Below are 120,060 nucleotides of genomic sequence, written 5' to 3'. Positions count from 1 at the left end.
GGAAGCTGTGCTCCTCTACTCCCTCCTCCAGCATTCTATCCATCTAGCCTCCCTCTCCTCCCCCCTGCCCCACACCCGGGGCTCTGCTGCCCGCGCACCCCCCGCTCCCCCAGCCCAGCCCGCCCCCCGGGATGGGGGGCTCCGCGCTCCGCCACCCCGCGAGTCACCTCAGGAGGCTGCTGCGCTCAGCACCCCCACCTCACCGGCCCTCTCCCCGGCCTGGGCGCCCGCCAGCTGCGCCCCCAATGGCGCCTCCGATGCCCGGGATGAACAGCAGGGCCGAGTCCCGCTGTCTGCCGCGCCGCCCCTCCCGGCCCTCGCGCTCTGGCTCTTACCTCCTGGCTGTTTTCGGCAGCCACTTCCCCTTCGCGCACAGCATCCTCCTCCTCCAGAAATTAGCAGGAACAGAACGAGAAGAGAGTAAAAAGAACAAAAGAACATGCAATGAACCGAAGGTACATGTGGAGCATGAAGCATACAAACATAAGGACAGAGTTGGCCCTCGCTGTCTGTGGGTGAAAAGTTCCAATGACACCATGAGAAAGCACCATGAACACTCACACCAATGACATTAAGGCAGGACTGACACAGCTTCTTCACATCATGTGAGCTGCATAAGGCACACATGGGAGGGTTTTTTTTAATACTCTTATTAAAAACCACTTGGAATAAATCTTCAAATAAGTCAGCCTAACTGTAATGGTATTCATACAAGAATAAAAAACACAGGAAAGGGTGGAAAAGGAAGAATGAGTATTTGGAGAAATGATAAGCTAAATGTTTCTCAAGTTGATAAACAAACATAGGTTCATATATTCATGAAGCTCAGTAAACTTCAATATGGAGAAACAGAGATATATTCTGAGACACATTTTAATCATATTATCATAAACTAAGGACAAATAAATGATCTTAGAAGTAGAAAGACAGAAGCTACTTAACATAAAAAAGGAATCCATCATAACTTTAACAGATTTCACATCAATAATTATGGAAGTGAGAAGGAAATGAAACAGCATTTTAAAAATACTGAAATAATGCTGTTAGCCAAAACCATTATATCCAGCAAAATTACCCTTGGCCCTGCCCTTCAAAACAATGTTAAATGGAGTTCTCCAGAATGAAGTCAGAGGACACTAGACAATCAATTGAAACCATGTGATAAAACAAAGAACTGCATTAAAGATAACTACGTAGGCAAATATAAAGTGTGGTATTATTTTATATTTATTTTATAACTATTTTCTATTTGATTTAAAAGACAAACATATAAATAAGTAATTATAAATTTATGTGAAAAGTCATACAACGAACCCAGAGGTTCTGTGTGCCAAAAACATGAGGGTAGCTGTCATTTTAATATGATAATTACAATGTCTGATTTATACACAAAATACAAAAAGGAAATAAAAAAGAATCAACAAAAGTATACATGCAAAAAAGAAACATCAAAGAAGGCAACACTAGGTGAACTCAAGGAATTAAAGAAGGTAAAAGAAATATAAAAACGTAAAAATGAAAAAAAATCTTAGTCGTAAGCAACTTTAAATGTGAATGGATTAGGCTCTAATTAATAAAATGGCTAAAAATGGTAATATATTTGAATGGAAATAATGCATTATTTAACATCCAAAGGCACAAATATATAGAGGATGAATGAAGGTAAAAATATATTCCATGCAAATAAAAACTAAAGGAGAGCAGAGTTGGCTATACTAATGTAAAACAAAATAAACTTTAAGTAAAAAAAGTTACAAAAGGCAAAAAAGTACAATAAATGAGATATAACAATAGTCATCATGGAAGCAACAAACACTAAAGCCACAATTATATGCTAAAGTTTGAATAATGGTGTCCCCTCTAAATTCTTATTGAAAATAAATCCTCAGTGCAAACAGTGTTAAGAAGTGTGGCCTCTGATAAGGAGTAAAGTCATGAGTGCTCTGCCCCTCATGATCGAGAGTTGCTTTCTTAGCAAGGCTTTTGAGGCTAAAGCAGGATTTTCTTGTTCTTCTAAAACTTCCACCATTGAAGGATGCACTATTCCTCACCCTCAGAAGTTGTAGTAACAAGGTACCATCTTAGAAGCAGAAAGCAGCCCTAACCAGTCTCTCACTCTGCTGATACTGTAATTTTGGACTCCAGACCCTCTGATAAATAAGTTGCTATTATTTATAAATTACCCAGTCCATGGTAATTTGTGAGAGCAACACAAATGAACAAAAGAAGTATATGTGTCTAATATGGACAAAATTGAAGGGAGAAATGGCCAAGTATATATTAGAAACTGTAATATTCTACTTCCAAGAATGAATAGAAGGTCAATAATACTGTATGATCATGTAAACAAGTAGTTAAAACACTGATAAATTCAGAACAGTTCACCATATAATAGAAGAATGCACACATTTTTCATGTATAGGCTAAAATTCTCCAGAATACACCAATAATTAGTTCCCCCAAATAGTCTCAGTAATCCTTTTTTCTTAGTATATGACCTGGACCTAGGACTCACTATGTAGCCCAGGACTGGCTGAAACTTTTGATTTTCCTCTGTCTCTGCCTCCTGAGTGCTACTCTCAGTTAATTTTAAAATATTGAAATAGTACATAGTATTTTTTTAATGGTATGAAATACAGATACAAATAAATAATACAATGAAAGAAGAAAACTTGGCTAAATGTGGAATTTAAATTACATGCTTTCAATAAATTAATGGGTGAGAAAAGTAACAAAGGGAAAAAGAAAAAATAGTTTTGGAACAAATAAAATAAATACCAAAGTTTATAGAATTTACTACAAGTATTAATCAAAAGGAAATTTATGGATGGAAAAACCTCCAATTTAATGGGAAAAGATGTCAATTCAAAACCTTAAATTTGTATCTTAAGAAAACAAAAAAATTGAAAACAAACGAGATGACAGCTAAAAGAAAGAAGGAAATAATAAAGATTAAAGTAGTAATAAATCAATGGCGGGATACACATTCAATAGAGTATATTGGTTGCTTAGAATGATCAACAAAATTAACAAATCTTTATCTCAACTACCTAAGAAGAAAAAGTGGTTGGACACAGATTAGAAACAAAATTGGGGAAATGAATACAACCTTACAGAACCAAGGATTATGAGGGAAACTATGAAAACTGCATGCCAATGGCTGGATAGCCAATATGAAATGGACAAATTTCTAGAACCTCACAAACTTAAACAATTTTAGGATAAGAAAATATAGACAGGCACAGGTGGCTCATGCTTGTACTTGTAATTACTAGGAAGACTGAGATCAGGAGAACTATGATTCAATGCAAACTTGGGCAAATAACCAGAGCAAAATGGACTGGAGGTCTGTCTCAAGTGGTAGACTACCTGCTTTAGAAGCATGAAGCCCTGAGTTGAAGCCTTGAGTTCAAGCCCCAGTCTCACCAAAATAAAAAAAAAGATAGTCTGTACAGACCTATAACAAGTACATAGCAACAAAAATTCATCAGTAATCAAAAACCTCCCAAAAAAGAAAACTTTAGGACTAGGTGACTTTGCTTCTGAGTTAAACATTTTAAAAAGTATTAACACCAATCTTTCACAAATTCTTCCAAAAACTCTACAATATGAAATTGCTTATTAGTTCATTTTATGAGGTGAGAGTTTATTCTGATACCAAAGCAAAAAGCAGCACAAAAAATTAACCAATATTCCTTATTAATACAGATATAAAAATACTAACTGAATTTTAGCAAATCAAATTGTTCAATATATTAAAAGTACTTACAGCATGAACAAGTGGGATTTATCCCAGGAATGTGAGGTGGTTTAACTAAAGAAAATCAATATATTGTAACACACTAATAGAAAAGGAAGGGAAAAAATGGATTATCACCCAAGCTGATATACCACATTTGAAAACATTGATAAATGCATTTGAAAAAATTCAACACCTTTGCTTTATAAAAAGAGTTTAAAATGAGGAATGGAAGAAAATTTCCCCAACATGATTACTCACAGCTAAGAATACTCTACTGTATAATACTGAAACTTTTCCCGTGATCAGAACAAAACAAGGATGCTCACTATCACCAAGACTACACAATGTTGTACTTAAAGTTCTAACCAGAGTAATTGGTAAGAAAACTCTTAAAAAGTCAGTCACCTTAGAAATGAAGAAAATAAACCCTTCTGTCAGCATATGGCATGATTCTTTCTATAAAAACTCAAGGAATCCACAATTAATGAATTCAGCAAAGATGAAGAGTACATTGTTAAACTCAATTAAACAATTTAAAAACAGGAAAATAATGCGGATAAATATGTAATCACTGAATAAACATTGGAATTACTCCAGCTAAATTTTCATTTTCCATAGCCAAGATGGAAAATGGAATACTATTTATTTTAAAATACTGTTAAATGTCTCCTCTTACATTTAATGAATGAAGTCTGCAGTGGGGGTACACTGGTTACAGGTCCTGGCAAAGGAATTCTCTGTTGATTATTGTATCAAATTGCATTCAGGTATATAATTACATATTAAAATATCCCCTTCCAGAAAACCAAGGGCAAATATACAAAAGACATTTTAAGACACAGGCAGATGCTTAAATGACACCTTTGAAATTATAGTTGCCAAGATAGATGATAGATAGATGACAGATAGAGAGATAGGTAGATAGAGATGGATACATGACAGATCAATCAGCAATCAAGTCTGAGAAGACGATGAATGTAATGTGGATAAATAATGTAGTTAAAAATCTTGACTGTTAATTTGCAACTCACGAATAATTAACCTTGTTTCCCTAATGTTACAAAATTGCTGATAATACCGAGACAAAGCAGGATAAACTGGGAGAACTGGATCAAGGTCCTCTACAGCCCATGCAAAATTGAGAGCCACAGATGAAAATGCACTCTCCATAAAGATGCCTCCCAAGTCTGGTTTCACTGATTTCTATAGGGTTTTCTCAATTGAACATTACACTCAAACAATTTACAAAAAGAAAAATAATGTGGATAAATAAGTACTAACTGAATAAACATTGAAATCACTCAACTAATTTTCATAGCCGAGACAGAAAGTAGAATATTATTTTAAAATACTGGCAAATGTCTCTTCTTACAGCTAATGAATGAACTCTGTAGTGGGGGAACACTGGCTGTAGGCCAAGGAAAGTTATTCTCTGTTGATTATTACATCCAATTGCATTCAGGCATATAATTACATCTGAAAATAACCCCTTTCATAAACATAAGTGGAAAATATACATTAGAATGTTTTTTTCTAGGAAGATCCTCTTTTTTTGTTAGCATACATTTAATAGTACAAAGGGGTTTAATTTTGATAATGATATAAGCCTGATGAGCTCATGCCTTGATATGAGCCTTCATATTAAGATAAAGATCTCTGTCTCTTCTTATTGTTTAAGACATCTGATTAAAAACAAGGACACTAGATGATTTGATCCTTTGAAACAGGGCTTAAAAAGACTCATCTGCTCTTATTTATGAACAAGAAAGAAGACATTCTCCAGAAAGTATTTGACAAAATTAAGGAATTTATTGGACTCCTGACAGCTGATTTGTTATTTACAACGTCATGTAAAATGACATTTAAACTACCTTTAAACAGTAGCTATGATTTTGGTGGAGCACAATAGCAACCAGAATCAATTCATTTTGAATTTCGTATGATCACTACATAGGTAGCTCTCATTTTATGGAAATGTCACTTATCAGTATGAGGGTCTCTAAGCCCCCATACTTTAGAGGCTGTACTTTCAGTTTTGTAAATTATTTTTATTAAGAGGGGGCAGGAAAAATAGGAGAAATAAAGTTTTAAAGTGGCATACAAGGAAAAATAGGAGAAATAAAGTTTTAAAGTGGCATACAACAAGTAAGTTGTATATGATGCAGTTTAGCAAAGTAATGTGTGCTCATATTTTATCATAGGTACTTGAGGTTCCAGAAAATAAACAACAGCTAAAATTAAAATTCATACAGATTTTACATTTATGGTTTCAACTTCTATCTTGTTACTTCTATCATCAGCTGAATGAATTTCTTCTCTACTATGTATTTTCTTTTATGAATGGAGGGAGGAGGATAAAGGAGAGTGATGGAGGGGGTGAATTCAACTACAATTTATTGTAAGAAATTTGGTAAATATCACAATGCACTCCCAGTATGGAAATAATGAAAATAAATATTTTAAAAATCCATGGATAAAATAAAGCAGAGCTTATCTTTCTATTTGTGTGTGTATGTGTGTGCCCATTTTTCCCCTTGAGTGAAAGAATGTATCCTAATCGATTAGCATATGAAAGTTAGAACACATGCTAGAGCCAGCTTCTTTACGTTCTCATCGTGGAACATCAGACTAATAAGTTTTAGTTGTGACTATTAAATGAATACTGTAGACTATAAATAAATTAATAGTACCTATTTCAGGTTATTCGATGATAAATAAAATAGTACATGCGAAACACTTAGCACAGTATTTGTAATGCTTCCAGTAGTAATAAATAAAAAAAGCATACTCTCTTCTGACTCTTGTAAAATTAAATACATTATAACAAACTAAATTTGCTTTTTACTCGGCACAGTATCAGACCATGACAGTAAGAAAAGAAGTTTGACTTAAGAATAGAAACGCAAGTATAAAACAAAAACAAAAATATAACTACTTCTACTCTATTGATGCAAAGAAAATAATGTCTCATTCAACATCAGAGAAAAATCTATTTAAAAGACACAGTGACTCATTTATCTGTGAGGGAAAACTTTCTCTGCCATGGTTTTCTCTCTGGCTGATGATTCCTTGGTACTGCTACATTTAAATGAGTTCATCTGTGTTCTTGGAAAAACAAGCAGAGACAAGCTAGGTTATGCCTATCAATGTAACTTAATACCCTTTTTGTAATTCAACAAAGTAAAATATACAAGTTTCATTTTGGTTGATGTTGATGTTTACAAGTGAGTAATGCAATTCTCAAAATTTATAAAACACTATTTTCCATTCATGAAAGCATAATGGGATAGTTTAATTGTTGCTTGGACATTTTAAGACGCTTGGACATTTTAAGACACAAGTCAGATACTTAAATGACACCCTGTAAAGTATAGCTGACAGGAAATTGAAATGTAATATAACATGACATTTAAATGAACTATAAACAGAAACTATTTGGTAGAGCACAATAGCAACCAGAATCAACTCATTTTGAATTTTGCATAATAATAACAAATTAGCTGTCATGAGTCCAATAAACTCCTTAAGTTTATCAAATACTTTTGGGAGAATGATTTCTTTCTCTTTTTCATAAATAGGAGCAGATGAGTCTTTTTAAGCCCAGTTAAAGGATCAAATCATCTCACGTGCTTGTATCTAATCAGATACAAGCCAATGCCCGGGATGTCCAGCGGGGCCTAGTACCGCCATCTGCCGCGCCGCCCCTCCTGACCCTCGCGCTCCTGCTCATACCTCCCGGCTGTTTTCAGCAGCCACTTCCCCTTCACGCGCCACATCCTCCTCCTCCTCGCGACCTGGACCCCGAGCGCACGCCTCCTACTGCTGCCGCCGCCGCCGCGCAACCTCCCTGGCCCGGCCCCGCCCCGCCCCGCGCGCCCCCCGCTTCTCCAGCCCAGCCCGCCCCTGGGGGTGGGGGGCGTCGCGCTCCACCACCCCTCGAGTCACCCTAGGGACGCGGCCTCACTCCGCCCCCCCACCTCACCAGCCCTCTCCCCGGCCAGGGCGCCCGCCAGCCGCGCCCCCGATAGCGCCTCCTATGCCCGGGATGAACAGCAGCGCCAAGTCCCTCTGTCTGCCGCGCCGCCCCTCCTGGCCCTCGCTCTCTGGCTCTTACCTCCCGGCTGTTTTCGGCAACCACTTCCCCGTCGCGCGCCACATCCTCCTCCTCCTCATCGCGACCAGGACCCCAAGCGCATGCCTCACACTGCTGAGGCCGCCGCACACCCGCCCTGGATCCGCCCCGCGCGCCCCCCCCCCGGCTTCCCCAGCCAGCCCCCGCGCACCCGCCCCGCGCGCCCCCCGCTCCCCCAGCCCAGCCCGTCCCCGGGGATGGGGGGCTCCGCGCTCCGCCACCCCGCGAGTCACCTCAAGAGGCGGCCGCGCTCCGCACCCCCACCTCACCGGCCCTCTCTCCGGCCGGGGCGCCCGCCCGCCGCGCCCCCGCCCTGCGCCAGCGCTGCCAATGCCCAGGATGTCTGGCGGGGCCAAGTCCCGCTGTCTACAGCGCCGCCCCTCCTGGCCCTCGCGCTCCTGCTCATACCTCCCGGCTGTTTTCGGCAGCCACTTCCCCTTCGCGCGCCGCATCCTCCTCCTCCTCCTCGCGACCAGGACCCCGAGCGCACGCCTCCTACTGCTGACGCCGCCGCGCAACCGCCCTGGTCCCGCTCCGCGCGCCCCCCGCTCCCCCAGCCCAGCCCGCCCCCGGGGATGGGGGGCTCCGCGCTCCGCCACCTCGCGAGTCACCATTAGGACGCAGCCGCTCTCCGCACCCCCCCCCCACCGGCCCTGTCCCCGCGCCGGGCCGGTGCGCCCGCCCGCCACGCCCCCGCCCGGTGCCGGCGTTGCTGCTGCCCGGGATGTCCGGCGGGGCCGAGTCCCGCCGTCTGCCGCGCCGCCCTTCCCGGCCCTCGCACTCTGGCTCTTACCTCCAGGCTTGTTTTCGGCAGCCACTTACCCGTCGCGCGCCACATTCTCCTCCTCCTCCTCGCGACCAGGACCCAGAGCGCAGGCCTCCTACTGCTGAGGCCGCCGCGCACCCGCTATGGCCTCGCCCCGCGCACCCCCCCTCGCTCCCCCAGCACAGTCCGTCCCAGGGGGTGGGGGGGTGTGGGGCTCCGCGCTCCGAGAGTCACCATTAGGACGCAGCCGCGCTCCGCCCCCCCACCTCACCGGCCCTCTCCCTGGCCAGGGCGCCCCCGCCCGGCGCCAGCGATGCCTGGGATATCTGGCGGGGCCGAGTCCCGCCATCTGCCGCGCCGCCCCTCCCGGCTCTCGCTCTTACCTCCCGGCTTGTTTTTGGCAGCCACTTCGCCTTTGCGCGCCACATCCTCCTCCTCCACGCAACTGGGACCCAGAGCGCAGGCCTCCTACTGCTGCCGCTGCAGCCAACGCCGCTGCACAACTGCCCTGGCCCCGCCCCGCGTGAGCCCCCCACTCCCCCAGCCCGCCCCCGGGGTTGGGGGGGTGTGGGGCTTCGCGATCCGCCACACCGCGAGTCACCTTACGACGCGGCCGCAAACCGCCCCCATACCTCACCGGCCCTCTCCCCGGCCGGGGCGCCCGCCAGCCTCGCCCCCGATGGCGCCTCCGATGGCGCCTCCGATGGCCTGGATGAACAGCGGGGCCGGGTCCCGCCATCTGCGGCGCCGCCCCTCCAGGCCCTCGCGCTCTGGCTCTTACCTCCTGGCTGTTTTCGGCAGCCACTTCTCCTTCGCGCGCCACATCCTCCTCCTCCTCGCGACCAGAACCCCGAGCGCATGCCTCATACTGCTGAGGCCGCCGCGCACCCGCCATGGCCCCGCCCCGCGCGCCCCCTCCAACGCTCCCCCAGCCCAGTCCGCCCCCGGGGGTTGGGGGGTGTGGGGCGCCGCGCTCCGCCACCCCGCGAGTCACCTCAACATGCGGCCGCGTTCCTCCCTCCCACCTTACTGGCCCTCTCCCAGGCCAGGGCGCCCGTCCGCCGCGCCCCCGCCAGGCGCCGCCAATGCCCGGGATGTCCGGCGGGGCCGAGTCCCGCCCTCTGCCGCGCCGCACCTCCCGGCCTTCGCGCTCCGGATCTTACCTCCCAGCTTGTATCCGGCACCCACTTCCCTTTCGCGCGCCACATCCTCCTCCTTCTGGCGACCGGGACCCCTAGCACACGCCTCCTACTGCTGCCGCCACCGCCGCGCACCCGCCCCGCCCCGCGCGCCCCCCGCTCCCCCAGCCCATCCCGCCCCCGGGGATGGGGTCTCCGCGCTCCGCCACCCCGCGAGTCACCTCAGGAGGTGGCCGCGCTCCGCACCCCCACCTCACCGGCCCTCTCCCGGGCCGGGGCGCCCGCCCGCCGCGCCCCCGCCCTGCGCCGGCGCTGCCGATGCCCAGGATGTCTGGCGGGGCCAAGTCCCGCCATCTGCTGCGCCGCCCCTCCCGGCCCTCGCACTCTGGCTCTTACCTCCCAGCTTGTATCTGGCACCCACTTCCCTTTCGCACGCCACATCCTCCTCCTTCTGGCGACCGGGACCCCTAGCACACGCCTCCTACTGCTGCCGCCACCGCCGCGCACCCGCCCTGGCCCCGCCCCGCGCGCCCCCCCCCCCGCTCCCCCAGCCCAGCCCGCCCCCGGGGATGGGGGGCTCCGCGCTCCGCCACCCCGCGAGTCACCTCAGGAGGCTGCTGCGCTCCGCACCCCGCTCACCGGCCCTCTCCCCGGCCGGGGCGCCCGCCCGGCGCCGGCGCTGCCAATGCCCGGGATGTCTGGCGGGGCCAAGTCCCGCTGTCTACCGCGCCGCCCTCCTGGCCCTCGCGCTCCTGCTCATACCTCCCGGCTGTTTTCGGCAGCCACTTCCCCTTCGCGCACCGCATCCTCCTCCTCCTCCTCGCGACCAGGACCCTGAGCGCACGCCTCATACTGCTGAGGCAGCCGCGCACCCGCCATCGCCATGGCCCAGCCCCGCGCGCCTCCCCGCTCCCCCAGCCCAGCCTGCTTCCGGGAGTGGGGGGATGTGGGGCCTCGTGCTCAGCCACCTCGCGAGTCACTATTAGGACGCGGCCGCGCTCCGCCCCCCCCCCCTCACGGACCCTGTCCCCGCGCTGGGCCGGTGCGCCCGCCCGCCAGCTTGTTTTCGGCAGCCACTTCCCCTTTGCGCGCCACATCCTCCTCCTCCACGCAAACCTGGACCCAGAGCGCAGGCCTCCTACTGCTGCCGCTGCAGCCAACACTGCCGCGCACCCGCCCTGGCCCCGCCCCGCGCGCACCACCCACTCCTCCAGCTCAGTCTGACCCCAGGGGTCCGGGAGGGGGGGTTGGGGCCCTGCGGTCTGCCACCCCGCGAGTCACCTCAGGACTCGGCCGCGCTCCGCCCCCCCACCTCATGGCGTGATCCTGGGGCTGAAGGAAGTTCCCGGGGAAGCCGCTGCCAGCGTGTAGGGTCCAGGTGGCAGGGCAGATGCGCTGGAATCTCCGCGATCCCATAGCCTGCCAAGCAGCGGGGAGCGGTCCCGGAGGCCTTGGCTCTGAGATGCACTGGGGAGCCATGCTCTGGAGTGCATCCTCTGGCCCAGAGTCTGGGCGTCGCTGCCTGCCGCAGGAGAAGGGTGCGTGCCTCCCGCCAGGCCCCGGTGGACGGGTGGATGGATGGACGGGTGGATGGAAGGATGGGTGGACGATGGATGGATGGTGGGTGGATGGATGGATGGTGGGTGGACGGATGGATGGATGCCTAGTCCAGCTCCATCCAAAGGAAGCAGGATGCTGAGGGGGCAGGGGATTCATGGATGCATGGATGGAGACTGTATCAGTTCACTCTGGCTGCCATACAAAATACCACAGGCTAGAGATTTAAACAGACATTAATTTTCTCACAGTCCTGAAGGCTGGAAGTCCAAGATCAAGGTGTTGGCAGGTTGTGGTCCTAGCTACTCAGGAAGCAGAGATCAGGAGGATCTTGGTTTGAAGCCAGCCTGGGCAAATCGTTCTGGAGACCCTATCAAAAAACCCAACACAAAAAAGGGTTGGCAGAGTGGCTCAAGTGTTAGAGTACCTGCCTAGCAAGTGTGAAGCTCTGAGTACCCCAGTATTGAGGAAAAAAAAGTAGTAGAAAAAAGGAGGAGAAAGAAGAAGGAGAAGGGGGAGGGGAAGGGGGAGGAGGAGAAGAAGAAAAGAAGAAGAAAGAAAAAAAGAAGAAGAAAAAGAAAAAGAAGAATTGCTTCCCTACCATTTCTACCTACCTAGAGGGGAGAGGGGAGCATCAGGTCACACATCCTCTGAGAGTCTCCTGACAAATGACACTTAATCATGAGAACTGAGCTCTAAGACAAAAGAAGACTCATATTAATTTGTATAATTTCTGTGATGCACACACATATCGTAAACTTCGGTACTGCGTGATCATGGATGAATAACGGTGTGCTGTCTACTGGCTCATTCACCTACACAAATTGGATGCAGGTGCTAACAGTAAGCACTATGCTAAGACCTGATACAGAAGGAAATAAAAATTAAAAATAAAGTTGCCCCAGCCTCATGCAGTATATTCCAGTGATAGAGAAGTAAACGAGATTACAACTCAGTAAGAAGCTCGGGGTGAGCAGCCAAGGGTACCAAGGGGCCTGGCACAGACTTAGCTGCACAGTAGATTTGGTGAGGCTGGTTCAGAACTGTGTGACCTTGAGCAAGGTACTTCCCAAAACGCTCAGTTTCCTCAACAGCAATATGGGACTAAACATAGAAGCTACCTGATAGGATTGGTGAGAGTGCTGAATGATGGGTAGGTCACAGCTGGGCATGGTGGTGCATTCCTGTAATTCCAACATCTGGAGGATGAGATAGGAGGATCACAAGTTCAAGACCAGCTTGAGCTACATATCTAGACCCTGTCTCAAAGAAAGAGAAAAAAGGATCAATGACAAAACACTTATAAATCACTCATCCCCACATACCTGACACAATATTAGCTCTTTTTTTAATAATCTATGTTATATATTAGGCGATATGTAATTTATGTTGAAGTTATTCATAGCGTTGGTTTTTTTGCAGTCCGCACCTTGAGCCACTCCACCCGTCCTTTTTTGTGATGGATATTTTCAAGATAGGGTCTCGCAAACTACTTGCCTGGGCTGGCCTTGAACCTCGATCCTCCTGATCTCTGCCTCCTGAGTAGCTAGGATTACAGGCATTGGCCACCAGCACCCGGGTTCATAGGGATTTTTTTGTATGTTTGTGTGGTGTGGGGATGGGACGCGAGGCCTTCCACATGCTACCCGAGTGCTACATCCCCAGGTCCTATTTGTACATTTTAAGACACCATATTGGTCAGCTTTTCGTTACTATAATGAAACACCTTAGGCAGAATGCATGATAAGGAAAAGAGGGCTATTTTGGCTCATGGTTTTGGAGGTACAAGGTTGAGGGTTTGTAGGTCATGCTGGCCCTCTTGCTGGCAGACCCACGGGGGCGCAGGACATCACATGGCAAGAGACAGGAGTGTTTCTCTGTGTCAGGCTTTGTCAGGTATTCTTAACTTCTGTGTATAGTGTCTGGTTGGAACAGAGCTCAGGAAAAGGGTCTGGGTAGGGGATCCAGACTTGAGAATCCCCACCGATTCGGGTGGAAGGTGAAGTCACCTCTCGATGAAGCTTCAGTAGATGGTGTCTGCAGTCTGCAGCAGAGTGGCCCCGGAGCCACAGCTCAGATACAGCTCTGGGTACCGCAAATGCTGATGAGGTGGCTAGAGACTGAAAAGAAAAGACAAACAAAATCAAAAAAGTAGAAAAGAAAAGCTGGGGAAGGTCGAGGAAAGCAATTCTGGGAGGTAGGAGGGGTCAGAGTACTGGGAGTTAAACTCAAGCAAGCCCTCCACCACTTGAGATACGTACACCCCTTTTTTCAGTCCTTTTTAGTTTGTTTTGCAAATAGAGTCTGAAAAACATAGACATTTTTGCCCAGGCCAGTGGACTGTGGTCTTCCTACCTCTGTCTCTCAAGTAGCAGGCATTACAGGTATGCATCACTGTGTGTGGCTGAAAGAAGAGCGTGGTTTTTCTTTTCTTTTCTTTTCACTACTGGGGTTTGAACTAAGGGTCATCACCTTGAGCCACTCCACCATCCCTTTTTGTGTTAGATATTTTCAAGATAGGGTCTCTTAAACTATTTGTCCAGGCTGGCTTCAAAGCACGACACTCCTTGAGTAGCTAGGATTACAGCGCCCGGCTGGAAAGAAGAGTTTAGAGAAGGAGTGTTCATAGAATTATCACCTCAGAAAATTTAACTTACAGCCACTTCATACCCACAAGGATGACAATTATCAAAAAGAAAGTAACTGCAGGGCTGGTGGAGTAGCTCAAGCGGTAGAGCGCCTGTCTTGCAAGTGTAAGGCTCTGAGTTCAAACCCCAGTAACCACCAAAAAAAAAAAAGAAAAGAAGTACAACTAAATAATGAGTGCTGGAAAGGATACAGAGGATCTGAGCACTGCTGGTGAGAAAGGACAACAGTGCTGCTGTGGACAGCAGATAACAGTCTGGACCATTCTTCTGACAATTTAACAGAGAAGCCACATGAACCCTCAATTCCACTTCTGGGTATCACCCCAAGGCATTGAAAACAGGGTCTCGTTCACAGTCACCAAAAGGTGGAATCAAACAGTGCCCATGAATGGACAAAGGGATAGAGAAAATGTGGTCTACACACACATGTATTACATTCCATGTGGGAAGTAACGAAATTCTGACATGCCCCAGCAGGGGTGAAAGTTGTGACAGGAGCCAGTCACAAAGGACAACTAGTGAGTGTATGATCCCACTGACATGAGGTACTTGAAGGAGTCACAAGAAAGAAAGAGTGGTGGTTACTAAGGGCTTAGAGGGCAGGGAGAAGAGTTTCAATTTGGGAAGAGGAAGAGGCTTTGGGGATAGAAGGCAGTGACATTTGAACTTCAATGTAATCAATGGCACCAAACCAGTACACATAAAAGTGATCGAAAAGGTAAATTTTCCGTTATGTATGTTTTAGCACAATTTTTAAGACATCAAGTTAGAGAACAGATGTGAAAGCAATCTGGGAGGTACTGGGGATTTTGGTTCTGTGGAAACAAAAGGGCAGGAGCTGAACCTCAGGGGGCCCAGGAACCACTGGGAAGGAAGGAAGTGAAGCCCTGGTGTAGAAACCACAAAAGTGATGGGATGAGAAAGGTGTGGAGGACAGAGGCAAAGCAAGGGTTTTCCTTTTGACAGAGTCTCACTGTGTAGCTCAAACTGGCCTGGACCTTTCCATCCTGTCTCAGCATCCCAAGTGCTGGGATTGCAGTCACAAGCCACCATGCCTGGCTTTGTTTTCAAGGACGGCAGGCAGGCACATGGTTCTGTTTATAGGCTGAATGGAAAGAGGTTTTAATTAGGTGTTTGTTTTATGTTTCAGAATCAAAGCTTTTGCCCCTTCTTACAAAGGAGATCACATATGCTGGCTTGATTTCTGTCTTTCTTGGGGAGACTCTAGGAATTGAGTGATTGGGAGAACTCTTTTGGGGGGGGATCTTATAGTAAAGAAACAATATAGTTTGTGCAGGATCTCCTAAATTTGCTCAATCATTAAAGTGACCTACAGCCCTTGATAAAAATAGAGATTCCCGCTCTCTGGGCCAAGTCTTATATCTGAACCTCCAGACACCTACCAGAGGACAGGCCCTGGGGTACAACCAGATGGAAACTCCTGCCCTCTCGGGTTTTCTCACCTTCTCACGATGGGGGGTAGATAGTAAAGTTTAAAAACATACATGCCAAAGCCGGGCAATGGTGGCTCACGCCTGTAATCCTAGCTACCAGGGAGGCAGAGATCAGGAGGATCATGGTTCAAAGTCAGCCCAGGCAGTGGATGGGGAGGGGTTGTTCATCAGAGGGGTCATACTGATGTGATCAGACATAGATCTGAAATCTCCAATTGGGCCACAGTGTAGAGCATGGACAGTTGCAGGGAGAGGTGAGGTGACTGAAGGAAAAGGGGAAAAGGCCAGTTATGGAACAAGTGTAGAATCCAGGCAGGCAGTGCCACTGGGGTGCCCCAGAGTGGGATCAGTGGGGTGGTGGATCAATTATGAATGCAGAACAGCCAGGAATTGTCAGTACATGGATGTGGAGTGCAAGAGAGAGAGAGAGAGAGAGAGAGAGAGAGAGAGAGAGAGAGAGAGAGAGGAACCAAGACCAACTCCAAGATAGGGAAGCAACCAGGCACCAGTGGCTCATGCCTGTAATCCTAGCTACTTGAGAAGCTGAGATCAGAAGACTGCAACCCAGGCAAATAGCTCATGATACCCCATCTCCAAAATAACCAGAACAAAATGGACTGAAAGTGTGACTCAAGTAGTAGAGAGCCTGTTTTGCAAGTGCAAAGCCCTGAGTTCAAACTCCAATCCCACCAAAAAAAAAAAAAGCCAGGAAGGCATGTTTGCAGGGGAAGACTAAACCCAGATTCATCGGCTGCCTGGTCCCCTGAAGCAGTTCCCTCTTAGGAAAGCTGACTCAAAAAACACTTCTTCTGCCTGTGCTCAGAAAAACACGAACTTGGAATTTCTCTCCTATGTCACAGGCTCACAATCAAGAGTTTACTTCTTATTTATCCAGCTGTTGGTAGATCAAGGATACACCTGGTGTTAGGGTTTGGCTCTGAAAAGCCCCTGAAGGCCACATGCTAAAGGCTAGGTTGCCACCTGATGGCATTATTAGGAGGGGTGGACACAACAGAGGTGGGCCTCCTGAGGAAGTGGGTCACTGGGGCTGTTCTGGAAGCTGATTCTTGTCCCTGGCCCCTCTGCCACTCTCTCTCCCCCCTCCCCTGCTTCCTGGCCACCAAGAGGGGAACAGCTTTGCTCTTCCACACATGATGTTTGGTGTTACCATGGGCTAAAAACAATGGAGCCAGCAGACTGGAGTGAAACTTCTGAGAAAAAATAAACCTTTCCTCCTTTACATTGGTTTCCTCTGGCATTTTGTCACAGAGACTGTAAAGTAAACTTGATGGATATTCATTTGCCTTTCCCTGTGGGGCTCAGATTAACAGTTTATGAAAATTCTTAGTATGAAAAGTAGGAACAACAAATGAGCTGCAGAGGTCCTCCTATTTGCTCCTTCAGACTATCTTTCTTTTTACCTAACCCTGCACAGCTAAAAAGTACTTTCCTGACATCATCAATTTTTATTAATCTTCAAAGACTCAATGTGGATCTATGCATATAACATCTACCGTAGTTACACTCTGCCTGATACAAGGCTGACCATGTGTGCCCTGTCAAAATGATCACAGGGCAGGCAGAGTGTGCATGCTGCTGCCTATACTGTGCATGACTGCCACAAAGCTATAAAATGTCTGCTTCAAACACGTATAAAATTATTGAGCTAAGTCCTACCAACAGAACTTGAGGACTGTGCCAAAATAAAGATTGGTATCTAAAGATATGCCAAAATAAAGACAAGACACTGAAGGATTATTTTTCTCCTGGGGAAAAATTTTCCTATAACAAGCTGTTCACATGGACAACACCTTCTTTAGTGACTCAATGAAAGGTCACCTTCTGAATGAAAGCAAATGAACAACAGAAAGCTGCCATTTTTGTCAAAATGATGACCTGTGCTTCTCTTACGTCACTATGACTCAAAATCCTGCCCCAAGCCCATGATTGCAAGAGGAACCACTCAGACTTAAAATGAGGTCTGAGCGGCCCCTCAGAGTCCCTCAGATCCCCTGAGACTGGCTCCATGGGTAGCAGGTTAGAACAGAGGCCACTGAAGCACCTGGCCTCTCACTTGCCTCACAAACCTGCTCTGCTCATAAAGCATTCAAAGTGGCTTTAGATCCACACAGACAGTCCTTCATGAACTATGTTCCTTGAACCCACTCCTCCAATAACACTGGACTGCACTTCCATAGCCATCTCCAAGACCTTGCTGTGAAGTAGGACTGTCACGAGCAACATGTAGCCTCTGAGCATCTAAAAATGTACCCAGTCTGGATTAAGATGTGCCAAAAGTAAAAAATACACACCAATTGGCAAAACTGTGCCAAAAAAGGTAATGTATCTCAATAATTTTTACAGATTACATATTCACCCATTTTTCATATATATAAAATATATTAAAATTCAATTCATTCTTTTACTAAAAATAGGGCTACTAGAACATGGCAAAATCCACATGGCTCCCTTAACACTGACTGCTATTGGGCTGCCCTGCCTTAGACTTAAGAGTTGAGTTCAAGCCCCATTCTGAAATTACAACTGAATCCTCTGGACCCATGACCTCATCTGCCTTCATCTCCCTCCTGCCTCTTCTGCTCCTTGCCTGGCATGGATCACATGACCCATCATCACATGAACTTTTCTACGCAATGTTCAGCTTCCTCATCCCTCCTCCTTCCACTGAACTCACCTGGCAAAATCCTCATTTCTGGTTTAAAGTCTAATTCTTGCCCTCCCTAGTCTGTACTTAGCTATAGAAAACAGAACTCCAAAATATCAGTTCTACTTCCTGTCCACTCATTTCCACCTGAACAACCTGGCATTGGGCTTTGTCCTCACCACTTCACCCAAACAGCTCTTTTCAGTCACCAGTGACCCCCACACTGCCAAATCCACAGCAAATCAGTACTGGCCTGACCTTTAGAAATATATAATTTGTGTGTGTGTGGTACCGGGCTTTGAACTCAGGGCCTCACACTTGCTAGAGATGCACTCTACCACCTGAGCCACTCCTCTAACCCTTGCTTGACCTTCAGCAGCACTTGACACATGACCATACTCTGCCTCTACGACACCCTAGTCACCTGGTTTGCGTTCTCTGGTTGCTTCTTCTCAGTCTCCTCTTCTTCCTTCTCTTCCCAACTTCCCTTTAACACTGGGTACCCCAAGACTACCTGTTTGAACCTTGAAATCTATAGGTGCTCCCTAAAGGATTTCCTTTAGTCTCATAGTTTGAAAGTCCTCTCAGACAAACTGAAAACACTCCAATGTCCAGCGTCAGCCTAGGCCTCTCCTCTGAGTTAGACCCCACAGACTGCCTATGCAACATCTCCATTTGGCATCTAAAAGCCAACACGTCCAAAACACAGCTCTGATATTCTCCTTGCCCTCCTTCCCAACCTGTCACTCCCATGGTCTCCCATTCCAGGAATGGTGAAATGCATTCTTCCACGTTACCCTGTGCGCAACACCAACGTCATCACTCACACTTTCCATGTGAATGCCATGTATCAGCTGTTACTTCAAAACATGGCCTGCATCTGACCACTTCTGAGTGTCCTGGTCCAAGCCACCATCAGCTCTTGAAACAGTCTCTGCCCTGGGCTTCCTGCTTCTACCCTGCTCCCCTAAATCAGGAAGCAGATAGGTACATTTTCTGTAAAGGGTAAGGCAGGCCATATAGTCTGTTACAAGGACTCGGCTCGGCTGTAGCAGCTTGAAAGCAGCCTCAGACAGTATACGAATAAACAAGTACAGCTCCTCAGGTAGAGTGTGGATGAACCAGTGAGGCTCTGCTCCAGTAGAACCAGTACTGACGTGGACCCTGATATCTCAATTTCATATAATTTTCATATGATACAAAAATATTATCACTCATTTTTTCAACGACTTAGAAATGTAAGCAATTCTTAGCTTGCTAGCTGTACCAAAATGAGCAGCGGGCTGGCCCATGGTACGTGGACTCTGCCCTATATTCAGAGTGATCATGTTTTCTTCCTACTCAAAAATTCTTGGACAGCTTCCTTCTCATTCAGTAAAACCAAAAGGCTTTTGCCATGGTGGTACACGCTTGTAATCCCAGCATTCAGGAGGCAAAGGCAGACAGTTAATTGCAGGACTCTGTGCTGTTAAGTTTGTTCTGTTCTCCATCCCAACATACATTATTAATGTGATGACAGTGGAGGCTACAGCAGCAAGTCCTATAGACTTTCCTTCTTCTCAGGAGCAGATTCCTCATCACCAAAAGAGAGGGATTCAAACCACGTAATCAGAGACCTTACAGCACAAAAACTTATGCAGCAGGTATGTAGAACTTTTTAAGCTGGCTCCAGAACAATCCAAGCCTTTCCGAGCACCTTTCCTGTCTACTCAGTGGCTAAAGCCTGGTGTTTCTCGGCCTATCAAAACCTATTCGACTGCTGGGTGCCAGTGGCTCACGCCTGTAATCCTAGCTACTTGCAAGGCTGAGACCAAGAGAATCACAGTTTGAGGTCAGCCTGGGCAAATAGTTTGCGAGACCCCATCTCCAAAATAACCAGAGGAAAAATGGACCGGAGGTGTGGCTCAAGCACAAAACCCTGAGTTCAAACTCCAGTCTCACCAAACAAACAACAGTGACAACAACAACAAAAAACAAAACCAAACAAAAAAAAGGGCTACTAAATTACCTAAATTCTCAAAATGAACCCAGCTAGGCTAGACGATCAGAAACAAAACCTAACAGTGTTCAGGCTAATAAGGGGTCGTTCCTACCTACCCAATTGGAAAACAGATAGGAAGACAAATTAAGAAAGTCCATTTGAAACACCTACTATGTGCTAGGCACCTGGAGGATTTCAAGTACTTTACAGTCTGATGACAGATGGAAGAAAGAGAAAAAGAGGGAGGGCAGAACTATGGAAGAGGAGAACAGGGGAAGGGAAAAGGGACAATAAATTCATAAAAGAAGGGGAGAAATAAGAAAAATGGAAGAAAGCACAGTCTTCTACTTCTTGAACCCTGTAACTAAGCATGATGATCAGTTCTCACTCACAGAGGAATGTTGCAGAACTATGGAGGGACTTTGCCTACAGGACAGATACTGATTAGTGTTGGTTGAACAACTCAACTGGCCCACAGAGACCATTTTAACTTACACAGCAGCCTACTGTAGGATTACTAGCACTGGACCATATTCTAGAAGCACAAATCTCTATGTGTACAAATTATTTATTATTAACGTCTTCTTGTTTATAAAATACACTTCTTGAACTTATTAATCCATGGTTCTCTGCTAAAACAAAAAAGATCAGAGTCACAGGGTGGGGCCAGTGTTCCAAGTTTTGAAAAAGCTCAACAAATATGTAGCCAGGACCAAGGGCCTTTACAAGTGCCACACACATAACATAATACCCTTCCTAACAATGGTGGTAGTGAACTATTGGAGCCAGCAACATCAGCATATGAGATCTTTACTAAGCTAGGTGGCTATTATGTTAAAATTGTTTCTTGCTGATGAACAGCAAGCACCTGGATGGCACATGCCAGTTCTGCAAAATCCTAGAGTAGTCTGGGACAGTGTAGTTAACCTACCTAGGCATTGGTGTTCTTATGTGCAAAATGGGGTTGTACTCCAACCACCTCCTGGATAAACTGAATGATTACAACATATGGAAAGCACTGGGAACAACTTTAGACATTCGGGATTGTACTGAGGTCTCTTCCTGCTTACTCAAGAGGACACTGAAGTCTCGTATAGCTAAGAGAAACTTCTCAGCAGTTCAATACCCTCACTTCTTGAATGCTAGCTAGACAACTGAACCAATTAAAAGAGAGTAAGACTAACCAGGCAAAAGGTGGGTCTCTTTCCTTGTCTCCATAGTCAAAAATAGCTTTTTTTTTTTTAAAAAAAGGCAGCTCTTCTCAAACTGAACTTTTCCTTCCTAAAAGATTAGGAAGCCAGGTTTCAATTTACCCATCAACCTGAATCTGTTTTAGAGGCACTTAATTACCATGAACTATGCAGTCCCCTCCAAGCATGCTAGAGTCTCAAAGTTAGTGTGAGCAGACTAAGAGGATGGGGAGGGGGGGTGTTAAGATGTCATCTTGTGCAAGGTGTGTGTCCCGCTCACAGTGTGCAGGTTTGCCCACACTGCATGCCATCACTGCTCTATGGACCTTCATACATCAACTCCCCTAAAACTCACCATGATCCTTTGAGAGGAGGTGCTATTATTTCCCCAATTTAAAGATGAGGAAACTCAGGCACAGAGAGCTTGGGTAATGTGTTGCAGTCAGGCCACTTGCAAGAGGCCGAGGTGGGATTCGAACCACAGCAGCCTGGCTCCAGAGCCATGGTCCTGGCCCTTCACCATGGGGTGCACTACCACTGCCTCTTGGCACAGTCACAGGAGGAGGTTCAGTTTCAAAAGCACCTTTCTTCTGAGTTCCCAGTGTGTTTCATTTATCCTCCCAACAACCCTAAAAAGCAAGTCGGAGACATACAGTACCTGCATTGCACACATGATAAAAACGGAGCAGCATCAATTAAATGTCTTAAAAACTCCTGATCAGCCAAATACTGGTTCACTGTGTTCACACCAAAATTAAAGGCTTTTAAAAATCTTCTGTTTGAGTGCTTTAGTATTGGGTAACTCCTTTAGCACGTACCAAGAGCATAACCAATGACCTTGCTAGTCCAAAGCAAATTTTCTAACTCTCACAAGAGGGGTTTCTCAGTGAATCACTATTATAAAAACAATATCCAGGTGACTTACAACTTACCGGAAGTCTTAAATACTAACCAAATAACCAAAGTTCATTGAAAATAAGTAATAAATTTACTCATGTGCTAGCTCTCTTAGAAAAATTAGGTTATCTGAAAATGAATTAAGCAGAGTACTTTAAAGAAAAATCTAATTGATCTAATCACAAAATAAAACATGCCAGTGAAAACGTTTTTCTTCGGTATCTATTAATGTCTCTTCAGCTTTTATTACACTTATAAATAAAGTATTTGACTCTGGCGAGCCTAGTCAACTGACTCTTGTCAACAGGGAGCTTGTGACTCTCCAGGGGACAATCAGCTCATCCCTCAGCAAAAGGAGTGGAGCCAACAAGCAGTCTCCGTCCCCTACAGCCTTGTGGTTCTATGAACTGAGTCATTCCTTTGGTTCTTGAAGGACATGGCATCAAAGAAACAAGTAAAGGACACAGTTCAGAGACAGAGAGGAAAAAAAAAGAGTCCTTTGAGATTTGGAAAACATTTCTGCACAACTGCAGAATGCACTATAATTTTTAAAAAAAAACTTTAAAACTCAAGGTTCCACAGGGAAGTTGCTCCCAAATGTTGGCACATTTATAATCAGAGGAGCTTTATAGTCATAGGATGCTTTACCTATGTATATTTCTCCACTCTGTTATTCTACAATTCTGTGCAAAGAAAAGATACCCAAAAGGCCAAAGACGGCTTTTCTGGTATGCAGGTATAACAAGCAAAAATAAGCTACAAGCTTGAAATGTTCACAAGAGTTTTGATCGACAATGAACAGCTCACCATGACTAATTTTAATTTTTGGTTCTAATGAATGATATAAACTTTTATAGGTATCAACAAAACTCAGAGAAGACCTAAATCCATTTCAGTGCTCATTTAGCAGCTTCAGCTGTGTGCAATTAAAACATTGGCATTAAATATTAGAGAATAAAATAATGAGACACTTAAAAAATAATCTGTGCCTCACTGGGTCATGCTAAGACATTTCACTTTTTAAAAAACAAAACAAAACAAAACATGGTTTCTTAGGAACATCTTGGCAGTTCAAAGAATTAGCTCAAAAGTTTGATTTTTGATTTTGGTTTGTTTTGCTCTTAAGAATTTTATGAAAAGAATACAACAGAAATGCATTATTGAGGGCTGGGATGTAGCTCGGTGGTATAGCACTTGCCTAGCATGCGTGAGGCCCTGGGTTCGATCCCAGCACCAAAAAAAAAAAGAAATGTATTATTGAAAAAAACAATCATGAAATAATAACAAATGGCATAAATCAATTTGGTACAGGGACCACCAGAGTGGACCAGGTTTCAGCAAAAACAAAAGCACATTTTTGATCATGTTAAAACTGGTGCTTTTCTTTACGCTTCAAAGACATAAAATATTAAAGGCTGGGGAAAGATGAATTTTGGTAATGAGACAACTTTGTATTCTCCTAGTTCTTAAAATTAAAAGTGTAAGCTTTTTCTTTCAATTGTAATGAGAATACAAAACATAATCTGAAGATGTGAATGTGGCAGCTACGACTAGTAAGCTCAAGCTGCAGCTAACTATGGTGACAGTAGGGTATGAGCGCATGTGTGTCAGTTTCAAGAAAGGAGATTACGTGGGGGTGTTCTGGGTGTGTGTGTGTGAGTTTTATGTGAACATCAGCCAATTGACAGCTTTTGCAAAATGTAGATAGAAAAGGGCATATCCTGTATGGGGAAATGTACTCATTAAACTTAAGTTTTAAAAGGATGAAAACACAGATTACACTTTGTCTTTAAAAACTGAAATGAATTTCTCTTTTTTCTTTTTTTTGGTGCTGGGATCGAACCCAGGGCCTCACGCATGCTAGGCAAGCGCTGTACCACCGAGCTACATCCAAGCCCTAAAAACTTAAATGAATTTCAATACAGAAAATGAAGACAGCATTTTGCAAGTTTATCACTCAAAGGGGTATCTCTTTTTGAGGAAGTCAGTGTGCTACACTTTGAGAGATGAAATGTTACAGCTTGTACACCAAAATTAAAAAATTAAATTAAATTAAAAAAGGAAATGGTTACCAAGGTAATGCAGGTCAGGGGATCAAAGGTGAAGGGTCACACATTATTAAAAAGAAATCCAAAAGGACAGCTGCATCATGATCTCTGCAAAACAAAGGAGCTCCAGTAAGTACAACTGATATTTCTGAGAACTATAAATCAAGCTCTTGAAAAGAAGGCTCCACTGTAAAGGAACACGCTCATTCCTGACTCCATGGAGAGCCATTTTTACTTAGGTACAAAACCAAATTTTAGTTACCTGTTACCAACAAATATTTTTGTAAACATTTAATCAGTCATATTAAAATGTAAAATATCTCCAGTTGGAAGTAGTTGAGAAGTACTGGCATTTCAGTTGGAGCCCACACCCTGTTTTCTGGAAATGACAGTGTTTGATAAGTTGCCAACATATCAGAAATCTAATTTGGTCACAGCATGGTAAGATTTTTGCCTCTACTCAAGGAATGAGTTCCAAAATTGAGTTCTTGCAAATTTCTTTCATTTGAAGTAGCTGCATGAAATTTCCATTACTGGAACATTTAGTATAACAATGTTCTGCAAGACAGCAATAAAGTGAATCATGATAAAAATAAACTGTGTAACTATATCTATATTAAGAATTGTTCTCACATTCAACTTTCACTGCACAGGGCGGAAAAAGACATTTTAAGCAAAATATCTTGCTAGTTCTACTGGAATTAGATAAGAGTTAATAGGAGCTTGACAGAGGAGTATCCACAATTGGAAAAAGGTATCATGCCTTATTTCTTCAACAAATATTACTATTTACTCATTGTCCCCATTAACAAACTAAGTTATGGGTTTTTTTTAAAGAATAGAAAGAGGTGAGGTTTCATTTTGAAAAAGTTATTTAACCTTGCAGCAGCAGTTACGGTGATAATTTCAAGTTTCCCTAGCAAATGACCAGCATCATACTATAATCATCTCTGGAAAGAGTATCTTTCCTGAAGATAGTGTGACCAAGCTACACTCCCTGATTTCAGGACCCAAACTCCTTATGCTTACTAGATGCAGATTCTAGACAGCAATGGACACAGTGGCCTGCCACCCGTGAAAGGGGAGCACAAAACTGGCAAAAAGGAACATGGTTGTTCTCCTTTATGAATTCCAGCTCCACCTCCTCCACTATCCCACTTCAGTTGTACTCCACAGTACTGAACACTTGATCTAACTTTGTTAAAATCAAGTTCCCCAAATAAATATTAAAATATACACAACTGTCCAAAAGGATTTCGTTATTTAAAGGAAAAGGGTATTCTTTCTAGTGGTTTATGGCAATCAATAAATAAATAGACTATAAATGCCAGATTTTTGTTCCCTCTGCTTAGGTTTTGTTCAAATAACTTGCAAAGATTCATGCACTGACTAGAAGTGTATTAGTGCCTGAAGGCCACATTGCTAAAAACATGATTTTTTTCCTTTAAGTTGTACAGTTACTGAAAAGTAAACCAGCATTCCATTTTTGGAATGCTCATCTCACACAGAGTCTGTCATATATATGTACTTGTTGCTGGGAGGCATGCAAGCAATTTTAAAAGCTACAGAAGGCATCGATACCCCATCAAAACAGTACACGTGTCTAGTAGCATCATTTAGACTATTTCAATATGTTTGCCACAAAAAGCAAGAAGGCAGCAGTGTAATGTTAGTCAAATTTTGTTTTCCTAAAATATTTTGTACTTAAAAAAAAAGCAATGGTCAGGCGCAGTGGCTCACACCTGTAATCCCAGCTACTTGAGAGGTAGAGATCAGGAGGATCACAGTTCACAGTCAGCATGAGCAAAATCAAAATAGTTCACAAGACCCCACGACAACCAATATAAAGTTGGATGTGGTAGTATGTGCCTGACATCCCAGCTATGCAGGAAGCCTAAATAGGAGGATGGCAGTCCAGGTTGGCCTAGGCATAAATACAAGACCCTATTGAAAAATAACTAAAGCAAAAAGGACTTTGGGCTTGGCTCAAATGGTACAATGCCTGCCCGGCAAGCACAACACACTGAGTTCACCAATCCCCCCACCAGCAACACGACCCCCCAACAAAACCTATTCAGATCAAATATCTCTATGTATCACTTTAAAAATGTATTTATTAAGTGACCTCTTCCTGACAATAAGATGAAATAATTCTAGATGAAGTCATCTAAGTCATTCTCACACTCACCAACTCAATAAAAAAAAGCTACACCCCAAATTTTCTGCCAGTTTATTAATCCCTCCCAGAAGTTTCACAGACTACCAGAACATAATGCAATCTCCAAGTTCTCAGGAATTGCTCTTTAATACCTAGTATTACAACCAAGCTAACGCACACAAATAATTCCATGGAAAGGAAGTCAATCTCCTCACGTAAAATGGAAATGCTTTAGATCATTTTTTAAAAATTAGTTGGGTGCAGTGGCTCAGCCAGAAATCCCAGCTACTTAGGAGGTGGAGATCAGGAAGACTGTAGTTCAAGGACAGCCCAAGCAAAAAATTAGCAAGATCCTATTTCAATCAACAAGCCAGTTGTAGTGGTGCGCATCTGTGGCCCCCAGATACAAGGGAAGCCGTAAGTAAGTAGGTAGGCAGATAGGAGGATCATAGTCGAAGCCAGCTCCAGGAAAAACTGCAAGACCCTATCTAAAAAAAAATAACTTAAAGGCAAAGGGGCTGGAGGCACAGCTCAATTGGCACAAGGCTCTGAGTTCAAACGCCAGTACCTCCAAAAAAGAAAGTTATCAATGAAGGATTTTAGTTAATCTTTTCCAAATGAGTTTGCTATTTGGGAAGGAGAAGTCAAAGACTGCCAGGAGATTACTATGGTCCTCACAGTCCAGAATCTTGGAAATAATTTAGTAAGTAAAAAAAAGACTAGAAGCCATTAAGGGGCAAACACAACCCTAGGAAGAACTGATTCACTTTAACAATAGTGAAGAGTACATTCTTAGAGTCCAATCCATTTGTTGCAACTGCAGTGTGGAATTCACATACATTTTCCCACAGAAACAATGCTGTAAACACCAATTCTGGTTGGTACCTGTCTATTTAGCCTCAAAAGTAGTATACTTTGAATTCTCAGATGTTATCAGACCTAACTACCTTTCCCCACCACCTTCAAGGGGCCAGTCCTTGCCCTCAGTGGATTCAATGCCTCCTAGCCCTATCCCAGGCCACAAACAGCAGGAGGCCTCGAGAACCAAAATCATCCATGTTCCTTTTTCCCCAGAAGCCCACCTTTCTTCAGTCACTGAGGATTATGAATGGCTGAAATGGTACAGGAACAAACTTGAGTGTTGTACCAAAGCCCCAACTGAAGAGGCTTATAAAGGGTACAGAAGGCAGGTCAACCTCGGGTAGACTTACTCAAATTACAACTTGTCTCTTCTGGGACTAGTAACTGAATTAAACAGAAAATGCTTAAAAATCCTAACCAACCCCCAAAACGTCATAGATGTAACTGTAGCATACATGCTGAACCTGGAAATGACTCTCTACCACCACATTTGTGGGTGAGTGTCTGAAGGAAGCAGTGCACCAAGAGTCTTTCACAGAGCTCTAAGTTGTCATGGCCCGTAAGAGCGGATTTCTCCAGGGGATTCTCACAGTAAACTCTATCTGGACAACATTCTGCTAGGATACATCCCCCAATAAACACAATCGGTACTACCCATTACAAATCTTTCTTCTTCTCTTTGTCAAGAAGGAGCATCTATAAAGCACAAGAAACCGGTTTAGCTTTCAAATAAACAGAGAACAAAGAATACCATTTCTAAGAAGGCTAAATCATGACAGAAATGCAGCCATTTTTACATCAAGCATATCAAAATAAAATAAATGAAAGAACTGGAAAGAAATTCAGAGTCAGAGACACAAGAGGCAGCTGAAGAAATCCATTATAAGAGAACCCTAGACATTTTACTAACTCTTTACAAAATGGCTATTAACATATATAGAATGGCTTTCTGCAACAGAAGCTAACCTCAGCAAGTATATTCAGCGATTAAAGAAATACCCAGGCAAAAGCTGGTTACAGTGATAGGCAAAATTTATTATTTTTAATCTATAAATATAAATAAATCAGCATGTCATTCTATAAAACATGAAATGCACTTCAGCTAAATATGTCCTTCAGTTAAGTGGGCATTATATTTCTATTACCATTTCATGTTAAGATTTATGTTAGTTTTTCTAGCATGACAGAAATGCCATCCATTAAAAAACCAAAGAAAAAGAGAAGTATCTGGTTGTCATCGTTGTTGCTCATCCACTGTGGTCCAACAGAGGTGTCTTTCTTTCACCATCTCTACCAGTTTTCCAATCTTTTTAGAAAATACACTTCCAAGATGGTCTAAGATATATGTAATTTTCTCAAAACTTTCTATAAATAATACAGCAACCTATGCCTACAATCACTGCATCATTTCACTACATTCCTCAAAAAAAAAAATCAAAGCTAGTCATGTTGACACATACTTGTCATCCCAGCATTTGAGAGGCTGAGGCAGCAGGATCTCAAGTTCCAGGCCAGCCTGACTACACACCAAGACTAAGAAAGAAAGAAAAGAGAGAAAGGAAAAGATAAGAGGAAAAAAGAAACAAAAGCTAAAAGCTGTAAGGCAAACACCTTCCTACCTACTATTTTATCCTCAACAATGTAACCTTTTTACCCAATGGCTTCCAAGATTTCCCAAAAAGGTGAAAACAGTGGGGGGAAGGAAACATTTGAAGGGCACATATGCTCATTATCATAACATGAAGATGGTCATGTGATATCTTATGTTCACTTATGAAGTGAAACATAAACAAGACTGCAATTTAATAAAGGCAAATACCACATGTTCTCACTTATAATGTGGAAGCTAAGAAGGTGACCTCATAGAAATAGAGAGTAAAAGAGTGGCTACAAACCTGAGAAGGATATGGGAGACAGGATAGTTTAACAGTATGATAGGACTTCTAATATTCTGTAATATACTAGGATGACCATGGTGGGCCGCAATTATCTATTTCAAAACAGGTAGTAGACCTGGTCCTCCTTAGTAATATTTATATTCTCTCTTCAAGAAAATTAGAGCTAAGGGCAAAACAGTATCTGCATGGAAGCGAGGGGGCGGGGGCGAGAGGGAGGGGGTGGGGGGGGAAGGGGGGAGTAATGACCCAATCATTGTATGCACATATGAATAAAGGAAATTTTTAAAAAGACACACTGTAGAGAGGATTTTGAATATTCCCAACACAAAGAAAAATTTTAAAAGTCTGAGTTAACAGATAATGCAAATAACCCTGATTTGATCACTATACATTGTATAGATGTATTGAAAGGTCACACTGTACTCCATAAATATGTACAGTTACTATGTGCATATTAAAAATGTACTTTTGAAAAGAATGTACAATTTATTATATGCCAAATATTCCTCAATAAAGCTGTGTGAGGGTGAGAAAGGTGAAGGGGTGCACAAGATAGGGATCTGCCCTCACACAGCCATGCTGTGGCTATCCCTGCAGAGAACACCAAGAGGGAGCTGCTGTCCCTGAGTTGTTTGCTGTCTTCCTGTTAGCTAACATTAAAAAAGAGAATCTTCACAGATTAAAAAAAAGAATCTTCACAAATAAAATAAATACACAATAAACACATAAACACCATGCATTTAAAATATTTGGTATTGATTACTTTTATATTGGTCATACACTGGAAATTACCCTATTTTCTAAATCAAAAATCAAGGAATACTTTGACAAGATTCTCTTAGAAAAAACTATTTTCAATGAACTTTAGACAAGCTAATTTACAAAATATTAAGTTTTTTCTACAAGTTGGTCTACCGTGTCTGTAAAATAAAGCCAACCTTGTCATGGTCAAGACCCACTGCTTCCTAGGGCTACCTCATATGGGGGAAAAGGATGACAAAATATATACTAAATTCCCCCCAAATACAAATTTACAAGAAAGGAAACAAATTCACTCACTGTTGATTTTATTCCCATGTTACCTGCTTTTAAACTTACTAGCCATGTTACCTAAGTGCTCACTGAATTATTCTACTGAATATTCTACTGAATATTCTACTGATTCCTATGAATCAGTCTGGATCACTAAGACTTCTATTCACTGATTCTCAAACTTCAGACTGAAAAAATTAAAATCCCCTATCTAAACCTTATCACTTGTAAAAAATAGTTTCCTTGTTCTACCACACAAGGAAGTTACAATTCCGAACATCAAAGAAGTGGCTAGGGAATCTGCACTCCTGAAGAACCCCCCAGGTGAGATGGGTCAGAAGTTCAAAAAGCCTGCCAAGGTGGAGCCAATCTGATCCAACCTCATCCTCCAGTCCCCACACAGATACAGGGGGATGGAGGGAAGCAGTCATAGGTATCAAAGCTGCTAAAATGCAAATCTAAAAACAAATTCAAATGGGTAACAGCTATGATAGCCCTTCCCCAAGACTTAAAAAAATTTAAATGCCAAGAGATGCCTAAAGTCTTTAAAACCCAAACAAACCCAAACCCACTGAAAGCTCGGATAGTAATAGGAGATAAAAAGTCCTTTTTAGGCTTTAAAAATCAAATGTAGTTGAACCTGGTTTTAAACAATACCTGTACATCTTACTCCTTCTACAACCTGTAATGTATTATTTACTTTCTCAATTAAGCCTCACTTTCTTCACTTATAACATAAAAATATCCTACCTACCTTACAGGGTTGCCATGAGAATTAAGTAAAACAATTAATGTAAGTTGCACAGCATAGTGATCAGAATCTAAAAAGTAATAAACATTAACTCTATGATTACTATGCTAATCAGCTTACATCCCTTTTCTTACTTGATTCCACAGTTTACAAGGGAGATACTCCTGTCTCCATCTGTAGATGTGTAAATGTTAAGTTCAAGGCTATAAATCTTAAACCTGGTAGAGCCAGAATTCAAACTTCATTAGTCTCAATCTGTCCTCCTCCACAACACAAGCACTGAAGGGTCAGTCTTGTAAGGTTCTCCCCGGTCCCCAACAGGCTCACACAAACTCCGATCCCCACCCTGCACAGGGCTCAGGTACACAGAGACTCCCAATTCATGTTTAATGAATGAGAGAATGAATGAAGGGACAAATACTTCAAGATCTACTACTGAACCTCTCACAGCACCTTACGCAATGCATTTAAAAGGACACACGTGGTATTTAAATCAGTGGACTAAGGGAAAGAAATCAAGAATTTATTTGCATGCTAAAAATGACATGACTGTTTTCTGACAAAATTCACCCATTTAACAAATATATATCAAGCACCTACTCTAGAGCAGACTTCAGGACCAGGGAACAAGGAAGCATACACAGTGAAGAATGAACTACCTTAGCAATTAGGTATGATTCAGACACAGAACAAACAACTTCTAGCATCACAGGTGTCTGAAGAAGTGTAGGATCTGTGGGAACTGATGGTGAGGGTACCTCATCCATCCTGCAAGGGATTTGGGAAGTGTTCCCTGAAGAAATAAATGTGATAGTTAAGCTGAGATCTGGAGGAAAACAGGTGGAGAGTGACTATAGCTCTAAGGAGGAAAGCACTATACAAGCGGTTTACAGTGCTGAAAGAATTCAGGGCATGAAACCAGTGGCTAGACCACAGAATGGCAAGAAGGACCAGGCAAGAGGCTGGAGAGGGGACAAACCACATTACAGAGGCCTGTAGAGTATGCTGAGAGGCAGAGGTAACATCTAAATAAAACGGGAGTCACTGCTCCCAGTGAGGAAAAGCGATTTGAGGAAAGAGCTTTCTAAAGACCACTGTGGGGTCTAGGTGGACACTGGGCTGGGAAGAGATCAAAGTATACCAGGCACATGGGGTTGAGAGCTCCAAAGCAGTCTGGGCACAGGTCACTGTGACCTGAATACCTGGAAGGCTAAAGTGCCTCTTACTTAGACAAAGGACACAGAGGAGGAAGCCTCTCCTCTCAGACATGTGAGACAAGAGCCATCTTCGGGTCCTCCAGCAGAGATATTGAGAAGGTAGTTCTGCTATGGAGCTCAGTAGTGGTGGCTGTAAAGAGTTATTTGAACGAATGAAAAATAAATATGTTAATTAATTTTTAAAAAAAGAGTTATTTGAACAGAATGGAAATTTATTTGGGAAAAAGAACCTGCAGAAATTGGTTTAGATCCAATATAGATTAAAAAAGGGGAAAGTGTCAAAATGACCCCCAAAGGGGGGAAAAATGCTAACTTTATAGTGAAGAAACCAAACAGTACCTTGGTCAGGTGACCAAGGTTAATCATCAGTAATAAGTCTTGTTGAGAGCAGACTCCCTTGATATAATGTGATGAGAATGGTTCTTTTCCTCTGTGGTCTTCCTCTCCCCAACCCCACCCCCCCAAAAAAAAATGTAACCCCAGTCTACTATGAGCAAAACAGCAGACAAACTCAAATTGAAGAACACCATATAAAATACTTTACCTGTCAAGGTCAATAACAACAAGGAAAGTCTAAGAAACCATCAGTTTAATAGAGCCTAAAAAGATGTGACAACTGGATATAATGTAACTTCCTGAATGGAATTCTCGGAAAGCAAAGAACATTAGGGGAAAATTAAGGAAATCTGAATGAAATGTGGAGCTCAGTTTATAATAATGTACTGTTCATTGGTGTGTTAAGTGAACTATAGTAAACTGGGTATAAGGTACACCAAACTCTGTAATATTCTTACAACTTTTCTATAGCTCTAAAACGTTCCTAAAATTAAAAGGTTTGTTTTAAACCTGACCCCAGGATTTGACTTGAGCATCTGTTGTTGTTTTTGTTTTATTGATGGTACTCAGGGCCTCATGCTTGCTAGTCAGGCACTCTGCCACTTGAGCCACACCACCAAGCCTTTGGATAATTTATTTGAAATTTGCTAAGAGAACAGATCTTAAGGGTCCTCAACTACCCCAAAACACACAGAATATGTATGCTATAGCATGTACTGACTATTAGTCATCACACAATATACACATGTATCGAACCATGTATATAAACCTTGAACATATATAATTTTTATTTATGAATTATACCTCATAAAGCTGGGGGGGGGGCAGAGGGATATGTTGCCATACCTTTCAAAATAAAGCACTGTGATTCTTTTCTTCTCCTCAGACAGGGTCTCACAATGTAGCCCAGGCTGGCCTGGAACTTGTGATCCTCCTGCCTCATTCTCCCAAGTGCTAGGATCACAGGCTCAAGTCACTATGCCCAGAAAAATTGTATGATTCATATGGTCCACATTCTTGTCACCTCTATTCCTTATTTTTCACAACAAAAAAAGGTTATCTTGGTGTTTTTTTTTGAGAGACAGACAGACATCCCCTTGGTCTAATTCCTGAGAAATATTCACATTTAATGGTCACAGAGAAGGTCTAGGGTCCAATCCTCAGAAAATTACACTTTCAAACATCAGGCAGAGGACAGCAGAAAGAAGCATCCAATACACGAGAGAAAATCAGGCATAAGCACAAGCACCAATCCAGGAGCTGGGGAAGGTGGGGAGGCATGGTTGAATATGCCAGAGATATCATAAAACAAATACCAAAGGATCCTTATATTTAACAGTTTTGAGATCGCTTAGTAATCTAAGAAAGAAGGGTCCACGGAATAATGAGAGCTAAATTCAACTGGAGTTGAGTAAAAGCTGAAAAAACTGAGGGAAAAAGAAAGCTCAAGAAGTCTGATTCTCTTATCTGCACTCCCATGTTCATAGCAGCATTAATCAAAATATCAGGAACAGAAGTAGTCCAGGTATTCATCAGTGAATGAACAGATAAACAAAAGGTACTCTCTACATAAAGTGATCTTATTCAGCCTTAAATTCTAATACATGCTACAACATGGAGAAACTTTAAGGACATTACACTAAAATGAAAGAGACCAGTCACAAGAAGAAGAAAAAATGTGTAACTCCACTTTATGGGGTTCCTTGAGTAGTCAAACTCACAGACAGTAGAATGGAGGTTGTCAGGGACTCAGGGGAGGACAGCGGGGGCAGAGATTCAGCTTGGGAAAATAAAAGTTCTGGTGATAGTTGTACATCACTGTGAGAGTACTTAACACTACTAAGTTATATATATATAAAGTTACAACAGTAAATTTTGTTATGTATATTTTAATCCCAACTTTCTTAATTTTTAGAACAATCTGGCTCTCCAGATATTAAATCAACATCAAGCTGTCATGGCCTACAATGAAAAGGTTGAAACCAGGAGAATACAGCCTCAGAGTAGGGCTTCTAAAACATTTCCCAGCAAATACAAGTGGGTTATGGGTCATGCCCTACAAGGAGAATAAGGCCACCTAGACTTGACCAAAGATACCCACAGCAGCAGGCCCTACAAAAACCTTTATTTTGATGTGTTCCAAGATGTGAAAAAAGCTAGGAAATGACTAGAGGAGATTATTTAAACTCTATCCTCAATGGCAAAAACAGTTGGTCTAATTAGTTTTCCTTACCAACCCACATCTTCTAAAAGAAGACGTACTCTTCACTCACTGAAACTAGTAACAGAGACCACACAGACAAATAAATGTCTACTGCCACGGTAACACTCCATTTTTTGACAGACATTTAAGAAGAGAACAGAAGTGGCAATTTCCTCTTTCTAGTATGTGAAAAATAAAAATAAAATAAAATCACCATGTAAGGAAAGAAAAAACAATGTGAAACTAATGTAGGCACAGAATAAACTGATTGCCAAACAGAGAATCCAGAGAAAGAACTCTGTAACTGTGAATATTTACCACATGGTAAATGGAGTGTTTCAAGTCAGTAGTAAGTAATCAGTTTGGGAGGAAAATAAAATTTATATTTTAAAGGATAAAATGTGAAAACAAAAAAGAAAATCTAGACAGAATAGCTAATAATTAATGTGAAAAACACTTTCCTAAATTTGCTATCACAGCCAGAAAGATTCAACGTTTGGATGCATTGTTCACAGGACTGGTCTGAGGACATAAATGCGTTAAGAAAATTAAGATGAAATACAGGTGACTAACAGGAGAAATTAGAAAGAAGATGAAAAACCTACTTTTAAAGAAGATAATTTTAAAAAGTAAGATCAACATAACATAAATTTAAACATCAAAACGAGCTAAATAACAGGAATAAACAAAGAAATGCAAATTAAAAGGAGACATGGGCACAGTGATACATGTCTGTGTTCTCAGCATTCAGGAAGCTGAACTAGAAATGACTGTAAGTTTGAGGCCGGCTTGGATTATACAGAAAGACCTTGTCTAAAAAATAAGGGGGAGGAGGAGGGGAGAGGGGAGGCAGACATAAGTTTCTCGCTTACTGGCCTGAGAAAGAGCGTAACACACCTACTGCTGATGAGGGTTTGGGGAAACAGACACTCATACTCAGCTGGGTAGTCAACTATGGTATAGCACTTCCAAAGGGTACATGGCCAATGTTTATCTTTCAACAAGCACATCTGTCCTAAGAAAGTAACTAAACAAGTCTAGAGAAGTATGCAAAAATATGCAAATGATAAGGAAGCAATTTGAGGCCAGCCTAGGTTATACAATGAGTTTCAGACCAGGCTGGCTAATTAGTGAGACCCAGTCTCAAAAAGACACACCTCGATTCCAAGATGGCAGCTAGAGGGAGGAAGCAGAAAGTGTGCCTCCTAAAGTAAAATCTTGGAGAGACTCTGGAGATACACCTTACAGGAAAAACCACGCAGAAAAGGCAAAACTCTGACGCCTCCACACCTCCAGCCTGTGCATAGCATCTCCACTTCACATTAAACAGAGAAACCAGAGGGCTCCCGCGCCGTCACCAGATGGCAGTGCCCAGATGGCTTGGGAAGACGGGGACCACAAGCTTACTGTTGATTAGTTCACTATCTCTCCCTGTTTATATCTATGAAACTTTTTGGTTGTTTGTTTTTTTTTTCTACTTGTTTGTTTTTCTCTTTTTCTTTACCTTCTTTGCTTTCCATCTCCTCTCACACTTCCATTCTAAATACCACCATTGTTATTATTACAAACTAGAAAATACTTAATCGCACACAGGACAGAGACAGTAAAAACACCAAGGGAAATGAAGGGAAGACAGAAAAAACAGTGAAACCAGTTTCCCCACAGCAAAAAAAGTAGTACAGGAACCAGAGGGGAATGATGAAAACAGATACTCAGATCCAGACTCCAACAAAATGAAGATAAACTATGCCAAAGAACCCAATGAAGCCCACAAGAACAATCTAAAAGAAGAAATACTACAGGTAATCAATGAGAATTCTATAGAGATGATACTGGATATGCTCAACCAAAATGTACAGGAGACACTCAAGAAATTCCAAGACAACAAAAATAGAGAATTTGAAAAAGCACAAGAAGAAATAAAGGAAACCACAGAAGCACTGTATAAACACCAAAATGAAACAAAGAACATGATTAATAAAGACATAAATGAACTCAGGACAAAAACAGACAACATTAAAGAGGAAACAACCCAGGATATGGAAAACCTCAGAAAAAAGAAGGAAACAGAATTGCAAAACAAAATGGAAGGCCAATCCAGCATATTAGAACAAACACAAGACAGAATCTCAGAACTCAAAGATGAACTGGTAATTAAAGGAAAAATCTAAGAACTATTAGTAACACAACTCAAGACCAGTGAAAAGAAAATGCAAGAACTCACCGACTCCATCAAAAGAACAAACCTGAGAATCATGGGCACTGAAGAAGGAGAAGAGGTGCAAGCGAAGGGAATGCGTAATATAGTCAACAAAATAATAACAGAAATTTTCCCAAATCTAGAGAAATCTATTCCCATACAGATGCAAGAGGCCTCCAGAAAAACAAACAGACCAGATCAAAATAGAAATACCCCATGGCATATCATCATTAAAACAACAACTACAGAAATGAGGGGAAGAATATTGAAGGCTGTAAAAGAGAAAAAACAAATAAAATACAAAGGTAAACCCATCAAAATCACAGCAGACTTCTCAACAGAAACGTTAAAAGCAACAGAGCTTGGGGTAAGATCTTCCGGGCACTGAATGAAAGTAACTTCAACCCCAGGATACTCTACCCAGCAAAACTATCATTCAAAATAGATGGAGCAATAAAAGTCTTCCATGATAAGCAGAAAGTAACACAGTATGTGACCACAAAGACACCACTACAAAAGATTCTTCAAGGGATTCTGCACACAGAAAGTGAAACTCAACATAACCATGAAAGGACAGACAGCACCAAACTACAGGAAAAGAAAAAGCAAGAAAGTAGAGAGTAACCTCAATTTAGGTACACAGAATCAAACCTTCAAACAACGAAGACAACTAAATGACAGGAATTACCACATACCTATCAGTACTAGTGCTTAATGTTAATAGACTTAATTCCCCCATCAAAAGGCACCATTTGACTAAACAGATTAAAAAGGAAGATCCAACAATTTGTTGCTTACAGGAGACTAATCTCACAGACAGAAATAAGCACAGGCTTAGGATGAAAGGCTGGAAGAAGATCTACAAAGCCAGTTCTCCCCCAAAACAGGCAGGAGTAGCAATACTTGTCACTGACAAAGGAGACTTCAAACCTACAATGATCAAACAAGATAAAGAAGGACACTCCATACTAATAAAAGGGGAAATAGACCAAAAGGAAATAACAATTATCAACCTATATGCACCCAATTTCATCAAACATACCCTGAAGGACCTAAAAGCATATATTAACTCCAACAGAGTGGTTGTGGGAGACTTTAACATCCCACTATCATCAATAGATAGGTCATCCAAAGAAAAAAATCAATAAAGAAATCCTAGATCTAAAATATACCATAGATCAAATGGACCTACATGATTTCTACAAACATTTCATCCAACTCCTACACAATATACATTCTTCTCAGCAGCCCAAGGAACCATCTTCAAATTAGATATCATAGGGCACAAAGTAAGCCTCAACAAATATAAGAAAACAGAAATCATACCATGCATTCTATCTGATCACAATGCAATAAAACTAGAACTCAACATAAAAGTAAAGACAAAAAAACATGCAAACAGCTGGAAACTGAATAACTCATTACTTTTTTTTTCTTTTATTATTCATATGTGCATACAAGGCTTGGTTCATTTCTCCCCCCTGCCCCCACCCCCTCCCTTACCACCCACTCCGCCCCCTCCCTCTCCCCCCCCCAATACCCAGCAGAAACTATTTTGCCCTTATTTCTAATTTTGTTGTAGAGAGAGTATAAGCAATAATACGAAGGAACAAGGGTTTTTGCTGGTTGAGATAAGGATAGCTATACAGGGCATTGACTCACATTGATTGCTTGTGCGTGGGTGTTACCTTCTAGGTTAATTCTTTTTGATCTAACCTTTTCTCTAGTACCTGTTCCCCTTTTCCTATTGGCCTCAGTTGCTTTAAGGTATCTGCTTTGGTTTCTCTGCGTTAAGGGCAACAAATGCTAGCTAGTTTTTTAGGTGTCTTACCTATCCTCACCCCTCCCTTGTGTGCTCTCGCTTTTATCATGTGCTCATAGTCCAATCCCCTTGTTGTGTTTGCCCTTGATCTAATGTCCACATATGTGGGAGAACATACGATTTTTGGTTTTTTGAGCCAGGCTAACCTCACTCAGAATGATGTTCTCCAATTCCATCCATTTACCAGCGAATGGTAACATTTCGTTCTTCTTCATGGCTGCATAAAATTCCATTGTGTATAGATACCACATTTTCTTAATCCATTCGTCAGTGGTGGGGCATCTTGGCTGTTTCCATAACTTGGCTATTGTGAATAGTGCCGCAATAAACATGGATGTGCAGGTGCCTCTGGAGTAACAGTCTTTTGGGTATATCCCCAAGAGTTTGGTATTGCTGGATCAAATTGTAGATCGATGTCCAGCTTTTTAAGTAGCCTCCAAATTTTTTTCCAGAGTGGTTGTACTAGTCTACATTCCCACCAACAGTGTAAGAGGGTTCCTTTTTCCCCGCATCCTCGCCAACACCTGTTGGTGGTGGTGTTGCTGATGATGGCTATTCTAATGAATAACTCATTACTTAATGAAGAATGGGTCATTGATGAAATAAAGGAGGAAATTAAAAAGTTCCTGGAAGTCAATGAAAATGAAAACACAACCTACCGGAACCTATGGGACACAGCTAAGGTAGTCCTGAGAGGAAAGTTTATAGCCATGAGAGTACATATTAAAAAGACTGAAAGATCCCAAATCAAAGACCTAATGATACATCTCAAACTCCTAGAAAAACAAGAACAAGCAAATCCCAAAACAAATAGGAGAGAAATAATAAAAATAAGAGCTGAAATCAATGAAATAGAAACCAAAAAAAACATACAAAGAAGCAATGAAACAAAAAGTTGGTTCTTTGAAAAAATGAACAAGATCGACAGACCCCTGGCAAACCTGACTAAAATGAGGAGAAAAAAATCCCAAAACAATAGAATCAGGAATGCAAAAGAGGAGATAACAATAAACACCATGGAAGTCCAGGAAATCATCAGAGACTACTTTGAGAACCTATATTCAAATAAATTCGAAAATCGTAAAGAAATGGACAGATTTCTAGAAATATATGATCATCCAAAACTGAACCAAGAGGAAATTAATCACCTGAATAGATCTATAACACAAAATGAAATTGAAGCAGCAATCAAGAGTCTCCCCAAAAAGAAAAGTCCAGGACCTGATGGATTCTCTGCTGATCAGACCTTTAAAGAAGAAATGATACCAACCCTCCTTAAACTGTTCCATGAAATAGAAAGGGAAGGAAAACTGCCTAACACATTTTATGAAGCCAGTATTACACTTATCCCCAAACCAAGCAAAGACACCTCCAAAAAGGAGATCTATACGCCAATCTCCTTAATGAACACTGATGCAAAAATTCTCAACAAGATAATGGCAAACCGAATTCAACAACACATCAAAAAGATTATTCACCACCACCAAGTAGGCTTCATCCCAGGAATGCAGGGGAGGTTCAACATAGGAAAATCAATAAACGTAATAAACCACATTAACAGAAGCAAAGACAAAAACCACTTGATCATCTCAATAAATGCAGAAAAAGCCTTTGATAAGTTCCAACACCATTTCATGACAAAAGCTCTAAGAAAACTAGGAATAGAAGGAAAGTAACTCAACATTATAAAAGCTATATATGACAAACCTACAGCCAGCATTATACTTAACGGAGAACAACTGAAACCATTCCCTCTAAAATCAGGAAGTAGACAAGGATGCCCACTATCTCCACTCCTATTCAACATACTACTGGGATTCCTAGCCAGAGCAATTAGGCAAGAAGAAGGAATAAAAGGAATGCAAATAGGTAAAGAAACTGTCAAATTATCCCTATTTGCAGATGACATGATCCTATACCTGCAAGACCCAAAAAACTCTACTCAGAAGCTTCTAGACATCATCAATAGCTATAGCAAGGTAGCAAGATATAAAATCAACATAGAAAAATCATTAGCACTTCTATATACTAATAATGAACAAACTAAGAAAGAATATATGAAAACAACTCCATTTACAATAGCCTCAAAAAAAAAATCAAATACCTAGGTGTAAACCTAACAAAGGATGTGAACAACCTCTACAAGAAAAACTATAAACTTCTGAAGAAAGAGACTGAGGAAGACTATAGAAAGTGGAAAGATCTCCTATGCTAATGGATTGGTAGAATCAACATAGTAAAAATGTCGATACTCCCAAAAGTAATCTACATGTTTAATGAAATTCCCATCAAAATTCCAATGACATTCAAAAGACACTGAAAAATCTACCGTTAAATTTATATGGAAACACAAGAGGCCACGAATAGCCAAGGCAATACTCAGTCAAAAGAACAATGCAGGAGGTATCACGATACCTGACTTCAAACAACATTACAAAGCAATAACAATTAAAACAGCAAGGTACCGGCACAAAAACAGACATGAAGACCAGTGGAACAGAATAGAGGACCCAGATATGAAGCCACACAACTATAACCTACTTGTCTTTGACAAAGGCGCTAAAAATATACAATGGAGAAAAGACAGCCTCTTCAACAAAAACTGCTGGGAAAACTGGTTAGCAGTCTGCAAAAAATTGAAACTAGATCCATGTATATCACCCTATACCAATATTAACTCAAAATGGATCAAGGATCTTAATATCAGACCCCAAACTCTAAAGTTGATACAGGAAAGAGTAGGAAATACTCTGAAATTAGTAGGTATAGATAAGAACTTTCTTAATGGAACCCCAGCAGCACAGCAACTAAGAGACAGCATAGATAAATGGGACTTCATAAAACTAAAAAGCTTCTGCTCAACAAAAGAAATGGTCTCTAAACTGAAAAGAACACCTACAGAGTGGGAGAAAATATTTGCCAGCTACATATCAGACAAAGAACTGATAACCAGAATATATTGGGAACTTAAAAAACTAAATTCTTCCAAAATTAATGAACCAATAAAGAAATGAGCAAGTGAACTAACCAATAAAGAAATGAGCAAGTGAACTAAACAGACATTTCTCAAAAGAAGAAATTCAAATGGACAAAAAACACATGAAAAAATGCTCACCAACTCTAGCAATAAAGGAAATGCAAATTAAAACCACACAAAGATTTCACCTCACCCTTGCTAGAATAACCATCATTAGCAACACCACTAACAACAGGTGTTGGCGAGGATGCAGGGAAAAAGGAACCCTCTACACTGCTGGTGGAAATGTAAACTTGTACAACCACTCTGGAAAAAAATTGGGATGCTACTTAAAAATCTAAACATTGATCTACCATATGATCCAGCAATACCACTCTTGGGGATATACCCAAAAGACTGTGACACAGGTTACTCCAGAGGCACCTGCACACCCATGTTTATTGCAGCACTAATTTACAATAGCCAAGTTATGGAAACTTGGCTAAGTGGTCCAAGATGCCCCACTACTAATAAATGGATTAAGAAAATGTGGTATCCATACACAATGACATTTTATGCAGCCATGAAAAAGAACAAAATGTTATAATTCGCTGGTAAATGGATGGAATTCGAGAACATCATTCTGAGTGAGGTTAGCCTGGCCCAAAAGACCAAAAATCGTATGTTCTCCCTCATATGCAGACATTAGATCAACGGCAAATACAACAAGGGGATTGGACTTTGAGCACATGATAAAAGCGAGAGCACACAAGGGAGGTATGAGGATAGGTAAGACACCTAAAAAACCAGAAAGCATTTGTTGCCCTCAATGCAGAGAAACTAAAGCAGATACTTTAAAGCAACTGAGGCCAATAGGAGAAGGTGACCAGGAACTAGAGAAAAGGATAGATCAAGAAGAATTAACCTACAAGGTAACACACATGCACAGGAAATTTATGTGAGTCAACTCCCTGTATAGCTATCCTTATCTCAACCAGCAAAAACCCTTGGTCCTTCGTATTATTGCTTATACTCTCTCTACAACAAAATTAGAGAGAAGGGCAAAACAGTTTCTGCCCAGTAGCAAGGGGGTGGGGGGGTGGGGGAGAAATGACCCAAACATTGTATGCACATATGAATTTTTAAAAAGCCACACCTCACCCCCCCCAACACACACACACACTAAAATGTAAAAGAGAATGTTACGTGCATCACTGAGGTACAAGAACAAAGTAGAAAATGGTTTAAAAGTTTGCTATATAATTATGGACACACCCACGAGTATGCCCTGACATGGAAAATGCCCATAATACACTGTGTCACTGATGAGGAGAAAACACGTAAGGAAGAGGTACACATGATTCCTCTCCTGTATGTGTGTGTGTGCTCACACGTACTTATACACATACATACATACATATATCACACATTCGTGATTTACATTTTTTATCCAAAGAAGGATATTCTATGGTTTGGATTTTTTTTAGAGTATCACCCAGAAGTTTGTTCATCGGAGGCTTGATCCCCAGGTGGAGGTATTGAGATATCGTGTGGAATCTCTAACAGGTGGCACCTAGGAGGAGGTCATTAGATCAACTGGGGGCACATCCTGGAAAGGATTAAGATGCTTCTCTAGCCCCTGGTTTTTTGCAAAAAGGTTGTTATAAAAGCTTGAGCTTTGGCAAGTTTCTGCAGTGTAAGAACTCTTTAACATGAACAAACTCAATAAAAAGTAAGCATAGGGGATGAGGGTCTGAGCTTGGCCTCACTTGCTTCCTGTTTAGCAATGTTCTCTCTCTCTCTCACACATGCACCTATCATGAGCAGTTTGGCCTTCACCAGAGAAGCCTCCCAAACTGTAAGCTAAATAAACCTCCTTCCTTTATAAAGTTCCCAGCCATGGGTATTTTATTACAGTCACAAAAATGGAATCACGTAGCTATAAAACAAATTGTTAGACAGGCATAGTGGTGCATGTTATAATACTAGCTACTCAGGAACAGAGGTAGGAGGATTAAAAGCCAACATGGGCAGTTAGTGAGACTCATCTCAAAAAACAAAATAAAAACAAATGGACTGGGGGCATAGCTCAAGTGGTAGAGCACTTACCTAGCAAATCCAAGGTCCTAGGTTCAATCTCCAGCACTGAAAAAAGTAAAATCAAATTGTTGACATTGATCATCTTCTAGGATGTACAACTTTACAGAAAAGTTTTCATTTTTTAAATCTCCAATTCCTATATTGTCAGAATTTTTCAGATAATAAAATTATAAAAATAATTTATGCACTTTTCTAACAGAAATCTAATATAATTTGTATGGAAAGGGATAGGCAACCCAAGGCAAAAAGGATACAGTGATTTTATATGCTATTTTTCTCATTAACATGAGAAGTCTTTCAAACATAAGGTAATTTCCAGAATGATCTTACAATGCTCACATCAAAGTCTTCTTGACAAAGAGCACCCTACACCCAGCAGTCAGCAGTCAGAAGGAGGCAGACCTTCTCTAGCTATAGGAAAGTCATACAAAGCACTGGAATCCTTACATAAAACGCTAAGACTCAGCAAATAAAGGACAATCTCATATGTTAAATTAAAAGGAGTTATGCCCTGCCGATATGATTTCAAGTAAACAAGATCACCATGAGGCAAACTTAGCAAAGGCCCATGAAAATAAATACTCACTACAGGATCACCACAGTAGCAATGCAAGGAATGTGACTTTAATTTTAGTACATAATCACTGCAGTTTAAATGCAGCTAAACTAGTTTTTTTAAATGGCATAAAACAACACACACACACACACACTTTAAGCAGGATGATGCTGAAAGACATGTCATCAAAGATTTCCAATATATAAACTAATACATAATACAAATTTGATTTTTAAGTTAATGAAAACAGGTGGCTCTCCACTAGATGAATGCCTCAGTAGGTAAGAAAGATCTATAAATTATATTAATAAACCTGAGAAACATGGAGTAGACAAAATTCGTACCATGAAACAAAGCTAACTCAAAGAATTCAAGAAACAATTGAATAGTCAAATCTTTTCAAAGCAAATACAACTATAATTTGAGTTGGGAATATCCACACTAATATCTCTACAATATGTCTTCATTCATGACTGTTCTCACTTTCCTTCCTCCATATTTCACAACTCATTTCTTCCTATCTCTGGGATCATGTGTCATTAACTTGTTCATACAACAATTATATACTGAGCACTTCACATGTGGCAGGTGTCATTCTAGCTCTGGAGACAGTAAAACAAGTGTGCATGGAATTCTAGTGATATTAAGTCCATCCCACTGTCCACCCTACCTCAGCACCCCTGTACCTCTCATTAAGAAGCTCTGTTTTTCAGGTTTACATCACATAGCAGATTATTCATTTGTCAACAGTTTCCTCCCTTTAGAAGGTAAGCTCCCCGAAGAGAGGGATAGTTTTTGTGATTTGTACATTGTGGGGGCATTGAATACTGCTTAGCTTAGCATACACACATTCAAATGTTTGCTGAGCCTAATGAATGCCCTGTCTTCTAAGGTTTCTCCATCCCAACAGAAGCTGTACACGCTACCCCACTTGTAAAACAAAACGTAACATGTCTTCTCATAGCCTGACTATTCACTTCACCCTCTCCTGTAAGCTCCTCTGCTTCTCACTTATTCAAAGAAGCCAAGCTCTTCCCCACAAGGTCTTCCACAAGCTTCCCCTGTTTGGGTCACTCGTCTCATCTCATGGAACTAAGTTATCACCATCATTTCCATCACAAAATACTTCCTAAGAAGCCGGGCACCATGGTTCATGCCTGTAATCCTAATTATTCAGGAGGCAGAGATCAGGAGGATTAAGGTTCAAAGCCAACCCTGTCAACTAGTCTGCAAGACCTATCTGGAGACCCTATCTCCAAAACCCTTCACAAAAAAGGGCTGGTGAAGTGGCTTAAGGTGTAGGTAGGCCCTGAGTTCAAGCCCCAGTACCGAAAAAAAAAAAAAAAAGCTTCCTAAGAAAGATAGTGCTCGCTTCGGCAGCACATATACTAAAATTGGGATGATACAAAGAAGATTAGCATGGCCCCTGCGCAAGGATGACACGCAAATTCGTGAAGCATTCCATATTAAAAAAAAAAAGAAAGAAGGTTGCCCTCTAAATTAAAGCCTTCTCTCTAGTAGCAGCCTGGATTTTTCCTTCATATCCCTTTACATGATATGTTTATTTATTCTTATGATTAAAAATAAACCTGCTTTATTAGTTTATTAATAAACCTAACTAAGTCACCTGTTCAGTGGCTTATTTCTCTTTGAAGCCTCAGTGGTTATTTCTCTTTGAAGGTAGCAACTCCATACCTATTCCCTGGCACAAAGAAGAACCTCAAGTGGCTCAATACAGGCTCAATGTCTTACCAGAGCTTAAAGTCTGCAAAGGCAAGCTCAATGTCTATTCTGTCCATTCATATATCTCGTCTGGCATAGGGAGAACATCCAGTGATGTTTACTGAATAAATGCTGAGTTAATACAAAGGTGTGTCATCTTGGTACCTTGATATGTACAGTTTCCAGGTTTTCCACACTAAGTGTGTTATTCTACAGCATCTGATCCTGCAGCACACTCAGCCTCTCTGGACTCCAGAGACTGGCACAACGCAGGCAGCAATTCCCAGCAGCTCCTCCCAGCATCCTACTTAGGTGGTTTTACAGCAAGGTACCTCCAGTGGACACCTCTCCATAAAAAGCTTTTCTCTGGAACTCTATAGGGTGGCTTCTGGCAAGTTCCAGAGGGTAGATTTCCATCACGTTCCAGCATTAACACCTGAGGGCTCTCTTGCTGTGCAAAAACAGTAAACAACAGCTGTGCCCTCGATTCAGTCTGGATCCCAGTCCCGGGGGTAGGGAGGGTGGGGGGACAGGACAGGGGGATGGATTAACAGAAAGGTGCTCCTAACTCAGCACTGGGTCAGCAGCTGTTCCATGTATCTGCTCCTCACATTCTTTAGACTTCTTTTCACTTTTTACTAGCCAGTCCCTCATACTTCAATTTCCTGTTATAATCAGTAATTCCTCAGATTACATTTTTCTTTAAATTTACTCCTGACTAGATCCAGACTGATATGGATTAGGAATTGTGGGGAAGGGGGTAAAGTAGGGGTCACACTTATATTTTTTCCATGAGTAACTAACTCCTTGTCTGTCTGTCTGTCTCTCTCTCTCTCTCTCTCTCTCTCTCTCTCTCTCTCTCTCTCTGTGTGTGTGTGTGTGTGTTTCTTCATCCATTCATTGTAATGGTCAAACCCAGGGTCTTGTTCATCTTAGAGCAAGCTATGTCCCCAGTCCCCAAACACCACTTACTGCAGTGACCATCCTTTCTCCACTACTCTGTAAAATCCTCTGTGATAATAATCAAATTTCCATAGAAGTGTGGCTCTTTTCCTAGACTACTTTGTTTAAATGGTCTTTCACTGGAACCATATCATTTTCATTATTGTAGCCTTCTATAGCAAGTCTTGCTACCCTGAAGCATAAGTCTACTCACTTTGTTTTTCTTATTATTTCAGCTATTCCTGGTTGTTTGCCTTTCCACATACATTTTAGTATCCACTTGTCAATTTTCACATCAAAAATAAGTAAATAAATAACTGTTGCCATTTTGACTGATACAGTGAATGTACAGATGAATTTGAGAAGAATCAACATCTTACAATATTGAGTCTTATAATCAATGAACACGGTATATCCCCTTTTAGGTCTTTAACATCGCTCAATAATGTCCATTGCTTTTGTATAGAGCCTTTGCGTTGTTTTAGTTCTTTCCTGAAAACTATGATTTTTATACTGTAAATGTTTCAATACTTTCCTGTTTGCTGCTATGTGTCCAAAGTTACCTTGAATCTTGAAACCTTTTTGTTATAGAGATATTGCTGAATTTCCTGTAATATGTAGATATTTTTATATAATCTATAAAATCACAACTTTATTTTTTCCAGGCTGATTCTTGAACTCTATTTTTCTTGTCTAATTGAATTAGGTAAAATTTCCAGAGAAATAACAGAAGTACCTTAAAAATAAGGTACTTGTTTCTCAACCTGAAAGAAGAAATCTTTTAACATGTTCATCTTTAAACATGATGCCTGTTGTAGGATTTTCTAAGTAACCTTTACCAAATTCAGGAAGTTGCCTTTTATTCACGTGTCGTGAGATTTCATTTTTAAAGGATGTTAGATTTTATCAAAAGCAATTTCTGTATCTATTGACATTATCTTATTTTTCTGCTTTTACTCTATTAATTTAGTGATTTATACTGATCAATTTTTCAAATATTGAACCTATCTTTATAGTAAGTTTGATATCCTGAGTTTAGTCTTTTGAAATTGTCAAGACTTGCTTTCAAGATGAGCAATTTTGATTAATGTTCTCTGTGCATAGGAAAAGGATGTAAAGTCTACAGTTACTAGGTACAATGTTGCATTTATGTCATGTTTCATTGTATTTCATCTCTCATCTTAATTTCCTTATTGTCAGTACACCATTTTTCTCTTCCACTGTGTCTTATCTACTGGTAAGCCCACTGAGATCATAATTAGGTCACATTTGTTCATTGTATTACTGAGATTTTCTATGTCCTTACTGACTCTGTAATTTTATCAATTATCCCTAAAAAGGGGGAAATTTTGTTCTCACATTTAAAGGAAATTTGGAGGGTTAGGGGAGTGGCTCAAGTGGTAGACGGCATGCCTAGCAAGCATGAGGCCCAAAGTACAAACCCCAGGACCATCAAAAAAATTAATAAAATTTAAAAAAAAAAGGAGGTTTTTGCTGGGTATAGAATTCTACTTTGGTAGTTTACCTTTTTAACATTTTGAAACTTCATTCCATTGTCTGTTTTTGGTAGAGGGCAGTGCTGGAGTTTGAATTCAGGGTCTTGGACTTGATGCACAAGTAGCTCTAACACTTGAGCCACGCCACACCTCTGGCCCTTTTTTGATTTAACTATTCTTCAGATAAGATCTCACATTTTTGCCAGCCTCCCACCTGTGCCTTCTGCATACCTCGGATCACAGGCACACCAAGTTTATTTGTTGGAATGGAGTCTCACTAATTTTTTGCCCAGGGCTAACCTCTAACCTTGATCCTCCCAATATCCACCTCAAGGTAGCTTGAATTATCCATTATCTTTGAACACTCAACTCTACTACCTTGGCACAAATTTCTTTTAAATTTTACACATCCTTTTACTTGTTCTCATCAGGAAGAGGACCGAACTCTTTGCCTACCATTAACAAAAACAGAAAATTCCCACTCTCATTCTCTCTTGCCTTTTGTTTGTACCTTTTGTGATTTCCTTCTGACATTTTATCAAATTTTTTGAAAGGAAGGAGAGACAAAGACATCTTCAATGAGCTATGCTTAATGAGAATCTCCAGTTAGTCATTTGTGGATAGACTGTTTCCTTTTTAAAATTTTTAATCAACACAGTAATTGTACATCATTGTGGGACACTTCATGTTTATATAAAGTATGTAGTGATCAAATTAGGGTAGTCGGTGTATCAATGGCCTCAGACATTTATCATTTCTTTGTGTTAGCTAGACTCAAAATCCTCCTTAGTAGCTATTTCAAAATATACAATTAATCATTGTCCACCACAGCTATCCTACTGTGCCACAGAACATTGGTATTTATTCCTCCTGTCCAACCACACCCTGTACCCATTAACCAACCTCTCTCTAACCCCGAGGGAGATAAATCAACTGCATAGTCTGTCTTAGTTGGATTTATCTTTAGGGCTAGGTTTTTTCTTTTATATGTTAAGGATAATATAATATTAAGCAGGGCTGGGGACGTAGCTCAGTAATAAAGTGCTTGCCTAGCATGCATGACGCACAGGGTTGGATCCCCAGCACCACCCAAAAAAAGAATAATAAATCTCTGTCAAATATGTAGCAAATATGTCTCTCAGAATGCCATCTACATTTTAATTTTATGGTATTTTTTAGCACTTAGAAATGCTGAATTTATATGGAGTCAAATTTACCAGCCTTTCTGATGTTGGTATCATAATTAGAATGGCCTTTACCATCTGAAAACTATGTAAATATCAACCTATATTTTCTTCTAGTATTTCTATTATTTCCAACTTTTACATTTAATTTTTAGATTTACATTGCTAATAGGGCATAAGGTAGGGACCTAATTTTTTTAAGTGATAAGCCAACTGTTCCAAATCCTAAATAGTCCTCTACTTCCTCCTCAAAACACTACTATTCTCATATACTAAACCAAGAAATGTTTTAACACGTATTTTATTCTGCAACCTGGCACTGCTGATCCTTACTGCTTCTTCTCCCTACTATGTGCTCCCTTGGTTTTATAATGGTGTCTTAAGAGGATGCTTTTGCAAAAAGTACTAAATCTTTACATCAGCCAGGTGGGTAACTAAAAGGAGGACAAAGATTTGCATTCTGTACCTGTCTACCTTAAACTTTGGGTCCAATTCCTGCTCAACTCTGCACATAGACAGGTTAATCATTTAAGGAATGTCTGTGCAAAGCTGGTAATCCTCTTGTTCAAGGCTGAAGACACGAAGATAAGAGTAACTAAGGTATTTTTAAGGTTTGCAGAGACAAGATAATCAACAGATTGCCAACCCCAATTTTTTACAATATCCTGTTCCAGTCCACCTGAAGGGAACCTTAGAAGTCTCTAGTCATCACCCTAAACCCGAACGAACTACCTCCCATCTTGCCTTTTTGACTTATCCTCTTCTCTGTACCACTCTCTCCTGTGGTCGCCTTAGTCTAGGAACAACAGGTCTGAACATTTTGTGATCGGTTCAAACTATCCCTGGGCAACCACAACTTTCTTATTCAATCTCCACAGGGCCAATATGGAGGCAGTGATCAACCAAGACTATGCTTGACCTTTGCATGCTTCTTGCCCCCCACTTCTTTTCCTTCCCTATTTAAATTTGAAGCTTTTGTCAGTACCCCCTGAATACAAGGTTGAAGATGCTTGGTCCCCCTTGCCTTCCCAGTATGGCTACACAGAATAAATTTCTTTCCTGATTTTCACCATTATTTTCTGTTTGACTTCAGGGGCAAAGTAGTCAGACTTGGTCTGCTGGTCCCCAAAGTCAGGCTTTCCTACAGTCTAGGACTCTAGTAACAGGTATGTAACTCTCCCAAGTCTCCTCATGATCACCAAGTCCTCCTTACTAGCTCTGTTGTAAGCTCAACTTCCTTCCTACCCACCCCCATTTTCTAGCTTCCTCTATTTTATTTCTAGAACCTCTTTTTTTTCTCATTCTTCCTACTCTCCTAGGAAAATTTCATCAGTACTCTCAGTTTCTTCAAGCTCTCTCCTGAGCTCCCAGATCTACATCTCTACATCCCAACTGCCTCCTAGGATCTCTATCTAAATAATCAACTTGTGCTCCAAGCTCAACTACAAAATATAAATACCAAATTTGCAAAAAGCTGTTCTTCTTTATGTATTTCATTCTCTATAGTACCACTCTCAAGTCAGAATCTCAGTAATTTCTCCCTTCCCTTGCCAAAAAGGGATCCAGAATAGGTCACTATAGCATTTTAAAAAAAATTTAAGCTCAAAGTATTTGAGTTCTAAAATGCCTTATCTGCCTAAATGTAGAGCCTCCCAAAAGAACTAAATTGTTATAAATCCCCTGCTCAGGAACAACTCAAATCTTGTGAGGTAAGAAGACACCCAAACAGACTACATATCCAAATCACATCACAAAACTAGCCTACCTCCCATCTATCCTAAGGGCCCTTTAACTTTTCAAAGAGCTACGTGTTTTCATATAAGTGCCCTCTCTCTGCCTCCCCTCCACCTTATTAAGATGGCATACAAGTCCTAAATTCTGGTTCCTTTCAGTCATATTTCTTTGTAAATACCCCTGAAATAAGTACCTATATGACTAGAATCTATCTTTTCTCTTGTTAATCTGTCTTATGTCAGTTTTGGAAAAAGGTAACAGCTAACACATCTTAGAGGTCATATTAAATCCTACTGGTTCTAGCTCCCAAGTCAGATCCTTCTGTAACTAAAAACAGAGGGTTTTTGTCTTTGTAGTTTTGTTTTTTTATTTCATGAGATAAGGTCTCCCTATATAGTCCTGTCTTGGTCTGGAATGTGCTATGTACCCCAGGCTTGCCTTGAATTCACAGTCTTCTTGCCTCAGTCTCCTGAATACTGGAACTACAGGCATGCACCACCATGCTTATTTTAACACCGGTCATAATTTCTCCCTCCCCCTTCCTCCCTCCTTCTCTCCCTTGCTCCTTCCCTCATTACATGTTTCTTCTTAGTAATTTTCCATCCACCAGCTTCGTGGCTATAAATCCTCATCTGTCCTTGTACCCAGAATTGGGTCCGCTCTCTCCCCTACTGCAAAACTCCATTGCTGTACTCCTATGGATAGCCACCTGAATACAGTCTGGCTACTGTTTATCTGGTTTGGGGGAGGGGTTATGTGAGGGCAGGCGTATCATGAATAAATTTTTCTTTAACAGTACTCGGTAGGCATGCCAAATGACCACTGAATGAAAAGGATTAGCAGACATAATGCTTAAGAATTGGTTTAGAAAACATCAAAATTTATTTCTTAATGGAAGAGGCATTAAAAGTGACATCTGACTCAAATCATCAAACTCTGAAGAATCTCATTATGTGACAAATGTATCTCTGAAGTTTTACAAATAGTCCAAAGGTACCACTAGTAATAAGGAGACTATTGTTACAAATTTAAACCATGTCGAAATAATCTCATTCAAAAAAACATTCTATGTATGTTCTACACCAAAAGCAGCAGCTAAAAGCCTACATAACTAGATCAAAATAAAAAAAATCTAACCTTTGCATACAAATGATACACGATACTCTCTGTTTTGAACTTCTCTAAAAAACTTTCACATCCATTTCAAAACTACAGTATGACTACTACCCCGGCAGGAAAGCTGCATGCCTTTTACTTGGACAATTGCTTCCTTATTAAATACAGAATGAAAAGAGCCATAACAAGCATTCAATGAAAAGTGGCACCACGTAAGTAGGGAGCAGATAGGGGCATTTTCCAGTACATAAAGATGATGACAATGCTCCAGTTTCTCTGATTATCAAAACAGATTTGATATGGAAGATTTAATGAATCTGTAAAAATCTACTTTTAAGTACAAAGAAATCGTGGCTCAGATTTTGAAATCTAATACGTTCAGTTAAAAGTGACACAACTACCCCACTGACCTATTTTAAAAACTTACTCTCAGACCTGTCTGGAGCCCTAGTTAACAAGCATCATAGTTACTACTCTCTAGTTTTTCAAAGATCAGCAGTTTAGGGTAACATAGGTATAACCTGGTAAAAAACAAAAAACAATTACCATTCTGGAATCCAGACCTCAAGGAGGAACACTGAGATCATCCAGGTTAGCATCTTCTCATCTTTATAAAGCTAGAAAATGACTATGACCATAACTTTGTAAACTGGGCTATTTTACTCCCTGCCACCACAGGACTGCATGTTAATAAGTAAGCATGTGTGGACCCTCTCTCCTATGAAGGACAAACTTTTCTAAACTGTGGAAAACTCCTTCTCATAAGCCCTCCTCCCACAAAGGAATCACCAGCCTAACTTTTTTACTAATTGTTTCCATGCTTCCCTTTACAGTTTCAACCTATGGTTGTTTTTGCTTAAATACCAACTTTATTAAGACATAATTCACATACCATAAACTCTACCCACTTGAGAAGTGTTTTTAAAAAGTTTACATATAAACTTGTGCAACCATCACTGTGGCAGTTTCTAACTCCAATGATTTGCTTAGACTGGATTTCCCACGATGCCCTTTCCTGCATTTGCACAAGATTTAAAAGGTGAAAGTGAAACACCCATTACTTTCCAAGGCTGGGGTAGCTGAGGTGGTAACAGAGAGATATGGAGAAGAAACAGCCACTACTTTCCAAAGAGATGTTGAAACAAAGAAAAGGAGGTGCGGCAGGGTACCAGACTGTCTGCACACTCTTCTCTCAAGAGCTTTTCTCCTAGCTGTTGGCCTCGCCAACCAACAGAAGTCCCCAGCTCCCACTACATGCTAAGAGCAGGCCTATCACACACTTTTTCATCAGTTTGCCCATGTGGCCTCACGCTAGCAGGTGCTAGCAGCTGACCTGCCTACCCAAACACAGGTGCTTCAGGAAAGGTGGCTTAAGGAATTTCCCTGATCCTATAGTCCCTCCTTTTGGGCTCTTGTTTCCAGTTTCTCCCAGAGTTGTATGAGATCTTATTTCTGTAATAAAAGAGTTCTTTATTCCATAATACTCACAGTGGCTCTGCTTCCCTCACTGCTGCCTCCCTCACTAGCTGCCTATGTGTCCCTAAACAACAACCTGGCATTAACTTTGTGAACTTTAGAAAAACAAAATCAGAATATGCATTTTGTAAGACTATGTGCATTACTGCAAGTATTTGGCTGGTTTCTCACTGTTGCTTAACAAGCTATTTTATATTCTATGCCACTTTAATGACCTCCTTACTGAAAAGTTCTACAAACAGAAAAAAACCCACAAATCTTCAGTGTGTTTGTTCATATGTGTATTGCACAAAACACACCACCACCAGCAGCCCAGAAGCCAGACTACCACTTCCTCCCCACTCTCCAAAGCTAACTACTTCTCCTGACTCTAACACCATACATTCAGTTTACCTGTTTTCAAACATGTTTTGAACTTGTCTACAGAATCATTCAATACTGAACCGTGAGAGTCTGGTTTCTTTTGTCTCAACACTATGTTTGTGAAAGTTATTCATTTCTTGAATACACAATACTTCATTTGCCTCCATGACTTCACAGTTTCTGCTATGTGAGCATGTCACAATTAACTTTCCATGCAGCTCTTGCACATACTTAAGCTGTTTCCGGTTTTAGAGAACTTGGAATAGTGCTCCTGCACTCCTCCACATCTTTTGGTTCACACACACATTTCTGCTGAGAACACACCTAGGGTGGAGCTGCTACGATACATGGCACCTACCACTGTGTGACTTGACGTTTCACTCAGTTCGGTCTCCTGGTAATGCAAGCCAGTGTGCCATCATTTTTTACTTTACAGTCAGTGCTTTCTTCTGCTTCAATATTATTTACTGTACAGATCAGCAATGGGCAAGTGACTAATGGTTCGTAATACATTGTGTTTATGTTGTACCTGTTAACTCACTGAGTACTCCAAACCATCCTTAAAAATTGAGTCCAGAAGCACTGAGTACCTGAGTTGCACAAGACAGGAGGAGGAGAGAATGCCAGATCCAGCAAACAGACTCTCACAACCTCACTGTTACACACCACACTGTGTACACTGGCATAAAGAGTAGTTCTCCAAAACTGCTACAGAGAGTGGTCTCACAACCAACTCCGAAGCACTATGTAATATATACATCATATTTACCCATACCCATGATGTGTGCAAAACATTTACCCACTTGCACGTGATCTACAATCCTAGCATTGGGAGGCAAAAGTAGGAGAATCACAAGTTCAATACTAGCCTGAGAGCTACATAGCAAGACCCAGTCTCCAAAATTAAAAAAAAAATTATCAGGTCAACCTTAACTAATACAGCTGAACATGATTACACATGCCTGTAATCCCAGCACTCAGGAGGCTGAGACAGGAGGATCATGAGTTCAAGGCCAGCCTAGGAAACATAGGAAGACCCTGTCTGAAGAATGAAAGAAAAATAAAAACCAGTAGTAGTTAGTAGTCATCGTCATCGCCATCAACCTAACTGAAGACTAAATTATATTTTCAATACAATCTCATGAAAAAGTAAAAAGATACTGACCTAAACCATTATCACTGCCACCAATTTACAGAAAAATTCACAAGCAGAAACTGATATAAAACAAGAAATCTATAGATTAATGAGTGAGCTAGGAAGAAAAGAACTATTCTGGAAAGTTAGCAAAGTAAGATTAAAACTAAATTAGTTGTCAATGAGAGGCATGTCAGAGACAGAGAGAAATACACTAAAAGAGATCTGAAAGTGTTCAAAGAGGGTGTTTAAAATTAGCCTTATAATACAGCTATCCTCAAGGGAAAAACTAGGAGGCCATTCATAGCCAATGCCTATTCTGAGAACTCCCTACATCAGGTGATGTGATCATTTTTCTGCATCTTTCCCTCACTAAACAACAATATAAAGTTTTCTAACCACTGGGATTTCACAACAACTTTAAAATACATCTTTCCAAACTGAATGACCACTTACTAGGAATGCTCACTGCTCAGTGTTGGGGGGGTGAATGGGAACCAAATGGACATCTCAGGGCCTTATTAAAGGTATGGACAAAGAACAGGAGCTAACTGATAGAGATGGACCTCAGGAAGGAAAGATCAAAAAATAACCTTTGTGTGTTACAAACAAATGCTTTACCCTATTAGCCTGAAATATTCAGAAAGGAAAAAAAGAGTAAAGAAGTAACCCCCCCAAAAAAGAGATAGTCTTTGCCCTAACAGATACCAAGTTTTAAGTATTATACACTGCTTAGCAATTTGAACCCGAATTGAGATGTGTCAACTGATTCAGATCCACTTGTCTATTACAACATGTTACCCTCCAGATTTCCCTTTGCTTATTTTTAACCACAATTTATTTAACGACAGCCTCTAAAAGCAGTTAGCAGTGAATTAAGGCAATGATCCCCAACCCTGGCTGTACTTCAGATCTCCTGAGGAACTTTTTTCTTCTTTTGAGGAGGAAAGAGGGCAGTGGTACTGGGGGTTGGACTCAAGGCCTCAACACTTGCTAGACAGGCACTTTACCACTTGAGTCCTTCCATCTGCCCTTTTTGCATTGGTTATTTTTGAGATAGAGTTGTGCTTTATGCCCAGGCTAGCCTGAACCATGATTCTCCTATCTGTGCCTCCCTGCGTAACTAGGATAACAAAGTACAAGTCGCCACACCCAGCCACTGGTGAAGATGAGGTCTCAGGAAATTTTTGCCCTAGCTGGCCTAGGGCAAAAAGAGATCCTTCTGTTCTCTGTCTCACAAGTAGCTAGGACTACAGGTTTAAGCCACTGCACCCAGACTCCTGGAGAACTTTTAAAAAACCCCTACGGGTGGGGGGGGCGCCTATTTTTGTCCTTCTCTCTGGGAACTCTCTGGTCTGACCGCCCCTCACGCCCCTGTCATGACTGCAGACCTGGGCGGCCCTCGCCTGTGCACGGGCCGCACGGGGAGCGCCCGCAGCCCGAGCTCGCCCTACACTGTGGAGACGCCCTATGGCTTCCACTTGGACCTGGACTTGAAGAACATGGAGGAGCTGGAGTGCGGCCCTGCCTCCCGCCAAGCCCCAGGACCCTCGTCTGCGCGCTGTCCCCGCACGCTGCGGCCGGGCCTCCCGGGTGTGCAGAGCCCAGGCACCTGGACATCCAGCGAGTCCCTGGCCAGTGACGATGGAGGAGCTTTGGGCGCACTCTCTCCCCGAGCATCTCCGGGTCTCTTGTTGCCGCCGCTGTCACCGCGCTCACTCGTGCTTAACCCTCGGGTTGAGCACACTCTCCAGGAGACCAGCCGGCGACTGGAGCAGGCACAGGAACAGGCGTGGAGCTCGCGCTCAGCCCTTCCCACGCGGCTAGGCGCAGTCCGCGCGGGTCTGGCCACAGTAGTCCTACCCCCCCAGCCCCGCCCCCAACCCCGCCCTTGCCTCTCCTGGCCCTGTGCAACTGCAGCTGGTGCGCGAGCAGATGGCCTTGGCACTGCGGCGCTTGCGCGAGCTCGAAGATCAGGCGCACACGTTGCCCGAGCTGCAAGAGCAAGTGTGCGCTGCGCACAGAGAAGGCGCAGCTACTGGCTGGGCGCGCGCAACCAGAGCCAGACGGGGAAGCTGAGCTGCGCCCGGACAAGCTCGCCCAGCTGCGGTGGCTCACTGAACGCCTGGCCACCTCTGAGCGAGGCGTCCGCTCTAGGGCCAGCCTTCGGGCTGATGGCCCCGACAGCTTGGCTGCAAGGCGCAGCGAGGGCGCGATACAAATCCTAGACGGGGTGGCTGCGACCCTTGATGGGGCGCCTCAGACCCAGGAGATGGGCAACGATGCTGTGCCCGAGACCCGAGAGGCGGGTACCCAGGCAGTGCCGGAGATCCGGGAGGCCAGCGTGGAAGTGGTCCCCAAGACCGTTGAGGCGGACGCGTAGGTGACCGAGGCGCTGCTGGGGCTGCCCGAGGCCGCAGAGCGCAAGCTGGAGCTGCTGCGCGCCAGCCTGGAACACCAGCGAGGGGTGAGCGAACTCCTGCGGAGCCGATTGCAGGAGTTGGAGGAGGCCCTTGAGGCTGCGGAGAATAAAGCGATGGCGGCCAGGTCCCCATCATGCGAGGCCGCCACCCAGACTCCGTGGGTTTGTGCAGAGAAGACTACGCAGACCGACCACCCAGCAGAGACCCCCTTCCTTACTCTGGAGACCCCATCTGTATCCACCGCTGGAGACCAGGCCATGGCCCCTGCGGGCATCCTCAAGTCCATTATGAAGAAAAAAGATGGTACACCTGGTGCCCAGCCTAGCCCGGGACCCAAGAGCCTGCAGTTTGTCGGGGTCCTCAATGGAGAGTATGAGAGCTCGTCCAGCGATGATGCCAGCGACAGCAACAGTGACGACAGCGCCGCCGAAGCCCAGAGTAGCTCTTCCGGCTCTGGGGACGACTGCAGCGGGAAATCCGACTCCAGCACCCTTGGGCTTCCCAACAATGAGGATACCCGAGATTCCAAGCCTGAGGCAGAGTCAGAACCTCAGCCGGCCACACAGGGAAGGTGCGAGCTGAGTCCGCGTTTGAGAGAGGCGTGTATTGAGCTGCACCGGCAGCTGAGCCGGCCCGAGGAGTCACCTGAGATGGCGTGAGTGCTGCGAGAGCCCTTGCCAGTCGGGGTGCTGAGGTCCCATGAGGGACCTCCCCTCACTCTCTCTTAGGGAAGTGCGTTCGGTTTTCTGGAGCTCGAATTCCAAGTTTGGTCCCCTCTCGCCTGGGGCCTCTGCTGAGCCCAGATTTTCCAAAGGAATCTCCGCCCTAGCACAGCGCTGTTTTCCTTGGTTCTCCCAAAGCACGGATGCAAGTACCAGCCCCACTCCTGGACTCCCAAGAGCAAACGCTCACTATCTCCCCTCCAAGTTCTCCCTCAGATTTTTCCCGGAAGGGTAGAACCGCGTCCTCTAGAACTTGGGAACTCTCCAAAAGAGGTGTGGCCTCCGCCCTCTACTTGAGTTCCTATGGTCTCCCTACTCTGACCATCAGGAGACTTCCACCCTGCCGGGATCACCAAAGGGGTCTTCCCCACGCGCGTCCACAGCTTCCCTCTGCCACCTTGCCTTGGACCATGGTGACACCTTCTTTGCCCCTATCCCGGCAGAGCGCAGCGCGTCTTGTGGGCCAGGAATGGTTTCAAGTGTCCAGTCAGCGGCGCTCTCAGGCTGAGTCCGTGGCTGGGGTGCTGCGAGGCGTGACACGCATGGGAACTGAGCTGCTGGCATACGTGGTCAACCTGGCCGATGGCAATGGGAACACAGCCCTGCACTACAGTGTATCCCATGGGAACTTGGCTATCTCAAACCTGCTGCTGGATACGGGTCAGAGCCAAGGAATGGTGGATGGGAGACCAAGGAATGGGGGACCCTCCAGGGGAGGTCCAGGGAGCACCCAGGCTGTGGAACTATGGGGGGGAAAAAACGCATAAAAGGGCTTGCCGACAGACGGTGCCAGCCAAAAAAAAAAAAAAAAACCCTACTGGGCCCTACCCCCAGGACTCTAATTGAATCGATCTACATGTTGGCCAAGCTCAGTTATGTGCAAAAAGCTGTGAATAACTATCTCATATGCAACTAGGATTGACCACCAACAACACAAAGAGAGAACATTGGACTAAGAGGAGAAGTCTGGCTTCTTGAAGCTTCTCAGTAAGGATGTTTTTACCATTTGGTACAGCATCATGGCACCCACACCATGATGCCCACTTGTTTCAAAATACCTTTAAGGGGCTGGTAGAGTGGCTCAAGTGGTAGAGCCTGTCTAGCAAGCATGAGGCCCTGAGTTCAATTCCCAGAACCACAAAAAAAGAAAAAGAACGTAACACAACAACAAAAATACCCTTAAGAGGCCAGCAACTCTCCATTTGAGATCAACTTGTCAGGGAATGAATGGAGCGGCACTAACGTGGTGTTCCACCTGTCTAGGTACCTGCCTCCTCAGCTACTTGTTAACCTTCCTTTCTCCCACCCAGGGTTCCAAGTGCTCACTATGGAGTCTTCAACCAGAGGAGGTGACAAACCCAAGCAGGCAGTTTGCCCCACTCCCTGGCTTCAAACCCTTCTCCACTTTTGCCAGTTTTATAGATCTTGGTTCCCCAAAGATTATGCTTGAAAAAATATAGAACAACTGCTACTGAAAACAGTTTTAAATCTGCCAGAACCCTTTGGTTCCCCTGCCGTCAGTTGTGAACGCTGGCCTTGGTGGTCATAAAAGGAGGGAAAGTGATACTGAAGCTGGCCTCACAGCACTGCAGTCTGACATACAGCATGCTGGCTATGTCCAAATGGAACTGAATTAAAAAAAAAGACAAAAACAAAAACAACAGACCTTCCAGTTGAAAAAATACTAACACTTAAGTGAAGAACATGTAGCTCCAAACTGCAAGCTCTTACCTTGCTCATCCTGCTTCTAACCCAGGCACAAAGCGTTAGCAAATGAGCACTGAACGAAGTTTGTTGAAGGACAAGAAGGAACCTTAGGAGAGAAAAGGTGTTCTCCTGCTTGCTTCAACTGACGATTCTGGAAAACACCTGATACAACATCTTTCAAGATGGGCAATTCAAGAGTGGGATTTGGCTCCTGCATGCTGTACACAGCTCGAACATGGTGACATAAAGGCTTCTCTATGCAAGACATTCTCTGCATAGGTATGTGGAAACTGTTTCTTCTAAAAATACTTACAAGGACAGGAACATGGGGCAGAGGGATGTGGCAAACACCAGGGTGGTTCCCAAAATCGTGGTCCTCTTTGTAAACCCTTTCCTTTGAGAGTGGCAAGACCTTTGACTTGATTCTATCCAAAAGAATACAGCAATGTAATGGAATATTACCATGACTGTAACATACTCCTTGCTAGGATTCTGGCTTCCTGCTGGCTCTCAGGAAGCCAAGTAGCCACTCTAGGAAGGCAGAAATAGGCAGGAGCTGAGGACAATTCAGACAAAAACCAGCAAGGAACTGAAGACTTCAGTGCAATGGTTCACAAGGCCAATAATCGCACTAACTAGCAAACAGATCCTTCTCCAGTCAGACCTCCAGATTATAATCTAGCCCTAGCCACAAAGGAATCACCTAAACCATGCCTGTACGCCAGACTGGGAGAAAGCCAAACAACAAATGTTATGTTGCTCAAAGGTGCTATGTTTAGGTAATATGATTAATTCAATGCAGAACAAAAGATGGGACAATGGCCCTGAAGTAAAAAGACAAGGCACATTCAAAGACCTGGAAGAAAAGCATGGCTGGGCCAGGGCAGGCATGGGAAAGACCTTCAGGGAGACTTGATGGGGAGGCTGGAGGAGCCAGACTCAAGAAAGAGACGTGACAACCCAGTAATGTTTGAGTCTCTATCTGAAAAGTAGTAAAAAGAAATAGAAGAGTATAAAGTAAGGGTCAGCAAGATCTGATTTGCATTTTACTTTTTGGGAACATTCCTGAATGCTGGGTAGAGAATGCAGTACAGAAGGTCCAGAGAAGATGGCTCTTGTGGGTGTCCAGGTAATAAGTAGTAACAGTGAGCAGGAGAAAAATGAAAGGATTAAATGGTGAAGATAGAACAGAGTATCCATGAACTTAGATGAGAAAAGAAGAGCGTCCTTATTTCACAGATATAAATACAAACAACAAGCATCAGCACAGGCAGCACCTGTGATAATGGTTTTGTTAACCAATCACCAACACTGATGCATGAAATATCATTTGTGTTTATCACTCTTTCAAATTTGCGGGAATTACAGCCCATCACTACATACTGATACTTAAGGACATTTAAGAAGCATATGTATGTGTATTACAAACCTGTATCATTCATATTGAAAGACTGCTAGTCTTTCAATAGTTAGTTCTTCTATAATCCAATGCATAATTTAAGCCATGATTCTGTGAAAGTAACTACAGACTCTTTCACTCAGTTGCAGAAAGGCCTGGGTACACACCAAAAAACCGTGTGACAGAGAAGTGGGGAAGGCATAAGAGAGCTTGGTGATTGGGGAGATAAAAATAAAGTCTACTGTAGGGCCAGCAGATTTTGGGGAAAGAGTCTGCTGTGGCTTGAGTGTAATCCCTAAAAGTCACGTGATAGGAATGTAGTCCTCAGTGTCAGAATTTTGGGAGGTGCTGTAACCTTTAAGAGGTGAGGCTTAGTGGGAAGAAACGGGTCACTGAGGGTGCTGCCCTTGAAATGTACCCATGATGTTCTCAAAAAACTCCAGGTTTTCACTAAGGTTGTTATAAACTAGCAAGCCTGGCCCCTGCTCTCTGGCTTCCTGTCTTGCCACATGACCTCTCCCTCCCGAACTTGTTCTCACAATGATGCTATCTACATTTAGGACTTCACCAGAGGCTCAATCAATGGGGCCACGGGATCCTGAACTTTCGGCCTCCAAAACTGTGCACTAAATAAATTTTTCTTGGTAAGTAGTCAGGTTTCAGCTATTTTGTTACATTAACAAAAAACAGACTAATGTAGAGTCGGTTGATTTTGAACAGTTACACCTGAGCTGCCAATAAGCATCTGGAGCTGTCTGAGGAAAGGTCGGGGCTTAATGTGGGACATGGAGAAGGTGTGTGAGGCTCTATTAGGCGATGGAATTACTATATTGGGGTGGGGCACACCAAGGGCCTTTACCCTTGAAAAAGTGGACTGAGAAGAATATGACAACTGGGGACGAAAGAAGTGATCCACAAAGTAGGACACCAGAAGAGGATGTTACCCTGGAGAAGACAGTGCCTCAGAGGGGACTAACAGCTAGAAGCTGTTAGTTACCTGGCTAAGTAAGGCGCGGACAAAGCAGCTGTTGGGTTTGGCATTTTGCATGTTGTTGGAAAACTTGGCAGGTAGTTTATAGAGGGGGTAGAGGAGGTAGGCAGGAGAATCTTAAGAATCACTTTACAGTGAGAAAGTACAAGAAATATGCGGATTACTTCTGGGGATGTTTTGATGTTAAGAAGGAAATTTTGAGAGAGGGATGGACCATGTGTCAGCAAGGTTTGACTTCCGTTCCAGGACAGGTACAACACAGGGGCTCTGTACATCTCTGCACCTGAATAGCACAGTGGAACTGGAGGAATCACTGATGCAGGAGAGTGAAGGGCAGCTATGGACATGAGTGTTTGAGGGGAGAGGGGCTGGGGTCCATAGTTCATGGGAGCAGACTGGCTTTTAAAGGGAGTTTGGTGACAGGCAGATCTGGAGCTCCCACTGGCTTCTGTTTCCTGATGTGAAGCAGGTTCATCGGCTCCAGGTGGGGGGTGCTGGAGCCTAATTTGAGGAAGGCAAAAAGATGAAATGGTCATGGACAACAGAACAGGTGGAGATGGGCAGAATCCTGCAAGACTGAAGGTTTTGGTGATGATGCCCACTTGAGGCATATGGCCACCAATTACATACAGGTCGTAGTCGGCCTTGTGTCTTGTTTTTCTCCACCAACACTGAGCTGCTTGGGTGCAGGCACAGAGAGGCCAGAAGATTAGGCTAGCTGAAGACTGGCATTTGACCAGCTGGATGTGACAGAAGGAGAGGGGCAGGAAAGTTGGAAGAGAGTGGTCATGTACTGTGGCCTTTGGAATTGAAGCTGAGTAAGAAATAGATCAAGGTTCATGGAAGACCTCTCTGAGGAAGAACTCTCAGAAAGCAACCAGCTAGTGGAGAGAGGGGGTAGTGGTAGGTAACTGAGTAAAGAAGAAGAGAAATGCCAACAGTGGGGACTAACAACGATTAGGGGAAATGGCTTCCAACAGCAAGCAGATTAAACTGTCTATCTGTAAGCCCCAGAGGACAGCAGACCGCATAAACTCAATGCCTTGCCTCCTGGGAAATGACAGCCTTGGAGGAGCCTACTACTTATGGGAAGCATCCAAAATGAATGCGAGTCTCACAGGGAAGAGACTCCTGTTTGTGTTATCTTTGTATTCCCCAGAACCTAGGGTTCAATAAACCCTGGTGAGGCTGGCAGAGTGGCTCAAGTAGTAAGAGTGCCCGCCTAGTAAGCATGAAGTCCTGAGTTCAAACCCAACAACTGCCAAAAAATTTTTTTAAGTTAATCTAGGCCTTGGGCTGGTGGAGTAGCTCACGTGGTAGAGTGCCTGCCTAGCAAGCATGAGGCCCTGAGTTCAAACCTCAGTGCTGCCCCAAAAAAAACAGAAGATTTTAACTCTGGTGAATAAATAAATGCTACTGGAACGCAATGAAAAACTGAAGCAGGACTACAACTCAGCAGGCAGCAGGTAAGAGCAGAAGTAAGGAGGAAAGGACTGGATCCCTGTGTGGCATGGAGTATGCATGGCACCATAGCACTGAGTTGTAGCCAGATCACAGGTGGTCCAGGCTCCCTGAGGAAGAAAGGCCAGAAGTCCAACACTGACTTCAATTCCCCATGGAATAATAAGAGCATATCATTGATGCTGGAGGGCCCTGTAGTGGCCACTGACCAATATCCTGTCCACAGACCCAGGGGCAAGTATAGGAATCAGGGTGTTCTGTCTCTTAATTTATAATAGCTTCATTAATTCTATCTTCAGGTTTCTGTCTCTATAAACCATTTCATGGTTTTGCTCTAGGTTCTTCATCCAGCCATCCTACACCAACAGACACTATCCTCAGGCCCCTTCCTCCATGAGACCTCTGCCCTACAGTAGGTCTCCTATCTCACCCTCAGAGCTGTTCTCTGTGCCCTTCCTTTGTAATCCTTGCTGCAATTTACTTTCCTTCCCAGCAAAACTCCCATCATAAATCACTTATATTTATGGCCTCTGTGTCCTCATCTCTCTCTCTTCAACCCACTCTACCAACAACCATTCATCAAGGTCAATAAGAGCCTCTGCATGACCAAATTCAATGGTGACCTCTCCATCCCCATTTTACTCAACTTCCCAGTTAATAATCTCTGGCTATACCCTGTCCACCAGGAAGAATAGTGGCACATCCCCACCAACAAAGATACCACATCCTAAACCCCAGAACCTGTGAATATGTTAAAAAGCAAAAGGTAATTGAGGCAGCAGATGGAGTTTAAGTTGCTTATCAGCTGACCTCTCAAGAGGGAGATTTTCCTGAATTATTCAAGTGGACTAAGTGTAAACAATACAGACCTTAAAAGTAGAAGGGTGGGGGGCCTAGGAACGTAGCTTTGTGGTACAGCTCTTGCCTAGTATGTGTTCCATCCCCAGCAATGCCAAAAGAAAAAGCACTAAAAGTGGGAAAGGAGAGAGAGAAGGAGGAGAGGTCAGACTCAGAGAAAGAAATGTGAAGATGGAGGCAAGCCAAAGAGACTCTAGGTTGCAGGTTCTGAGAATGGAGAAAGAGGCCACAAGCCACTAGAGAGTGGTGCAGGAGGAAAGACTGTCCCTAGAGTCTCCAGAAAGGAGCACAGCCCTGCCACACCTTGATTCTGGCCCAGTAAGAACCATGTCTGGTGTCTGGCCTACAGACCATAGATAATAAAATTTGTGTTGTTTTAAGTCACTGAATTTGTGGTGCTTTGTTGAAGCAGAAAACTGCGGTGCCACCTTTAAAACCTGTTTTCTCAGCTTCAGTCTCACACCTGCCTCGTCACACCACTGCTGTGGCCTCTGCAGCCACTTGCACTGGCTCCTCCTGCTCTGCACAGGTTCACGTCCCCTTCTCCATCTATCTTCTGCACCAAGGGTAACCTCATGTAGCCCACAGCTTTAAACACCACTGGTACACCGATGGCTCTGCAATGTACATCTCCAGACAGGACCTCCACCCAGGTTTATGCACAGCAGCCCATTCAACATCACTCTGCTGTCTAACCAACATTTCCCACTTCACACGTCCCAGAAGAGCACTGTTTGACTCCCCTGCCCCGTTTTCTCCTCCCTCAGTCTTCCTTGTCTCAGTGATAAGACCACCAACAGTGCAGAGGGCTCATTCTTCTTTTTTTTTTAGTACTAAAGACTGAACCCAGGGCCACATGCATGAGCGATACCACTTGAGCCACGCCCCCAGCCCCAAGGGCTCTTTCTTGGGCTTTCCTTTCCTTACCCTACATCCAATTCCCCAGGTTTGATAGCTCCGTCTCTAAAATACTTTCACTTCTCTCCCTGTTCTCTGCCACCGTCATCTCTTACCAAGACACCAATGACTGTAACAGTCTCCTAACTGGTCTCTCTGCTTCCTCTGATAGCCCCAGAGCAGCCAGAGAAAGACCACAAAAAGAAAACTCCACATGGTGTCACCTCCTGAAACCTCATCCTATGATGACTTCCCACTGCCTAAAACTAAACCCCAAGGCTTCATCCCTATGCAGCACTCCTAGGTCAACCTGGTCCACCTTGCTAGCTCATCTCCCAGAAGGCCACTCTGCTCTAACCAACAGTGTCTTCTTCACTCTTCCTCAAACTAAGCACTTTCCCGCGTTAGGGCTTTTGCAAAGACTATTCACTCCACCTAGAATGTTATTCCTCCAGATCCTCAGGCAGCTGGCCTTCCTTCATCATTCAGATGTCGCTCATGTATCACTTCTAAAGGTCTCCCATAACACTGTAACACATCCACCTAGAGTGCTCACCTCAGCATCCTGTTGTTTTCTTTTGAGCACTCTCTGAAACTCTTCCCTACTTATTCACTTATGTTCTAAAATGTACGCTCCACAAGAACAGGACTATGCCTGTCTGGTACCCTCAGTATTTCCAACCAGTGCCTGGTACATAGTGGGCCCTCAAAAACATTGCTGAATGCATAAATGATGGCATGAAGTAAAAGACAGTATTAATATGCAGTCAGTAAACATGATGCCATGGTTACTGTCAAGAAAGACCTAACATACATGTTATGAGAAAAACTAGACTACAAAATTGCGGGTGAGTAGACCTATTCTGGGTAAATAAATGTGCATGTACATATACACATACATGTACACATGCCCACACCAGCACAGAAAAACTTCTGAAACACAGAAACAACTGTGTTTCTGATGGCCGGACTCTGGGAAGAGCAGCATTTTCTCTAAGTGCTGTATCGTGGAAAGCTGCAGGTGGGGAAGAGCATCCCTCTTTCCCAGGCTGCATGTTTCCGCCTGCAAGCACTCCTACACAGAGGATCATGGCTTCCTGCTTCCCCTCGCTCACTCCTTGGTGCCGTTCCCTGACTGAGGAGTCTGAGGTCTAGACTGAGCGTATCTGCCTCGATCGATCCTTCCTTTCTTCCTTCCTTCTGCAATGCTGGGAATCTGTGGGCATTTAGGGAGCACACATTTGCTCCTCTCTGCATCACAAGTTTTTGGGGATAGTTCCTATGGATCTGTTGGGTGCTACAGTGACTATTTCAAAGGTAGATTGTTTATTTCAGGGATAAAGAGCAGTCCACTTAACCAGCAACTTAGCAGCAAGTGTTGATGGGTTTCTCAATCATTCATTCAATGAACAGTCCGTAGGCACTAGTAGCAAGGTTCTGGTCTAAGCTCTCAGGCTCCAGCAGTGAACACACAGATGAAGATCCCTGTCCATACAGAACTTACAGCCTAGTAGGGGCAGCCAAAGGACACTCAATGAAAAGACATCAGTCATCAGTGTATTGGATGATGACAGGTGCTAATTCCAAAACTATCCTCATTTATGAAATAAAAAATACATAATCACCACAGCAGATTCTTTGAATTGCTTGAGGAATGGATTATTAAAAACTGCAAATGTTTCAATATAAAAAATTTGATTAGTAATAATTAAAGTATTTAACAAAAATGAATTTAAATAATCAAGAGTTAAGAAGTCTAAATTTTGTTCCACAGCTCAAAAACAGAATTCTAACACACACATTAGCAAGTGTCTTCTGATACCAGGAAAGACAATCAGTCATCACACAGCTTAAAGATGTGTCAGGAAAATGGGAGTGACTTTACTCAGATATCAGTTTTACAGATCCTGCCTAATTTCAAGCCATTTCAATGAACCTTTTCTCAGAAATGGGAAGCAGAAGGCACTTTCCCATTCTTTTAATGCCTTCTGAACTTTTAAAAAGGTAAACAGACTTAAGTGTCTTCCCCCTTCTTTTCTGGAAAAGTGTCCCCTGCAGCCTTTTTGAGTAAGAACCCGAATGGCAGCTGAAAAGCCTCCTCTGGGCCAGCTCCCAGGAAAAGCCCCCAGACACTACTTGATGGTGTGATCCTTCCACACTTTATCCTGGGGCCTTCTGACTGACCTTGAATCTCCTTAAAAAGGAGCACTTGAGAGGCAGAGGCAGGAGGCTGGAGAATTGGGGGTCAACCTCGGCTACATGGGGAGATCAAAAAAACAAAAAAAGCCAGGTGCACTGGCTCATACCTGTAATCTCAGTTACGTGGAAGGTAGAGCTAGGAGGATTTAGGTTCAAGACCAGCTCCAGCCATAAAACAAAACAAAACAAAAGTTAATGAGACCCTATTCCAAAGAACAAGCCAGGTGTGGTGGTACATAACTATAATCTCATCTATCCAGGAAGCAGAGATGAAAGAATCTCGGTCTGAGGCCAGCCTTAGGTAAGAATATGAAGCCCTATCTGAAAAATAACTAAAGCAAAAACAAAAGCTGGAGGCATGGCTCAAGTGGTATATAGTTCAAGCCCTAGTACCACCACAAAAGTGTGTATTGGGGGGTGGGAGCAGGAATGCAGACTAGTACCCTGAATGAGTTACACAGACAGTAACAGTATAGCTCAAGTGCTAACTATCCCAATCATTCCCTGATTCCCAGCCACTCAGACCACCACCTGCTTCTCTTTTGACTTGGCACTACAAGTGGCCAACTTCACCTAGACAAGCTTCCTTATTTCTTGCACAGACACTTCTTTTTCCTTCCAAAGAACTCCTTTGGAATTATAATGACAGCAGAGTTACATGAAGATGGACTACTGCAGTTACAGGACAGATGCCCCATGCATGCACACAGTGGCATGCCCTACCTTCATCTTGTTCAATTCCCCAGAGCTGAGGTTCTCCCAGTTCCCTCCTTTCTCCTCAAATGTAAATTCTCGGTTCTCTACATTTTACACTTCAACATACTTCAGCAGGTCAGCAGAAACCTATGAAAGTACGTACCTTAAGTTAACATCCTTCCTTACAGACGAACAACCCCCTAGACACATTTCTGTTTCACCACATTCACCCTGGCCCGTCTGCTAGAAGGGAATTCTTTTTTGCATTTTGTTGTTGTTATTCACTTGATTTTCTTTTTTAATTTGGTGATACTAGGGTTTTAACTCAAGGCCTCATGCTTGCTAGGAAGGCACTCTACCACTTGAGCCACTCCACCAGCCCTGATTTTGTAACTTTGTAAAAGAATTAACACTGGAAAAAAACTTGGGTTATTTTTAGGAACAGCTTTTAAACACTTCAACAGAACTTGTCCTTGTAAATATCTGGTAGGCTGGTAGATAGGTAGATTATGACATTTAGCTCTCAGCTACTTGGAAGGTGGACCTAGGAGGATTTAGGTTCAAGACCAGCTCCAGCCATAAAACAAAACAATAACAGAAAGTTAGTAAGACCCTTATTCCAAAGAACAAGCAGGTGTGGTGGTACGCAACTATAATGTCATCTATCCAGGAAGCAGAGATAAGAGAATCTCAGTCAACTTCAGCTACCAGAACCAAATGGAGATATAAGAGAGGGAAGACTATCCATCATGCTACCACCTGGAGAGATATCAAAAAAAAACACAATGTTTCCACACACCCCATTACTACCACCCCTGCTTTAAAAGGGCTGCCTAAATAACAAGACATTAACAGATACCTTACTTAAGTACCCCAAAAAACCCACTTGCATTCAGCGATGCTTTGAACTTACTGGATAGAGAAAAGGACTCTAGGAAGCTCAACTGTATTCTCATAACCAAAGTACACTGAAATATACCTACATGGTGTGGAGACAGCAAAGCTGAAGCTAAGATCAAGTGATGTCAATTAGGAGACACTGTAGGTAGAGCAGCATCATTTAAATGGGTTTCACCTGGATACATGTTAGAACCACACATTCTCACTAGGCGTGGTGGCTCACGCCTGTAATCCTAGCTACTCAGGAGGCAGAGACTGGGAGGATCTTGGTTCAAGGTCAGTGAGGGCAAAAAGTTCCCAAACCCTATCTCAACTACTCACCTGTCATCCCAACTACTCAAGGAAAGCACAAGTAGTAGGATCTTGGTATGCGCAGGCAGCTGACCTGGGCATAAATCGAGATTCTATTTTAAAAACAACAAAAACAAAAAGGGCTGGTGGTGTGGCTCAAGTGGTAGAGTCCCTGCCTAATAAGCAGGAGACCCTGAGTTCAACTCTTGAGTACCACAAACAAACAAACAAACAAACAAAAATACAGACAGAAAAGGAAGACATGCATTCTCAGACCCTAGCCAGATCTACTGGAGCAGACATTCACATGGATCCTGGCAGTCTCCAGGTGACTGTGCCCCACTCAAGCCTCAAGTCCACTCAGGTAAAGAATGCCAGCTTCCCTAGGTAAACCTTCCCTTCCCATCTCAGTCTACCTTTCCACAGGCTTCAGCTTCTCCTCTATGGAAGTCACCATCACCCAAAGTCTCACTCCAAGTATCCCTAAAGGGTGTGCGGATCAATAACATTCTTACACAATCACAGTTTTGACTGCACTAAAACCTCTGACTTAGACAGTGTGGACCCAAACTGGATCCTCATCTGCACCTTAACATTTTTTAAGTGCAATCTCAGGACACAGGACAGTAAGTTATAACCTGGACCAAAGGACAATCTGTCCAAACTTCAGCTTCAGGACTAAATGAACATAGAAATTTCAGAGACAATATAAAAGAAGAACCCAAGATCCTGAAAAACAGGTGGCCTGACCCCAAGTTTGCTAACCCCATCAAGTTCAGAGGCTGTTTGGGTGATGAAAACATTCTGGAATTAGGAAATGGGTGGTGGTTGTTGCACACTGTGTGGATATACTAAAAACCAGTGAACTGTACACTTTCCTAATAAAAATAACAGAATGATTAACAGTTGAGGGGCTGGCAGAGTGCCTCCAGTGGTAGAGCATCTAGCAAGCATGAGGTCCTGAGTTCAAGCCCCAGTACCATCAAATATATATCCATATATACATATATTAGCTGGGTGCCAGTGGCTCACGCCTATAATCCTAGCTTCTCAGGAAGCAAAGATCAAGAGGATCTTGGTTCAAAGCCAGCCCTGAGCAAAAAATTCACCAGACTCTATCTCGAAAATACCCATCACAAAAAAAGGTCTAGCACAGTGGCTCAAGCCATAAGAGCACCTACCCAGCAAGTGTGAGGCTCTGAGTTCAAACCTCAATGTTGCCAAAAAAAAAAAAAAGCTGAAAAATCTCACCTCTAATCTCAGCTAGGCAGGTAGTATGATAGGAGGATCACTGTCCAAGGAAAAGTCTTATCAAAAATGTTACAACCTTACCCAAAAAACAGCTAAAGGTAAAAGGGGCTGGGGGTGTGGCTCAAGTAGCAGAGCACATGCTTATCAAGGCTAAGTTCAAACCCCAGTTCCTCCAAAAACATTGTAATCACAAGCTGGACTCCAGCCTCCTGAAAGATCCTATACTCTCAAACAACTCTGAAAGCAACAAAAGTCTTTAAAGACAAATCTTCAACAGACACTGAGTGCCACCACCTACAACTCAGAGATTGGGCAGGCAAGTGTCCTATATAACACACACACGACAAGATCCTGCTCTGCACCAGTTCCTAATGCTTTTTAAGACAGTAGTGGGTCTCAATTCAGGCTTTGTGGAGTGATTATCAGGGATACATGGTTTACAAAAGATTTTTAACTTCACATCTTAATTTATAATTAGAAAAAAATAATACCTACTACAAAAATATTGACAGAAAACCCCACTGTCCAAGTTGGCAAGCCGTGACTACATTTGCTTATGTGCCATTTACATTGCTCTTGGGCTAACGAATGACATATTTGTACCAGAGCCTAACGTGGACTTAAAACAATGCTTGCTCTGCAAAAAATGATCTCCCAATGAGGAAAAGGGGTAGAATGACTGAAGGGCACAGGATAGTACTACACACCAAATTCCAAAGAACCCATTTGAGAACAGCAAGTATGATATTCATGTTGCAAGACACAATTTAGTTTTAGCAAACACCATCCATTGCATTAACTAACATTGTTAATGTATATTGTATTGCGTTTGTAGCTTCTATTTATATCTGAGTATTATGTTGGTAAGAACTCCAAGAATAAAGAAGCTTATAGAGTTTGTTGTGGTTTTATACATTTCATTCAACAAGCATTTACTGAACAATGACTATGGGCTCAATATTCTTCTGGGTGCTGCATACTAAAGTAATCTAATAAAACAGCTAAAGTCTAATCTGAAATTCACAGGAATTTCCTCCCCTTTACCATCTTATTCAAATGTTATAAACATTAATCTCTACAGGTGAGAGCTGCTTCTTTTCTTTTCCTCAGTCCACCCTGCCTGGAATAAGTGGTCTTCGCCTGTTTGTCCTCACCAGTGCGGAAGGATACAGCTTCCAATGTATGTACAGAGGAGAAAGTGCCCACTTAACACAGCTTGCCTAATAAACACCCCTGTGCTTACCTGGGGCATAGAATATATTTGGTTCATTTCATACTGCTAAACTGAATACAGGAATTATATTTAACCCACTGTCACAAAATTATCACATTCAATTTGAAACTTAATTCCATATATTGTATTCACAAATCAAACCAAGTTGGTTCTCTGTGTGCTGTTCATATGTGCATTTTCACATTTGCAATTTAATTAGAAAGGCCCTGCCTGGACTCAGAAAATAATCTGGGACCATTCAAACCACGAGCTCCTTTAAAAACTAAGCAAAACAAAGCCATATTTCAGTGTTAACTAACTTTCCAGGTCATCAAAGCCAAAATATCTCTCTGGCCTTTCTTATTAGAGCACTACTAGTGTTTTCCAGCTAAGCTCACATTAAGACCTAAATGATCTCCTCCAAAATGTGGTTCTGTATTTCAAAGAGCTAACATGTAAGTACACTAGCAAAGCAATCACTGAAAAAATTATAGTCCTAAATCCATGACTTTATGAAGTTATACAAAGGAAAAAATTAAAAACACAAAAAGCACTGTATCTAATAAATGTCTACACACCAAAAAAAATGATTTGAAAGATCTCAAAAGGTAGCTTATTGTTTAAAAAAAACTGAAGTGAAACTATAATTTAATAATTCTCACAGCCTTCAAATTAAAAGTTCACTTTACCTAAAAAAGTATTCAGGATTTAAAAAGATAATTCTCCCTTTACCCTGAAACAAAAAAGCCAAACAAATAAACAAAAAAAAAACCCACTATAATTATACTCAGGTTTTTCTTCAGGATCTTAAGATGCGGCTTAGAACATATCATCTCTATGACCTAAAATCTCTGTAAAGATTTTTTACCATTAAAAATCCATTTTAATATGACAACCTGTGAAGATGCCACCAAACTGAAAACACATGGTGCTGTTTTAAGTGTCAGTACAAACAATTCCATCATGTTTGCTTACTGTAGAGAAACTTTGTACTAAAGGGAAAACAAAGAACATTAATAGTTCAAAAATTGTAGCACACGAAAGTGATTTGAACATATTTAGGGCAAACATTTTCAATATAAAAGGTTGATGGTACTACACTGGTTTAGCTTTGGAAGAATGCCATCTGAAATCTAGAACTGGAGACTCAGGAATACAGTAGTTATATTTTAAGTCAAACAGCTAATTAATGACTAAACAAAAGAAACTCCAGTCTAGACAACATGTATGGAGTACAAATGAATGTAATTATGAAATAGTCATTTATGCAATCAGAAACTTGCATTAGCATAATTATTTCTGGCTTTGGGCCTTAAAAATATTAACTTAAAATGCAAAAACCTTGTTCTAGTTCACCTAATAAAGATGTGAATACCAACTGAAATAAAAGTTGATTCCATTAAAGAACAAGCACTGTGCTTAATATGTTCTTTCTCCCCTGCCAGGGAAATAAAAATCAGGCCTTGCCCTCAAAGTATACACAGGTATAAAACTTCTTCATTAGCTGGATAATTTTCTTCATTATCCAGAATGCACATATTAATATTCATTATTAAGAAGCAAAACTATTTCCACAAGAAATGAGTGCTACTTTAAAAAAAATAAAACCATGCAAAAAATAGTTTATCATACTTAAAATACAAATGAATAAAGAAGCCAAATAATTCTATAAGACAGAATGATTAGAAGTCCTAATAGCAATGAAATCTTGGAAAAGTCCATTTGAAAATGATCTTTGGAACAGAACAGGAGGGAATAAGCCCTGAAGCCAGGCAGCCCAACTCTGAAGCTCTCTTGACTCCAGAAGCACTATTTCATATCCTGCGGGACTCGGGCTTCCTCACCTGTACTATGAGGATAAGGGTTACTTCTAGGATTGTGTGTGACTGCTCACTGTAAAGGACTCAATAGTGGCTATCAAACAAAAAATGTTCAATGAACATTAGCTTCCACAACTACTGATGTAGTCACCATCATCATTTCCTTCATGGTCTTCAGAACCTGAGGAACAATGTTCGTGGTTGAGAAAGCACGACCTCAAGTTGATTTGTTTTTCGATGCAGCACTTCATTTATTTTGAAGTTGCAAATACTATTCAAGAAGGGCAGGAGACTTTATGTATCCCAATCAGTTAGAAAAGGTTAAAGTAGCTTAACTAGACTGAGGATCTCTCTTCATCTTCTCAAAGTCTTCCTTTTAGTGACTTTCAGCTTCACCAAACACTTGGATATGAACCTACAATACTAATCCTCCATTCACTCTTTCTAATTCAAAACTACATTACAGAATGGATTTGCTGAGCACACTAATGTGGTTTAGAGTGATGGGGTCTTTAATTAAAGGCCTAGACAACAAATAATAGAATGAAAGTTTCTAGGGGGGGCTGGGGATGTAGCTCACTGAGAGTAGGGTGCTTGCCTAGTATGTTGCAAGGCCCTGGGTTGGATCCCCAGCAGTGCCAAAAAGTTCCTAGGAATGAGTTAAGTAACAGAAGAAATGAAGTTCAGAAACTTGATAGTGTGCTATACTGACCAAATTATTCAACCCGTCTACCTACACTCCCTCATCTCTAAAAGGAACTGTGGCTCATCTTACAATCTTATTTGTAAGGCTTAGAAGTAACTCTATAAAGTACACAGTCACTACCAAAGAACAGGTACTCAACACATGGCAACATTTTACAGGACACAATCTCATTCTTGCTTTCTTAACACTCAAACACATACACATTGAAACCTGCATTTTTTCAAATAACTACAAAAATGTGAACACAAATGTGAATAAAGGAATTACTTAAAGTTCAAGAGTCTAGCCAGGTGCTAATGGCTAATGCCTGTAATCCTACATACTCAGGAGGCAGGATCAATGTCAGCCCAGACAAAAAACATTAACACAAAAAAGGGCTACCAGAGTGGCTCAAGTGGTAAAGCACCTGCCTTGCAAGTATGAGGTCTTGAATTCAAACCTGAATACCAAAAAAAAGTTTAAGAGTCACATTACACCCAAGAGTTCCAGCTGTGTGTGTGTGTGTGTATGTGTGTGTGTGTGTGTGTGTGAGTGAGAGAGAGAGAGAGAGAGAGAGAATGAATACAGAGAATATGAAACAACACTGGAGACGGAGAAAGATGAGAGCTGCAATTTCTTACACACAGGCAATTCTGGCTGCCACTTGTACTCTGCAAACAGACTGTGTAGAAGTGAGATGGAAAACACAACTCCACTATGCACTCCACTGCTCTCCAGCCCACACACATCTTCAAGTACAAGCCCCTTATCCCAGGAAGTCAGATCTAAAGAAATTCAGCTTTTGTACAACACAGCTTCACAGTACAAGCCGACTACTTCACGTGGCCCTCAACCAAAATGCAGTTATTCCACTTTTGAAGGAAAATGGGCTCTTAACAATGGCAGTGTGACTAGCTTCACTTTGTGAGAGTGTCAAGGGATCTCTCAGAAACACTGACTAAACAAGATTTTCCTCACCTAGGACTAGAAAGCCCCTGTGAGAAGTAAATCCATCGAACTTAGTTTCTTTCAGGTTTGAATGTCACCATGAACGATGGCAGGCTGAAGAGTATGGGGAAAATGCCAATGCCCAGGAAGACCAAAGAAACAACTAGTTTAGTAACCGCACTGTTTTCTTCCTCCTATCATCCAAGGCAGCTTTTTAAAAGCAAAGAAACAGTAACAATGACAGGGTATCATCCCTGTATCACATCCTATGGCATTAACAGCTCCTAATGTAAGTTAAGTCTCCCATCATCATACTTAGTATTCCTTTCTCCTAAAACCAAGAAATAGAAAATGGGGAAAACATGCCAAGGTCATTTACACAGAAATATGGGCCAACCTTTAAATTCAGTTCTCTCCTAAGAGTTTTTGTCAGTGCTGAACTGACAAATTACTAAAAGAACAACCAATCCCAAGGGGAATGGATGCTGTGTGGCTGCCCTTGTTAGCTGTGCTGCCTCCTGCTGTCTCCACCCTTAGAAACACACCTTCTCTGTTATGCTTACTGTAGCAGCAATCACCTGCTCAAAGCAATCCACCTTTTCTAATCTAGACCCCCAATTTCACATTTCACAGTCAGAAAGAGGAATGCATTTTCCTCTGTAAGCTGGGTGAAAGCAATCTGTGGTCTCCAAAGGAGTCAACCTCATATTCTTTAATCTTGTCCTCTGTAAAAATTCTTTATTGGTGTTTTACAATAAATATGTGAATGATGAACAATACTGCTCAAAATTTTTAACTTAAGCCACCAATCTAAATAAGCTACCAATTAAATTTCTGACATGGTTACACCTACTTTTGTAACTCTTAAGGCCAACAATTTTAATCATTAGACTATCTGGTTTCAAATATAATTTTAAATTATAATTGTATTATCAATTCTACATGAAATATAATACTGGAAAACATATATTATGTATTTTCTAACAATTATAAAATAGAAATAATTTATAATAATATGGCATCAAATTTATGTCTCAGAATATTAAGAATCTTGAGGTTTGTTTTTTTGGTTGGTTTTTTTTTTTGGTCGGGAGTAGACTAGGGTTTGAACTCTGGACTTCAGGCTTGCAAAGCAGGCACTCTACCACTTGAACCACACCTCTAGCACCATTTATGCTCTGGTATTTTGGAGATGGGGTCTCCAGAACTATCTGCATGGGCTGGCCTCAAACCATGATTCTCCCAATTTCAGCCTCCCAAGTAGCTAGGATTATAAATGTAAGCCACCAGCACCCAGAAGAAACTTGTGTTTTTAAGTAATTCATAACCTTGTAGAGAATTACTAGATGGCTTCCAAATTTTACTATATTACTGATAAGAGTTACAGTCCATGATTAAGACTGATTTTTAACATATTTGTTTTCATGTCTAAAATGTATGACACTGTCAATTAAAAAAACTGGTTAAAAACATAGGCCTCTAAAGTAACTAATGTTTGTCAACACAAAAGTATTCTACCTAAAGGGCAAGTACCATTTATGCAAATAATCAAAATACATATACCTTAAGAGAGATTTAAAAATCAATTAAGACAAGGTAGCAAAGCTGAAAGGTTCTAGTATTTAAATGCTTAACTTGTGAAAAGTACAGAGACTTTCATCCATATAACCTCCCACAACTCAAAAACAAAAGCATTCCTGAGTTAAGTTGGAACAAAAGAATCTTTCAAAATTAAGGCTCAACAGTATTGTTTTCTTCTTGTGTCCTAACAAAGCTGAGTAACTATCAAGGGTAGGAAGCTGTATTTTAACCTAAATTGGAAGTAAATGTTGAACCAGCAACAGGAATGGACCTAGACCAACTTGTCAAAACTAGTTAACTGCAGCCATTTGACTTAAAGGAATATAATTCACATATTGATGGCCATATACCAAATTCTCAGCAGCACAGTAATTAGTAATACGTTAAATTGAAATAGACACATATCCAATTCTTATCACCACGCTAATGGCTATTCTCCTAAATTTAAAAATTCAGAAGTCAAAGGTAAAAAAAAGATGACAAGGTAATATGGTCCCATATTAAAATTTACCAAAAAAGGAAACATCACCCAAGAAGATAAACTTCTGTTCACTCTATTTCATCTATCTACTTTTTATCTGGATGCCAAATATGTAAGCTACTATTATTGCCTTTGGTCCTAATAAAAATTCCTATCATTAAGGTAACTCAGAGAATTCTCCCAGCAAACTTTCTTCCCCAGAGACGACTAAAGATGTTTTGCTCATAAGGAGCCTGTTCTTCTCAATTATAGAAACTTCACATTGTCAAAGCGCTGAATTTTCTGTGAAACACTGGGGCTGCACATTCATTCATTCATGACAACATGGAACTAATGTTAATGTTTAAATGTTTAAACACCAAATGCAAGATTCCAAAAGGCAAGAAAACACAGCACAGAAACTCATGTTACCCTTGTTAAGTCAGCGTGCACATTTTACGTTTCAGTGCAAGCCAAGCAGATCAGAGACAGGTCAGGACACATGTTGGTTCCTGTCCAATCCAGATTAATCTCATTGACAATTTTCTAATTCACCATTTTTTGAATTTCAAGTTAATATAAAGGAGTGCTATGAGAATAGCCTAGAAAGTTTGCCTTTAAAATAGTTATACCCTTAAAAACAGAAATTTATCTACCTCATTAGTGTTCCAATGGTGCCTCTCTTTTGGTAAACTTGAACATTTCGGCAGACATTCAAGCAGCTTTTTCGGTAAAAAGATTTTTACATGACTACTATTGCTGTTCCCATGATCATCTATAAAGAACAAAATACTAAATTCAGAGAAAATAAGAGAAAAGCCTCTTTTTAAGCACACTGACAAGGTAAGAAACAGCAGCTCAGTTTAGTAGCTGTAAGACCAAGAGCATCAGAGGGCCTCTAGTCTCTATTCCTCTTGGTAGCACTTGCCTACACTCTTATCAGATGGATGGCAGCAGGAACCTGGCTGTGAGGTTCTAAAATAGGATCGTGCTTTGCTCCAACACAAGCAAGCAAACAGGGAATATCCCAGCAGCTGCCCATAACCAGAATGTTACTTTTAAAGATCCTTTCCCCATGTTTCCATGAAGTACATCAAAACTACAAAATCATTTAACTCCACAAAACCCATAAATCTTTTATTAACTAGATGAAAAGGTTTCAAGATTTTTAGGTAGGAATTGTAACACATGACTACTTTATTCACAAACTAAATACAACTTCATCCCTTAGAACACAAATGAAATTTATCCTTTCAAAAGCAAATCATTAAACTTATAAGGAATTTAAACCTACAGTTGGCTACCAGATAAGACAGAGCTGGCATTTCCATCCTGATTCTAAAAGCATATCACTTTAACTAACTTGATGTACATGTACATATCTGTAGAACTATTACTTCTTCAGATATATCATCAAAGTGTAACTCTTCTTAATGAGTTAGAGAAAAATGATTACTTTTAGACTAGACAGTGTGTCTGATGACTTGGTAATCTGGCTAGCTGGTGCTTTCTAGAAGAGATCATTTCTTTAGATCACATTTCATTCAATCATTTATTTACACTGTATTTATTATCCCACTCCTATAACACAGGTCCTCTGCCTGGTTCAAAACTCCTTGCCAGCTGTGGCAAATTTAGGCCAAAAGTTTCAAATTACCCACTCCATTTTTGCTAATATTAAATGAAATCCCAAATATACATATAAAGGATACAATGCATAAGTAGGTACTAAGGAACACTGAAGACTGGATTTGCTCTAGTTGGACAGTTTTATCATTTTTTCTGGTATTAGTAAGATATAATAAAACCACCAAACTCAAGAGTTAAGATTCCAAGAATCTGCCCCACTTCTGCTACAGTCTAATTGTGTGACCTTGGCTAAGTTACTTAATATTTTCAGTTTTCCCAAATCATTAATAAGAGAATTAGAGATCACTTCATTCTCCTTCATGTACAAATCCCTGTAAAATTTATAAAATCGATCAATAATTTAACACACCTTGCAATTCAGCAATCTTACATACACTGATAATGTTAAAAGTGAAAAACAGTATTTCCTGTTATTTACTATAATTTTGTTTGGCAGAGTCTATTTTTTGGAACATGTAAAAAATATGAAAGCATTAAAAAATACTTTCTAAGATCATAAAAACCTTCTCCAAACATTTCTCATCTGATTAACACATTTCTTCTCATGGAAAAGATCTTAAAAGGGAAACACTGGGCATAGAAATAGTCTAAAAAATTTACTACATCATACAGAATACTTTATAGGGATGAACTTAAGATTGAGTTTTAGTGCACTAAATCTTTTTTGGGGCATGAACTACATAACCAACTGAATTATAACACCATCATGTATTTCTACAACAGTATAAAAACTTGGAAAAACTTAAAAACTATTTTTAAGAATCTAAAGTTTTAATTTGATAGCAAAATAAGATTAAACTCTTTTAAATATTTTGCTTAGAAACCAAGAAAACTGTTGGACTAGGAGAAAGTTCTTTACTAACTGCACACTATAACATCTTTGTAATTTTATGTGCTCATGCATACTCCCTGCACTTGATCTTCCCAAGGGAGGTGCCATGGGCTATAAAACTTTAAAGCAAAGAAGACCAAATCATAAGAGCCTTTACCTCCCTTCTCTCTGCTCCTAAAGTGGTTTTATTCTCATTTTTTAAAAACCCCCATGACATATATGATTTCTAAAGTAGAAATAAAGTTCTAAAATCTATATTCAATTCAAATATTCAATATTTACAAGGACCTTATAAGAAAATAGCACTAGGCTATGTGCTCAATCAATGCTTATGCTTTGCATATGAACAGTCATATCTCTGAGAAAGCAATTTGTTTAAAGCAGAATTCTGAACACTAATGAAAAGAATACTAAACGCTGGCTTCTGTCTCTCTGTGCTCACAACCTGATGTTAATTTCCTGTCCCTTTAAGCCTCTTTAGAGAGTCCAGCTGTCCTGTAGTAAATAAAGTGTGAGGGGGGTAGGGGTTCTCTTCTCTTCAGTATAACTAACAGCTATAGGAAAAGCTTTGGTCTTCTGCTCTGATACCAAATCAGGTGGTGGTGGTTTAGCCCAAAGGCTTTTAAAGAGAAGCAGAAGGCTGTGTAAGCACTGTCTCAATCAAGTTTCTAAAGATAGCACTTTATGGGAATGTGCAGTCAGGGGTTAAAAAGGAAGAAGAGTATGACAGGGCAATGGGTGCCCTAATCAGTTTTTAAACTGTGCCACTTCTACAATTTTAGGTTCATACTGAATATAAATTGGATGTTTTAAAGAAACATAAACATGGGTAAATTTTCCCACTGCGTATTGTGAAGATGGTAATTTCAATACTGGGGAAAGAATTATTAGGAACTTGAAAAAGCAAAATGCTACACCTCCTACTTTCAAATTTCAGTGTTTCAGGTTAAAGTGTGATAAGGAGAAACTTTGCTTTTATACTGGAAAAGAACTGCTCATGTGGCAATACTGCATAAAAATGGGTTTTTTTAATTAAAAGCTACTGTTTCATGTTTTTAGAACAGCTATAAATGATTAAATAATTAAATACATGTGCCAGTTTTGAAATCTAGTAACAGTATCTTAAGTTAACAAAAAAATTAAGGTATACACTGGTTTCAATTGCATCTCAGTAGTCAATTCAAAGATAAACTTTGACACTGCAAAACGGGAGTGCCAACCAAATGACAGTAAAACATTTCATTAGCATTATCTACACTATGCATGTGTGATAGATGACCAAAATAATCTTCTAACCTACTTGACAAAAAAACGTAACTAGTGAAGCTCTTGAAATTGACAGATGATTTACTTGGTTGACAGTTACAATTCTGGAGAATGAACCATCCTTTCTAGTCAACCTTCAGATATTTTCTAAATGATAATTTTATAGGTATAGTATAATTTAGCTAAATCTTCCTAAAATGTACAAAAATGCTCATTCACTTCATTAAGACAAAAAATAGAATTCCTGCTTCTGGTTTTATTTCTAAAAACTGAGATGCACAATGCCCAATCCTTTATTTAAATCTAAATCCAGAGATTTGTATTTGACCTGCACCTTGAACACTCTGACTTCTACAAGGGAAACTGTAAGTATAATGACTCTAACCTAGATATGATACATCTATTTTAATTCATAATAAAAATTAAATAATTTTGGTACTATGAGCAATGATGAACACTGTTACTCAATCAAGTTGATTAGGGTTAACCTCTCAACCTCTAGACCGAACTGTTCAAAATGAATTGGTGTATCAGTGTATCCACTTGCTAAATCTTATCAGGAATATATCTGATCAATAACTTGGAATGGTAAGACTAAAGGAAGCTCTACAATCTCCTATTTAAGTATAATTATTATGTGCTCAGATTTAATTAGTGGGACAGGAACTGGTTTAGGAAAACATAAGCACACATTGTTGCGTTCAAGGCAGCACAGTTCTCACAGCAACAAATACTGCCATGACTAACCTACAACTTTCAAATCACTACTCATCCAAATAAACATTAATTAAGCACCAACTATGTGCCAAGCATTGATCATAGTCTGCATTATTCTTTTCCAGAAAGTCTCCAAAATGAATTAAACACAGCTGTAATTATCCAAAATATTTTTGAAGGTTAAAAATAAAAGAAAGTAATTTTTAAGCAGAAAAGCATAGCTAGTTTTGCTACTAAACAACCTTTCTTTCTCCTTTTCATAGAGCTATGCGATCAACACATGGCACCCTCCTATTTTTGTGTGGTCCAGATGTAGCTGTTTCCTATCAATCTGTTATTAAATTTCTGGTCCAGGTTTAGGTCAACTCATAGCTTGGGGTCGATAAACTTCTATTTATCTGTATTTGCATTTTCAATCTAAAAAAATGTAAATGGAGGCACATAAACCCTGTGATCTATCACTTCAATTTAAACTTAGACACATCCTCTCCCACTGTATTTCACTGGGTTACAACTTGACCTACATATGATCAAGTGAATCTCTTTTCTATTATTGATTAGGGGGCAAACATTTGTGGGACTTAGGCACCCAGAAAGGACTTTACACTGTGCTCTCTATCTCCTCATGATAAAACATAAAAACTTAATCACTCCCACTTTTCACAGAGAACCTGAGGCTGAGATTAATTTGCCCAGGATTCAGTTACAAATGGCTCAAATGGGATTCAAACATGACCCGTGGTTTTCCCCACAATGCCACATGTTCTTACTCTATGTCACCTGGTACTGGACTCCAGAACTATAAAACTGTATTATGACCAACACAGAGTGCTCTGACTTTTCTGTGTGACTGAATCCATTGACTTTTTGAATCCCCACAGAAACATGAGGAAATTTCTACTAACCCCAAAAAGATTAAGTAACTTATCTAAGATCACACAGCAGTTAAAAAGCAGAACCCAGGCCTTCTAAAGACCTGGTCAAAGACTGTTTCACTGCACTGTGATGAAGGAGTGACTCTCACTGCCAAGCCCACCCCTTCCCAAAAGTCAAAAGCTTTTTCAAATCCTACCTTCTATAGGTGGCCCGGTGTTGAGAACACAGTAGGTGCTAGTTCTGCAGAATACACTTTGGGAAACGCTCTAAGGAAACAGAAAATAAAATGTAAAACTAATCTTTGAAAAAGATATATTCTGGCTCTTCTGTGATTTTCCTGCCAAAGATGCAAAACCTAAATCTAATCATAAAGAAACATTGGACAAATCCAAAATGAGGAACATTCCAAAAAATGACTGGCTGGCAATTTTCAAAGTGTCATGGGCACAAAAGTCAGAAAACACTGAGACTGTTCTGTGTTAAGGAAGACTTAAGAGACAACTGAATGTGTCCCAAGGTTCTGATTGAACCTTTTTTTTTTTTTACAAAGATCACTGCTGGGACAATAGGCAAAAGGGAAATAGGATTTGAGAATTAAATGGTAAAAATGCCTCAGTGTTCATTTCTGGATTTTGATTACTGTATTTTAGTTGTGAAGGACAATGTTCTTCTTTGTAAGAAATGCACAAAATATTTGAGAATGATAAAAATATTGCCAACTTACAAATGGCTGGGTGAGCAGGGCCAAGTTCTTTGCACTGCAAAGATTGTTTCAAAACTTAAGGGGGTGTGTGTATGTATAAGACATCTATGCTCGTGAACATGTATTACTCGTGTAGTCTTTTAATGGGACACATGTGCTGTGGATAGAGTAAACATTTACTAAGAACAGATACTGTACGCATTTTGCAGTTAGTCAGATCAACATCATTAACCATTTCCCAGCAATATACCCAATACCCAACTCACACAAAAGAATCTGCACTGAGTGCCAACAGGCACTATGGCAGACAGAGTAAGTCAGGAGGAAGTTGGAAGACATAGTCTCTGATCTCAGACCACTTCACTCAGATAAAATTAAAGTTTTAAGAACATATACAATGGTAACTTTAAAAATAAAAAAAAATGGGTCTTGCCACCCAGCAATCCTACAAAAACTTTTCTTGTGGTTGCAATATTAGGTAAAATCCTAAGAAAACTTTTCTTATGGCTGCAATATTAGGTAAAATTTTAGATTATTCATCCTAGTTATAAGCCTCACATTCCTATACTTAGAAAACAAAAGACAGTTTACAACTTCAACAATAACACATAACATTTTATATTTAAAATATAAAGAAAGAGCTCAGTTCTACTAGTTACTAGTTGTCCTTGGAAAGTAACTGAACCTCTCTGTACTACCTCATCAACAGAAAGGAAAGATGACACTTCTCTCTCCTATGTCACAGGGCAGGTGAGGGAATTAAGTAAGTGTTTTAAATTCAAAAAGAACTCACAACTATAAAACACTACTGTTATTAATCTTTAATAATCTTAAGATTTCCTAAGAATAAACTGATGATTGCCTGAATTTTTAATGCCAAAAGGAATGTTAAAATCTGACTAAACTAACTTCCATGTATTTCTAATTTTCCTCTCCCTTATATCCATTATCAAGTGCTTCAGAAGTCAAATTATTGTCAGGGCCCATACAATAAATCTTTCCCCATAATATGACTCCTAGATACCAGTATAACCATCAGCTCCTTAATTCTTTCTTTTGTTTCTGGAAAATTCTTATTGTAGGATCTCTCTCTCTCTCTCTCTGCCCTCCCCCCCACCAATTAACAGTAGCCGCTTATGGTAATAGCCTGTAGTAACATCTGGATCCCAGGATTCTCCCTATAAATTCTGGCCTATCCTCAGAATGTTAGTTCTATCTATGACCATGAACATGGAATTACAGTTGATTATGCAAAGCAACTGATGTGAAGTCAACAGAACCCCAACTTCCTCTAAAATCTGCCACTTTCCAGCAGCAGACTCCTAGGTCACACGAAGGTAACATCTAATCTCTATGCAGTTTATGAACTCGAACTTAAAAAGACATCTTCTTCAAGGCTTAACACTTTCTGGCTTTCTATTACTGAAAATAAATAGCGTAAGATAACTTTTCAAGACATCTTCACAATGGTCTTAGGTCAAAAGTTTAAAAATCACTAATGGTCGGTCAGATGCAGGTGGCTCATGGCTGTAATCCTGGTTACTTGAGAGGCAGGAAGTGGAAATCAGGGAGGATCAGAGTTCATGGCCAAGGTAGGCAAAAAGTTCATGAGACCCCATTTCAACCAATAGCTGGGCACAGTGGTTCATACCTGTCATCTCTCAGCTATGGCAATAAGCTTATAATAGAAAGATCATGGTCCAGACTGGCCTAGGCTAAAAAAGCAAATCCCTATCTCAAAAATAACAAGAGCAAAAAGGGATGGAAGCGTGGCTCAAGAGGTAGAGAGCCTACCTAGCAAGTGCAAAGTCCTAAGCTTAAACCCTAGTATTGCAGTAAAAAAAAAATCACTAATACTTGGTAGGACATATGAAAAAACAGCTTCACAAAAAAATATTTTCACACTGAACTTCAAAATCTGATCATTAGCGGTAAAACATTCCAAATAACAAATAGGAAGACGTAAACACTAAAATAACATACATAACATAAGTATTATAGGCAAAAACCAAGCATGCTTTCTCCACAGCATTGCCATAATAAACAGTCTTAGTAATTAACTATAGGAAAGGCACTCACATAAGTTGAAAGTAAAATCTATTAAGTCCTTCTAACCTCAAAAACTCCAGGTTCTCAAAGCAAATAAGCCGAAGCACAAGAAAATGTGGGTGGTAACAAGTGGAAGTAGATAATCTGGTGCCAGGCCCTGTTCACAGAATCACATACTGAACCACCTCGAGATGCCTTTCTGCATTACTACAATGGCTTTACCCCCTGAGGAAGTAGGAGGGCCAGTCCCAAGTACCTAAAAAGCGGGAGTGGTCTATTCCTGTCCCTACTCACTGCTGACAACACAACAGAATGGAAATGCAAAAAGCATTCAAGTCAGAGAGAGATGGTTTCAAGTCCTCCCTCAGCTGCAGAAGTCCTGCTGTTCTTCCTGGCCAAACCTTCAGTTCATGCAGGCCAATGGTCCTTCAGGAAGCCCCTGGTCCCAGAATTATGCAGCCCCGCAGGTACTTTCAGAGTAGCCTATCTCCCTTCCAAAAAACACATGCCTCCTTATTGTCACTCCTTCCATTTGGTCTATATATATGAAAGAAGCACCTGCCACATGCCAGATACTGTCACAGCTGAGACCTAGCAGGGAACAGGAGGGCAAAGGTTCTGCCCTCTTGGAGGAATTCCAGAAGGGCAAGGCAGACAGTAAGAAGGATGCTAACTGGGGTAAACATTATAAAGGAAATTTTTTTTAAAAAGAGGTGCATTACTGTGAACACTCTGGGTATTTCGCCTTGTTCCTGAACAGATTATCCATGATGGAGTGAAAGGAATGCTTAGTTAGAGCATCAAAAAAGACTAGATTCTGTCACTAACCAAATCAAGGGTTCTCAGCCTCAGGTGGTCATTTGATCATTGATTTTTAAAAAATTCTGATGCCCAAGATGCAATTCTGACCAATTAGGGCAAAATGTCTGGGGAAGGGACCCAGGCACCAATATTTTTTAAAGGTTTCCAAGTGATCCCAGTCTTGTGACTCTGGGTAACTCTGACTTTCTTGGTTTTCTCAAAAGTCAAATGTGAGGGTGGCCTTGAGCAGGGCTTCTTCTACTTTATGGGCATGTGGTCATCTGAGGATCTCATTTCAATACAAGTTCTGATTTACAGGTCTATGTGGGACAAAAGCAAATACTTCTAACAAGCCCAAGGTGATGCCGTGCCAAGATTAATGGTCATACCTTGACTATCAATAACCAGATGATCAACCTAAAAGATCAGGAATTAGGTAAATATCTAAGAATGATCCTACCAGTCCTGACACTCTTCAACTGCATAATACTATAAATCCCTAAACAACTTTTAAAAAGCACTTTTGTCTGTTAATGCAGACTACAATACAAAACTATGCTCGAATATCCAAGCAAGATAATTAAGAAAAATTATAGGAATACTCAATTAAATATAGTGCCCTGTATCTGCTAGAAATACCCAAGAGGGGAGATGCACAACTCTGGAAAATATAATCCCTGCTTTCAGAAATTACAGTATCTAGTTAAGGAGACAATGCTAAAAAAGAAAAAATAATACATGGACTTTTAAATGCTAATGAGTCAGGTACCAGTGGCTATAATCCTAGCTTTTTGGAAAGTTGAGATCAGGAGGATCAAGGTTTGAGGCCAGGCAGGATAAATGGTTTGTGAGAACCCCATGGCTGAAATAACCAGAGCAAAATGGACTGACGACAGGTATGGCTCAAGCAGTAGAATGCCTGCTTTGTAGGTAAAACCTGAGTTCAAACCCCAGTCCCACCCAAAAAAAGAAAAAGAAAGGCTAAAATGAGGAGTAGTTGGTAAAGGTGAGTAAAGGTAGTAACCACCAGTGTACCAAGCACAAACTCTTTGAAGGCAGGACCTATATATTATTCATTTTGTCTGTCTTCAAAGAACCTAGGTCAGAATGTTAAACATAGGCACTTTCATTATATGTACGTGGTATGGGGTAATGGATTAATGAAACAAAATGCTGTATGATAAGACGTGATTACAGGCTTTGGAAAAGAGAAGTAGCATGATGAAAACTGTATTTACAGTTCTTTGAAATAAGAACTGAGGATGTTTAAGTCTCCACAGAGTACCTTTAAAGCTAACTGAGGATCCACATAGTTTATTAAATCAAATATGGAGAAAGGCCATATTGAGTGCGACAAACCACTGTACCAACTAGAAGTGAATACATTAAACATTTTTTGCCACTTATTCTATCATGACTTAGACAGACTCTTAAAATCCATGGCAACTGCATAGATCATTACATATAAATAATCAAGTTAAAGCAGAGCCTGAAATTCTTAGCCCCTTTACTAAACTCACCAGTTCTATTTGGCATTCTAGGCAAGGTATCTAGTTAGGCAAGCTAACTCTACAGAACAAATTGTATAATGACTCAAATGCCATAACCATTTACTTCTAGCTCATGTAAAGTCCATAGCATGTGTCCTTGGTCAGCAGACAGCTCTCCTCTAAGCAGTGGCTCTGGCACCCATGACCCTTCCATCTCGTGGCTGGGGGCTTCCGGCGTCACTGGACTCCTCTGCACTGAGACAACTGAGGAAAGGACACATACTCATGACTCAAGGTGTTGGGGCCCAAGCCTGGAAGTAGCATACTTCTCTGTGCTCACTCCATTGTCAAGAATTTGGCCACGAAGCAGGCATACTTAATTGTAAGGACATCTGGGAAAAGGCCAGTAGAAGAGACAGGTTCAGGATCAGCTAAAAGTCTCTGCACAATGTCATCTGTAAATTGTCTTTTAATTCTAGAAGAGTTACTCTTTTCAAAAATGTCTTCTGCTAACCAACAACTCCACCTTTAATCCCTAGTCATTCAGTATCTAAAACAAGTCTAGTGAACTTTCTTCTCTGATAAATATTTTTCTGACATACTCCAAAACAGACTGTATCAACGGTATCATTGAAGGGATGGCTGGCTTATTCATCCCCGTACCTCCAGTACTTAATTCAATGTCTGCCACATAACAGAAACTCAAACATTTGTTGCGTTTATGGATGAATGGCATTCTTAAAGTTCACAGAAAGGAAAAAAGGTAGTCCCATCTCCTCCCCTGGGATTTACCAAAGGCCGTTTGTCCCTTAAGCACAGTTCTCCTCTGGTAATACTGCCCTGTTGCTTCCTATCCTCTGGTCCCCAAGACAATCACTCTGAGATCCTGTGCCTCAGTGCTCCTGCCCCTGAGAATCAGTAGCCATCAAGTCTCAGTCCAGCAATGCTGTGAATTTTTTGGAAGGAGTCATATTCTTTTACTCATTCAAGAATTCAGGCACCCTTTTTGCTGTGGGACTGCTGGTTGCTGTCGAAATGGGCAAATTCATGTAACCCAGGAAAGTGGTGCTGGTCCTAGCCAGACGCTACTTCGGACGCAAAGCCGTCATCGTGAAGAACACTGATGATGGCACCTCAGATCGCCCCTACAGCCATGCTCTGGTGGCTGGAATTGACCGATATCCCTGCAAAGTGACAGCTGCAATGGGCAAGAAGAAAATCGCCAAGAGGTCAAAGATAAAGTCTTTCATGAAAGTTTATAACTACAATCACCTTATGCCCACAAGGTACTCTGTGGACATCCCCTTGGACAAGACTATTGTCAACAAGGATGTCTTTAGAGACCCAGCTCTTAAACACAAAGCCAGATGGGAGGCCAAAGTCAAGTTTGAGGAGAGGTACAAGACTGGCAAGAGTAAGTAGTTCTTCCAGAAGCTTCGGTTTTAGATGTGTTTTGTTCCCATTATTAAAAAAAAGAAACAAGCTGCCTGCCTGCTGCATTGATTATTCAGACTGGGAGAAGTAGAGCATTCATAGGATAAGAGAGACTGGGTGGTAGGTGAGGGGCTGTAGGAAAATATAAAATAAAATAATGACCTGTAAAAAAAAAAAAAGAATTCAGGCAATATAAGTAAAGTTACTTTAGGCCAACTAAGGAAGAATGTGTGTGTGGGGGTGCTCAATAGTTTTCACAAATACTAAAATTTTGGGTACAGCACAAGTCTGCTAAATAAGAAAGTACAAGGTCTGTCAAAAGACATGTTTTGGCCAGCCACCAATAGTTCATAACCATAATCCTAGCCACTTGGAAGGTTGAGATCAGCAGAATATAGGTCCAGGCCAGTCCAGGCAAATAGTTCTTGAGACCCCATCTCAACCAACAGCTGGGAGCAGTGGCACACACCTATCATCCCAAGCTATACAGGAGGCTGAGATCAGAAAGAAGGTGGTTCCAGGTCAGTGAGACCTCATCTCAAAAGGCTGGGCATGATAGTGCACATCTCTCATCCCAGCTACAGTGGGAAATTTCAAATAGGAGAGTTGCAGTCCAGGCCATCTTGGATAAAAAACAAGATCCTACCTCAAAAATAACCAGAGCAAAAACAGCTGGAGATATGGCTTAAGTGGTAGAGTGCTAGCCTAGAAAGCACAAGGCCCTGAGTTCAAATCCTGTACCTCCCAAAAGCTCTTTTTACAGTACATTTTTATAGTATAACTATAGCACATGCACACACACACACACACACACACACACACACACACACACATGCTACTATACTATTACTCTTTCCACACTCCACTTGGGCAGGTACAATAAAACAAGGAAATGCTAGCCTCTAAGGGAATTGAGGCACAGGTCATTTTAGGCTCTCAAATAGAGTTCAACACCTAGAGTTGAGTTCAAAAGCAAACAAGTGGCTACAACAGCCCACAAAATAATTGTGAGTCTAAGCAGCTTGCAGGAACTAGCCCTATAAATCAAACCTGATTTATGGCCTGAAAAATAAGATTAATTGAGTCACTATTACCAGAGATCCATATGAAGTATATTTAAAGTGATTTCAGAAGTTTAAAAAATCTTTCCTGTTATGAATCATGGTAGCATTAGAATTTTCATAAATTTTTTTAATAAATTTTTATTTGGATATAGTCATTATACAGGGGGGATTCGTAGTGACAACTCCAATGAGACTTATATCCTATGTTAGTTACACTGCCCCCATTGTCTCTCCCTCTTCAACCTCCTCCCCACCCCACTTAAAGCAACTGCAAGCAGCTTCTTAGTTCTGTTTCATATAGGTATATGAAGTCCATCTGCCATGTACTGTGAAAGAAGGAGATTAAGGTGACGGTATATGGCAGAATTTTCATACATTTAATTTGGCCAGGAAGCAAGTATACTCAACAGTCTGAAAGTAATCAAACAGCGCTTAATAAATATCCCCATTTCTACAAATATACATATTCTAGAACATATTCAGAAAAAAAAACTATGTAAGACTGAGAATTATATTTCTCAGTAGTACTTTAGTAGTAATGCTAACCATTTTTAACTACTCCAAGATAAAATACCAACAGAACCAACCCAACAAACTAGGTCTTTCATCTAATACTGCATACATACGACAATCATTTTCTTACATAAAATCTTTTCATCCTAAAAGGTACAAGACATTATACCTGCTCTAGAAAACAGGATGCCAAGGCAGGGCCAGGCATTTGGCCAGGGCCCCAGACCAGGCTCCCCATACTGTTCTGAGCTATTATTTTCACAAGAACGCAGGACTCGCTCCCTAGGAACTCAGAAATGCTGCTCCACAAAGAAAGTACTCAGGTTGCTCTGGCAGAAAGCTAAAGCCAATGGACATACTGAGGAGCAGCACAGATTATCTGTAATGTAACCTGGGAGGTGGACTTCCTAAAGGCACTGAGGCAGTGGCACAGACACTGCTGTGCATGCCTGGATATTGATCTTGTCTAAAGAAGATTTTCTGTGCTTCTCAAACAGTTTTTGGTCCATGAACCAGACCATCCGTCACCTATCACTACTGTTCAAAAAACTGAAACCTCATCAAAGCTAAAGCAGGAATGACACGGTTTCTCATAACAGAGCGTTGAGGCGTATACCGAGAAAATGGCAGCCACATGTCCCTGAATGGAACTCAGCTATCTGGGCCTCTCTTAATCCAAACACAGCTAGAACTAGGAAGGAAGCCAGGACACACTCGAAAGGCCAAGAGATTTTTATAAAGTCCACGCACACCAGCTCACCTACTTTACTGCAAGAAGAGGCTCTCTGACCCACATTCCTAGCATAGTTACTATTAAACTACTCACAGTTCTAACAAGTTTAATTATCAGGCTGCCAAGCCCACAGAAGATCAGAGGCAACAAACCAGAAGAAAGAGAGCTAAAAACTGATATAGAAGCAGAAGCAAAAGAGTGACAAGGAATAGCAAAGACAGGTTTTTTTTGTAAACAATAAAAGCTGAACACAAGACCTTGAAAGGTACAGCAGTTTGGGATCACTTATCATAAAAGCAACACTCCACTCAAAAGACCCTGAAAATATCACGGTATTAAACAAAGCCCAGTTCAATAACATATATAACATGAACCCAAGTTAACAAGGAAAATGTAACTTAAATTTCATGCATTCTACTTACTACAGGGAGAAAAGGTTGCATATTTAATACCTTTAGTTTGCATATCACATTACCTCAGATAAAATACTCCCAAATGGATCACTTCATTTCATCCTCAACAACCTCATAAAAGCAGACCCCTCCAATGGCCAGGAACCTCTGGTAAATAATTTTATTTTAGCAAGGTAGATGGGTTTATCAGTGGCAGGTATAAGACAGTATGATAATTTATAAACAGGAGAGAAGACATGAAAAGGCACCTATGCCCCTAGATGGGGATGAAGGGAGAGAGCCAAGAAAGCTGCCTGAGAAGGTCATCTCAAGGCCACATCTTAACCTTCTCCTAGAACTTCTTCACTTCCAAAATGTCCCTCACTGAAAGCTTCCATCTTTCCATTCTACAGGGCTTCCATCTGAGAAACTGCCCTAATGTCTCCTAGTCACATTGTCCCTCCCTACCGTGGTAGACAAACTTCATGATATACACCTACCATAAACCCCATCCCCAATGTTAATACCTTTGTGCAATCCCCTCCCCCTCTAAGTGACTAGACTTGCTTCCCGCCAGCAAAATGTGGCAAAGGTGATGATGGGCTCTCAATTACTTCTGTCTTGCTAGCTGACTCTCCCTTGTAGCTCTGATGAAGTAAGCTGCCATGTGGGAAAGACCCACATGGAAGAAGCTTAGAAGCAGATTCTTCCCTAGCTGAGCCTTCTCATGAGAGCCCAGTCCTGGCCAACACCTGGACTGTAGCTGCTGAGGCTGGGAGGCTGCAGACTGGCCATGCCATTCTGAACTCCTAACCCATGAAAACCCTGAAACAATAAACATGTGCTATTTTAAGCCACTAAAATTGCAGTCACTTGTTATAACATCAGTTGGTAATCTAATACACTCATAGCCCAATAGATACACCAGCATGTGACTTTGTTTCTCACCTTGAACATCAGTAATTTCACTATCGTTTCCACCAGTAATCTGCATATACTACCAAATTCTTGGAAGAATCATCTACCCTATCTCTATTCCTTGTCCCTCCAAGTCACTATCAAATTGACAAAACTACAAAACACACACACACACACACACACACACACACACACACACCCTCAGCCATTCTTTCTTCAACCCAGATAATTCTTACTACAGACAATTCTTGCCAGGAGTGATTTTCCTAACTCCAGTCCTTCCTATTTGCTTACTCATTCATTCACTTAACGTACAAGCATTTTCTAAGTCCAAGCCTCAAGTCTCTGACATCTACAAACATGCATCTAATTGAGGAAGAATGAGAACAAGCACTTCCAATGCTACAGCCAGGAAAACCATAGAATGCTATGACTGAGGACACAGAGAAAGGGTCCTTAATCCAATCTGGAAAGAGACAAGTCTCATCTAAGCTGAAACCCAGGGCACAAAGAGAGTCAGAAAGCACATGTGTGAGATGTGTACTGCATTCTAGAGGAAGGTGTAACTTCTAAATCAAGGCAAGAACAAGGTGCAAAGCCTATAGCCATGAGGAAGAATGAGATCCTGGCACAATCAGAATCCAGATTATTTAATATGGTGTCTGTGCAGAGTGGAGAGGAGATTAAAGAGGTCAGAAGGTGGTCCATATTAGCATCTGAAAGAAGAACTGACAATCCAATCAATTCCACTCCTCTGAAAATAAATAAATAAATAAATAAATGCCTCTCCCAGAGCACAGAATAAAACCCAGGCTCCTCAGTGAGACTTCCTAAGCTCCTAGTCACTACTACTATTTCAGGACTATCTACCCATATGCACCATGAATTCTAGCCACAGCCACCACCACCACCTCTCCTGGTTTTGCTTTTTCTCCATTTCCTCTGCTTGATTTTTCTCCTCCAACCATCATGTTGACCTATCAATGATTCCAGGCCAAAGTCTACCTCCTCCAGGAAGTCTTCCCAGTTCCTCCAAATGCCCTACGACAGTATTATGAACTGCTTGAGTCAGTTACATCCTCACCTGCTCCCCTACAGACTTTTATCTCTACAGGCTTCTGGAGCACATAGTTAATGAAGTAAATCCTAATGTCAGACTACGAAAAATGATCAGATAAAGATTCAATTTGCCAGAACTGTATTTGCAAGAGGACAATCATGGAAGGTCACAAAGAAATAATTACTTTTGAATTATATGAAAACAATCAGAAGCCTGGATTTCTTTGTGTTTTCATATAATTATCTCTAAATAAAAATTGCTACGTAAGTTTTTTAAAACGTAAGTAAGCAAGCTCAGAAACAGTAGGTAATTTCTTCCAGGGACAGAGTAAAGCAAAGACAAATTAGGTCTTCACATACTCTTTCCCAAAAGCTACACAGCCAAAACAACCCCGTCATCTCCACATATCCCACTAACCAGCTCACCTGATTACCTGGAAGTTCTTCCCCTAATTCTTTCCTCAATCAATCTCCATGTTCCTCCAGAGTTCTGCTCAGAAAGTGTCCCCAAACTCAGACTAGTCAAATCCATTTACAATCCAATGCACTCACATTCATAGCACTGTATTCTACTTGGAATTCACATGGCATCCTGATTAATGTTAGTCTTCCTCCTGTTAGCTCCATGAGTGCAGGAGCTGAGTCTGTCCTTCCCTGGGCCTGGCACAAATAGGCACTTTGCTATTACTTGTTCAGAAAGTGAACTAACTCAAAAGTATAATAACAACTGATGATCACATGGCCCCTGCAGTACAAGATTCCAAAGTATCTTCTAATGCATCCAACAATAAACCCTATATAAATTCCAGTATCGTGGTTTTATTGTAACATGTTTTAACTCTGATAATTAAATATTTAATATGTAATCTGCTAATTCCTAGTAACTGGAATGTGTGTTAACCAGAATACTTTTTATCCTATACAGGCAAGGCATCAGGAAATTTTCACATCAAAAGAACACATACTACAAGAAACCATCCTACAAGCTCTCTTAGAACTTGAAAAGTAGAGTTCCAGCCTAAAAGTGAACTACAGTGTTTCACCAAGTCAGCCTACTGTGTCAATAAATTAAAGCATGTTATGTTGCTGAGGCAAGAGTGCTTGAGCTAGCCAAGAGTTCTTAAGCATATAGCAGATCCCCAAGAAAGGACTTTAACTCCCTAAATAGATACACAGATTTAACAATTCCAGTTACCTTTTTGTAGAAATTAACAATCTTAATACTCAAATGGAAATGTAAGAAACCTCGAATAGCCAAAGCAACCTCGAAAATAAAGAAGAGTTGGAGGAAGGAGGCCTGGCAGTTCTTGATTTTGAAATTCACTATAGCTAGATGTGGTAGTGCATACCTGTAATACCAGCACTGAGGACGAAGGACTGCAATCAGTTCAAGGTCAATCTGTGCTTTGTGGTGAGACCTGTCTCAAAAAACAAACCTTACTACAAAGCTACAACAATTAAAAGTGTGGTAATGGCAGAAGGATAAATACATATAGGTCAACTAAATAGAACTAAGACTCCAGAAATAAGCCCACACATTTATAGTCACTTGATTTTCAACAAGGGTAGCAAGACACTTCAATGAGGAAATAATGGTCTTATTTCAATAAATGTCACTAAAAACAGCTCTCTATACACAAAAGACAAAGTTGAAAGCCAACCTCACACCATATACAAAAATTAACTCAAAAGTGAACTAGAGACCTAAATGGAAGAAAGAGCTAAAACTATAAAACTCATATAAGACAGGTGTAAAGTTTCATGGCTTTGAAATAAGCAGTGGCTTCTGAATTATGACATCAAAAACTTAAGCAACTTCAGTTAAATAGGACTTAAATTTAAAACTTCCGCACTTAAACAGAAACTATCAAGAAAGTGAAAAGGCACCCCAAGAATGGAAGAAGATATTTGCAAATTGTTTACTTGATAATGATATACACAATAAATTTTTTTTAAAAAACTCTTACAACTCAGCAACAAAACAGTAATTGACTTGACTCAACAACGGACATGAAATTGAACAGATATTTCTACAAAGCAGGCATACAAACAGCCAAAAAACAATGCAAATCAAATCAAAACCCAGGTGGGCAATGGTGGCTCACACCTGTAATCCTAGCTACTCCAGGAGACAAGGATCAGGTGAATCACAGTTCAAAGCCAGCCCCGGCCAAAGTAGTTCTGGAGACCCTATCTGGAAAAAAAGACCACAAAAAAGGGATGGCAGAGTGGAACAAGCAGTAGGAGTGCCTGCCTAGCAAGCATAAGGCCCTAAGTTCAAACCCCAGTACAACAACAACAACAACAAAAAATCAAAGTCCAATGAAAGACCATTTCTCATCCACAAGAATGGACAATAATAAGTGTTAGTAAAGACGTAAAGAAATTGGAACCTTCATACTTTGCTAGCAGGAATATAATGCAATGCAGTCATTTAGCAAAGCAATTTGTCAGTTCCTTAAAAAATCAAGTTTAAACTGGTCATGGTAGCTGAAGCCTATAATCCTAGAAACTCAGGTGACAAAGATCAGGAGGACTGCAGCTTGAGGCCAATCCAGGCAAAAAGTTCCCAAGACCCTGTATCTTAACCAATGGTTGGAGGTAGTGGCATATACCTGTCACCCCTATACAGGGAAACAGGAGGATCGTGGTCCAGGCTGGCCCAGACACAAATCGACTCTACCTCAAAATTTACTAAAACAAAAAGGGGTGGGGTTGTGACTCAACCCTAGCAAGTCCAAGGCCCTGGGTTCAAACCCAGCACGATCAAAAAGGAAAAAAAAAAGTTAAGCATAGAGCTAGGCATGGTAATACACTGCTATATGCCCAGCTACTCAGGAGACAAGAAATAGGAGAACTACAAGTTCAAGACCAGCCTGGGCCAAGTTAGCAATATCCTATCTCGAAAACAAAAAAGTTAGGGCATAGCTCAAGTGGTCGAGAGCTTGCCTGGCCAGCATGAGGCCCTGGATTCAATTTCTAATACCACAAAAAAAAAGTATTATCTGTATCATATATTGCTACAATTTCACTCATTATGTTACCCAAGAGAATGAAAACATGTCTACACAAAAACTTAACGCTCATAGCAGCATTTCTCAAAATGGTCAGATGGCAGCATAACTCAAATGCCCATGACCAGTGAATGATAAACAAAACGTAGTATATCCTTACAAAAGGGTATTATTTAGCCATAAAAGGAATGAAGTAAGAGATGAAGGCACGGCTCAAGTGGTAGAGTGCCTATCTAGCAAGTGCAAGGCACTGAGTTCAAACCCCAGTTCTGCAAAAAAAGAAATGAAGTAATGATACATGCTATAACACAGATGAACCTTGAAAATATTATACCAACAGAAATAAGTCAGTTACAAAAAAACACTGTAGTATTCCATTTATATGAAATGTCCAGAATAGGCAAATCCATACAGACAGAATGGAGATTAGTAATTGCCTGGGGGAGGGGAGAATGGAGAGTGACTGTTAATAAATGCAGATTTTCTTTTTTGGAGTGATGAAAATGTTGCAGAATTAGATAGTGATGACAGCTGCATAAATATACTAAAAACCACTGAATTTTTAAAGATATTCAAATGTTACACCTCTGTTGTGGTATATGAATTATATCTTTAAAAAGTTGTTACTGAAATAGAAATTAAGCTGATGGAGGGCTCAAGTAATACAGCACCTGTTTTGCAAGCATGAGGTCCTGAGTTCAAACCCCAGTACCACCAAAAAGAAAAAGGGACTCAAATTCTTAAACTACTAAAACTACTTTGGTGATTATGTTTTACTAAAACGTTATATACTTTCCTCTTTTGTTAAGCAGATATAATACTAGGCGTTGCTTTTCTGAATACCATATATTCAAGGTCATCACTGTGAAACATCAATTACTAAGCCACTATAAATCCAAATAGTTCAATGTTGCTCAGGCTCTCAGCCTTTTACACAGTACCTCCAAACAACTGTTGTTTCAGAGGCTTCAACCTGCCATCTACTCCTACTTTTTCCTTCTGTTTCTTCCTTGTACTGTGAGAATTCATGAAAAACAAGAGATTACAGACAGGGAAGATATATGAAGAAAAGCCCATTAGAAGGGTGTATACAGGTGTCAGATGCTTAAACAGAGGCTGCTTTCTGTGCTCTTCCTCCCAAACCACTCTAAGGGCAACATTTCCCTTTCTTTCTAAGGATGCACCCTTCTAATCTTTTAATCTTATGGCCCTATGATTAGTGGAAGGGGGAAAAGGCCCACCCAAACATCTGAACTATGATACCTCAGATGTTACTGGCATCCCCCAAACCTCCTTATTCTACCTGAGAACCTCCTCAGAGGAAAGACTACACAGACACTGCATTCTGGGGCATCCTGAGTTGCCACTGTTCAAAGTGCAAGCTTTGGGACAGTTAACACCACCCACCAGCGATTTATTACAGACACACATGCCCACGCACGCACACACACACTCACATACAGAGGCTACTCAGGATGCATGGTCTCCTATCTGCAGCTACAGTGAACATTTTCTCTGCAAAAAGTTTAATCACTACATCAACCGAACAGAAGAAACCCATTTGGAGTCAATATCTATTCTTTTCTACTGCTTAATGGAGACAGTTTAAGGTGCCAGGGCCCCTGCTACAGCCCCTTCTCACACAATCTCTTCTCACTCTGACTCCTCTAAATGATCAGCAGGCCACTGATCCTAGTCAACCTTCCACTGGGATGAACACCTGGCCTACGAAAACAAAGCATACAGCTGAGAGAGCCACAGAAGGCGAAGTCAGACGATAGTGAACACTAGAACTAGAGTCAAGACATGGATGGGCCATGACTGCAACCACAGTGGGCAACACGTGCAAGCAACTTAAGCAAGGAAACTACTGGAGAAAGCCCACTGGCAAGGAGAAATGGAAGGGAATAGCAGAGACAGGAGTCTTGGCATTCCAGGAGAGATCCCAGCTCAGCCCAAGGCGTCTCTCGCAAGAACATCCAGACTCCAGGGACAGTTCCCAGACTATCCCACTGCCCTTCCAGTATCTGTCCTGGAAGATGAGACTGATTCTGCCCTTAGACTGATACTGCCTCTATCTGACCTAACCTAGTGACCTGTGATCCTTGCAATCCAAACTACTCTTATTTCAAGTGGGGCCAGCTTACCATCCCAGGCAACAACCCCAAACTGTTTCCAAGTGTCCACCATGAACCTCAGACTCTTCTGAACAAACCAGTCAATCCTCCTTACAAATATAAATACTGCAAATATTGGAGTCTGACCTAAAAATCACTTTCTGTATAGATGAATCTCAGGGTCTGATTACCATCATTTATTAGCTTATTTTGTTGTTGTTGTGATTTTGTATGTGTGTGTGTGTGTGTGTGTGTGTGTGTGTGTGTGATGAGTGTGATTTTTGATGACTTATTTAAGGCAGTCTTCAATCCTGGGGTAATGAAAGTACTTCCATTTTTCATTCAAATCCATTTGAAGTTTTAATTTTTTTTAATAGTGGCAGAATATACTGAACATAAAATTAAGCATTTTAGCCATTTTTGATCCCCATAGAGCTTAGTGGCTGTGAGTACTTTCACACTGTTAGGCACCATCAACACTAGCCATACTTTATTTTAAAAAGCGTTCTGATGATCATGACGTTTTACTTTTACTAACCAAATGGTTCTGTCTCTGTTCCTCCACCAAATGACAAAGGCAAGGAGCCTCATCAGGGCAGGACTGTGGTAGGATGGTGAAGACAGTAGCAAAGAGCATCCGCCACAACTTGGAGCAGCCCCAGAGCAGTTCAATCCATCCTCAGTTCTTCCAGACACAGCCACAGAGGCACGACAGACTAAAAATACTTGAAGAGGACAGATACAAGCTGTCAAGGATATTCAGCGCTGTTAGAGAGGTCATCGCTATCACCATAGTTGCATCAGAAGGCACTCATACAAGCAGCAATGGGTCATATTTAGAATTAAATTCAGTACAGAAAGACTGATGTTCCTTCCCACCCACAATGCCTGCAATAAACTCCTGGGTTTTAAATTTGGCCAAGTAATCTATGATCAATTTCTAGAGGACCCCTAGGAAGAAAGACAAGTATTTCAAAAGCTCTGAGTACCCACTCACCACCTTTCCACATGTTACAGCTTTCTTTTTAGCACAACAGCCTCCATCAATAAAACTAAATGTGGAAGAAACCTCCATCGAAGCTTTGTCAAAGCAAATGACTCAATCAGCACAGAGAGAGAAAGAATAAGGCAGGGAGTGTTTACCAGACACCAGGAACTTTGTGTGCCCCTCTGAATCTTTAAATAAGAAACTTTCAAAAATGAATGATGCCAAGGCCTCCTCAAATAGCCAGGCCAATAGCAGCCCAGGGACTATGCTCAAGTAAAGATTCTGTATTTTGATTAGAGTGGACCCACAGCAACTCCCCAATCCACATGAGTTTCTTAACAGGAAGAGCATTTACTAAATTACTGGCAATCAATACATTTTAATAAGTTATATCAATCCACTCTAAAAATACACCTAAATGAATATAAATACTAACTTGAACATAAAAGGTTTGAGGTTAGCAGATACTTTTTCATCTGTAATCATGTATTACTTAAGTCTGTTTTCCAAAACTATGAGCCCTCGACCTGAAATCTTAGAGAATAACAAGGAAGAATGAACATTTTATGTTGAGCATATTCTTTAAAAACCTTAACAATAGCCAGGCGCTGGTGGCTCATGCCTGTAATCCTAGCTACTCAGGAGGCAGACATCAGGAGGATCAAGGTTCAAAGCCAGCCCAAGCAAATAGTTCACAAGATCCTAGCTCGAAAAACCCTTCACAAAAATCAGGCTGGTGGAGTGGCTCAAAGTGAAGGCCCTGAGCTCGAAAAACCCTTCACAAAAATCAGGCTGGTGAAGTGGCTCAAAGTGAAGGCCCTGAGTTCAAGCCCCCACACCGCAAAAAAACAAAAAACCTTAACGTTTTTATATTCCTTAACATAATATTCACAGTGTGGTAAAGTCAGATGTAAAAAATTAGCCTTCTAAGTACACTAGAAAGGAGGCACCACAAAGGCAGAAGCTCAAACTCTTCTTATATGGCTTGAACTTACATATTTGTTCTAGACCTGGAGCAAGTACCCAAAAGGAAAACAAACCGTTACACAGAACAGCTGAGTATCAGCAAAGCAACAATTAAGTGAAATCCCTATATTTTCTTATCAGGATGAAACATATCTTATCATGATGAAAAGAACTTTAGAGGTCATTTCTAGAACAATACTTTATCCAACACATGAATCTTCTCAACATCAATACTAACTCATTCCATAGAGGTGAAGTCTGAGAAGGCAAGATGAAAAGCTGGGCTAGAATCAAAAAGGAGAAGCCAGGCATGCTGGTTCATACCTGTAATCCTAGCTGCTCAGGAGACAGGAGAGGGGAATATTTAAGCTGAAGGTAAGTCAGCGCACAGGTAGAAGAGAGACTCTGGGTCAAGAACAAATCAAAACCAAAAAAGCTGGAGGTATAGCTCAGTCATAGAGCACGTGCGTAGGTCCTGGGTTCAATATCTAGTACTGCAAAAAAAGTGATGAAAGAATAAGTACTGCCTGGTAAGAAGGAGAAGGTGGGTAGGCTAGAGAGAGAACAGCTTCTACCTCCCAGTCCACAGAAGTGGCTTGAGAAAGGACAGCAAAAAATGCATTGCTAGCTGGGACCCTGAGTCCTGTGGCCAGCAGTCCCAGCTACTGAAGGAAAAAAGCACTAGACAGGAGTCAAAAAGGACTTGTTCTAAAAGACTCTGAAAAACTTAAAGCCTTCATGGCCAGAGGACTAACCTATCACTGCTTCCTTTAGGTTAAGACAAAAACAACAATGCTGACACTATATATATCATTTTCCAAACACTGGGAAAACTAATCATCACAGTCCCCAACTTTTCATAAATCCTACAGAAGTACACAGTATTAAAAATTAGAAAGTTTTTAAAAAGAACTATTCATTTCTTCAATATTACTTACAAATAGGGGTTGGGGGTTGGTTCAGTGGTAGAACACACTTGCCCAACATCCACAAGGCCTTGGGTTCAATCCCCAAAACAACAACAAAACAATTACTTACAAATAGATTCCTCCTTATATATATATTTAAATAACAAAACTATCTGGTTCTTAGGAAAAATAACAAATGCCACTTAAGTCTTCAAATGCATAACCACGAGCTTGCTTTATTTTCTTCCTCTTAGTTCATCTACCACTCATCTCTGACTACTCATCTCTGTTCCCCATCAAACAACTCAGTTCAACCTAAAGGAACATGAAGCTCTAGTTTCATTTAGTTCTCCTATCATTTAAGGATAGGTGACAATCTGTGAGTTGTCACCAGGCTTTAAAAAAAATCATCTCTAGCATGAGACATTTGTGAGAGCAGGGTTTCAATACCCAGCATGAGAGAGTGGGGAGAGGAAAAGAGGAAGAAACATAGGGTATCAATCAAAATGGTTTCAGTTTCAATCATCTACTCGAACCATGAATTATAACTGAGCTAAAATGGTACTTCCTAAATGCAACTCATTTTATTCTAAATGTTCTTGGCAACTAAGTATCCCAAAAAGTCAGAAAACCCTAAGAAAGCAAAGAAAAAGAACTTTTTTTACAGCTCACCATTCGTCAACCACAGGAGGCTTGAAAGATGCCATGGGCCAAAGGCCCAGCCTCCAACTTGGTCCTACAGAGGAAAACTCCAAATATTTCTTTAAGAACTGTTCTCACACAGTACTAAATTACAAGCATTGACCTCCCTGGAGGAAGAGCTGGAGTCCACAGCTACATGAGAATACAATCTAAGAGAGCTGAAATCTGACTCCAACACAAGGGATGTTAGGCCAGTTCCATAATAATTGAGTTTATTTAAAATATAAAATATTTTAACATACAAAATAATAAAGTTATTTAAAATGTTTCAAGAGTAACAGAATGCTCAGAAAAACCCAAATTCATTCCAAAAATAATTTGAGTAGAACATAATTTAAATTCCAGGCCTAACCTTTCTGAAATAACACAGAATTCTACATTTCAACCAAATCATAAGAGAAATACTACTTTATAACAAAAGAGCTATATAGCAGAGCATTCTGAACTTGCAGAGAGAACAAAAATTTTGTGTCAATATGTTCACAACACAATTCAGTCCACAAAAATCATGAGATAATTAAGCTGTTTTTAGATTTCAATCTGTTTGGCTAGGAACCTTATCCAAACTGCATTGATGCAAATCAGTATGAGCAACTCCAACACTATTAAAATAACTCCAGACTTATCTTTTGTTCTACCTTTTATCGTTGCTTTATAGGCTAATGGTAAACTGGTGTGTGTACATGCCAGGAAATAGCTCAGTATACAAAGTAAAAAAAGTGATGTGGAATCATCAAATTCATGAATGAAAATGCTTACATCATGGTTGGGCTCCCAGAAGAGGTTAGAGTAGTATATGAAGAAACTGTGGATCTTTTGGGATGTTAAATCACCAAAGTCACTTAGTTAAGGTGATTTAAAAAAAACTTCCCTTGCACAGAATGAAAGAAGGGAGAAGGGAAAAGAAAAACTGATACACATGTGTATGGCACAAACAAGCATAACTACTAACCACAGATCTTTCATATTATTAATGTTACAAGTAACATTTTTAAAAACACTGTTGGTGTGTCTCTAAATAAGCAGGACATAATTGCCACCTCAATCTTAAATCTTTCTCCTACGACATGGCCTATCAGTCAAAAAAGAGCACAGGATTCAGGGCTGGAGACAAGGCTGAAGCAGTAAGTGCCAGTGTGAAGGCCTGAGTGCAAACTCCAGTACCTACCCGCATCCCCCCACCCAAAAAAGAGCACATGATAAGAGTTACAGGAGTAGACTGCCTGGCATCACATTACACCTGATTTTAAATAAATCTTAAAGTAACAAGGAGAACTCAATGACCCAAGGAAATAATAGTGTAATTTTTACTTGAGACAGAAAAAATGATTTTACCTTATGGTGTAATGTGAATAAAGAGATTCCAGCGGCCCCGACACAGACCAGCGCGGGGAACCCCTGCTGCCGCAGGCTTGGGAGCAGGGGGGATGCCCGGTCCGGGTGGGGGAGGCGCCGGCCCTCCGCGGCTCCTCCTCCTCCTCGCTTGGCCCGGCCCCTTCTCCAGACCGGGACCCCGAGCGCACGGCTCCTACTGCTGCTGCTGCTCTGCCGACACCGCCGCGCACCCGCCCCGCTCCCCCAGCCCAGCCCGACCCCGGGGGTGGGGAGGGTGGGGCGCCGCGCTCCTCCACCCCGCGAGTCACCTCAAGACGGGGCCGCGCTCCGCCCCGCCCCTCACCGGCCATCTCCCAGGTCAGGGCGCCCGTCCGCCGCGCCCCCGCCCGGCGCCGCCGATGCCCGAGATGTCCGGCGGGCCCGAGTCCCACTGTCTGCAGCGCCGCCCCTCCCGGCCCTCGCGCTCCTGCTCTTACCTCCCAGCTTGTTTTCGGCAGCCACTTCCCCTTCGCGCCACATCCTCCTTGTCCTTCTCGCGACCGGAACCCCGAAAGCACGCCTCCTACTGCTGCCGCTGCTGCCGCTCCTGCCGCTCCTGCGGCCGACGCCGCCGCGCACCCGCCCTGGCCCCGCCCCGCGCCCCCCCCTCCCCCAGCCCAGCTCGCACCCCGGGGGTTGGGGAGTGTGGGGCGCCGCGCTCCGCCACCCCGCGAGTCACCTCAAGACGGGGCCGCGCTCCGCCCCGCCCCTCACCGGCCATCTCCCAGGTCAGGGCGCCCGTCCGCCGCGCCCCCGCCCGGCGCAGCCGATGCCCGAGATGTCCGGCGGGCCCGAGTCCCACCGTCTGCCGCGCCGCCCCTCCCGGCCCTCGCGCTCTGGCTCTTACCTCCCAGCTTGTATCCGGCACCCACTTCCCCTTCGCGCGCCACATCCTCCTCCTCCTTCGCGCAACCGGGACCCGGAGCACACGCCTCCTACTGCTGCCGCCACCGCCGCGCACCCGCCCTGGCCCCGCCCCGCGCGCACCTCAGTCCGACCCCAGGGGTGGGGGGGGTTGGGGCCCTGCGGTCTGCCACCCCGCGAGTCACCTCAGGACACGGCCGCGCTCCGCCCCCCCACCTCATGGCGTGCTCCCGGAGCTGAAGGAAGTTCCCGGGGAAGCCGCTGCCAGCGCGTAGGGTCCCGGTGGCAGCGGCGGACGCGCTGGAATCTCCGCGATCCCTTAGCCTGCCAAGCGGCGGAGCGGTCCTGGGAGGCCTAGGCTCTGAGATGAGCTGGGGAGCCGCGCTCTGGAGTGCGTCGTCCGGCCCAGACTCTGGGCGTCGCTGCCTGCCGCGGGGGAAGGGTGCGTGCCTCCCGCCAGGCCCCGGTGGACGGGTGGATGGATGGACGGGTGGACGATGGATGGATGGGTGGACAGATGGATGGAAGGGTGGACGGATGGATGGAGGGTGGACAGATGGGTGGATGGATGGATGGTGGGTGAATGGATGGATGGATGGGTGGATGGATGGATGGTGGGTGGATGGGTGGACGGATGGATGGATGGGTGGATGGATGGATGGACGGGTGGACGATGGATGGATGGGTGGACAGATGGATGGATGGATGGGTGGACGGATGGATGGAGGGTGGACAGATGGATGGATGGGTGGACGGATGGATGGATGGATGGATGGGTGGATGGATGGATGGATGGTGGGTGGATGGGTGGACGGATGGATGGATGGGTGGATGGATGGATGCCTAGTCCAGCTCCATCCAAAGGAAGCAGGATGCTGAGGGGGCAGGGGATTCATGGATGCATGGATGGAGACTGTATCAGTTCACTTTGGCTGCCATACAAAATACCACAGGCTAGAGATTTAAACAGACATTAATTTTCTCACAGTCCTGAAGGCTGGAAGTCCAAGATCAAGGTGTTGGCAGGTTGTGGTCCTAGCTACTCAGGAAGCAGAGATTAGGAGGATCGTGGTTTGAAGCCAGCCTGGGCAAATCGTTCTGGAGACCCTATCAAAAAACCCAACACAAAAAAGGGTTGGCAGAGTGGCTCAAGTGTTAGAGTACCTGCCTAGCAAGTGTGAAGCCCTGAGTACCCCAGTATTGAGAAAAAAAGGAAGTAGTAGAAAGAAGAAGGAGAAGGGGGAGGGGAAGGGGGAGGAGGAGAAGAAGAAAAGAAGAAGAAGAAAGAAAAAAGAAGAAGAAGAAAAAGAAAAAGAATTGCTTCCCTACCATTTCTACCTACCTAGAGGGGAGAGGGGAGCATCAGGTCACACATCCTCTGAGAGTCTCCTGACAAATGACACTTAATCATGAGAACTGAGCTCGAAGACAAAAGAAGACTCATATTAATTTGTATAATTTCTGTGATGCACACACATATCGTAAGCTTGGGTACTGCGTGATCATGGATGAATAACGGTGTGCTGTCTACTGGCTCATTCACCTACACAAATTGGATGCAGGTGCTAACAGTAAGCACTATGCTAAGACCTGATACAGAAGGAAATAAAAATTAAAAATAAAGTTGCCCCAGCCTCATGCAGTATATTCCAGTGATAGAGAAGTAAACGAGATTACAACTCAGTAAGAAGCTCGGGGTGAGCAGCCAAGGGTACCAAGGGGCCTGGCACAGACTTAGCTGCACAGTAGATTTGGTGAGGCTGGTTCAGAACTGTGTGACCTTGAGCAAGGTACTTCCCAAATGCTCAGTTTCCTCAACAGCAATATGGGACTAAACATAGAAGCTACCTGGTAGGATTGGTGAGAGTGCTGAAAGATGGGTAGGTCACAGCTGGGCATGGTGGTGCATTCCTGTAATTCCAACATCTGGAGGATGAGATAGGAGGATCACAAGTTCAAGACCAGCTTGAGCTACATATCTAGACCCTGTCTCAAAGAAAGAGAAAAAAGGATCAATGACAAAACACTTATAAATCACTCATCCCCCCATACCTGACAAAATATTAGCTCTTTTTTTAATAATCTATGTTATATATTAGGCGATATGTAATTGATATTGAAGTTATTCATAGGGTTGGTTTTTTTGCAGCCCGCACCTTGAGCCACTCCACCAGTTCTTTTTTGTGATGGGTATTTTCAAGATAGAGTCTCGCAAACTACTTGCCTGGGCTGGCCTTGAACCTCGATCCTCCTGATCTCTGCCTCCTGAGTAGCTAGGATTACAGGCATCGGCCACCAGCACCCGGCTTCATAGGGATTTTTTTGTATGTATGTGTGGTGTGGGGATGGGAAGCGAGGTCTTCCACATGCTACCCGAGTGATCTTCCCTTGAGCTACATCCCCAGGTCCTATTTGTACATTTTTAGACACCATATTGGTCAGCTTTTCGTTACTATAATGAAACACCTTAGGCAGAATGCATGATAAGGAAAAGAGGGCTATTTTGGCTCATGGTTTTGGAGGTACAAGGTTGAGGGGTTGCAGGTCGTGCTGGCCCTCTTGGTGGCAGACCCACGGGGGCACAGGACATCACATGGCAAGAGACAGGAGTGCTTCTCTATGTCAGGCTTTGTCAGGTATTTTTAACTTCTGTATATAGTGGCTGGTTGGAACAGAGCTCAGGAAAAGGGTCTGGGTAGGGGATTCAGACTTGAGAATCCCCACCATTCGGATGGAAGGTGAAGTCAGCTCTCAATGAAGCTTCAGTAGATGGTGTCTGCAGTCTGCAGCAGAGTGGCCCCGGAGCCACAGCTCAGATACAGCTCTGGGTACCGCAAATGCTGATGAGGTGGCTAGAGACTGAAAAGAAAAGACAAACAAAATCAAAAAAGTAGAAAAGAAAAGCTGGGGAAGGTCGAGGAAAGCAATTCTGGGAGGTAGGAGGGGTCAGAGTACTGGGAGTTAAACTCAAGCAAGCCCTCCACCACTTGAGATACGTACACCCCTTTTTTCAGTCCTTTTTAGTTTGTTTTGCAAATAAAGTCTGAAAAACATAGACATTTTTGCCCAGGCCAGTGGACTGTGGTCTTCCTACCTCTGTCTCTCAAGTAGCAGGCATTACAGGTATGCATCACTGTGTGTGGCTGAAAGAAGAGCGTGGTTTTTCTTTTCTTTTCTTTTCACTACTGGGGTTTGAACTCAGGGTCATCACCTTGAGCCACTCCACCATCCCTTTTTTTGTTAGATATTTTCAAGATAGGGTCTCTCAAATTATTTGTCCAGGCTGGCTTTAAAGCACAACACTCCTTGAATAGCTAGGATTACAGGCGTGAGCCACCAGCACCCGGCTGGAAAGAAGAGTTTAGAAAAGGAGTGTTCATAGAATTATCACCTCAGAAAATTTAACTTACAGCCACTTCATACCCACGAGGATTACTATTATCAAAAAGAAAGTAACTGCAGGGCTGGCAGAGTAGCTGAAGTGGTAGAGCGCCTGTCTTTCAAGTGTAAGGCTCTGAGTTCAAACCCCAGTAACCACCAAAAAAAAAAAAAAAAAGAAAAGTACAACCAAATAATGAGTGCAGGAAAGGATACAGAGGATCTGAGCATTGCTGGTGAGAAAGGACAACGGTGCTGCTGTGGACGGCAGATGACAGTCTGGCCATTCTTTTAACAATTTAACAGAGAAGCCACACGAACCCTCAATTCCACTTCTGGGTATCACCCCAAGGCATTGAAAACAGGGTCTCGTTCACAGTCACCAAAAGGTGGAATCAAACAGTGCCCACGAATGGACAAAGGGATAGAGAAAATGTGGTCTACACACACATGTATTACATTCCATGTGGGAAGGAACGAAATTCTGACATGCCCCAGCAGGGGTGAAAGTTGTGACAGGAGCCCCTCACAAAGGACAACTAGTGAGTGTATGATCCCACTGACATGAGGTACTTGAAGGAGTCACAAGAAAGAAAGAGTGAGTGGCGATTACTAAGGGCTTGGGGGGCCAGGAGAAGAGTTTCAATTTGGGAAGAGGAAGAGGCTTTGGGGATAGACAGCAGTGACATTTGAACTTCAGTGTAATCAATGGCACCAAACCAGTACACATAAAAGTGATCAAAAAGGTAAATTTTCCGTTATGTATGTTTTAGCACAATTTTTAAGACATCAAGTTAGAGAACAGATGTGAATGCAATCTGGGAGGTACTGGGGATTTTGGTAAATGGTTCTGTGGAAACAAAAGGGCAGGAGCTGAACCTCAGGGGGCCCAGGAACCACTGGGAAGGAAGGAAGTGAAGCCCTGGTGTAGAAACCATGAAAGTGATGGGATGAGAAAGGTGTGGAGGACCCAGGCAAAACAAGGGTTTTCCTTTTGTGTTGCTGATGAGACAGTCTCACTGTGTAGCTCAAACTGGCCTGGACCTTTCCACCTGTCTCAGCATCCCAAGTGCTGGGATTGCAGTCACAAGCCACCATGCCTGGCTTTGTTTTCAAGGACGGCAGGCAGGCACATGGTTCTGTTTATAGGCTGAATGGAAAGAGGTTTTAATTAGGTGTTTGTTTTATGTTTCAGAATCAAAGCTTTTGCCCCTTCTTACAAAGGAGATCACATATGCTGGCTTGATTTCTGTCTTTCTTGGGGAGACTCTAGGAATTGAGTGATTGGGAGAACTCTTTTGGGGGGGATCTTATAGTAAAGAAACAATATAGTTTGTGCAGGATCTCCTAAATTTGCTCAATCATTAAAGTGACCTACAGCCCTTGATAAAAATAGAGATTCCAGCACTCTGGGCTAAGTCTTATATCTGAACCTCCAGGCACCTACCAGAGGACAGGCCCTGGGGTACAACCAGATGGAAACTCCTGCCCTCTTGGGTTTTCTCACCTTCTCACGATGGGGGGTAGATAGTAAAGTTTAAAAGCATACACGCCAAAGCCGGGCATGGTGGCTCATGCCTGTAATCCTACCTACCAGGAAGGCAGAGATCAGGAGGATCATGGTTCAAAGTCAGCCCAGGCAGTGGATGGGGAGGGGTTGTTCATCAGAGGGGTCATACTGATGTGATCTGACATAGATCTGAAATCTCCAATTGGGCCACAGTGTAGAGCATGGACAATTGCAGGGAAAGGTGAGGTGACCAAAGGCAAAGGGGAAAAGGCCAGTTATCGAACAAGTGTAGAATCCAGGCAGGCGGTGGCACTGGGGTGCCCCAGAGTGGGATCAGTGGGGTGGTGGATCAATTATGAATGCAGAGCAGCCAGGAATTGTCAGTACATGGATGTGGAGTGCAAGAGAGAGAGAGAGAAAGAGAGAGAGAGAGAGGAACCAAGACCAACTCCAAGATAGGGAGGCAACCAGGCACCAGTGGCTCATGCCTGTAATCCTAGCTACTTGGGAAGCTGAGATCAGAAGACTGCAACCCAGGCAAATAGCTCACGATACCCCATCTCCAAAATAACCAGAACAAAATGGACTGAAAGTGTGACTCAAGTAGTAGAGAGCCTGTTTTGCAAGTGCAAAGCCCTGAGTTCAAACTCCAATCCCACCAAAAAAAAAAAAAGCCAGGAAGGCATGTTTGCAGGGGAAGACTAAACCCATATTCAGTGGCTGCCTGGTCCCCTGGAGCAGCTCCCTCTTAGGAAAGCTGACTCAAAAAACACTTCTGCCTGTGCTCAGAAAAACACGAACTTGGAATTTCTCTCCTATGTCACAGGCTCACAATCAAGAGTTTACTTCTTATTTATCCAGCTGTTGGTAGATCAAGGATACACCTGGTGTTAGGGTTTGGCTCTGAAAGGCCCCTGAAGGCCATGTGCTAAAGGCTAGGTTGCCACCTGATGGCATTATTAGGAGGGGTGGACGCAGCAGAGGTGGGCCTCCTGAGGAAGTGGGTCACTGGGGCTGTTCTGGAAGCTGAGTCTTGGCCCTGGCCCCTCTGCCACTCTCTCTCCCCCCCTCCCCTGCTTCCTGGCCACCAAGAGGGGAACAGCTTTGCTCTTCCACACGTTCACTGCCATGATGTTCGGTGTTACCATGGCCTAAAAGCAACGGAGCCAGCAGACTGTGGAGTGAAACCTCTGAGAAAAAATAAACCTTTCCTCCTTTACATTGGTTTCCTCAGGCATTTTGTCACAGAGACTGAACACTGACTGCCACATCTGTGAATGGTAAAGATTGGGCGGCCAGTGACTTCTATTAGAGACTAAAATGCAAACAAAACATGGCCCTCTCCATCCTCAGTTAGCAGCATTCACATCAAGGTGGCTTAGGTGCCCGAGGGGAGAATCAGGGGCTCGTTTTAGGGTTGGTTTCTTCTTTTTCTTGGGTTTTTTTGGTTGTTGACAAATATGAGCCGTTCTATAAATACCTGCCTATCTTCAGAAGGTTGAGAAATCATAGGCTTCCCTAACTGAGTACTGCACACTCTTCAGCAGGAGATGCCACAGGCTGTCTCCCAGAACTTGTTAGACATGCAGATTCTGGGGTCTTGCTTGAGCCCTAAAGAAGGAAAAACGCCTCAACAGGGGGCCGTCAGTGGTCCCCGCTCTGCAGATGGCACTGCTATACGCTTCATTAGAGCTGAGAGTCACCGGACCTGGTTCTCAGCTTCCCTTCCAATCTTTACCATTGGGAGAGATGAACACTAGACAGCTGCATGGTGGGATGGGAAGGGAGCTTCTCGACACCTTGTCTAGAGCTTCCTTAATTTAAAAAATTGGCCATGTTGCACACTGGATCAAAACCTGTGAAGGTGAAAAAGACAAGAAACCCGTCAGTTCCAACAAAGACTTTCAAAGTCCTTTGAAAATTCTTCATGCAAGGGAATCCTGAAGGTGATTAACATAAACAGCCCAATGAAAAATAACTTGTGTAGAATGCTCCAGAAAATGCACTACTTAAAGGAAATATACTTAGAAGTTATAACTATGCTGTCTTTATCATGAGCTCTTTTTTTTTTTTTGGTACTAGGGTTTGAACTCAGGACCCCACACTTGCTAGAGAGGAGCTCTACCACTTGGGCCACTCCGCTGGTCCTTTTTTGCATTGGTTATTTTAGAGATAGTCTTTGGCTTTACACCTGGGGCTGGCCAGGACCTCATTCCTTCTATTTATACTTCCCACATAGCCAGGATGACAGGTGCACACCATCACAACCAGCTTCTTTCTGTTGAGATGGGATCTCAAGAAATGGAGCCACAACCCTCCCAATCTCAGCCTCCTCCATAGTGAGGATGACACAGGGGTGCACACCACCACACCCACTCATAGATTGGGTGTAGCCAGGAATACAGGCGTGAGGCACCTCGCCTCACCTCAGTGACTCCTTCTTAAACTAGATCTAAACACTGTGTAGTTCTAATTTTCACTCTTGATAATAGAGGTAGAGGTGACAAAATTGGTCTTGTTTATTTCACATGCACACACACAAGCAGGGAGTGTGCCATGGCCGGCATAAAACGTGCACTTGCTCTGGCCAGCATCCCAAACCAGCTGACTTACACAGCCTCTGATGGCTCCATGGCAATACTGAAGCTCATTTCCTCTCATACAAAGTTGCTCTGTAGAGGAAAACCTTGGCAAAGATGCCAAGTGTCACTATTCACAATAGCCAAGTTATGGAAACAGCCAAGATGTCCCACCACTGATGAATGGATTAAGAAAATGTGGTATCTATACACAATGGAATTTTATGCAGCCATGAAGAAGAACGAAATGTTATCATTTGCTGGTAAATGGATGGAATTGGAGAACATCATTCTGAGTGAGGTTAGCCTGGCTCAAAAAACCAAAAATCGTATGTTCTCCCTCATATGTGGACATTAGATCAAGGGCAAACACAACAAGGGGATTGGACTTTGAGCACATGATAAAAGCGAGAGCACACAAGGGAGGGATGAGGATAGGTAAGACACCTAAAAAACTAGCTAGCATTTGTTGCCCTCAACGCAGAGAAACTAAAGCAGATACCTTACAGCAACTGAGGCCAATAGGAAAAGGGGAACAGGTACTAGAGAAAAGGTTAGATCAAAAAGAATTAACCTAGAAGGTAACACCCACGCAAAGGAAATCAATGTGAGTCAATGCCCTGTATAGCTATCCTTATCTCAACCAGCAAAAACCCTTGTTCCTTCCTATTATTGCTTATACTCTCTCTACAACAAAATTAGAAATAAGGGCAAAATAGTTTCTGCTGGGTATTGGCGGGGGGAGAGGGAGGGGGCGGAGTGGGTGGTAAGGGAGGGGGTGGGGGCAGTGGGGAGAAATGAACCAATCCTTGTATGCACATATGAATAATAAAAGAAAAATGAAAGAAAAAAAAAGACGCCAAGTGTTTTTGATTTTTAAACCCTAGTCAAATACGAAGCTGGCTCTTTCAATGTTTGTGTGTCTGAGATAAAAACCAACTGTTCTTTTGGTGTGACATCTTTTAAAGTACCCATGATGCTTCTTTCTAAATAGGATGTGGAGGAAACCCTTCTCAAAGCCAGCCCACCTGACAGCTTGAGATGCATAAAAACCCAACCCTCTTTCTTATTGTAATAAAAGTTTTTGAGTCATTACCATCATCCAGCTGTATGCTTAATAAGATGCTACCACGGTCACCAAATGCAAAGTGCCTTCCTCCAGTCCCATGGGCTGGAGGTCTATCCATCTAATGTGGCCATCTTGCCACTCCTTGGTATGTTCCTACAAATTGAAGGGAAGCAGCAATGGCCAGGAATTTCCTATGAGCAGTGAGCGCTGAGTCAGTCCTGACCAAGCATTTCAGGTTGTCTCACAGGCCCAAGGAGACAGGTCCCTTTTGGCTTTCCACGGTCCAGAGCTGGAGACCTGCATGGGAAGGGGAAAGTGCTTGCCCGGGTGAGTGTGGAGTCCATGTCAAGGGCAGGGAGAGAGAGTTCCCTCAAGTTCTACCCACTTTCTCTGGAGTCGCAGTGACAGGCCCTGGACAGGGGATGACAATGCCTGCCTCAGAGATCTCTCATCTGGGGATAAACCCCAGGTGGCACAGGGCAGAGAAGAGGGCCTCAGGTCTAAAGAGCAGTGAGACTCAGCCGGGTGCTGGTGGCTCATGCCTATAATCCTAGCTACTCATGAGGCAGAGATCAGGGGATTGTGGTTCAAAGCCAGCCTGGGCAAATAGTTCTTGAGATCCTTTCTTGAAAATATCCAACACAAAAAAGGGCTGATGGAGTGGCTCAAGTGGTAGAGTGTCTGCCTAGCAAGCATGAGGTGCTGAGTTCAAACCCCAGTAATGCCAAAAATAAATAAATAAAAGAAGAGCAAAGAGACTCTGCCCCACCAGTGACACCCCAGAGCCTCTATCTACCACATTCTCCCTCTCCAGTGGCTGGCTTTGTGGGCACCAAGACTAGAGCCAGGACTTCAGGGGCAAAAGCCAGGAAGCCAGGGTACAGCAGAGGCACCCACCCTGCACGTGCACACCCTCAAGAAGCAGCGCCTCCTTCCACTTGCCCCCAGGACCCTGCACTTGGCTCCCCGCAACCAGGCCTCCACAGAAACACCATTAAATGCTACAGAGGGCTAGTGAACAAGAGCTGGGATCCTCGTGCCATGTTCATGACAGCAGGATTACGCCACGACCGAGCCTAATTCTCCAGACCATCCCAGTCAGCAGTAAATTGCACAACAGGGGAAAGGAAATCGGAGAGAGGAGGCAAGGGAGCTTGTCTCTAAACTCCTTTTTGGCAGTTGGTACCATGGAATCAGCAGAAACTCCTCAACTTCCTTCGCTGCGGTTTCCAACTTGACTTTGTCATTAGGGAGCATTCAAGGAAAGACACTAGACAACTACCCGGGCCTGGATTCCTCTGCCGATGTCAGATGGGGTCAAATGGGCAACTCACACAGCTTCTGGGAGCTTTGTTTTCCCCATCTAAAATTGTTTGTGAGCAAGGTGAAGTGGCATGTGCCTGTAATCCCTGCTACTTGAGAGGCTAAGGAAGGAGGATCATGAGTTTGAGGCCAGCCTGGGCAACACAGCAAGACCCTGTCTCAAAAAAAAAAGACAAAAAAATAAGTATATAATCCCCATTGCCATTTTCTCTTTATCCTCTACAATGGTTGCACCTCTCTTTGTGTCTCTCCATTCATTTTCTTTTCTTTTTTTCTCTTTGGGGTACTGGGGTTTGAACTCAGGGCCCTGTGCTTGCTAGGCAGGCACCCTACCACTTGAGCCACTCCACCAGCCCTTTTCGCTCTTAGATTACTTTTCAGATAAGATCTTGATTTCTTTTGCTCAAGTTAGCCTTGGATCTTGATCCTCTTACCTCTGCTTCCCAAATAGCTGGGATTACAGACATGAACCACCATGCCTGGCAACTCATTTTCATTTTAAGTTGCAGTATACTTGACTGAGGTCGTAGGAAATATGAAAGCAAGTTCTGGTGACTTAACATGGAGACTTAAACACATACATACATCTTATTTGCTTATATTTTTTTCTATGTTACTTGTTTCTGTTCACAAAGCTTATTTAAGCAGCTGTGCCAAACTCATAGAACTAGTCTGCTTTTGTTCTGGGTTCTGAAAGCAAGGGAAAAATGCAGCCCTTATACACATTAACTCTTGGTAAAGAGTAGATATCAGACTAATAAATAACACTGGGAGGCCCAAGCTTTTGTTCTGGGTTCTGAAAGCAAGGGAAAAATGCAGCCCTTATACACATTAACTCTTGGTAAAGAGTAGATATCAGACTAATAAATAACACTGGGTGGCCCAAGACTGCAGCCACCCATGGGAGCTCATGATTGAGAAGGAGAAATGCTATCCAAGTTCTTAATGCCCATCTCTGCTCCCTCAGCTGTCCTCCTTCCTTCACAACATCCTCTAAGGATGTGCTGGTGACGAGGCTCAGAGAAGCAATCCCCAGCTGCCCTCCAAAGCAGAGAAACCAAGGGAACCACACAGTGACACCCTGAGTAATCCAAGAAATGCCTATGCCAAATGCAGAGGAAAACAGAGAGAGATGGCCAAGGTGGGCCTTGAAGGCTGGGTTGGGCCCAGCATCCCTCAGCACTGTGCCAGCCTTCAGTTCAGCTGCCTCCCTCTGTATTCACTCATCAACCCACAGACTGTACATTTCTACACCAGCCCAAGCACTGACTTTGGCTCTGGGCCTGTGGAGATGAAGGACAGAGGCAGGTCCTGTCATGAGGGGTGCTCACATTCTAGTGAAGAAGACAGAACAAAGGCATAGGTTGGGTTCCCTGGTGAGATACACTCCAAGTCAACAAAGCAGGAGAACAGGATGGAGGAGGCCTTGATGCTGTTTTACCTAGCATTACAGGACTATATGGGGGAAGAGCATATCGGGCATAGGAACCAGCCTGACCATATTATCTAAACCATATAGTTCCAAACTAGAATGCTTTTCAGAGTGAAAAGAGCCATTATTAATTATTCCAGAACAATAGGCACAATCTGAACTGTCCCTCGAAAAGAGGGAGATCTGGTAACACTAACTCTAGGCCAACTTGTCCCTGGCTCCACTGTGGACCTCAGTGTTAGAGTGTCCCAGAACTAGCTTCCTGTTCAGGAGATGGATGGTGGTGACAGTGGCACAGCAGTGAGAATGCACCAAGGGCCACAGAACCGCGCACCTACAAATGGTTACAGTGGTTGATATCAGCTCTCTGTCTCTGTGACAAAATACCCAAGAAAATCAACTCCAAAGGGGAAGGGTTTATTTTGGCTTCCAATTTCAGAGGTTTCCGATTATGTCCCTGATGAGGCAATGACCTTAGGTTGAGGAGCTGATGTGACCACAAAGAGAGAAGAATGAACTCATGGGGAAATGCTGGCCCTTGAGAGGAGCTCAGATTTTATTGTAAATGGAGTAGATGTTCATTTGTAAGAATTTCCAGCAGGGACTCATATGCTCTAAACTTCTAGACAGCCAGGGTTCTGTTTCTTACTGCTGTCCAACCATTTATTGAATTGAGTTGAATTGAATTGAGTTGAGTTGAGCTGAGTTGAGTTGAACTGAATTGAGTTGAGTTGAATTGAATTGGATTGAATTGAATTTCATCCACTCTGCCAACAATTAGCCCTATGACCTCGGCCAAATCCCTTCACAGAGAACCGTCTCTTCTTTGCACATAGTAGGCTTTGGCACTGTATTTGTGGGAGGGAGACTTGCAGCTCCTTGGCGGAGATGGGCAGGTGATTCCTCTCAGCTTAGCATGTGCATGTGAGTGAGAATAAAACTTCTGAGATGCTTGTAGAGTTACCCAAGCACCCTGGTGCTCAGTTCCAATTGACTCCTTCCAGCTCTTTCTTCTCCAGAATGACCCAAACCCCTCCCTGGACTCTCAGCCACAAGGGGAAATTAACAGTAACATAAGTTAAGCAGGTGAGACAACTGTGATCACTCTTTTTTTTTTCCAGTGCCGGATCTTGAACTCAGTACCTTGACCTTGAGCCACTCCACCCGCCCTGTTTTTGTGATGGGTTTTTTGAGATAGGGTCTTGTGAACTACTTGCCCAAGATGGATTTGATCTGTGATCCTCCTGATCTGTGCCTCCTGAGTAGCTAGGATTACAGGTGTGAGCCACTGGCACCTGACACATGAGCACTCTTGTCAACAATCAAACCTGCTACTGACCCTCCATTGTGAAGACAGGCACATCTACTATTTATAAAATACAGATTGTTAAATATTAAATACTTAAGCCTGGAATAGTGTGAGGGTAAAACCAGAATGTGAACTTGTCAAAATCATAAAAATGGTAACTCTGCAAAGGTTCGGTGCACCTACATTTTTACCATTTTTATTTCACTGTACATTAAGGGTTGGAACCTATGATGTGTCAATTTTAAGCTCTAACTGATCGGCATTATCTTTAGGATGGCATCTGTCCATACAAAATGGCTCTGCCTCCCAAATAGCTTGTAGTCCCCTTCACCTAGAAATGTTAACTGTTTCAGCAGGAAAATGGAAAAAGACAAGGACTTCTTCTTTATTTACCATCTGAGAGCATGGCAGGCTGTTAAAGCATTTTATGAGCTGACAGTTTTTCTTCTAGTGATTTGCATGCTTGTCCAAAAGCTCATGCTGGGGAAGGCAAAAATACTTCTTAAAAATCTGAAAAGTTACCACGTATGGTAGTACGTCTACCTGTAGTCTGTTACTTGAGAAGCTGAGTGGAAGGATCCCCAGGGCCCAAGTCACACAGATGCTAAACATCTTAATTTTTTAAGTGATTTTGACATCCCCCAATTTACCCTAATTTCTTTCTGATCTGAATTTTTTAATACAAAGTTAAAAACTCAAACCACCAATATTTGCTTCAAAATATGAAGTAACACCTTGTGAAGTCTGTCAGCACCCGAGCCTCCACTCAGCCCACCCTAAAGACTTCTCAGTGTGGAACCAGGCCCCAGTGGTTCACACCTGTAATCCTAGCTACTCAGGTTCGAAGCTAGCCTGAGCAAGTAGTTCATGAGACCCTATCTTGAAAAAAACTCAACCAATACAGGGCTGTAGAGTGGCTCAAGTGATACAGCACCTGCCTAGGAAGCATGAAGCCCTGAGTTCAAACCCCAGTTCCACCAAAAAAAAAAAAGGCTCATCAGTGCAGACTGAACTTGTGGTTTAAGTGGTAGTGCATCTAACTAGCAAACTTGGGACCCTGGGTTCAAATCCCAGTACACACACACACACACACACACACACACACACACAACCTCAGAGGTGTAAGACTTTGATTTATTTCTTGATTACTGCTCATATAAAATGGGTTCTTTCTTACAAAGATATGCGAATCCAATCTGATTTCCTTTTTTTTAAAGAAAATATGTTGAATTAAGCCAAAATACATCCAATGAAGCACTTGACTCAAATACAAATTCTGCCCACTAGAGTAGGCAGCCTTCTGATTTCAATAGTGCTCAGAAGGGGTTATGCATCAGATTACCTACCTTAAATTGGGCCCCGCTGGCTCACACCTGTAATCCTAGGTACTTAGGAGGTAGAGATGAGGAGGATTGCAGTTTGAAGCCAGCCCAGGCAAATAGCTCAGAGACCCTATCTTGAAAAACCCAACATAGAAAAGGGCAGACAAGTGTAAGGCCCTGAGTTCGAACCCAAGTACCAAAAAAAAAATCTGCCTTAAATAGTTGCTGATAGACTTATCAATATCTGGACTCATTTTAATGTTAAGGAAGTAACTTCTTAGTGTTTCTATTTTAGAGAGGGGAGAAAAACTACGACTTAATTGTGTAACAATTTTAACCTTGACTGTCTCTTTTTCTGATTGAATGCTATATAAGGTATTAAATTAAAAACTTAATCTAGCCTGCAGGATGGATAATTAGTCAAAACCAGGGAAAAGTCACGAGAAATTAACAAGGAAATCAATTCTTGATTTCATGTCAGAATTCCTTCTCCTGGGCATTTTGTGGCACATTTTCTTTTCTTTTTTTTTTCATTTTTCTTTTATTATTCATATGCGCATACATGGCTTGGTTCATTTCTCCCCCCTGCCCCCACCCCCTCCCTTACCACCCACTCCGCCCCCTCCCTCTCCCCCCCCAAAACCCAGCAGAAACTATTTTGCCCTTATTTCTAATTTTGTTGTAGAGAGAGTGTAAGCAATAATAGGAAGGAACAAGGGTTTTTGCTGG

At 42.3% G+C, this 120,060-nt stretch overlaps 1 long non-coding RNA gene, 2 other non-coding genes and 2 pseudogenes across 3 annotated transcripts; 4 read left to right on the top strand and 1 right to left on the bottom strand.

Annotated features, from left to right (window-relative positions):
- Positions 1 to 12,096: 12,096 nt before the first annotated feature.
- Positions 12,097 to 105,030, bottom strand: LOC141415722 (uncharacterized). The gene is made up of 8 exons (XR_012440663.1): positions 104,983 to 105,030; positions 83,517 to 83,586; positions 78,636 to 78,754; positions 43,763 to 43,798; positions 24,244 to 24,327; positions 21,630 to 21,903; positions 13,346 to 13,456; positions 12,097 to 12,595 (listed from the first exon to the last, which is right to left on the bottom strand). It is a non-coding gene; the product is annotated as an uncharacterized lncRNA (long non-coding RNA).
- On the top strand, positions 45,674 to 45,780 carry LOC141415888 (U6 spliceosomal RNA). Its single transcript, XR_012440840.1, has one exon. It is a non-coding gene; the product is annotated as a U6 spliceosomal RNA (small nuclear RNA).
- On the top strand, positions 56,796 to 59,389 carry LOC109676967 (KN motif and ankyrin repeat domain-containing protein 3-like; annotated as a pseudogene).
- Positions 60,120 to 60,250, top strand: LOC141415991 (small nucleolar RNA SNORA61). Its single transcript, XR_012440929.1, has one exon. It is a non-coding gene; the product is annotated as a small nucleolar RNA SNORA61 (small nucleolar RNA).
- On the top strand, positions 89,399 to 89,957 carry LOC141415721 (large ribosomal subunit protein eL27-like; annotated as a pseudogene).
- Positions 105,031 to 120,060: the final 15,030 nt, after the last annotated feature.

Source organism: Castor canadensis, chromosome 13 (genome assembly GCF_047511655.1).
Source record: "Castor canadensis chromosome 13, mCasCan1.hap1v2, whole genome shotgun sequence".
Classification (NCBI taxonomy): Eukaryota; Metazoa; Chordata; class Mammalia; order Rodentia; family Castoridae; genus Castor; species Castor canadensis.
Note: the sequence above shows the minus strand (reverse complement) of the source record. Positions and strands in the feature narration are given on the sequence as shown.